The sequence below is a fragment of the Scyliorhinus torazame genome, chromosome 8, assembly GCF_047496885.1.
Source record: "Scyliorhinus torazame isolate Kashiwa2021f chromosome 8, sScyTor2.1, whole genome shotgun sequence".
Classification (NCBI taxonomy): domain Eukaryota; kingdom Metazoa; phylum Chordata; class Chondrichthyes; order Carcharhiniformes; family Scyliorhinidae; genus Scyliorhinus; species Scyliorhinus torazame.
Genome location: NC_092714.1, coordinates 211997696 through 212141874, shown reverse-complemented (window position 1 = coordinate 212141874; position 144179 = coordinate 211997696). Strand labels below are relative to the sequence as shown.

The 144179-nt window shown below is 47.4% G+C and overlaps 1 protein-coding gene and 1 non-coding gene across 4 annotated transcripts; both read right to left on the bottom strand.

The window, feature by feature from the left end:
* Positions 1-10183: 10183 nt before the first annotated feature.
* LOC140428986 (U2 spliceosomal RNA) lies at positions 10184-10369 on the bottom strand. The gene has a single exon (XR_011948970.1). It is a non-coding gene; the product is annotated as a U2 spliceosomal RNA (small nuclear RNA).
* A 57966-nt stretch (positions 10370-68335) lies between these two features.
* Positions 68336-130569, bottom strand: LOC140428362 (ubiquitin-conjugating enzyme E2 variant 1-like). 3 transcript variants are annotated; one of them, XM_072514745.1, is made up of 4 exons: positions 130403-130569; positions 91627-91775; positions 72049-72174; positions 68336-70150 (listed from the first exon to the last, which is right to left on the bottom strand). In XM_072514745.1, the coding sequence occupies exons 1-4, from the start codon at positions 130422-130424 to the stop codon at positions 70004-70006; spliced, it is 444 nt and encodes a 147-aa protein (XP_072370846.1). In that variant the 5' UTR covers positions 130425-130569; the 3' UTR covers positions 68336-70003. The 3 variants fall into 3 exon arrangements, with proteins under 3 accessions (XP_072370846.1, XP_072370845.1, XP_072370847.1); XM_072514744.1 differs by lacking the exon at positions 130403-130569 and adding an exon at positions 129208-129355; XM_072514746.1 differs by lacking the exon at positions 130403-130569 and adding an exon at positions 96230-96256.
* Positions 130570-144179: the final 13610 nt, after the last annotated feature.

The following is a 144179-nucleotide window of genomic DNA, read 5'->3' as shown; positions in this document are numbered from 1 at the left end:
CGGCAGATACCAGAGAATCCCAGCCATAATGTTGTGGCAGTAAGAGAGACCTTTTTTTCTTTCCTTCTTGGGATGTGAATGTCGCTGGCTGGACCAGCATTTGTTGCTCTTGACCTAAGTGGCTTGCTAGACCATTTCAGTGGGGGTCAGCTAAGAGTCAACAACATTGCTGTGAGGGTCTGGACTGTTGTGCCTAAACCACAGTGTGTCTTTAACCCGTATGCGATGGACAAATGACCTCAAATTCTTTTGTACAATAATACACTTTTATTCACTATCACACAATCGTTAACGTTAGTCAATCACACACAAATACAAGTTGAATTCTAAGCTAATACACATAAGAAAGACCTTGGCCGGGATTTTCCGAAATCCCGGTCAAGTGTTGACGCCGGCATCAAAACCGGCGGGAGTGATGCCGGCGTCAACGGGCATCCAGGCCCAGGCATTCACCCCTTCCTACGGGGCTAGTACGATGACGGATTGCTGTGCGCTGCTCCGGCGCCAAAAGCCGGCCCGCCACGGCCAGCGCGGGTCCGCACATTAGGGCCATGGCCGTCTCTGTGGGAGCCTTCGGGCAACATGGCGGAGCCCTACAGGGTCCCGGCGCAGAGGAACATAGGACGCCCCTGTAATGAGCCGCCCGCCGATCGGTTGCCCCCGATCGCGGGCCTGGCCACCGTGGAGCCCCCCCCCCCCCCCCCCCCCCCCCCCCGGAGTCGGCTCCCCCCTGCCCCTCCACCAGAACGGCCCCTGCAGCCAGAATGCCGAGGTCCCGCCGGGTAGGACCATACGTGATGTGTTATGTACTCTGGGATAACACAGGCTGCAACTGGATGCAGCTTTAACCAAAAGATACTCCAGACCTTGATTTATTGAACCAGTAGCAGTTAGCACAGTTCTCTATGAGTTTGACACTCTGCAAACCTAAGTGTGGTTACTCTGTCTGACTGAACCAGACTTGCACTTAGCCACGTGCTGGAGGTGAGACACTGTAAATACACCTTGACTCACTCTGTAAATTTTCATCAGTGGAAAGAGACCGAGTGCCTTTTATAGTGAGATACCACCCCTGAGTGTCCTGCCTGCTCATTGGTCATGTCCTGTTCTCTGTGTTCATTAGCTGCCTGTCTATGCCTGTCTGTATATCATTATCTGCATGTCTGCATATCATGACATCTCCCCTTTTTAAAAATGTTTTGTTGGCATATGGGAACGTACTTACATGTGGTGGCATATATTTACATATTTACAAGCGGTGGCATATGTGAATGTATTTACATGTGAAGACAGCTGTCCAATGTGAGAAAACAGAACATAGCAAAGAAAACAAATGTTCATAAGTCCAGTCTCTGGGGCTTCGTCAGATCCTTGTCAACCGTCGGAGAAGTTGTGGTGGGGACGGCGGCGCCTTGACAGGCGGGATGGAAGCTTGACTGGTGGTCTCGTAGTTCGAGGTATCAGAAGGTGGCAAAACAACGGACGGAAACGAAGAAGAAAGCGGTTGCGGGCAGGCAACTTTACGCAGTGCCCACCTGTTTCGTCGCACAACAGAACCATCAGCCATGCGTACAACATACGAATGGGGCGCAGCCTGTCGAACAACAACAGCTGGAGCAGACCAGCCACCATCCGTTATCTTGATCCTGACAGTGTCTGCCGGGGATAACACGGGCAAATCGGTGGCATGTGCATCATGGCCCTGCTTTTGCTGGTTTCGGAGCTGCCGCACCTTCTGCAGCACCGGGAGGTGATCCAGGTTGGGCAAGTGTATGGCTGGAAGTATCGTCCGCAGGTCCCTGTTCATCAGGAGTTGAGCCGGTGACACTATGTGGACAGCGGGGTCACCCTGTATGCAAGCAGCGTGAGATAGATGTCAGAAGCAGAATCCGCGGCCTTGCCGATGAGCTGTTTCACAATGTGCACCCCTTTTTCAACCTTCCCATTGGACTGCGGATAGTGTGGGCTGGAAGTGACATGTTTGAAATGGTATGACTTGGCAAACACTCGTGGCTGTTGAAGCACGGGCCATTGTCACTCATGACAGTGTAGCACAATCAATCACTCACGAGGCGAGAAGAGATGAAGTTAATCGATGGCTTTATTAGGCAGACTTGTTCCCCAGCAGCTCGGTTACAGAATGCGACTGCTGGGAGAACCCGGGTTCTTATACTCCGCCTTACTGGGTGGAGCCAGCAGGCGGAAGATCCAATCAGGACCCAGTGTCTGTCCACCAATAGCCTCTTGGCATCACTGGGTACCGTACTACCCCTAATACATAAAACCACATTCACCTCTTGTTAAAAAGGAACCCGGCGGGGCTGGTGGGTCGCATGGTGGTAGGGGTTTACAAGGTCGGTACTGGGATTCCATTACTGGGCTACTGAATTATTTACAGATCTTGCTTTGTCACGCAGATTCAATGAGTCAAGTGGGTGCCCTGGTTGTCCTTGCCGATCGTCTCAGCTCCGGTGGTGGTGCAGGCGCTGGCTCGGGCACTGTCGTCTCTGGGAGCGGCGTGATGTTTCTTCCTGTTTCACTACTCATGGGCACGGGAGGAGGACCGGTCCACCCGGGAAGGGAGTGGCTGTGGGGTGCGCCAGCGGGAGGGAGGGGGTGATTGGTGTTGGGGGGGTGTGGGGAGCTCTGGCGGGCGCCAGGTCCCACAGGGAGACCGTGTCCTGTCGGCCGTCGGGATATGCCATGTAGGCGTATTGAGGGTTCGCATGGAGAAGATGAACCCTCTCGACCAACGGGTACGATTTGTGCGCCCGCACATGCTTTCGGAGCAAGATGGGTCCTGGGGCTGCCAACCAGGTCGGAAGTGACGTACCGGAGGAGGACTTCCTAGGGAAGACAAGGAGGCGCTCGTGAGGCATTTGATTAGTTGTGGTACACAGCAGCGACCGGATGGAGTGGAGGGCATCCGGGAGGACTTCCTGCCAGCGGGAAACTGGGAGACTTCTGGACCGTAGGGCCAGTAGGACGGTCTTCCAGACCGTTCCGTTCTCCCTCTCTAACTGACCGTTCCCCCGGTGGTTGTAACTGGTCCTGCTCGAGGCGATGCCCTTGCTGAGCAGGAATTAATGCAGTTCGTCGCTCATGAAGCAGGACCCCCTATCGCTATGGATGTAGGCGGGGAAACCGAACAGTGTAAAGATGGTGCAGAGGGCTTTAATGACTGTGGCCGCGGTCATGTCGGGGCAGGGGATGGCGAAAGGGAAATGGGAGTATTCGTCAACCACGTTTAGGAAGTACGTATTGCGATCGGTGGAGGGGAGGGGGCCTTTGAAGTCCAGACTGAGGTGCTCAAAGGGACGGGAAGCCTTTATCAGGTGTGCGCTATCTGGCCTGAAAAAGTGCGGCTTGCACTCTGCGCAGATTTGGCAGTTCCTGGTGGCTGTTCGGACCTCCTCGACGGAGTAGGGGAGGTTGCGGGTCTTCACGAAGTGGTAGAACCGAGTGACCCCCGGGTGGCAGAGGTCCTCGTGGAGGGCTTGGAGACGGTCCACTTGTGCGTTGGCACATGTGCCGAGGGATAGGGCATCGGACGGCTCGTTCAGCTTTCCGGGACGATACATGATCTCATAATTATATGTGGAGAGTTCGATCCTCCACGCAAGATCTTGTCATAGATTATCATAGAATTTACAGTGCAGAAGGAGGCCATTCGGCCCATCGAGTCTGCACCGGCTCTTGGAAAGAGCACCCTACCCTATCCCCATAACACAGTATTCCCACCCAACACTAAGGGCAATTTTGGACACTAAGGGCAAATTATTATGGCCAATCCACCTAACCTGCACATCTTTGAACTGTGGGAGGAAACCGGAGCACCCGGAGGAAACCCACGCACACACGGGGAGGATGTGTAGACTCTGCACAGATAGTGATCCAAGCCGGAATCGAACCTGGGACCCTGGAGCTGTGAAGCAATTGTGCTACCAACAATGCTACCATGCTGCCCCTAATGTCATTCATGATCTTGCCCCGCTGCGCATTATCGAACATGAAGGCTACCGACCGTTGGTCCGTGAGGAGATTGAATCTCCTGCCGGCCAGGTAATGCCTCCAATGCCACACAGCTTCTACTATGGCCTGGGCTTCCTTTTCCACTGAGGAGTGGCGGATCTCTGAAGCGTGGAAGGTACGGGAGAAAAAGGCCACGGGTCTGCCCGCTTGGTTGAGAGTGGCCACCAGAGCTACGTCGGACGCGTCGCACTCGACTTGGAAGGGGAGGGACTCGTCGATTGCGTGCATCGTGGCCTTTGCGATATCCGCTTTGATGCGGCTGAAGGCCTGGCGGGCCTCTGTCGACAGGGGAAAGACGGTGGACTGAATTAGCGGGCGGGCCTTGTCGCCTAGTTGGGGACCCACAATGGGCATAATAAGAGAAAAAGCCCAGGCAGCGTTTCAGGGCTTTGGAACAGTGAGGGAGGGGGGAACTCCATAAGGGGGCGCATGCGTTCAGGGTCGGGGCCTATCACTCCATTACGCACTACGTAGCCAAGGATGGCTAGACGGTTGGTGCGAAACACGCATTTTTCCCTGTTGTTGGTGAGGTTCAGGGCGTTAGCGGTCTGGAGGAATTTGCGGAGGTTGGCGTCGTGGTCCTGCTGGTCATGGCTGCAGATGGTGACGTTGTCGAGGTATGTGAACGTGGCCCGTAAACCGTGCTGGTTAACCATTTGGTCCATCTCCCGTTGGAAGACCGAGACTCCATTCGTGACGCCGAATGGAACCCTTAAAAAATGGTAGAGCCGCCCGTCTGCTTCGAAGGCAGTGTACTTGCGGTCGCTCGGGCGGATGGGGAGCTGATGATATGCGGACGTAAGGTCCACGGTGGAAAAGACCTTGTATTGTGCAATCCGATTGACCATGTCGGATATGCGGGGGAGAGGGTACGCATCTAGTTGCATGTACCTATTGATGGTTTGACTATAGTCTACGACCATCCTCTGCTTCTCCCCGGTCTTTACAACTACCACCTGAGCTCTCCAGGGACTATTGGCGGCCTGGATTATGCCTTCCTTCAGCAGCCGCTGGACTTCAGAACGGATAAATGTTCGGTCCTGGGCGCTGCACCGTCTGCTCCTAGTGGCGACGGGTTTGCAATCCGGGGTGAGGTTCGCAAACAAGGACGGGGGTTCAACCTTGACGGTCGCGAGGCTGCAGATAGTAAGTGGGGTGTAAGGCCGCCAAATTGGAACGTTAAACTCTGAAGGTTACATTCAAAATCTAACCCCAGGAGAGTGGGAGCGCAGAGATGGGGGAGGACATAAAGTTGGTAATTCTTAAACTCTCTCCCCTGCACCGTGAGATTTGCGATGCAGAACCCTTTGATTTCTACGGAATGGGATCCCGCTGCCAGAAAAATCTTTTGGGTACTCGGGTGGATTGAAAGAAAACAGCGTCTTACCGTATCCGGATGGATAAAACTTTCCCTGCTCCCAGAGTCGATCAGACATGGCGTTTCGTACCCATTAACCAGCACCGTCGTCGTTGCCGTTTGGAGCGTCCGGGGCCGCGACTGGTCCAGGGTCACCGGAGCCAGTCGCGGTTGCTGCATCGGGCCGTTTTCTTCAGGCCCCGTGGGGCTGCCCATGCTGGGCTCCTTGGCTGTCAGCCAAGATGGCGGCGTTAACAGATCGCACGCGGTCGGGGGCGGACAAAATGGCGGCGCCCATGAATCGCAGGCGGCCGGCGCGGTACAAGATGGCGGCGCCCATCCCCCACGCATGGAGTCCGGGACCCAAAATGGCGGTGCCCGTTGGCCGCACATGGATCGTTGGGGGGGTTGAGTCTGTGATCCCAGTTCTCCCCCAGAGATTGCGGCGACCCCCCGGGACTGACACACCGCAACTTTTACAGATGGCCGAGCGGGCCGGGCAGCGCTGCCGGGGGTGTTTCGATTGCCCGCAAAAGTAGCAGTGGGGCCCCCCCGGGTGGTCTGGTGCTCTGGCCGCACAGGCTTGCGAGGGGATGGGGGGTGCCGGGGAGTCGGTAGCGGCAGTGGTCCACGGAGCCCAAGGGGCTGCCGCGCGGTCGGGGGCGTAAGCGCGGCCATTCTACGATGCCACATCGAGGGAGGCCGCAAGGGCCCGTGCCTCCGTGAGCCCCAGAGAGTCTCTTTCCAGCAGTCGCTGGTGAATTTGGGTTGAGGTCATACCTGCTACGAAAGCATCCCTGATTAGGAGTTCCGTATGTTCGTTAGCCGTCACGGGTGGGCAGTTGCAGCTCCTTCTCAATATTAGCAGCACGCTGTAAAACTCATCCAGCGATTCTCCAAGGATTTGCCGTCTCATCGCGAGTTGGTGGCGTGCGTAGACCTGGTTTACGGGCCGAATGTAGATCCCTCTCAGCATGGTGAGCGCCGTCGGGAAATCCTCCGCGTCTTCGATGAGCGTGTAGATCTCCGGACTCACCCTGGAATGCAGGACCTGCATTTTCTGGTCTTCTGTAGGTCTGCCGGGGGCCGTTCGGAGGTATCACTCAAAGCACGCTAGCCAGTGTTTAAAAGTGGCCACTGAGTTTGCTGCATGGGGGCTGATTCGCAGACACTCCGGGGCGATCCGGAGCTCCATAGTCCTTTAAAGTGCGCGTAATAAATTGTCGCACAATCAATCATTCACGAGGCGAGAAGAGATGAAGTCAATCGATGGCTTTATTAGGCAGACTTGTTCCCCAGCAGCTCGGTTACAGAATGCGGCTATTGGGAGAACCCGGGTTCTTATACTCTGCCTTACTGGGTGGAGCCAGCAGGCGGCAGATCCAATCAGGACCCAGTGTCTGTCCACCAATAGCCTCTCGGCATCACTGGGTACCGTACTACCCCTAATACATACCACCACAGACAGTGGGTGGGATACCATACCTGGAGAATGTCTCCTTACAGGCCTTGATGATGGTCCAAGATGTGAGGTCTGAGAGCTTCACGACTTCAGGGGAGTTGGAGAAATAGTCAATAATCAACACGTAGTCACGACCATTTGCACGAAAGAGGTCGATGCCAACCTTGGACCACGGGGAGGTCTCGATTTCATGCTGCTGGAGCGTCTCCTTGCTCTGCGCTGGCTGGAAGCGTTGACAGGTCGCACAGTTGAGGATCATGTTCGAAATGTCCTGGCTAATACCGGGCCAGTAGACAGCCTGCCTGGCTCTGCATTTGCACTTCTCGATGCCCAGGTGTCCCTCATGGATTTAGAACATAGGCTCTGGAGACTGAGTGGAATGACAATCCAGTCCAGCTTGAGGAGGATACCATCAATGACCGTCAGGTCGTCCTTTACTTTGTAAAATTGAGGGCACTGCCCTTTCTGCCAGCCATTGGCAAGGTGGTGCATGACACGCTGCAAGAGGGGGTCCTTGGCTGTCTCCTCACGGATACGAACCACCTTCCTATCAGACGCCGGGAGGGTGCTAGCACACAGCTGCACCTGTGATTCAATCTGCCGGATGATTTCCAGCGGTTCACTAGGCAATGTGATGGAGCGGGACAATGTATCAGTGATGATGAGCTCCTTGCCAGGTGTGTACACTAAGTCAAAGTTGTACCTTCTGAGTTTGAGGAGGATGCGCTGCATGTCGTTCAGGTCCTCGTGGATAATGTGGACCAGAGTCCTATGATCTGTCTCGACAGTGAATGTCGGCAGTCCGTAGACATAGTCGGGAAACTTGAGAATGCCTGTGAGAAGACCCAGGCATTCCTTCTCTATTTGCGCATACCTTGTTTCGGTGGGCGTCATGGTCCTCGATGCGTAGGCTACCGGTGCCCAGGATGAAGTGTCATCGCGTTGAAGCAGCACCGCACCGATGCCATCCTGGCTCGCATCTGTCGAGATCTTCGTCTCCCTGTCTGGATTGAAAAATGCCAAGACGGGTGCAGTGGTGAGCTTGGCTTTCAGGTCCAACCACTCTGCCTGATGTGCTGCCTTCCATTCAAAGGCAGTGGACTATTTCACCGGGTTTCGTAGGGCTGAGGTGTGTGAGGCCAGGTTTGGGATGAACTTGCCCAGAAAATTGACCATGCCCAGGAAGCGCAACACCGCCTTCTTGTCTTCAGGGACCTTCATGGTTTTGATGGCCTTGACCTTGTCTGTATCCGGACGCACGCCCTGCTGAGAGATCTGGTCACCTAGGAACTTGAGTGTCGACATGCCAAAGCAACATTTGGACCTGTTCCGCTTCAGGCCATTGGCATGGACACGGCGGAATACCTGCTGGAGACGGGAAACATGCTCTTCAGGGGTCGTGGACCATATGATGATGTCGTCCACGTACACACGAACCCCTTCCATGCCCTCCATCATCTGCTCCATGATGCGATCGAAGATCTCCGATGCCGAGACAATGCCAAACGGCATGCGATTATAGCAGTATCTGCCAAACGGTGTGTTGAAGGTGCAGAGCCTTCTGCTGGACTCATCCAGCTGGATTTGCCAAAATCCATGCAACACACCTAACTTGATGAAGAAACATGCGTGTGCCATCTCACTGGTGAGTTCCTCCCGCTTCGGGGTGGAATTGTGTTCACGCATTATATTCTTATTGAGATCCTTGGGATCAATGCAGATGCGCAGGTCTCCCTGAGGCTTTCTAACACATACCATTGAGCTGACCCAGTCAGTCGGTTCGGTTACCTTGGAAATTATGTCTTGTTCCTGAAGATCCTTGAGCTGTGCCTTGAGGTGCTCCCTCAGCGGAGCCGGGACCCGGCGTGGTGCATGGACCACTGGCTTGGCATCAGGTCGTAGCAGAATCTTGTATCAATACGGCAGCGCGCCCATCCCATCGAACACATCCGGATACTGAGCGAGGATGTCGTCAATGCCGGCCTGAAGATCCACATTGGATGATGTCGTTGTGTAAACCCGCTGCACGAGGTTCAGCTGCTTTCAGGCCTGCGCGCCAAGTAGGGATGCCCTGTCTGGCTTGACAATTTCAAAACGTAACCGTGCCTGGATGCTCCGGTTGGAGACGAGTAGATGGCAGGATCCCAGTGCCGTGATGGCATTTCCGTTGTAGTCCAGGAGCCTGCAGGCTGCTGGAAGGACCTTGGGGGGCTTCTTGATGTGTTTGAAATCTGCCTGTGAGAGGAGGTTGGCAGAAGCACCTGTGTCCAGCTTAAACTGGATGGAGCAGTAGTTGACCTGCATCACCGCACGCCATTCGTCCGCAGAATCCACATCGAGGATGGGTTGAATTTGTGATGAGTTGGATGTGGTATATTCACATTTGGTAATGATGCCCACACAGTAGGCGGAGTCCAGGCATTCTTCCTCTGGATCCGTTGTGCTGCCTGGATCAGAATCCTGTAATCGTTGTTGCACACTCTGAACGCGCTGTCGTCCGAATTGGGAGCGCTGGCCCCTGACTGGTGGTGCAGACCTGCAAGGCTGCATAGTGTCCAGGCTTCCCGCAGTTTAAACATCGCCTGCCTCTTGCAGGGCAGTGTTTCTTTAAGTGGGCGTTGCCGCAGTTCGAGCACGTCATGACGTCGGCGTCGTCGCACATGTGCAGTGCAGGTGTCGGCCGATTCGTTATCCCGTTCGCATCGCGCATGCGTGGGGCCCTGGGAAATGGGCGCTTTCATCAATGCTGAGGCGCTGCAACCGGGAGATGGCCTGCAGACTCTCTGCCTCGTGGGAGGCAAGTTTCTCATTTTCAGCCGATTTGTACTGGGCATAGAGATTTTTGGCGTGCTCATGCACTGTGAATGTTTCAATCGCGACTGGCAGGGTCATGTGATTGATTTTCAGCAGCTGCTCTCTCAGAGGATCAGAGTGAATTCCAAAAACGATTTGGTCTCTGATCATGGAGTCAGCAATATCACCAAAGTTGCAGGACAGTGTTAGCAGGCGGAGGTTAGTTAAGAAGGAGTTGAAAGATTCATCTTTACCTTGTAGATGCTGTTTGAATATGTAGCGCTTGAAGATTTTGTTGGTGTCCACCTCACAGTGACTGTCAAACTTGTCCAGGATGGTCTGAAACTTTGTCTTGTCCTGGCCTTCGGTGAAGTGAAAAGAGTTGAAGTATTCGATGGCTTGATGACCCGCTGTTGAGAGGAGAAGCGCAATCTTCCTTGCATCAGGCGCACCCTCGAGGCCTGAAGCTTCGATGTACAGCAGAAACCTTTGCTTGAATGTCCGCCAGTTGGCTCTGAGATTTTTTTTCTTTTTTTAATTACTTTTTCTGAGTTACCAAGCCAGGGCTCAGAGTGTGGACAGGGGCGAACCCCTAATCCAGCTCCTTTCCTGCTCCAAAAACCAATTCAAATTGAATCCAATTCATGGTCCCCACAAGAGAGACATACCAGATCTGAGCCAAAAGGCTACTACACTTGATCTTAGCCAAAAGGCCGAGAAGCAATAGTTGGCACTGAGATTAGAATATAGAACAGTACAGCACAGAACAGGCCCTTCGGCCCTCAATGTTGTGCCGAGCTTTGTCCGAAACCAAGATCAAGCTATCCCACTCCCTGTCATTCTGGTGTGCTCCATGTGCCTATCCAATAACCGCTTCAAAGTTCCTAAAGTGTCCGACTCCACTATCACAGCAGGCAGTCTATTCCACACCCTAACCACTCTCTGAGTAAAGAACCTACCTCGGACATCCCTCCTATATATCCCACCCTAAACCTTATGCTTATGCCCCCTTGTAACAGCTACATCCACCCGAGGAAATAGTCTCTGAAGGTCCACTCTATCTATCCCCCTCATCATCTTATAAACTTCCTTTGCACCCTTTCCAATGCTTCCACATTCTTCCTATAATGAGGTGACCAGAACTGCACACAATACTCCAAATGTGGTCTCACCAGGGTCCTGTACAGTTGCAGCATAACCCCACGGCTCTTAAACTCAAGCCCCCTGTTAATAAACGCTAACACACTATAGGCCTTCTTCACGGCTCTATCCACTTGAGTGGCAACCTTCAGAGATCTTTGGACATGAACCCCAAGATCTCTCTGTTCCTCCACATTCCTCAGAACCCTGCCGTTGACCCTGTAATCCACATTCAAATTTGTCCCACCAAAATGAATCACCTCGCACTTATCAGAGTTAAACTCCATCTGCCATTTTTCGGCCCAGCTCTGTATCCTCTCAATGTCTCTTTGAAGTAGAACGGGAAAGTTCCGCTCAATGTCCTGGGACTGATATTTCACCCTCGACAGATGATCTTGTCACGATCACGTTACTGGCCACCAGCTTCCTACATTTCAACGGTGACAGAGCTTACAAGGCGCACTGCCCGCAAGGTACCTCTGGACAGGCCAAGGCTATGAAAGGAGCTGCATAAATGCAGACGACATGCACACGCGGAGAGGTCACTGTGCCAGTAAGTTGTACCTTAGTCCTTCTGCTGGGTCCCCCAGCGGACATTCCTGCAAACCAAACCACAAGTTTCAATAAACAGCGCTGAAGGGAGTTGGGCTGGCTGGAAGATAGAAGTTACGCCGGCAAGCGGTTTCAGAGCGCAAACCGATCACCGGTGTAATGTCTGGAAGGCACAAAGTTCCCATGGGGTTGGAACAAACAAAAATAAGGCCAGAATGATTTACAACAATTTACAAAATCTATCCTATACTCTGGTCAGGCTTAGTATGAAGAAAGTATTAAATTAACAAGTCAACTGTGGTTAAAAACACCACACGACACAATGAATGGCAGATGCAACCAGAACAAAGTTCACAAATTTCTCAACAAATCACCCAGACGTCATCAACATTCAGCCAACCATTTATCGAATGAAGGATTCCAGTCTTCACCTTTGAAGATCTAATCTTCAAATTCAGACCGAAGAGTCACTCCAACTCGGACGGCCTCAATAACAAACCATCTCACAGGGTTTCAATCTCGTCTCCCAATATTCCAGTTGCTTAGATTCCAGAGTATACACTCAAAACACCAATTCAGAAGCACAACTTCATTTCTTTGGCCACGGCAAGCAGAACACTACTGCTCCCAAGGGTACCTTTGCCCCAATGGCCGATAGCTCAGAATCACCAACATTTGGCCATTTTCCTGGATCTTTAGTGTTTCTCCCAAACCCATTTCACTTGAAGCCTGCTAATCACAGCCCCTTCTCTAATTGGAGCCTCTTTCTTTGCTCCCCTTTTTCCTCCAACTTCACTGGGATCGGATTATGTCCCATCTCGGTCTCTTACCTGGGATTTCATTTTGGGACCTCTCCCTACCCATCTCTGTTTCCCCTGCCTGGGACACCTCTGGCAAGGGCACTCCACAACCAGTCACTGGGTTTCACACCATTTCCCTTATGCCAGTCCTCAGTTTACCGGAGGTCCTGAGCTGGTGAGGAGCCTGAATCTTCTCCATGGTGCCGGGATACATTCGCTGGTCGTCACGGAACAGACTGAGGTAAATCACCTAGATTAAGCAGTCTCCTGGTAGCATGATGTGTTATGTACTCTGGGATAACACAGGCTGCAACTGGATGCAGCTTTAACCAAAAGATACTCCAGAACTTGAAGTTAGTTCAATCTGTTTTATTGAACCAGTAGCAGTTAGCACAGTTCTCTATGAGTTCGACTCTCTGCTAACCTAAGTGTGGTTACTCTATCTGACTGAACCAGACTAGCTCTTAGCCACGTGCTGGAGGTGTGACACTGTAAATACACCCTGACTCACTCTGTAGATGTTCATCAGTGGAAAGAGGTGGAGTGTGAGTGCCTCGTGCTTTTTATAGGGAGATACCACCCCTGAGTGTCCTGCCTGCTCATTGGTCATGTCCTGTTCTCTGTGTTCATTAGCTGCCTGTCCGTGCCTGTCTGTATATCATTATCTGCATGTCTGCATATCATGACAATATGTAAATGACGCCAGCGGGACTCGGCGGGCACTTGGCCCGTCGAGCATGGAGAATCGCCGAGGGGGGTTCGCGTTCAACGGCCCCGACCGGCACCGCGGTGACCGCGCCAGAGCGATTGCCAGCGATTCTCCGGCAGCCCTGCGTCGGAGTGGCATGGTGGGATTCGCCCCCCCCCACCCCCCCGCCCGGCAATTTTCCGACCCAGCGCGGGATCAGAGAATCCCGCCCTTAACTTAAGTTCCAGGTGACTGGCAAGTACCGGGTAGATATGACCTGAAAGGAATCTGTACTCTGCCAGTTCTGGACGTCTGTTGCTGGTCGTCTTTGTCCTTGGCTCTGGTCCTTCCGTTGATGGCGTGGATGGTCTTCCTCTTCGGCATGTGAAGGGTCACTGTTGTTGGTTGATGCTGAGAGAGCAAGTGGTGGGGTGTGCATCACCTTTTATCCCCAGAAGTCTTTGCGCCCTTTTGGGCGGTCCCAGGTGAATGCCCAGTCAATTGATCAGGGCTTGATCACCCTGATCGATAACGTCGAATTACGATCCGCTCCCTTGATGGTGGGGCGTGTCACTGCCGACCATAGCCGTTGGTGTCTGAGGCACATAGGCCTTCCCAAATAAGGAAAACAGACGCCACCAAGTCTGCCACTTTATGTCGATTTCCATTTAAACCCATTGTCCCGGGATGGCCTCTTAACGGCCTTTTTCCTGGGCTGTTAGAAAAATCTGAGCTGCAGTTTTTTGTTTATTTGCAAGCTGCAGCCTGTCTGTCCCTGAACTTGGCCACTTTTCCCAGTGTCCTTTGCCGGACACCATTTTAGACAGACACAGGAGTCACATGTAGGCCAGACAAGGTAAGGACGGCAGGTTTTCTTCCCTAAAAGACCACGGGCGGGATTCTCCGACCCCCCCGCCGGGTCGGAGAATCGCCGGGGGGGGGCGGCGTGAATCCCGCCCCCGCTGGCTTCTGAATTGTCCGGCGCCGGGGTTTTGGCGAGGGCAGGAATCGCGTTGTGCCGGTCGGCAGCCCTGGCGATTCTCCAGCCCGCGATGGGCCGAGTGGCAGACTGTTTTTTGCCGGTCCTGCCGGCGTAAATTAGAGTAGATCCTTACCGGCGGGACATGGCGGCATGGGCGGCCTCTGGGGTTCACGGGGGGGGGGGGGGCGGGGGGGGGATCTGGCCCTGGGAGGTGCCCCCACGGTGGCCTGGCCCGCGATCGGGGCCCACCGGTCCGCGGGCGGGTTTGTGCCGTGGGGGCACTCTATTCTTCCGCACCGGCGGCTGTCGCAGTCCGCCATCATCGGTGCGGAGACGAAGCCCTCTGCGCATGCGCTGGGATAACGGCAGCAGCCAGCACACGCTGGTGCTTCCGCGCATGTGCCAACTCGCGCCGGCCTGCGGAGGCCCTTCGGCGCCGGTTGGCGTATCGCCATGCCCCTTCCCCACCAGCCGCCGCAGCACAAACCATTCCAGGGCTGGCCTAGCCCCTGAAGGTGAAGGATTCCACACCTTTGGGGTGGTCCGATGTCGGAGTGGTTCACGCCACTCCTTCCCGCCGGAGTTGCCCGCCCCGCCGATTACGGCAGAATCCCGCCCCAGATGGTTTTTTTTAACGACAATGGTTTCATGATTAAACTTTCAATTCTACATATTTATTGAATTCAAATTTCACCGTCCGCCATGGTGGGATTTGAATTTGGGACCCCAGAGCATTACCCCGAGTCTCTGGATTACTCGTCCAATGACAATACCATTATGCCATCCCCTTCCCAGGGCTCACAAAATACTGGGTATTAAATAATCTGGATGCAAGGTGTTCAGTCTAGATAGGGAAGGAAGGAAATGATTCAGGAGAACATCATACTGTTGGAGAGAGTGGATGTCCTGTAGGGCCAAGGGCAGAACCAATTTGGTTAGCATTAAGAAACACAAGGGGCTCTATTCTCCGTTCCTGAGACTAAGGACTGGATTCTCCGATTGACGACGCCAAAGTCGCGTGCGGCGATTGGCTGGAGAATCCGTTTTTACGCCAAAATTGGGGGCGGCGCAGTTTTTGGATGCTCAGCCCCCTCAAAAATGGTGTAATCGCTGAGTACGCCACGCGCCTTTGGGACAGCCTCAGGACGTCACTTGAGGCCCTGCCCCCGATGGGCCAACTTCCCGACGGCGTCGGTTACGTGCCCTCTCAGTTTTTGGGGACCTCGCGCGGCGGCTGCGGACTGTGTCCAGCGCCGCCACAGTCGGCAGTGGTAGCCGTTCCACTGGCAGTGGAAGGCTTCGGCGGGGCTGGGGGGACTGGTGGGGGGTAGTGTGGCAGTGGCGAGGGGGGTTACATGGGGACACTATCTGGCTTGCCGGGTCTGTGCGCGGCTTGCACCATGTTGTACAGCGAGGCCGCCGCAGGTCGCCGCCGTGCGCGCGCGTGGCCTTGGACCCGGCCATTCTCTGTCCATATCTGCAGGTAAAGCGCTTTACGTGACGCGGTTGCTAGCCTCCCACCAGGCGGAGCACCGATGCGGGGGCGGTGCCGACATTTTCTTCGTAAGACCAGACGCTTCCTCCAGACATAGCCGCAAAATCGGAGAATCCAGCCCAAAGTGTTGACACCGGAGCAGGATTCATAAACAGCAAAACTGGTGCCGCACCTGGACTGATTCAGCGACTGTTAAGGGACTAGCACTGGCGCCACGTGGAACACAATCGATTCCAATGAGAAATGGTGAGGGATTCGCCGGATTCATGATTGACACTCAGGTGGTTCGTTGGTATGATTCTCGCTTTGGGTGTTATAATGGAGAGCTTGCGAGAAGTCCCAAGTTCAAATCCCAGACAAACTCTTGTGTCTTTTTGCCGGTTTGTTGGTCTCGAGGTATGATTCTCGTGCAGAGTTCTTAGCAGTTGTCTCTGTGGCTCGATCGGTTTGCACGTTTGGCGGTTAACCGAAAGGTTGGTGGTTTGATCCCACCCAGGGATGATGTAGTTTTTACACTTTACAACTTTCATGTCTCATTGATTGTGTCCTTCGGTTCAAATGGTGTCACTTGGATATTAACCAGTCAGTTCACACCCAGAGCATCAATATTCATTTCATTGGAGAGATGGTGGGTAGCGGTAATGTCACCAGGATAGCAATCCAGAGGCACAGGCTAATGCTGGGTCGTAGGTTCAAATCCCGCCATGGCAGCTGGTATAATTTACAGTTGTTTATTTGGGGAGGCAGTGGCCTTGTGGTATTTTCACTGGACCAGTAATCTAGAGATACAGGATAATAATCTGAAGACCTGGGTTTGAATCCCACCATGGCAGGTGGTGGAACTTAAAATCAATAAAATATCAGAATTAAAAGTCTAATGATGACCATGAAACCATAGTCGATTGTCATAAAAACCCATCTGGGGCAGCACGGTGGCGCAGTGGTTAGCACTGCTGTCTCACGGCGCTGAGGTCCCAGGTTCGATCCCGACTCTGGGTCACTGTCCATGTGGAGTTTGCACATTCGCCCCGTGTTTGTGTGGGTTTCACCCCCACAACCCAAATATGTGCAGGGTAAGTGGATTGGCCACGCTAAATTGCCCCTTAATTGGAAAAAAATGAATTGGGTACTCTAAATTTATTTTTTTTAAATAAAAAAAAAATTAAAAAAAATAAAAACCCATCTGGTTCACTAATGTCCTTGAGGGAAAGAAATCTACCATCTACTTTGTTTTTTTGACAAACACATGGATATGATAGAGGGATACAGCACAAGGAAGTGCCGAGGGTTTTGGCCAAGGTTGGTATCATGACCGGTACAGACTTTGTTCTTTGAGGCTGACAAGCTACAGCCCCATATACACACTGCACACCCCACACACACCATCCCAGCCAACAAGGTGGCAGCGAGGAGTGCAGCTCCATGATTTACAGACTCCAAGCTGGAGACCCTCCTGGATGTGGTGGAGGAGAGGCGGGTGACCCTGTAACTCAGCCCGGGTAGGAAGCTGCCACCCTCCACCATTCGTCGTGCCTGGGCTCAGGTGCCAGAGGCAGTCAGCGCCATGAGTAACACCATCCAGACCGGCCAGCAGTGCCGTCAAAAACAGCACAACCACCTCAGAGCGACCGGGCAGCACTGCGCCCATGGCACGATCCCGTTTCCTACACACCTGTAACCCAATCCCTCCCTACCCGGGGGCGGCCAAACCCCCAACCTGCACCACATGTCGGCATCCATACCAGCCGCCATGGCCGGGTGCCCTGGTCACTGAGGCCACCCAGTCCTGCATTGGATGGTCTAACACTGCATTTTCTGTGGTGGCATCCGCAGTGGAGGAATTGGGGCAAGGATTGCGACTACGGATCACCATGTCCAAGGCCTGGGGAAATTTGTGTAGGCGCCGGCCAAGGCCCAGGACAGGGTTGCCACATCACAGGCAACCATGTGCGAGAGCCACCTGGAAATTGCAGCAGCGCTTCTGAGCATGGCCCAGTCACAGCAGGCCCTGGCTCAGAACGGCGGCGGCATTGCCCAGGCACTGGCCGACGTTGGACAGACACAGAGGGAGATGGCCCAGTCCCAGAGGGAGATGGCGCAGTCACAGGCTGATGTGAAACAGACCCAGAAGGTGGTGGCACAGTCAATGGGTGATGTGGCGCAGTCCCAGGCAGCGATGGCCCACTCCCTGTGCTCCATGGCTGTGAGCATGGAGACCTCGGTCGAGACCAGAGTGGGCCTCCAGGGCTGAAAGTGCCAGGTGGAGGGGGAGCCTCAGGAGATAGCTCTGCTCGCACCCCCATCCCATGGAGTACCCCAGGGGCCTTCGGGCACCCCAAGGAAGGAGGAGGTGATGGGGCCTGTGCTGGTGACTCCCACAGGGGAGGTGCCAGAAATCTGCAGCACCTCAGGCTCCCCCCCTCCTATCCCATCCAAGCCGGGTAGCCCCAGAAGGCAGCCGCCAATGGGGACCCAGGTCGCAGGACGGGAATCACAACAGGCCGCCTCCACTCCTTCTGTACTGTCTGGGGAACCACCTAGGCATAGCATTGGGCCCGTAAGGCCAGACACCAATTAAGTTGGCATGGGTGCAGGGCACAGTTTCGTTATAGGGCTGTGGCGTTGCGATGCAGAGTCCATGCCCCTGGCAAGTTTTTACACCCCCCCCAGTTGGTGAATCTGGAAGCAGTCAGAGCATCCTGCTAGCATTGGCCCTGACGCACTTGTGTCGCCTCTCATGCCTGCCTGTGCCCCATGCCCTGTCTACCTCCCCCGCATCGAGGACTGGTATTTATCCTCTTCCTTCAGCACGTTGCCCCTCTGCTGTGCAATGTTGTGGAGGACGCAGAGGGCCACCATGATGCAGGGGACCCTCTCAGCGTCATACTAAAGGGCCCCTCCAGAGCGGTCCAGGCACCTAAACCGCACCTTCAGGAAACCAAAGCACCGCTCGATCATGCCCTGGTTGCAGAATGGGCATCATTGTAGCGGGTCTCGCCGTCGGTCTGTGGCCTCCGGATAGGTGTCATCAGCAATGACCGCAGTGGATTAACCCTGTCACCCAGGAGCCAACCCCACAGCCGGGGGGGGGGGAGGCGGGGGAGGCATTTTTAACATGTCAGAATCATCGCGTGTGCCAGGATGAGGTGTTGTTCACACTACCCGGGTATTGGGCACAGTTTTGTATGATGCACAGCTGATGGTCACATATCTGCTGCTCGTTCATCGAGTGGAACCCCTCTCGGTTTGTGTCGAGGGGCCAGTCGCCTGCAGGCGCTTGTAGGGGGACATGCATCCCATCGATCACTCCCTGGACCGGGACCATGTCGGCGATGACGGTGAACCACGCTGCCCGGGCATCCTGGTGGGCTCGGTCCACATTGAAATAGCTGTGTTGTGCTAACAGGGCATATAGGGCCTCTGTGACGGCGCGGATGCACCTGTGCACTGAGCTCTGTGGGATCCCTGACAGGTCCTCACTCAGCACCTGCAAGGACCCCCTGGCGTAAAGTTTCAGGCGACCGTCTCCTTGACGACCACCAGGAGCGGGTGTCCTCCCCCATTCTCCCGCGGTGCCAGGTGCGCCATGCTCTGGCAGATATGTCGCACTGTCTCCTTGCTCAACCGGAGTCATTAACGACATGCCCGGTCCGGCAGATCCTTGAATGACAGGCGCTGCCCGTACACACGTGGCTTCTTGCAGCTCCTCCTTTGCACCTGCTCCTAGGGCAGGTTGCCCCCTCTTCCTCTGGGGCAGGCTGTGCTGCTGCATACTCCGCTGCTGCAGCTCCCTCCTCCTCGAGCAGTTCCAGCTCGTACAGCCACAGGGTATCCCCCAGGTGTGCAGCCACTAGGAGGAGGCCACCATTGCTGGTTGAATTCCAATATCCATTGTCTGCAAGGGGTGAAATGCCGACATGATAGCATGGTGCTTACCTCTGTGCCCAACCTCCCAACCTTGTCCAATGGGCTACGTGGTGGCCCCGGATTGCACGGCGGGCTCTGCCGCCGCATGCTCCCCATCTTTGCACCCTTGGCCCGGTCGGTGCCCAGCACCATGCGGGCCCCTGGCCCTGGCACCAATCCCATATGCCAGCGGTACCATCAGCTGGCACTGCCCTTGCCAGTGGTATGCTCTGTGGCCCCCGCCTGGTGGCCCCATAGGGGGCTACAGTGGACATTGCCCTTGAGTGGGCCGCTTGATGCCCTGCCAGCGGGTGTTAGCCAGTTGGGTGGTGATTGGTATGCCAGAGCGTGAGGGGTGGGGGCACCCATATGGCGGGTGTCACTCTGCAGAACCAGAGGCAAGGTGGGTGGTCAATGGGGTGTGCAGAAAGATGGCTGGCTTGTAGGCTGCAGTAATGGCGGTCCATGCCTGGACACCACCCCAGTCCCGTGGGGGGTACCCTGGCCACTCGGTCCGTTCCGCCATCAACTCCCCTGGCCTTGGAAGCCCCCTCCCCCACACACACAACCAGCCCAGCCACTGTTCGGCCAGGCAGCCCATAGTCACACCTCTCTTGGCCTACCTCCACTCCTCTCAGCCACAGCACTGGTCTCACCATTTTTAAAAGCACAGGTGAACCTCACCATGGGGAATTTGGCCCATCGGAGGTGGAGAATCATGGAGACCCCAGAGAATACCAGGTCAGGCCTGGTAATGATATGCAAATGATGTTTACTGTACATGCATTCCAGAATTCATTGGCGCCGCTGATGAGGCGACGAAGAATTGCGTTTTGGCGTCAAATCGGCACCCGCTGCAATTTCAGCATCGGAAACGATTCCCCGCTCATTTAATTTGTGTAGGTGGCGCTCAGGGGGCTGGTGAGGAAGAGAGTGTTGGAGAATTTAATTCTTAATTCAGGAATCGCGTGTACAAGGCTTTCAGCTGCAGCAAGGGCCAAGTAGGTAAATAGATGGTTCACATTGTGGTGTAAATAATGAAGGTAGTATTTTGATTGAATGTGTTGGAGTTATGCAGATAAACTGGTCAGATAAGCAGCAGACCACAATTAAAGAAATAAATGACCCAGGGCACCAGGTTTAAAGCGTGCTGTCAGCGGCATGCGCCACTGCATGGCTGCCTTGCCGGCTGCAGTAATGATGTCACATACCCCTCCACCCCAACCCGATAGCTCGCCTCCTGGCTACCCCCCACTACTCTCCCCAGCCCTGGCAGAAGCCCCCCGGACAGTGACACAGCTGTCGGTGAAGTATGGCAGTGTATGTCCGTACTCTCTCTCTTAGGAGCCATCACGCCAGGTTCACGATTTGTGAGAGCACACGTGGACCCGGCAGTCATGAACTTGGCCCTTCGAAGGCGGAGAATCGCGGGTGGGCCCGCTAATGATATACGAACGGTATTTCAACTAAGCGTTGCGATTCGGCGTCAAACTGCCGCCTGCAACTATTTTGGTGTCGGGAGCTATCTCTAGCCAATCACATGCCCCGATTAGGACATCGGCTAACGGAGAATCTCGCCCTGGTTCTCATACATAACGATCTTTCAGGACATCCCGAAGCAGCTGCCAATAAAGTGCAGTCACCAGTTTAGTATAGGTAAGTGGCTTTGGACATGCATAGCGTTTCTCAATTGGGGGTGAAATACACAATGAATGAATGAATTTTTTAGTCCCACATTTCTGGTTTTATCGTCTTTTAAAATAACATTAATTTATATTAGACAGGCAAAATTTTAATTTTAGTACAATTTTTTTTCAAAGCTGTTTCTTAATTTTTTTTCTTTCAACAGTTCAGAAATGCAGCTTTGCTCAGCTAGCAATCCTCATTAATGCTGGAGCCACAAAAGAAACTTCAGATTTTCTCAAGTTTAAGATGGTAAAATTCAATCCTCAAAAAAGGACTTTTTGCTACTTCCAAATTCCTGACTGACAGGTTTGGGCCAATCTGCTTTGAATTTTAAACACTGTCCTCTTAAGATCAGCTTCTCACAATGTAGAATGAGCACATACCAGATAGATGCTCATTTCACAAAATCATTAGAAATTTTTTTAAAAGCTGTCACATTCTCTTCTCTACAGTTCTCTGATTCCCGATAGCAGAAAAGAAATGTTTACAGAGGTATCACAGTGTCTTATGACCTTTTGGAATGCCTTATCTTGGAGGAGGTCATGCAGATACATCACGCTTTAAGCTCTGACCTCTGATTGCCATCTCATCACAGGACTTCACTCACCAGCTGTGCGTTACCAACATCTTGCTTCTACTTGTCACACATCCTGACAAACGAGGCAGGATATCTCCACTAGCATTGTCGTCTCATGTTAGAATAAAGACTTTTTGTCCTGGTACTGAAAATGGAGGTGGCTGCAAATGAGATAACTGTACTTCAGGCAGTCGATCCAAAACATGAAACATATGTGTCTCAAAGTGGCTATGAGTTTCACATCATACACTGGTCAAGGCTCTCTGTGTGTTTGGGTCCAGTGATAAATTGCTTTAAGATTAGCCCCTATTTCTGGGATAAAGCAGGCACAAAGCATACCAACTTAACAGGAGGACTTCAGAACCCAAACTGCATTGGTCTCACTTGCATCTTCATGAGGACCTTTATAGGCATCCCAGGTGGACCTTTAATATATTCATGAGGGGCAAACTACCAACTGGACGACATGGATAGGCATCACATCTACCCAGCTCAAGATTCTTCAGTGTTAAACGGTGGGTTTATTTTTTGAACAACATTTTTGCTCCTTGACTCTACGATCCTGGTGATGGCTTCCACATTGCACAATTCAGTCCCATTCTGGAACCTATCCGAGAGCTATTAATCCCAGTGACTCAGAATTAACTTTTATTGTGAGTCAAGCTGCCAGTGGAGGTGCAATATCTGCTCATCCTCAACACATAAAATAGGCCTCAGGCCCAATTTTGAGTTGGCTTGGAGCCTTGTTGTTTAGAGCCAGGCTAATTTCTACCCCAGTGTGGTTTGCCTTCAACACCAGCCATATTTTGGTCTTTTCTGACTCTTACTAACTGAATGCAAGTTCTAGATCAATTGTTTCCACATGATTGCCGAAACAATTTTTCTAATTTTCTCCTTTCTTAATAATTCAGCATCTATTTCAGCCCAGGGGACAGGGAGGAAAGAAAGAGTGATAAAAGTAATGCTGCTCTGGTGCAACAGAATGAGAGAAACTTGCAAGAGAGTCAGCATAAAGCCAACAGGAAAGATTGGGGGATGGAGGGGAAGAGATCCTGGAAACGATTCTCTGTTTCAGAGTGTTGATGCCGGGACAGAATTGGTGGACTTCTACAACACCAAAATTGGCACCGCTCCCGGAGCAATTCATCAACCGTTAATGGGATAGCACCGGCACCACGTGGAACACGATAGATTCCAATGAAAAATAGTGTCAGATTCGCCAGGGTCAGGATTGACATTCGATAGGCTGACAAACTGCAGCTGCATATTAGCACGCCATTCCCCACACACACTCATCCCAGCCACAGGCTGGCAGCACAGAGAGCGGCGCACAGTTTACTGTCCCTGAGCTCCAGGCCCTGCTAGACACCATGGAGAGAGGTGGGCGACCCTGTATCCTGGGGTGGGAAGGAGGTTGGCACCTGCCACCATTCACCGGGCCTGGGTGCAGGTGGCAGATGCCATGAGCAGTGTGGGCCTCACTGCCAGGGCCAGACATTAGTGCCATAAAATACGATGACCTCCTCAGGGCGGAGGGTGAGTAGGCAGCAGTGTGCTCCTGGCAGCAACCCCTGTCCCAAACACCCGTAACCCACCCACCGCCCACCCCCCCCCAGGGGGGGCAAGCACACTGCACTCTGCACCACATGCCAGCACCAATACTGGCCACCATAGCCGGGTGTCCTGGCCACAAAGGCCCCAGCTACCCATCCCCTGTGTTGCATGCATCCGGATGTCTAACATTGTGCGTTTTCTGTCTCCCCCTCCGCCCCCCCGCTGCCAAGGAGGAGGCAGCCCAGAACCACCGGGAGAGGGAAAAGACTGGAGCGGGACCGCAGGACTTGCGGCCCCTCACGGCAGCGGAGCAGTGAGCACTGGACCTGGATGGGCCTGGAGAGGGGGCAGTCACTGAGGCGGAGGTTGGCATCGGGCGAGCTAGTGAGACCTCGCTGAGTTGCGGTTCCCCATGGCACACATGTCACCGCCCCCACACCACACCACACACCCCACAACCCCCCTCCAACACCACCACTCCCACATGCCCCACCCCCCTCCACCCCTCCACTCCCCCAACCCCCCCACACCACACCACACACCCCACAACCCCCCCTCCAACACCATCACCCCCACATGCCCCAGCCCCCTCCACCACCACCACCACCGCCACATCACCCCGGCACTACCCACCACCCAAACCCGCAATCCAATCATGTGTCATGTCTTGTGCCTTGCATGTTCACTGGGCGACGAGGCGGGCCCTTAAGGTGTCCCCCACCCCAGCACCGAACACAACAGGTCAGACCCATCGATAGTCACAGGCTAGGGACTGCTTGTGAGGCTGTCAGCACCCATCCACCGCCTGCTCGCCTGCAGGTGTATTTGGAGGAGTCCAATCGCCTGCAGGGGCAGGAGGTGGTACCAACCATGTGTGCCACCGAGGCCAACACCGCACAGGTGGTGTCTGTGGTGGAGGCCTTGGGGTCGAAGGTATTGGCCATGGGTGAGGATGTCCAAGGCCTGTACGGGCAGTGGCTGAGGCCAAGGACAGGGATAACCTTTCACAGGCAGCTATATACCAGGGCCACCTGCACATTGGAGCGGCGCTCCAGAGCGTGGCCCAGTCTGTTGCTCTCTTTGGTTGGCTCTTAATTTGGCTTTGTTTAATTATGTTTACTCAAGAGTCGCCAGGTATCTTTCGAAACCGCCACAAGGTTCAGAACCGAATACTGATCAAAGACTCGATACACCAGTTCGTAAGTTCAAAAGCAATGCTCATTTATTTACACACAGTCAAATCTACTCCTGCATAAACTCTACAAACTAAACTACCACTATTACTAAAGCCTATACTTAGCTTCGGGCGCCCACTCAGTCAGAGGAACAATGGCCGTTGCTCGGTTCTGAGGCTGCTGGGTTGAGCTGTTTACAGGGTAGCAACTAGGAGCGTCTATCTCGTAACGTGCGTTGACTTGGAACTTACTTGGTCTGATGCAGCTGCTAGGCAGGTCTCTCGCTTCACTGAGAGCCAAAGCCAAAGGAGAAAGGTTCTCCCTTGGGGAATACCTTTTATACTAAAAAGGGCTTTGTGCGCATTTGGGCGGGTCTTGAACTTGGCCTCAACTAATTGGGTCTTTCCCCAAAATGTCGTATCGATCTTCCTCCAATAGAGGGGTGGTCCCCTGATCGCTGGGCATGTCCTAGTGACCGTTGGACTGCTTTGTTTTAGCCTCTTCTGGCGCCGGGGAGTCTGCCTTAACATTGTGTATCTAAATGTTTCCCTTTTGTCCCCGGAAATGGCTCATTAGTATGTAGATTGCTTGGTAGTTTCTGTCCTGTCTGAGAGTTTAAGGTTCTAATCAACAGACAGACCTTGCACCTGCTTGTTTCTTAGTGTTGTCCAATTTTCCCTGCATTCTTTGCAAGTGTCCATTTTGTAATCGGGACGTGGCCATCCCAGATGGCTACAAGTCACAGTGGCTGAGAACGTCGCTGGCATTGCCCGGGTGCTAGTCAACCTGAGCCAGTCACAGAGGGAGGTGGCACAGTAACTGGGGGATGTGGCACAGTCCCAAAGGGAGGTGGTCCACTCGCTGTGCTCCATGGCCGTGAGCAGCGAGACCCTGGTCGAGACCAGAGCGGGCCTCCAGGACTGGCAGTGCCAGGTGGCAGTGGAGCCTCAGGGGATGGCTCCGCTCTCATCCCATCTCAAGGAGTAGCTCGGGGGCCATTGGGCACCCCGAGGGAGGAGGAGGTGAAGGAGCCCGTGCCGATGACTACCTCAGGGGTGGCACCGGAACACCACAGCGCCCCGGACACCCCTCGCCTGTCTCTGGTGCATCCGATGGGCAGTGGGCAGAACAGGGCGGCACCACACCACCTGGGATGCCCAAGCAGCAGCCGGGCCCATCCAGGCTCTGTTGCCCCAGAAGACGGCTGCCAAAGGGGACCTAGATCTCAGGGCGGGAATCACAGCAAGCCACCTCCACTATTGATGTACCGCCTGGGGATCCACCGACGCATAGCATTAGAGCCTGTAAGGCCAGGAACGTAGACACCAGTTAATTGGCACTGGTCCAGCACACAGTGACGGGGGGAAATGGGCGCACTTTGAGGGTGGACTTGGGGCAGGGACCCCAGTTCAGCCAGATTTCATTGCACCGGTGCAACACCCCCATCCCTCTCCACCCCATACCCCACTCCCCCGCCTCCCCCACCACACACCCCCTCTGCCCCCCACCCCATCCTCCATCCCACCATCTTCAATTCGCCACCTCAACAATCCGATGAGACCATGTGATGGAATGGCCAGCTCACATGCAGGGACCACCCAGGTGGATGGTGGAAAGTGCTACCGTGGGCAGGAGTCAGGCATTGTCAAACAGTGCAGAGCACCAGAGCTCATCGCAGAGCGGGTCGGCATCATCCTCCATCCCATAAACTAGACCGGCTGTTGCTGCCAACCCAGGACCCACACCCCACTGTGAGGCACATAGAATCACAGAGGGGATTGCAAAGGGGTGGAGGTGGCACAGGGAGGGTGGTCATGGGAGGTGGTGATCAGTCGGGGTGGCGTAGGTGTAGGATGGGATGTTCTTGCCACTGGACAGGCCCCCTAGTTGGTGAACCTGGAGGCGATTAGAGTGTCCTATGCGCATCAGCCCTGGCGCACACATTGTGCAGCCTCCTGTGCCAGCCTGGGCCCTATGTACTGCCCATCCTCATGCTGCCCCACATTCTCCTCGTCGGATGAGGCCTGCCGCTCATCCTCCTCCTCCAGCATGTCTGCTGTGTGATGTTTTGGAGGGTGCAGCAGGACACCACGATGTGGGAGATTCTCCTAGCGCTATAGTGAAGGGCCCCTCCAGAGCGGTCTAGGCACCTGAGCCACATCCTCAGGATGCCAAAGCACCGCTCGATCACACCCCTGGTCACGACATGGGCGTCGTTGTCGCGGGTCTCCATGTCGGTCTGTGGCCATCAGATAGGCATCATCAGCCACAACTGCAGCCACAACTCCTGTCACCCAAGAGCCAACCCCTCAGCTGGGGTTGCACCTCGCAGAGGTCAGGAACCGTCGAATGTGCCAGGATGAAGGCGTCGTGCACACTGCCTGGGTATTTGGCACAGACGCGCAAGATGTGTGTCTCATGGTCACCCACCAGCTGCACTGGGATTCAGCCTCAGGTGTCAGGGCTCGCAGCTTGATGGCACAGGCTGAAGTGTCTTCCCCCCCACCAAACTACCCAGTCTTCAGAACAGTGACCACGACACCACACAACCCTGTCATGGCAATCTCTGCAAGACGTGCCAGATCATTGACATGGATACCACTATTACACGTGAGAACACCACCTACCAGGTACGCGGTACATACTCGTGCGACTCGGCCAACGTTGTCTACCTCATACGCTGCAGGAAAGGATGTCCCGAAGCGTGGTACATTGGCGAGACCATGCAGACGCTGCGACAACGAATGAACGGACATCGCGCAACAATCACCAGGCAGGAATGTTCCCTTCCAGTCGGGGAACACTTCAGCAGTCAAGGGCATTCAGCCTCTGATCTCCGGGTAAGCGTTCTCCAAGGCGGCCTTCAGGACCCGCGACAACGCAGAATCGCCGAGCAGAAACTTATAGCCAAGTTCCGCACACATGAGTACGGCCTCAACCGGGACCTGGGATTCATGTCGCATTACATTCATCCCCCACCATCTGGCCTGCAAAATCCTACCAACTGTCCTGGCTTGATACAATTTACACCTCTTTAACCTGGGGTTACCCCATCTCTGGATCTGTAAAGATTTAATCACCTGCTAATGCTCGCATTCCTAGCATTGTTTGGCATCTTTGAATTTGTCTATATATGTGTTTCTGGAACAGACCTCTGCATTCACCTGAGGAAGGAGCTGCGCTCCGAAAGCTAGTGACATCGAAACAAACCTGTTGGACTTTAACCTGGTGTTGTAAGACTTCGTACTGTGCTCACCCCAGTCCAACGCCGGCATCTCCACATCATGTACCCCCACCAAGACAGACATCACCGTCCAGTTGTCCTCAGCCAGTTGAGATAATCGAGTGGACCGCCTTTCGATTTATGAAGACCAACCCATCATGGGCTGGTGCTCGTAAGGGGATAGACATCCAGTCAATCACCCCTGGACCCAGGCACCTTGGAGATGGGGCTAACCCCACTGCTCGGGCATCCTGGTGGGCTCTCCCACATTGAAATGGATGTATTATGCCGATCGGGCACAAAGGGCCTCCGTGACAGCGCGGATGCCCCTGTGCCCCGAGATCTGAGAGATTCCGGACATGTCCCTACTCGGCGCCTGGAAGGACCCCGTGGAGTAAAGGTTCAGGATGACCATCACCTTAATGACCACCAGGAGCAGATGTCTTCCTCCCAACCCCCCGCGGTCCTAGGTGCGCCATAATCTGGCAGATATGTTGCACTGTCCCCCTGCTCAGCTGGAGTCTTCGACGGCATGCTCGGTCTGGCCTGTCCACGAATCACAGGCGCTGCCGGTACATGCAAGGCTTGATGCGGTGCCTCCTTCCCACATCCTCCTTGACCTGTTGGTCAGCCGGCTCCCCATCCTCACCAGCTGCCTCCTGTTCCTCTGGGGCAGGCTCTGCTGCTGCAGGGTCCTCCTTGAGAATCTCCAGCTCCTACAGCCTCAGTGCATCCTACAGGGCTGCAGCGGCCAGGATGAAGGCCACCATTCCTGGTTGGATTCCAATAACTGTTGTCTGCAGGGTGGGAAAGGCAGACATGATATCAATGGTGCGTACCCCCATGCCCAACCAGGTCCAACAGGCTACACCATGGCCCTGGTCTGCACTGCAGGCCCTGCCCCCACATGTCCCTCTCCCTTCCCCATGGCCACACCCGGTCATTCCCCCTGGCTTCCTCCTGCAGGGTCTACTGTCAGCTATGCCCTTGGGTGTGCCGCATCCTCTCCCGCCGGTGGATGGTAGCCGGTTGGAGGGGGGGGGGGGGGGGGGGGGGGAAGAGTTGGAGCATGGTGGGTGGTGGTGGGTGGAATATGGAGGTGGACGATGGGTTTGGTGAGCCAGGGTGGTGGAGTGGAGGGTGAGGGATGGGGGTGCGGTGGGGGTGGTGGTGTGGGTACACTCATAGGGCCAGTATCACTCTGCACAACCATGGGCCATGAAGGGCATTCAGTGGGTTGCGCAGCAAGATGGCTACCTTGCAGGCCATGGCAATGGCAGTCCGTGCCTGGTCGCCCGGGCCCCTTGGAGGGGCACCCCGTCCCCACGGCCCATCAATGCTGCACCTGTGCCATGTTATTGTAGACGTGACGCCACTTGGCAGTGGAGGACACTGGCTCCCTATGACAGTCAAGATTACGAGAACCCTGAACCTGTTCGCCATGGGGTTCTTCCAGGGCTCCACTGGGGACATCTGTGGAATCTCACAGGTGTCCGCGAGATGACAGATGCACTGTATGCCAGGACTGTTGATTACATCCACTTTGACCAGTACCAAGCCCAACAGGATGAGCGGGCTACAGGGCTGGTCTGCCACAGGTGTAGGGGACAATAGACTGTACCCATGTCACTCTCCACACCCCATGGCATCAGGGAGTTCCCTTCATAAATCAGAAGGGGTTCCACTCCCTAAATATCCTGCTGGTGTGCGACCACCAGATGTGTGTCATGCATGCATGTGTCCGTTTGCCTGGAAGTATGCAGGACAGCTTCATCTTAGGTTCTTTGAGGAACACCCCAGGCTATAAGGATGGTTCCTTGGGACAGGGCATCTCCTCAGGTCATGGCTGATGACGCCAGTGCGGAGGCCACAGACCACTGCGGAACCCAGGTACGATGAGGCTCTCCTGATTGGTCGGTCATTGAGTGTTGCATCAGTCTATTAAAGATGCGTTTCCGCTGCTTTGACAGGTCCAGGGGGGGCCTTTCAGGATTGCCCCCAGAGGGACTCCCACATTGTTGTGGTCAGCTATGCCCTCCACAACCTAGCCCTGCAGCGGGGAAAGGAGCTTCCTGATGATGACTTGGAGGAGCAGCACGTATCCTCAGACAAGAAGAACTTGCAGAGGAGGCTGCGGATGGAGGATAAGTGGGGATGAGGCAAGGCCAGGAGGGCTCCATCATAACCTCCCGCTTTATGGATGATGACTAGCTCGCTGGCATACAGGGTGACCCCCCCAGGACGTTGTGACTCCTTTGCGACCATAGAATCATAGAGTCATAGATGTTTACAGCATGGAAACATGCCCTTCGGCCCAGCTTGTCAATGCCGCCCAGTTTCTATCACTAAGCTAGTCCCACTTGCCCATCAGGGAATGAAGGTGGGCCAAGCTCTCACTTATCAGGGTACTGGGGCTGGGGAGTCCTTGAGTGCCTGCTGTGCCTGCTGCCTGGTCAATGCAGGAGGATGATGGCAACTCGTAGTGAGGAATGGTCTGTGATGCTCCTCAGCTACTGCTTGTATCTGGTTCCTGTCTGCCTGCTGCCAGCACACTGACTCCCCAGCTCATGTCTGAGTGAAGTTGCCTCTTTGCTAGAGGGAGATTAGGGGCGAGAATCTAGGGTTCACTGAATCACGCCCGAGTCCGATCACAATGAATGAAACATTCTCACTGCGAGGGCCTAACTATCTGATGGGCATGGAGGATCAGTGTCCGATCGGGAGAAACGTATGCCACTGGAAGGTCAGTTTAAGATTCTGAAGCAATAAAGTGGAACAATAACATTTAGTTCAGTGATATCTCAAAATTTCAGAAGTGACAATGTTCCCCAACTACTGCCTAACCTCACCCATGACCATGCTGTTCCCCTACAAATCCTTATCCTTCCAAACCCTCTCACTACGTCTGGGCATGTCCCCATCGTGCACATCTGAGGTGGAGGTGGCCTGCTGCCTCCCATACCCTTTTGCCTGCGATACCCTTGCTGGGTGTTCTCTGGAGGACCAAGTGCTAGAGGGCCCCAGCCTACTTTCACGGGTGTTTTACTGTGTGTTGTTGTGCCACCTCCAACATTTGGGGAAATTCTGGCTTATTAGTAAATGTTAGACAATATCTGAAGTATGCCTCACAAAAACTTTCCCCATTTATCTTTTCACTTCTAGGACTCGGTTTTGATTGGTTACGATTCCTGTGGAAAAAACGTAAACCAAATTTACTGAATAACTCCCAAAGAAGAAATCGCCAAGATTTCACATTTTGTAAGTTTTGCTTTGACATGAGTCATAATAAATGTAAATTAACATGAATTATCAGGCACACAAAACTTCAAATTAAAAAGAGAAATGTTGCTTCAAATAATCGAGACAACAAACATACATTTTACAGGAGCACAAATAGTCGCCTCAGTAGTGTGTCACTATGGAGATACACAGTTCCACAATATGCTGTGCATAATTCACACATAGTAGGTCAGGAGTCCTATCCAACAACAGCCCTTTCACCTTTGAGTTTCACAGGTACGGCTATCATCAGCCAGGCACATGTCTATTAATCCTCTCTCCCTTGGGTCAACACAGTCCTGATGGTATAGATTTCCAGATTTTCTTTTCAACTGACTGACCAAGTACACCCCAGTTCACGGTTTGGTCACTTCTGGGGAAACACTAGCCAGCTCTTTACAGCTACTTACACAGTTTTCCAGCTTTTAGACCTTTTTTTTTAAGCCATGCTCACATATTGCCTCCAAGAACTCCAGCCTCCTTTTCTGCCAAACAGAAAAATTGAGCTCCCTGTGAGAGAGATTTGCTTCTTCTGCCAATAATTCACTGTGTTCCTCTTTATGTCTCTACCTGCTTTCTCTTTGTGTTTGCATCTGTGTGCTGATCAGCTTCATCCTCCAGCTCTCCTGCCTGTCACTCTCATTGGTGTCTACAGCTCTCTTCTGCCAGCCACACAAATTCTGGCCTCAACTTCCTTCCCGCTTGGATCCTCTTCCACATCAACGATTACCAGGTCATATGGACCAGTATTTCTCATCATTCAAAAAAAGTGCAATTGATCCCAATTGATGCAAACTTTGAAAATTCCTTTTCAGAAATTCTTAAAAACAATTACAGATCCCACAGACATTTTAAAGAAATGTTTCTTCCTCTACTGCTCTGGGTCAAAGGCCAGCACATGAAACAAGACCTCAGATTAATATTTCCTCACTCTACCACCTGAAAGGTTCCAAATTAAACTAGTTGGCCAAGTGCACACAAATGTCCCGGAGGCCTACAGGGAAAATAATTGCTAATAATTTAGTTCCTAATTAGAAACTCCAATCAGAATGGAAAATGGAAACTTCCTTTGGTTGGATACTCAGAGAAAAGGAATCAGCGCAGACACGTAACTTTTCCATGGTTCCACGGAATCAATTTAAAACAGACAAAAGAAAATTGGAGCGGGGTTAGAAGATTTTATTTTAATATGGCAGCATGGTGGCGCAATAGTTAGCACAGCTGTCTCACAGCACTAGGGACCCAGGTTCAATTCTGGCCTTGGGTGACTGTGTAGAGTATGCATTTCCCCCCCCACCGGTATGGGTTTCTTCCGGGTGCTCCGGTTTCCTCCACAGTCCAAAGATGTGCAGGTTAGGTGGGGTTATGGGGTTACGGGGATCGGGCAGGGGAGTGTGCCTAGGTAGGGTACTCTTTCAGAGGGTCGGTGCAGACTCGATGGGCCAAATGGCCTCCTTCTGCACTGTAGGAATTCTATAGTTCTATGGTTAAATATCAATGGAGCATGGAATGTTTTGTCATAGGGAGTGGCTGAAGCAAGAATATATTATATTAAAACTGATGGCAACAAAAGAATTACAAACACGACACAAAAATCAGTCCATTGATTTTTGTGGCCACCTTATTTCCTTTCAAATGTATCAGTTGAATCCTTTCATTGTACACATCAGAATGCTATTTGAATACCTTCATAAGAATACCATTCCGATTGCAGAACCAAGCTCACCTTAACTTTGTAATAGTAAATTCTTCACATTGACAAAATATACTGCTTAGAACATTCACTTGATAAAGAAATCTGCAAGCTCTTGGTACACCAAAAGATAGGAAGTAGAAATGCCTATTAGTGCCGCAAAATACTGCACCATTGATTGTACAACGCCGATACAGGGCTGGATTCTCTGCCGTCGGGATACTCCGTTTTGCCGGCAGCCCGGAGGTTTCCCGACAGCGTGAGGCTGCCCCACAATGGGAAACCCCATTGACCAGCCGGCGAAAGGGAGATTTCCGTTGGCATGCTGAACCAGACATCTGGCGCAGCAGAACAGAGAATCCAGAGCACGGTCTTCAAATGTCATATATCGTATGTTGTCAACCTCCTCCAGGCTTTCAAATACATCATCATTAAACATCATGATCTTTCCTTTCAGGGAGGCAACACTGTTGCTCGATTGGTTTGTGGTACTCACTGCCAAGCAGCCGGATGGGCAGAATTCCCCCATCTGGGACGAAGTCCGGAGAGGAAACAGGGAGTATTTCCTGCTGTGGAGACCGGTGCAAAACCGCACAATATCTTCTAGTCTGGACCTCATTAATTGTGCAACTGGGTGTTTTGTGCTGTAATCCTTGGCGGGGCAGGCCTGATGGCATGTAGCCCACCATCATGTCCGAGCACAAATTGAAAAGCTCCCCAACATCACTGACCCACTATTGAAGAAAGAAGTTGGACCTACTGAAAATGAAGTTGGATCACTGGGAGCATTCTTGAGACTGGAGGATGGGCCTCCTCGATAACACTGAATGTGGAAGATCTACTTGTAGATGCTCCCTCTTCCCCACTGCTATGGTATTCCAGTGTCCAGGGTGGCTGGCAGCCTCCATTCCGAACTCTGGAGGCAGCCCCAGGAATTGTTCTGGTGCGTCCCAACATCTGCGCGCTATATTGCTCCAGGTGTGTTTTGCACTACGTTTTCCCGCTGGAGAATCGGGTATGGGTGGAAGATTCTGGTTGGGCCTTCATTTGCGGAGTGCAAATCAGTTTCACACCAGCCTCCAGTAGGTTCCAGATCTGCCATTGTGGGCATCAGTGGAGGTTCCTGCAGGAAATTCACGCTGGCGTGAAACAGATTTTTGGGCCTCTTGATATTCTACGACCTTCCCCCCGCATCATCAGCTATTGAACCTGCCGGCAAGGGCATGGAAGAACAGGTTCAAGAACAGAAATAGAACTGACGTGCCAGACAGGCAGCATCCAGGTGTCAGCGGGATTGAGAGGGTACCACCCTGCCCAGAGCCTGACCAGCCAGTCTTTAATGGCCTGGGAGACCCCCCCCCCGGTGCCATTACGCCTGGTCCACAGTTGTGAAAACCAGTGCTAAACGGCACCCTGGCGAGGTCTCTGAGGTGCGACTGTTAGTTCCTGGGCCCTGGGAGAATCCGGTGCAGACATATTTAAATGAGCCAAATGGCTCACTTAAATATGTTAATCTGGATCTTGCCCAACGAGGGCGAGATCCAGATCATGACGTCTTGTGCGATTCCGTTAAATCTCACGAGACGGTTTGAGCGTTGCAATTCTCGCGAGAGGCCTCTCGTGAGACCAAACAACCTCTCACGATACCAAGTCGGGCGCAAGAAGGCCATTAAATTGCGCCCAATGTCTTCACTGGTTAGAAGTGAGTGGTACGCAAGGACCTTCACTTAGTCAAACACAGCATGGTGTTTTTTTTATTTTTCCCCTGCCTTGAAAATGGTCTTTAGGAAGCAATAAATATAAAATTCTTGAAATCCCATAATGGCTATATTTGCAGAACAACAATATTTTTCTACTAACCTTAATTTGAGGCAATGCCATCTAAAATGCAAGGTGCACTAATATAAGCAGATTACTGCAAACACAACATGGGAGCAGACATCACGCGCTATCAAAACTAATCTTAGACTATATTTGTGCTTCTGAATAAAATAAGATACAGTATTTACTTTGGATTAGGCCCAATGAACTATTACTGGAATTTCAGAAGTCTGCGAAATGTAATCAAAGTTCAATGTGCATAGACAGCTTGTCTGCAACAGCATGCGCAGCTCCAATAGACTGGAAGTGTTCTAAAGTCAATCTCGACAGCACAAAAATATTATTCAGTTACTCCTCTCAAAAGGAGTCTGTTCAAAGGACTTCCACCAGTTTGGGGGTCTGGATAAAAAGCGTTTTGTCCTTTAATTTGTTGTAAGGTCAATGACCTCAACACCAGCTCAGTAGGAACCCAGGAGAGAAGCTGCTGTCCTGGTGACCGGACCTAGAAGCTTGTACAATCAGTGACACAGTTTGAAGCTAATCCTTTCACTATTATGTGCTTGTTGCATACTAAAGCAAAGCTACATCCTTAACACTTCTTTTAACATCAGCACTTGTTATAAACAATGAGAAATGGACAACGAGACTTTCATCCCTGCAGAAAGACACTGTAATCATTTTTCTTCCAAAATAATGCCTGCCTCACAGAATGCAACAGCTGCTCCAATTTGTGCAGAGAACCACATTAGCAACAAACAATAAACTGTTGTGTTGGAGAAGGATTCCAAAAGGTTCCAGTGTAAAAGTCTCACCGAATAAAAGATGTGAATGAATTGGCCCAACAATGCTGCTCAAGATCTAACCGATTCCTTTTAAATATTGAGATGAAAATGCTTGCTTCAGGATGAAAAAAGATGAATGTAAATACAGTCGTTAACCTTAAAAACTCACTGACATACCTAAGCAAAGAGTCTGAATTCAAATATTCACTTGTATAAACAATCCATCAAAGCTTTAATGCAATCCCCAAACAAACGGTGAATAAATATGGTTAAACCAAAACCTGTAGGCATCATCTGTAAATAGAACATACAATCAAATTTCCTGGTATTTCACGTAGAAATGAGCAACTTAATAACGTTTTCCACTGTCAGCACAAAGGTGCAATGTATAATCTCAGACAGAATTTTTGCAGAACTAGTGGGGTTCCTGTCACCAGGGCTAAAGGTGGGAGTGAGGAGGTGCAGTGGCAACCCCCTTTCAGTGGGCATTCGGGACAGCATTTGCCGCTAGGCACTGGTGTCCGATTAAGGACAATGGCCTGTGCTCAAGAGCTATCAATGCAACCAGAGGGCCTGCAGCTCAGCAGTGCCTCTGCTAATGGTGGCTATCACTAGGACTGCACCTGCAGGCTGAGAACACATCGAAGGCACCCACAAAGTTAAGTAAGTGGAGTCAGGAGACACTGGGGGTATGTAACGATATTGTAAATTGGTACATTAGAGGGAGGTCTGGGCTGTGGGAGCATTAGTACTGCATAGTGGGTGGAAGTAGGTTCTGGCAATACTGAAAATACACTCGGGGGAACTTAACATTGAGGTTTGAAAGCAGAATCATCTACCGTCAATCCAAGCCACCAAGGATTATTGTGCTTCCCCGACTCAATTCAATCAGTTACTGCCAGGATCGTTCCACACTCATGCTTCCTCTTCACTGTTGCAGTGTTCCATTCCCTGGGGTACTTGTCAACTTCACATCACATTGCAAGTGAATGGGGAGCACACTGGGATGAAATGCAATGGCACGTCAGAGAAAGGGTTTGAAAGCAATGTTAGAGGGGTTGAGAGGCAGGTCGGGGGGTGGGGGTGGTGGTGGGAAGACATATTATGGGGGATTGGGATGGTATCTTGGGGCAGGAAGACATGTGGGGGTGAACGCAAAGGCATGATTCTCTCCTGAAAACGCAAATGAAAATTGACCCTGGAATCTTTGATAAAATAAACTTGTTTTGCTTAAGGCTTTCCTTGGCACGGGTCTATATTAAGAGAGCTGTCCACACCAACCGTGAATAAACTGGGGCTGATGTTCATTACAGCTCTTGCTGTCCCCTTTCCACTTATGTCTGACTTGCTAAGATGAGCGGAGTGGGAAACAGCCTCACTAAAAATGTTCACATCTGCCTCCCCAGCCCAGATAGCCTCTCCTGAAAGTCCCACTGCCAGTTCAACTCTGGAAAAAAGGCTATTGGGATTCCAACCCCCACAGATCAGTGAGTTGCCCTTCAGGACCAACATGCATTTGCATTTCGTCAAAAGTATTCTAATGAGGCGTAACCATGAAAATTGGTCAAGGCTCGATTGGCCTCCCGCCTATTGGAATCAATGCACAAATACTTACCCCACTATCAAAATATACCTCTCCTAATTGATGCAGGTATGAATCCTAAAGATGTGGACCCTTTCTCTATTCTGGTCTTTCTCACATCTGGTGAGTTTCAGAGTGAGATTAAATATTGCATAAAACTTTTCTCAGCCCCCCCACCCCCAGCTATCTCATGTTGAACTTATACACTTGTTCGGAAGATGGCACTTTCTCTCACAAGCAAAATAAAAGTTAATTCCCTCATTGTCTGGCACAATGATTCACATAGATAGCACAGCTGGTGTAACCTTGGATTTTGAGGGTTTTGAAATGCAGAGTGAGCTTCTGCAAAACGGTCACTCCACGTGTTCGGGACAAAAAAACAAGTTCTTCATTACGTGCTGTGAAGATATGCCACACTGAGCAAAATCGCAATTTAAAGGGTTAAAAACTCAGTATCGTAACAAGTCATATGACAATCAACTGGATTAACAAATTCCATAGCATCAAGGGCTCAAGTGCTTTTCCCTTTTTACCTCACCACAGGCAGTATCTTAGGGCAGAGCAGAAGCTAATCAGCTCAGCAGGAAACAGGACAGTGCTGTGACAGCTCAAGAATTCCTTCACAGCATTTGACTACACATGATGTATCTATCAATGTTGGCTGCGAGTATACAAGTAAAATAAGATTTGTGGCATTTCAGAAAAATTTCAATTTAATTCATCTCTCAAGAAATCCCTCAGACGGCTGTCCATTTGCTTCTGAATATGCAAATCTCTTTGTTTGCTGGGGCTACCATGAACCCCCCCATTCACCAAAGTTTCAAGAAGACCCTAATGTTTCAGGAGAATGAGAAAAGTAGAAAACTGGTTCATGTCCTACTCTTGAGAAAAGGTTCCCAACCCACTTTCCGTAACCTTTGAGAGACTATGGTGCAGTCACTAACTCAGAGAATGGTGGCACGTTGGTTAGCACTGCTGCCTCACGGCACCAGGGACCCGGGTTCAATTCCAGCCTTGGAGTTTGCACGTTCTCCCCGTGTCTGGGTGAGTTTCCTCCGGGTGCACTGGTTTCTTCCCACAGTCCAAAGATGTGCAGGTTAGGTGGATTGCCCGGTTTAGCTCAGTGGGCTAGACACCATGTTTGTGATGCAGAACAAGGCCAGCAGTGAGGGTTGAATTCCTGTAGTGGCTGAAGTTATTCATGAAGGCCCCGCCATTTCAACCTTGCCCCTCACCTGAGGTGTGGTGATCCTAAGGTTAAGCCACCACCAGTCAGCTCTTCGCAACCCCCCCCCCCCCCCCCTCCCCAAAGGGGAAAGCAACCTATGGCCATCTGGGACTATGGCGACTTTACCTTACATAACCTTGAATACGATCCAGGCAGCATACAATCTGTGGTGGTATGTATTAGGGTTAATACGGTTCACCACGTGTCGACAGGCTATTGGTGGAGGGATGCCAGGTCCTGATAGGATCTGCCACCTACTGGACTCCACCCAGAAATGCCGGTATAAGAACCCAGTTTTTCCCTCCATTTCCCTCAGCAGCTGCATTCTGTAACCACGCTGCTGAGGATAAAGTTCTGCTTAATAAAGCCTTCAATTGACATTACCTCAACCTGCCTCACGTCATATTGACGGTGCTACACAATCTTTGCTGTTTAGGGCCCTTAAATCATAAGGGGTTTAATGAGGCTTAAAGCTGCCCTGCACTATTTAAAGCCAACCTTCATCTCTTAAAGGCGAGGTGTGTCATGGCTGGAGCAAGTGGCAGAAATTCTTCTGCAAGTCACTATAACATGTAAAAAGACTGAATAATGATGACACCTGGGAGCAAGCGGACTCCAAGGATCACCAAGCACTGTAGAGCAGTCTTTGATGGAAGTGGAGAAGAGGAGAGAAGGGCTATATCCACAGTAGAGGCTGGAGGTCCACCAAAAAACACTAAATTTCCTGGTGTGCTTTGGGACTCCAATATTGGTACCATATGGGAGTCCTGAGTCTGCAATAGCTAGCAGTGAGACCTGCGTTGAAGCCCTCCCCTGCCCCCCCCCCCCCCCCCCCCACTCCAGCCTTTGGGTGATAGAGCCTCTGGCTTTAATGGATCCATGGACCGCCGAAGGGAGGTTACCTCCATTTAGCTGGCGGCCTCTGCACCACTGGCAAAATGCCAGTGATCATGAAAAATTGCCCCTGATTGCAGCCCAGGCTTCAATTGGCTGCCAGCTCAGTTTGAGTGGGCAGATGGTTTGATGCTCTACCCACCACTGGGAGACATCCCAATGTTGCCTCCCACTTTTTAACCCCCCCGCCCCCCCTCCAAGTGCACCATCTCGGGACTGGGAAAATTTAGCCCTTAGTTATTGAGGTGGCCAGGAATCAAGCACTTGGATTCAGTACCGCAAAATAAGTTCAATGACATCACATGAGTGGTCAAGATCAGTGAATTTGTCTTCAAATGTAACATTGCACTGACTGTCTAATACATTTCACACTCAGCTTAATGTACCGCACCCTATCACTGACCAGTAATCTCTAGCAATAATGATTCTTACCTAACATTCTTGGCTTCATCTCAGTGGCACAATTCTGCTACAAGACAAGCTGACACAAAACTGGATAAAGCAGGAGCTTGGCCAGTGTGCCCGCCTGTCCTAAACCCCATGGAGGAAATTGTGCTCTCCACCATTAGAACAGCCATTGCTAGGGCAGCACGGTGGCTCAGTGGTTAGCACTGCTGCCTCACAGGCGCTGAGGTCCCAGGTTCGATCCCGGCTCTGCGTCACTGTCCGTGTGGAGTTTGCGCATTCTCCCCGTGTCTGCGTGGGTTTCGCCCCCACAACCCAAGGATGTGCAGGGTAGGTGGATTGGCCACGCTAAATTGCCCCTCAATTGAACAAAATTAATTGGATACTCTAAATTTATTTTTTTAAAAGAACAGCCATTGCTGAGGATGTAACTGGTACTGGGGCAGAAACTGTTATCTTCATTCCTAATCATCCATCTCACGTCCCAGTTGCCCCTCCATTCACAATCTCATTTGATTTTACGCTGTAAATGGTGTAAGTATGCACCACTTATTTGTTGCAATCTTCTCCCCACCACATCATTACTCATGTGTTTTCTCCTTTGAGATTTTCCAAGAACAACCACCTGGTCAGACAGTGGAGGAAAAGCAAGAAGACAAGTAAAGATGTAGACACAGCATCGCAATGCAATTTTATACTCATAGCCACCATTCAGATGTCTAACCTAGGGGCTACCTTACAGGCAGGATCTACACATGACGAGGCACCAGACATGAGTCCCCTGCAGCCAGGGCAGGGAGCAAGTTGGGGGGCTAGGTTGTTTGTGGGATCTGTTGCAGAGGACTCAAATGGCATCTTGATAGGGCGGACTTGCCCTGCTCTATGCCACCTCAGCTCTTACGTTGCATTCCCAGTGGAATGTCAACCAGTACTCTGGGAGCAATAGGTGTTTTGTTATGCTCTTGTCGTAGCATAAGCTGCTTCCCAGATGTGCACTCTGACAAAGGAAGGTTCAGACTTGGAGATAGCTTTAACACGTTTATTAAACTATTAACAATTCTCCTACTTGGATTCGATGCGACTGTTAATCCTGCTATAGCTACTCAGACTGACTAACCAGTCTGCTACAATCCACGTGGTGGGAGTGATGTATTTCAATCAACCCTGTGTCTATGCTCACTGAGAGTCTCCACTGGAAAGAGACTGAGCATGTGTGATGTGTCCTTTTATATGGGTTGCTGTAATGCTCCCCTGTGGTAGTGTCACCTCTGTGTGTATCGTGAATGCACATTGGTCGTGTCCTATCTTATTGACCTATTGGTTGACTGTCTGTCTGTCACGTCTCTGGTGTTCCCTCTAGTGTCCAGCTAGGTGTAGTGTATGTACATTAACCCTTTGTGTACTTACAGTGATGTATATCACCACAATAGGCTTCTGCAGTCTAGACCAACGCTTTCAGCACATGATTCCCTGTAGACTTTTGCCACTTTAAAAAAAAACTCTAGAAAGCATAAAACACATGCACAACAAGAGCAACAGCCAATAGAAAACAATTAGCAACAAACCTGAAAATAGTTGTTCATTCTTTTAAACAGTACCGGGAGGGGAGCTCATTCCTGTTAAAAACACACGGCTGAATACGTGTTCAAGGCAGAACATCAATGGAAATGTTGAACTCTAAAATGGCAGCGTTGGTGTCAGGTCAACATTACCTGCAGATTAACACCATGATCTGCCTATTCTATATACTTCTAGCAGATCTTACTGTGCACTAACCAAAAATGGGTTCAGTGTAACTGGCATGAGAGGTGAGCCCAGGTGCTAGAGACACCAATTTGAACCTTTGAGTGCCCAGGAAATGGACGTTGCGGATCCAAATTTTTCACCCAGTTAGTTTGAAGAGTCACCCTAGGAAAGTTAACTTTCCTATCAAAATGTTAACATTTCTATTTGGTATATGCCTGGCCTGACATTCCTGAGCATCAGAACAAAATAATTAACTTTTGCAAAAAAAAAGAAAAGTGAAATCCGGCCATGTTGAACTGTGAATTAATTTGGTTCATCCTGACTACACGGGATCCATGGACTGCACTTTTGGAGAATTGATCGAAAAGTATATGTTGACTAATTTGAGATGCAAAAATTACCTTGAACCATATAGCTGATCCGTAAGCCCTAGTATGGGAACTAACCACACAATAATTTTTTTTTACATTAGGGAGCGTTATTTCATCTCCCTATCTCTCCATTTAAGTTGAAAAGCAGGAGGTGGGAAAAAGTTTGACGAAAATGGCGAGAATCCAATAATCACCACTTAAGACTAATCTCCATACAATTGACAGGAGGGACCCCCCATCGAATGACCTCCCGGGATCTAACCGCCTCCCCAGCAAGTGGTGATGCAGGCACCGATTAACACCCCTTTATAAAAACGTGAAGCTGGTGGAAGGGCTGCTGTGGGGATCCGAGAAGGTGAATAGCCATTTTTGTTCCCGGGCAATGAACCCGGGGTCACTGTGGTTGCTGCCCCGGTGCTTTGAACGTGGGTGGGGGAGCCCGTGGGGGGCTGATCTTGATCGGGGTGGCCTGCCATCGGAATGGGGGGGGGCGGGGGCGGGGGCAGGGCATGGGGATGGCCATGGCCTGGGGAGGGTTTGGGTGTCTCAGTGCCCGCAGGTCCACCAGGCCAACCCCTGGATCACAAGTTCCTGTTCTGGGGGCAACCCCAGGCCAAGCCCACCAGCCCTACCGACCACCCGTAACACCCACTGACCACAGAGGCCTCTGGTTGCGCGACTGAATGCTATTGTTAATTGGAAATTGGCAATCGAAGTTGTGAGCATTTCACACATCCCAACTTGATCCCCATGGATAGGCGAGCCATGTAACATGTGGGAGTTATCAGCGACCAGAAGATGGGTGTGTGCACAGGGGAGGGGTCCAGCACCCAGTCCAGGTACTGTTATGTGCGGGTATCTGGGATACAGAGTGTGGGGTCCGGTGAACAAGGGCCCCGTGTGGCCCGGGGTGTGTTGGCAGGGCGAGTTGGATGGCAGGGGATGCGGCTGGGGTGGGGGGAGCAATGGGAGAGGTAGACACCACTGGTTTTCTGTCTCACACCCTCTCCAATGCCTTACAGATACTACACGGGATAGATAATATCTTGCACCCTGTGGAAGCTTACCTCCTGGTGCTGTTGGCAGGCAACGGAGCCATACGACAGAGCAGGCTACGGCAGCAGTAGCGTCAACAGAGGATCTAAGTGGCGGCTCATGATTAGGGCAGAGACGTCCCCACACCCTGAGGACCCTGCCAGCCACCAAGTCAGGGAGAGTCCCAGAGAGGGAGCGACAGCCCAAGGTATACAGGTGTCGCTGGTCTTTCGAACAAATGACAGACAGTGTGTGCTGCAGGAAGCTCCGTCTCAACAAGATGTCGAGGCACCGGTGCCATGTCCTTGCGGACTTTGCACCATGTGGAGGAGGAGGATACCCCCTCCTGTTGGCAGTCAAGATCACCGCAGCCCTGAACTTTGACACCTCATGATCAGTGAGGTCATGGATGCCCTGTTTGCCTGGCAGCGAACTATATAAACTTCGGCATGGACCAGGCCCAACAGAATCCCCGGGCAGCAGGTTTCTCTGCCATTGTCGGGATGCCCCAGGTCCAGGGGGTCACCCTGCATGCACCGCACCATCTGGGAGTGCCCAAAGTCAACAGGAAGGGGTTCCACTCCCTGAATGTCCAGCTCGTGTGCGACCACCACCTGAAGATCATGCACTGCTGTACACCCCTCTGAGGGTCACCCACTTTGTGATGGTCTGCTGTGCCCTCTGTCATGATATTCATGTGAACATCACAGCACATACACACACACATAATGATGGACAGATCAACGGACCAATCAACACACACAACACGACAGCCAATCACGGACAAGAGCATACACAGTACAAAGCAGGGAGCACGACACTTCCTGGGCACTCGAGCAGGAGAGAATTCAGGGCACAGACCTCATTGCCAGCCACTCAGAGGTTCACCATGGCTGAATACCAGAGTTTACTATGCTTATAGTTCAATGAAATAAAACTGCGTTGTACCATACTCAACCGTGTTGGTTCGTCTGTGTGTCAGAGTACCCAACACATCACCCTCCACAATCTGGCACAACAGTAGGGTGTCGTGCTAGAGTTGGAGGGGGAGGAACATGGGCGAGGAGGCGTTGGACTAGGAGGGGCTGAAGGGCGAGCCTGGGGAGGACCCTATGACCAACCAGAGGATGGAGGACAGGCAACAAGGGTCCGGCCAGCCCGCAGGGCCATGGAGAGCCTCATCCTTGTCCGCTTCACATATGATGGGGCCTCGTCTGCCATTCCCCCTCCCCTCCCCCTTACCACCTCCTACCACCCCCACTAACCCCATCCCACAGCCTTCCCCACCCTCTCTTACCACCCCCGATTCTCTATCCCACAGCCTTCCACCTCCCCACTCCTCCTTGCCCCTCCCTTCCCCCTCCTCACCCCATCCCTCATCTTTGCCCCTCCTCCTCCTCTTCCCCTTCTCCCTCCCTTCCGCCGAGGTGTGTCCTCAGAATGCATATCAGAGGTGGAGGCAAACTGCTGCCTACTGCGTCCCGTGGTCTTTGATGGCCCTGGGGCAGGAGTGCCCCGGCGCACTTGCCAGTGTCACATGCCCTGCCCTGGTGCTCTGTTCCAGCTGTATTTTGTGGTGTCTTGGCCGGGGGTGGGGGCAGGGGTGGGGGTGGGGGTGGGGGGGGTTGGGGGGGGGGGATGCTGCCATTCCGTAGGGCAGGGACTCACCTTAGATATCTGGAGGTGCAGGTTGCCCGGGAGTGGGGGAGGCTTCGCAGATACAACATCACTAGATTGGTGGGGAGAGTGATAGCCCATCTGGCAAGGTGGGATGGTCTTCCTCAGTCACTGGCGGGTCGGGTGCAGGCTGTTAAAATGAATGTGTTGCCGCGGTTTCTGTTTATTATTCAATGCCTCCCGATTTTCCTGCCAAAGTCTTTTTTCAGGGAGATTGAGGGAAGGATTACCTCGTTCATAAGGGGAGGGAAGGTGGTCAGAGTGAGAAAGGTGCTGCTACAGAGGGGAAGGCAGTCAAAGGGTTTGGGTCTCCCGAACCTGATGTACTACTACTGGGCGGCGAATGTGGAGAAAGTGCGGAGCTGGGTCAGAGGGGTTGATTCCCAGTGGGTCAGAATGGAGGAGAGTTTGTCGGGGCTGAAAGCAATAGCAACAACGCCGCTCCCAATAGCTTCGGGGAAATACTCAGGGAGTCCGGTAATAATAGCTTCATTGAGAATTTGGAGGCAGTTTTGCCAACACTTCGGGTTGGGGGCAGGGTCAAGGGAAATGCCGATTCGGGGGAACCACAGATTTGAGCCAGGGAGGTGGGATGGAAGTTTTTGCAAATGGGAAGAGAAGGGGATTGAGACGTTAAAAGATTTGTTTCTTCGGGGTCGGTTTGCAGGATTGAGGAAGCTGGAAGCGAAGTATGGGCTAGAGCAGGGAGAAGTGTTTAGATACATACAGGTTCGGGATTTTGCCAGGAAGGAGATTCAGAGCTTCCCGGAGGAACCGGCCTCCACATTGCTGGAGGAGGTGTTGACGACAAGGGGACTGGAGAAGGGGGCAGTGTCAGCGGTGTAAGGAGCTATTTTGGAAGAGGATAAGGCACCACTGGAAGGGATCAAAGCAAAGTGGGAGGAAGAGCTGGGAGAGGTTATAGAGGAGGGGGTCTGGTGTGAGGTGCTCCAGAGAGTGAATGCCTCAACCTCATGTGCGAGGTTGGGGCTGATACAGCTGAAGGTGGTATATAGAGCGCACCTCACGAGGGCGAGGGTGAGCCGATTTTTTGAAGGAGTAGAAGATGTGTGTGAGCGTTGCGGGGGGTGGGGGGGGGGGGGGTGGGGGGGCCGCTAATCACGTTCATATATTTTGGTCCTGTCCAAAGATAGGGGAGTACTGGAAGGAGGTTTTTAGGGTAATTTCCACGGTGGTGCGCGTGAAGCTGTGTATATTAAGGATGACTATGGGTCGATATGGCAGGGTTCATTAAATTGGAGAGGGTGAAATTCGCCTTGAGAGGGTCGGTACAAGGGTTCTTTAGGCGGTGGCAACCGTTCTTAGACGTTCTGGCAGAACGATAGACATTGGTCAATGGCAGCAGCAGCTCAGGGGGTGGGGGGGGGTTTACTTTATTTTTGTTTATGTTATTTACACTGGAAGGGTCTGAGGGGGTGTATACACCTGTTGTCTTAAGTCGGGGTGTTAATGTTAATTTATTATTTAGGTACAGGGGGGGGAGGGGTTTGGGGGGTTGCTTTTTTAAATTGTGTTTTGTACTTAACCCTGTTGGGTTCTTTTTTCTTTCTCATTTTGTTATTGATATTTTATGAAAACCTTTAATAAAAATTATTTTTAAATAAAAAGGATGACTATGGGTAATCCCCGATTCCTTTTTGTCATTTGTTTATGTAAGATGTTTATGTATGATGTTTGGGGGTTGGTGGGAGGATGGGATCGTTGCTATTGTTATGGGGATTGACATATCTGTTCCTGATTATTGTTTATTGTTGGTGGGTGTAAATTCGGGAGAAAATGTGAAAAAGGAGAAGAATAAAAATATATTTTTTAAAACCCACCTCGCACTTCTGATCAACGTATAGCATAATACCCACATCCTTCTATACCCATGCATTTCCAAAGTGGAGTCTCACTCACCCTCATAGATCATATTGGGTCATTGCAGTGCTTCCTGCACTACATTCAAGTCCTTTCTGATCACCCCAAGGAACTCACCTATATGAGTCAAAATGTTCGTCAACAGCAATAAATTATTATTTGCTCAAGGGTGCTCTCAATCTCTGGGCATGTGACCAGTCCCATGCCAGGGACCCCTTTAAATGAATGGCCATGACCTCCTTTCGGGTCACAGCCTACCAGGATAGGGCCTCGACATCCCACCCTCCATTACCCTTCAGGTGAGCAGCCCGCCCTCAGGAAGTGTCCTTGGGCTGACAGGACACTGGGCAGCCGTTAGTTGGCTGAATATGGTATTATTCCACGGCTATCTAAATCAGGGGCAGGAGGCAGCGAGCCGTGTATTTCTGGGTCATACACCCGGCCAACAGTACAGAAACATCAGCCCTAAGGCTTGGATTTTGTTCCTTTAATGCTAAGAGCCATGCCATGATGTACTTACCTGGTGAGCCATCAGGGCAAAGTGACTTAAAAATCAGAAATGCCAATTATACAGGAGGGGGAGCATGAGGGTGAAATTAGGTTTAAAACCATAATGAAAACCATTAAGGACAAAGGTATTCAGTACCTTTATACCGCACAATAGGGACATCACACAATAATTCCTCAATATCCATGGATTTGCTACTATTCCTTTGAAAGAAAAACGCTTTGATACTCTGAGAGTGCACAAACTAAGTAATGGAGATTTGGATGGACGCTTGGTTTTAATACTGTCACTTGCCTTCTTTGAAATTGACAACATTGACAATATGAAGGAGCAATGCTTTTACCTTTCATCCTGAGTTATGATGCAACCTTAATACTGAATTGTAACAAAATTAAATATAAGAATGTCTATCTAAATCATTATTAAATTATAATAAATATTGCCTCTTCAATTAGCAAACCATTAAAATAACTTTGTTTTTTCCTTTGAAATAATTATTTTTATTTAGCTGTCCATCTTTTCATTAGCTTGTGATACCACATATAACAAGGAAGAAACTCAGTAATTTAGTCACTTTCAAGCCATTGCCAACTTGTACTAATCTGACCATTAGCACAACACAATTTATTGTTTCAAAATACAAATCGCTTTTCAGTGGAATTAAAGTCTATGTGCATGCATTTTAAAAAATGAAACTACAGAATTAAGTAAAATACAATGCCAAACACGAATACGTCCCAAATATTTCTGACATCATTATCAGGATGTTGCAAAATTGACTACTGATGAGAAAAAATACAATGGTTATGAAAGACAGATAGAATGAGTAAAACTATATTCCAGCTGAGTTGAATGGGCAAGCAGCATGATAGTGACCTAAGGCATTAAAGCATGCTTGACTAGAGTCTAAGAATTCTTCATTGTCACTTTGTAGTCACTGGGGTGTCCTTTACAAACCGTGATTTTATTGCAATTGCTGAGCCAGAATGGCTTCAGACCAAAAGTCAAAGCACAGGCATGGAGCCACTTACAAGACATAGTGTGGAAAATCAATTCTTACACCTGCACAGCTGAAGGAAAGTGTCTTGGAATAGAGATGGAAGCATAGTACATTATCTAGCTGCGGACCATCAGCACACATCAGTTGCAATAGGTCGGTGAATTGTAAGAAACTGTCGTATTATTTTAAAGGTAACATTAACTCACTATTATTTTCTGCAGCATTTAAAATAAACAAAATTATGAAGAAGAATTTGTTATCTTATTTACTTCTCTTAATCTTCACTAACTTCATGACATTCCTGCTTGAAACTTGAAGAAGAAACAGAGAACTTACATGCTTAATGAAGGGTCAAAAAACAAATATTCAATAATTTGTGAGGAAAATGCACTTTTCTAAACTTGTTCTTCCATTCAGGTCATTTAAAATATGCTGGGGTAAATGGAGTGGACATAAACAGAAATAAGCTTTTTGTTAATGGTCCTGCCATTGAGTTGCTAAGTTTTTTAGACCAAGCAAGTTCAAAGCTGTGCTGAGTTAGGCTTTAGCTAGGGTAGCAGCAAGGATGCTACCGTTTACTTCGACACCCTCGAGCTAGAACGAGAAACCTTATGATTCTCTTCAAAACTGCAACCTATGGCTAGGGGTGGGGTGTAGGGCACAAGGTCAGATCATAATCCGACTTGGCTATGATGCCCTCATTAATCGACCAATCATGGCACATTCATAAATAATAAATATTGGACATTTGGATGCAGTACTCTCATCCTTGTTTTCAAATCCCTCCGCACTCTATCTCTGTATCTCCCTACAGCCTCACAACCCTGTGAGGTATCTGCACTCTTTAGGCTGGTTTAGCACACTGGGCTAAATCGCTGGCTTTTAAAGCAGACCAAGGCAGGCCAGCAGCACGGTTCAATTCCTGTACCTGCCTCCCCGAACAGGTGCCGGAATGTGGCGACTAGGGGCTTTTCACAGTAACTTCATTTGAAGCCTACTTGTGACAATAAGCGATTTCATTTCATTTCATTTTTCATTTTAATTCTATCCCCAATTTTAATTGCTCCTTCAATGCCGCTGTGCCTTCAATTGCCGTAATCTTTGGAATACCCATCCAGAAGCTCTCCATCTCCCTGCCCTGCTTTCCTCAAAATCGACCTCTTTGATCAAACTTTTGGTCATTAGACCTAATGTGGCTCAGTGTCACACTATGTTTTATAATGCTCCGGTCAAACGCATCAGGATGCTTTGTTACCACAAAAGTGCAATGTAAATATAGGTTTTCTTGGTCCAGGATGAGACAGCAATCAGCAACCATAGAACTATACAACAGAAAAAAAAATCATTTGGGGAGAAAAGAGGGTGCAAAATTGGAAACCGAAAACAAAGAGCAACGGCATTCTGTGGGTTAACGGAGGATAATTTAAAAAGAATTGGGCAACTAAGGATATTTCTGGAGACCAATCGAATAAGGCTTGGACCAACCTATAAAAATAAAAACAATAGATTGAGCCTTTCTTAGTCTCACAACTTATTTTTTTTTCTATGCTAAATGTTTTTTCAATTTAACTTTTTGTGTCTCATAGTGAGCTTGTAATGGTTTTAAATGTGGGCCCATCGTATAAAATTACTGAAGCAATATTAAGTGAAAGCTGTAATTTTCTCCCCTTAGATTTATGTACATTGGCTTCACTCTAAAATACTTTCAGGTCTTTACCTGGCAATAATTCTTTCCACAAAGCAATGTGGTAGAATCTACATCAACTTAATTTCCACATAATCAGAACTAAACAGGAAGTGTAAACTCGATGTAAAAATGTCAGAAGTCTATTGAAATAACTGAATTAATCTGGTATCCCCTTAAAGACTATATAAACACTACAGTCTCTCATGGCAACAGACAAAAATAATCTCCTCACACAAAATGTGAGCACAATTTGGAAAGAAATGGAGAGGAGGGAGCCATAAAAGTAGCTTTTGTTGAAGAGCATTACGAGGTACAGGCAGCTTTGGCACATGTGTCTGCTGGGCTCAATTATCTGCTAACACAAATAATCACATTGCAGGGACCACACTGCTCTGGCGCCAGAGAAATGAGGGGGAGGACCAGTCATACACTGCAATAGCAGGTGGCAACCCAACACTGGCCCACGCAGGATATGGAAGCGTGCTACAGAAAACATCAATGATCTCCTGTTTTACAAAGAAAAATAACAAAGTTGCCAATGATTGTAGTGTATTTTGAAGGGATAGCCAAAGCTTAAAATTGAAAAATTAATGCTGACAAGACTGTACATACACTCATTTTTTAAAAAAATCTTTAAATAAACCTGTCTTGGTGTTGATCAAACAACCTGAAAAAAGCATCCAAGGAACATCTGGCAAACAACCTGAAAAAACATAATAAATTTCACTTAATCTGGTGCTCAGGAGTTTTTTTCCTCAAACAGCCATCATTGTTAGTTAAGTTCTTCATTAAGCCTTTTTAAGGTCTATAAAACCTGAAGAGGATTACATGGATTACTGTGCCTGTCTATCTGTCAAACCAATAGTGCAGTGACTATCTGTATCTTTTGCCATAAAACTGTCTTTACTCTACCGGAAAAAATATATAATGTAAAAATATATCATTGCAAAAACTTACACCAATTGAAGACAATAAAATTCCTAGTTTTACAGCCAGTCCTAAGATCACTCTAAAATGCAAAGTTTGTTAAGTAGCAGGCCCTTAGCCATCTTGTAAATGACTGTTCTGTCCAATTAGTTACAGAGTTTCAACTTTCTGAAAGAGTCCTGAGGCAGCTATGAGCAAGGTTATGTACTTAAATCAGAAGTACTCAGGAGAGAATGTTTCATTTATTTTGAAGTACACTAAATTATGAAAAATGTTTAATCAGCTACCTCTCCTGGAGATGTAGTCTCAGGACACATTTGCCCTTTGCAATGTGATAACAGGCAAGAGAGGTTTTTAAAAAAAGAAATGGCTGCAACCTTTTGCATAGATAATATGGACTTAAGCAATATTTAACTACTTTTAGCCATTCATCGTATCAGAAAGTCTAGAATTAACAACAGCATACCACTGAGCGATGAAACAGAGGGAACATTGGTCAGGAAGTGCCTATTACTGTATGTGGTGCACATATTCCACTAATTGCCAGGCATAAATAAGCTTAAATTACCCAGTGACTTATTTCAACATAAAAAAATGTTAGTTTGGTTCCGGTTTGCTCAGAACACATATTTATATAATCTCTGAGCCTGAGAATTTTATATGTACCAGTAATTTCTCTGTGGTATTGCCCATAGTCAGTTGATGAATAAAAGGTGTTTTATGTACAAGATGACAATCGATTAGGGAGCGAAATTTCAGAAACTCACGTCGCAGAACCACCTACTGGCCAGAGGCTGCAACAACATTCCTTTCTGCAACTCCTTACAAGATTTCTATTAACAATGTTTACATAGGTGGTTTCAATGTTGGATTTTGACTTAATAATATAACCACAAATTGTGACAACAAGAAGATTTTTTATGAAAAAGGCACAAGTGGGTGGATGGAAGCAGGGAACAAAGGAGCAGGAATACATCAACTGTTTAAATGTAATTTCATGGCTGAAAATGCAAACACACAAATTCTAGTAGTTCAGTTTGAACTTATAATTTAGCACTGGATCGTGCTTTCCTAGTACAGCAAAATATTGAAAAAAAATCCATGTTTTTTATGTTTATTATTTCTCCTACAGACATAGTACTGCCAGGTTAAGAACTAATTGAAAGTATTTGAAATTATTACGAACACAAGCAGGAGTAGGCCATTTGGACCCTCGAGCCTGCTTTGTCATTTAATAAGATCATGACTGATCTGACAGTAACCTCAAATCTGTATCCTGCGTACCCCCCAATAACCTATCACCCCCCTTGCTTACCAAGAATCTATCCACCTCTGCCTTAAAAATATTTTTAAACACTCTTCCTCCATTGCATTTTCAGGAAGAGAGTTCCAAAGACTCGCGATCCTGAGAGAAAACATAAAAATAAAACATTTTATTTTTAAAAATAAATTTAGAGTACCCAATTAGAAATGTTTTCCAGGGAATTCCGGTTGCGGCTATGCGGAGCTAAGTCGCACATTCGGCGGCTCCCGCAAAAACGGACTTTTGGGCTCTTTTCAGGGCCCCCAATGGAACTTTTTCGATGTTTCCCGGTGTGGGAAGGAGATTACAACAATTCCCCGATAGTATATGGCTTTTACCAGGAGCGGGGCGACTAAAAAGGTGGTGGTGGACCTGAAGAAGGTGCGAGGGAAGAAGAACAAAATGGCGGCGGGCGGAGACCAGGCAGCGTGGAGGCAGTGGGCGCAGGAGCAACAGGAGGGCATCCAGCGCTGCTTCAGGGAGATTAAAGCGGACCTGCTTGAGCCGATGAAGGCTTCTATTGATAAGCTGCTGGAGACACAGACGGCCCAGGGGGTGGCGATCCGCGAGGCCCGACAAAAGATCTCCGACAACGAGGACGAGATCTTAGGCCTGGCGGTAAAGGTGGAGGCGTCGAGCATTGTGGCAGACAATGGCGATAGGTACGTAATGATAAGTGGTAAGCTGCAGGGAGAGAGGGTGGTACTGGTCAATGTGTATGCCCCGAATTGGGACGATGCGGGTTTTATGCGGCGTATGTTGGGTCGGATCCCAGACTTGGAAGTGGGGGGCCTAATAATGGGGGGAGACTTTAACTCGGTGCTGGATCCGGCACTGGATCGCTCCCGGTCTAGGACGGGTAAGAAGCCGGCGGCGGCTAGAATGCTGAGGGGGTTTATGGACCAGATGGGAGGGGGTTTATGGACCAGATGGGAGGGGTGGACCCTTGGAGATTTGCAAGGCCGGGGGCTAGGGAATTTTCATTCTTCTCACATGTCCGTAAGGCTTATTCCCGAATCGACTTTTTTATTTTGAGCAGGGCGCTGATAACGAGAGTAGAGGATACTGAGTGAAATTAAATGAAAATCGCTTATTGTCACAAGTAGGCTTCAAATGAAGTTACTGTGAAAAGCCCCTAGTCGCCACATTCCGGCGCCTGTTCGGGGAGGCTGTTACGGGCTGTATTCGGCGCTAGCCATTTTGGACCACGCCCCGCAATGGGTGGACTTAGAGCTGGTGGAGGAGAGGGACCAGCAGCCATTGTGGCACTTGGATGTGGGGCTATTGGCAGACGAGGAGGTGGGCGAGCGGGTCCGAGGAAGTATAGAGAGGTACCTGGAGGCCAACGATAACGGGGAGGTCCGAATGGGGATGGTATGAGAGGCGCTGAAGGCGGTGGTTAGGGGAGAGCTGATCTCCATTAGGGCCCAGAAGGAGAGGAGGGAGCGGGGGGAGAGGGAGAGGCTGGTGGGGGAGATGGTGAGGGTAGACAGGAGGTATGCGGAGGTGCCCGAGGAAGGATTGTTGGGAAAGAGGCGCAGCCTCCAGGCCAAATTCGACTTGGTGACCACCAAGAAGGCGGAGATGCAGTGGAGGAAGGCCCAGGGTGCGATTTACGAGTATGGGGAAAAGGCAAGCCGGATGCTGCCGCATCAGCTTCAGAGGCGGGACGCAGCTAGGGAGATCAGGGAGTTAAGGACAGGGGAGGGAGTGTGGTGCGGAGTGGGGTTGGCATCAATGGGGTCTTCAGGGACTTTTATGAGGAATTGTACCGGTCCAAGCCCCCACGGGAGGAGGGAGGGATGGGTCGCTTCCTGGACCAATTGAGGTTTCCAAAGGTGGAGGAGGGACTGGTGGCGGGATTGGGGGCCCCGATTGGGCTGGAGGAGCTAACCAAAGGGATAGGAAGCATGCAGGCGGGGAAGACACCGGGGCCGGATAGTTTCCCGGTCGAATTCTATAAAAAATATATGGACCTGTTGGGCCTGTTGCTAGTCAGGACCTTCAATGAGGCAAGGGAGGGGGAGTTTTGCCCCCGACGATGTCCTGGGCACTGATCTCCTTGATCCTGAAGCGGGACAAGGATCCCCTGCAGTGTGGGTCTTACAGACCGATTTCGTTGCTCAACGTAGATGCCAAGGTGCTGGCGAAGGTCTTAGCCATGAGGATTGAGGATTGTGTGCCGCAGATCATCCATGAAGACCAGACGGGGTTCGTGAAGGGGAGGCAATTGAACGCGAATGTGCGGAGGCTTTTGAACGTTATCATGGTGCCGGCGAGGGAGGGGGAGGCGGAGATAGTGGTGGCGATCGACGCTGAGAAAGCCTTCGATAGGGTAGAGTGGGGGTACCAGTGGGAGGTGCTGAAGAGGTTCAGGTTTGGGGAGGGGTTTGTCAGGTGGATTAGGCTGTTGTATGAGGTCCCGATGGCAAGTGTGGCCACAAATAGGAGGAGGTCCGAGTACTTTCGATTGCACCGAGGGACGAGGCAGGGGTGTCCCCTGTCCCCTGTCCCCCCTGCTCTTCGCACTGGCGATTGAACCCCTGGCTATGGCATTGAGGGAGTTGAGGAACTGGAGGGGGTTGGTGTGGGGTGGGGAGGAGCATAGGGTGTCGCTCTATGCGGACGACTTGCTGCTATATGTGGCGGACCCGGTGGGGGGAATGCCGGAGGTAACGAGGATCCTTAGGGTATTCGGGGATTTCTCGGGGTACGAGCTCAACATGGGGAAGAGCGAGCTGTTTGTGGTTCACCCAGGGGACCAGGAGAGGGGGATTGGCGAGCTCCCACTAAAAAGGGCGGAGAGGAGCTTCAGGTATTTGGAGCTCCAGGTGGCCAGGAGCTGGGGGGCCCTGCATAGGCTTAATTTCACAAAGCTGGTGGAGCAAATGGAGGAAGAGTTCAAGAGGTGGGACGCGTTGCCGCTGTCCTTGGCGGGTAGGGTGCAGTCAGTCAAAATGACAGTGCTCCCAAGGTTTTTGTTCCTGTTCCAGTGCCTCCCCGTGTTTATCCCAAAGGCCTTCTTTAGGCGGGTCAACAGGAGTATAATGGGGTTTGTGTGGGCGCGAGGGACTCCGAAGGTGAGAAGGGTGTTCCTGGAGCGGAGTAGAGATAGTGGGGGGCTGGCGCTGCCCAACTTCTGTGGGTACTCTGGGCCGCCAATGCGACGATGGTGCGCAAGTGGGTGATGGAGGGGGAGGGGCTGCATGGAAGGGGCTGGAGACGGCGTCTTGTGTGGGTACGAGGCTGGGGGCGCTGGCAATGGTGCCGCTGCCGTTCCCTCCAAGGAGGTATACCATGAGCCCGGTGGTGGCGGCTGCCCTCAAAATCTGGGGGCAGTGGAGGCGGCACAGGGGGGAAGTTGGGGCCTTGGTGTGGACCCCAATACGGGGGAACCACCGGTTCGTCCCAGGGAGAACAGATGGAGGGTTCTCTGGGTGGCACAGGGCAGGGATACGAAGGTTGGGGGACCTGTTTGTGGACGGGAAGTTCGCGAGCCTGGGTGAGCTGGAGGAGAAGTACGGGCTCCCCCCGGGGAACACCTTCAGGTACTTTACAGGTAAGGGCGTTTGCCAAGCGGCAGGTGGTGGAATTCCCGCGGCTGCTACCACACACAGTACAGGACAGGATGCTCTCGGGGGGGGTGGGTGGGAGTGGGGAAGATCTCAGAAATTTACCAGGTGATGCAGGAGGAGGAGGAGGCCTCGGTGGTGGAGGTGAAAGGTAAGTGGGAGGAGGAGTTGGGAGAGGAGATTGAGGAAGGGACGTGGGCAGATGCCCTAGGGAGGGTGAACTCTTCCTCATCGTGCGCGAGGCTCAGCCTCATACAGTTTAAGGTGCTGCACAGGGCACACATAACCAGGACAAGGATGAGCTGGTTTTTTGGGGGTGAGGACAGGTGTGTTAGGTGCTCAGGGAGCCCAGCAAATCACACCCATATGTTCTGGGCGTGCCCTGCGCTGGAGGAATTTTGGAAGGGCGTAGCGAGGACGGTGTCGAGGGTGGTAGGATCCAGGGTCAAACCGGGCTGGGGGCTCGCAATATTTGGGTCGCAGGGAAGCCGGGAGTGCAGGACGTGAAAGAGGCCGGTATTCTGGCCTTTGCGGCCCTGGTAGCCCGGCGAAGTATTCTTCTTCAGTGGAAGGATGCGAGGCCCCCAAGCGTGGACTCCTGGATCAACGATATGGCGGGGTTTATTAAGTTGGAGAGGGTGAAATTCGCCTTGAGAGGGTCGGTACAAGGGTTCTTCAGGCGGTGGCAACCGTTCTTAGACTTCCTGGCAGAACGGTAGACATTGGTCAATGGCAGCAGCAACTCGGGGGGGTGGGGTGGGGTTTACTTTATTTTTGTTTTTGTTATTTACACTGGAGGGTCTGAGGGGGTGTATATACCGGTTGTGTTAAGTTGGGGTGTTAATGTTAATTTATTATTTATGTATGGAGGGAGGGGGGTATGGAGGGTTGCTTTTCTAGACTGTGTTTTGTACTTAACCCTGTTGGGTTCCTTTTTCATTTCGTTATTGATATTTTATGAAAACCTTAATAAAAATTATTTAAAAAAAAAAGAAATGTTTTCCAATTAAGGGGCAATTTAGCATGGCCAATCCACCTACCCTGCACATAGAATTTACAGTGCAGAAGGAGGCCATTCGGCCCATCGAGTCTGCACCGGCACTTGGAAAGTGCACCCCACCCAAGGTCAACACCTCCACCCCATCCCCACAACCCAGTAACCCCACCCAACACCAAGGGCAACCCTGGACACTAAGGGCAATTGAGCATGGCCAATCCACCTAACCTGCACATCTTTGGACTGTGGGAGGAAACCGGAGCACCCGGAGGAAACCCACACACACACGGGGAGGATGTGCAGACTCCGCAGACAGTGATCCAAGCCGGAATCGAACCTGGGACCCTGGAGCTGTGAAGCAACTGTGCTATCCACAATGCTACCATGCTGCCCTTGTGGGGCTGAGACCCATGCAGACACGGGGAGAATGTGCAAGCTCACCTCATCTTCATTTTAAATGGTGACCCCTTATTTTTACTCAGCTATATCATTCAGTGACATTGAAGTACAGAGAAGCACCCGATGAAGTTTTCCTTTCATATTTAACACCCTGGATCTAGTCCAATTTAATCAGTATTAATTAAACACAAGAATGCAAGACTTAGGAACAGGAGTAAGCCATTTGGTCCCTCAAGCTTACTATTTGATAAGATCTAGGCTGATCTGATTTTGGCCTCAACTCCACTTTTCTGTCTGCCCCTCCATCACATTTGACTCCCTTGTCGATCAAAAATCTATCTAACTCAGCCGTGAATATATACAATGGCTCAGCCTCCACTGCTTCCTTGGGAAAATAAATCCACAGACTAATGATCTTCAGAGAAAAAAACTCTCCTCACCTCAATCACTTAATTTTTAGTCAGTGTCCCCTCGTTTTAGACTCTCCCATAAGGGGAAATATCACCCTGCCAAGTCCCCTTAGGATCTTATATGCTCAGATCGACGTCTCATTCCGTTGGGAATGGGTGCAACCTGCTCAACCTTTCCTCATCCCAGCAATTAGTTAAGGGGACCTTCCCTGAATACTTCCAACGTATCTTCTGCACCCTACCCAGTAACCGCACCTAACCTGCACATCTTTGGACACTAAGGGGCAATTTTGCATGGCCAATACACCTAACCTGCACATTTTTGGACTGTGGGAGGAAACCCGAGCACATGGAGGAAACCCACGCAGACACGGGGAATATGAACCCGGGTCCCTGGCGCTGTGATGCAGCAGTGCTAACCACTGTGCCACCGTGCTGCCTTGTTTGTTGCTTCCTCGAAAAACTCTAATAAATTAGTCAAACACAATTTCTCTTTCACAAAATCATGTTGACTCAGTCAGATTGTGCGAAGGCTGCACGTTCTCCCCGTGTCTACGTGGGTTTCCTCCGGGTGTTCCGGTTTCCTCCTACAAGTCCTGAAAGACGTGTTGTTCGGTCAATTGGACATTCTGAATTCTCCCTCAGTGTACCCAAACAGGCGCTGGAGCGTGGTGACTAGGGGATTTTCACAGTAACTTCATTGCAGTTTTAATGTAAGCCTACTTGTGACAATAATAAATATTAATATTATGATTTTCTAAATGCCCTGCTATTACTTCCTTAATAATGGATTGCAGCACTTTCCCTTTTAACATGTTTAGCTAACTGGCCTAGTTTCCTGTTTTTCATCTACTCCTTTCTTGAATGATGAATTTAAAATAAGCTGGCACCTTTCCAGAATTTTGTAAGAGCACAGGCAATGCATCAATTGGCCGGAATTTTCCAGCCATTTCCGCCAGTGGGATCTCCTAGTCCCACCAATGCAGGAGTTTTGTGGGTGAGGGTTGGGTTTTGTGTGTGTGTTTGCGCATGTGCATATAATGGGAAATATCCTGTTGACAGCGGCAGGGCCATAAGATCTCACCACCAGCCAATGGAGGGCAAAACAAGCCATAGTGGGCATGACACATCCTGCCTATTATCTCTGTAGTCACTTCTTTTAAGACCCGAGTATGCAAGCCACGAGGTGCAGGGGATTTGTCAGCCTTTAATTCTATTAATTTTCCCAGCTTCTTTTCCCTGGTGATTATGATTGTTTTAAGTTACTCCCTCCCTTTTACCTCTTGATTTTCAAATATTCTTCAGATGTTTTTGTGTCTTCTACAGTGAAGACAGACACAAATAACCCGTTCAACACATGCGCCGTTTCCTCGGGCTGTATTCTTCAGCCTCGCTGGCCGCTTGATCGCCACGGACAGGGGGGACCGGGGACCATGTCAAAGTCCATTGATCTCAGGCAGAAATTTTTGGTCAGTGGGTGGGCGTGGCCGAAGAATCCCACCCCTTGTTTCCTATTAGTAATTAGCTAATCTCACCCACTAAGGGATCAATACTCACTTTAGTTACTTTTTTCCTTTTTAAATACTTGTAGAAACTCTTACTATGTTTTTATATTTCTACCTAGCCTGCTCTCATTCTCTAATTAATCCCTCTTTCTTGCTCGCTGTTCTTTGCTAGTTTCTAAAATCTATTCCCTCATCTACCTCTAGTCTTCACAGCATTGTACACTTTCTCTTTCAATTTGACATCACCTTCAACATCCTTAGTTAGCCACAGATGATGCATCCTTCTCCTAGGGTCTTTCCTTCTCAATGGAATATACAATACATCATCGCAAATCATTTTAAAGACTTTCTTCAAATCCTTCTAAGTCTTAAAACATAAATCATATGCATCGCTTTTCTCTTGCAAGGTTTTAAGGCCATCACTATTTTACTTGTGATGTGGAGATACCGGCGTTGAACTGGGGTGAGCACAGTAAGAGGTCTTACAACACCAGGTTAAAGTCCAACAGGTTTGTTTCAAATCACTAGCTTTCGGAGCACTGCTCCTTCCTCGGGTGAATTCTGAGGAAGGAGCAGTGCTCCGAAAGCTAGTGATTTGAAACAAACCTGTTGGACTTTAACCTGGTGTTGTAAGACTTCTTACTATTTTACTTGTATTCGAGGTGAACTTTCTAATGCAATAGGTGTCTTGAAAACTCATTTTTAATTGTTATTATAAGCCTCAAAATTTTGCAATTTTCATAAAAGCATAAATTTTCAAATTTCATAAATTTATTTCTTGATGGTCTGTAAACCATCTCTTCAGTCATATTGCTGTCACCTTTTATATTTATCGTACTAACATACTGACTGCCACCGGTAACAACAGCAATTACAACTTGGTCCATCTCCATCATCAGAAGGGTTTATGTTCTTGACTAATTTATTTTCCTATTCATTCCAGAGACAGTACAAAGGCAGCAGTGCCCCCTTCTGTCTGTAGTTAATACTTAAAACAGTCAGCTTATACCTAATCTCGCTTCAGTGCAAGACAGCTAAGCAGTGCTTTAAGGTTTATAAAATACGTTGCAGGGTGTCAGACATTTTATTTATTTGCCCCATTGTTGCTGGTTAGTTTAATAAGTTGAATCAAGCAACTGCTGTTATATTTCTAAACATTCTCCTCTCAGATCTTATCAAGAACATAACACAAAATGGAATTCCACTTGACTCGTCTCTCTGCCTTTGGTTGAATATTTCTTTTTAAGTTTCATGTTCAGCTTCCTAGAACTATCTTTCTCAAGAAATCCAATGAGTGGAGGGGAATACATGGATGTCGGAAGTTATTATTAGGCATCAAATAACAAGTTGCCACACAATCGTACTTTTTAAAATAGATTTTTATGGGAAATGGGTGTCGCTGGCCATTATTGCCCGTTCCTGGTTGCTCTTAAGGTGGCTGTGAGCTGACTTCTTGAACCGCTGCAGTATCCGAGGTGTAGGTACACCTGTAATGATGTTAGGGAGGGAATTCCAGAACATTGATCCAGCGACAGTAATTCAATTCCTAAATGCAGCAGAAGACACCAATGAATCCTGTGGAAATCCAGCTACAATAGTCAGAATGTGCAGTGTCATCAGACCTAGCAGGATGAGCCAAATATGTAAAATTCCTGGACAACACATAATAATATTATTATTGCCACAAGGAGGCTTACATTAACACTGCAATGAAGTTACTGTGAAAAGTCCCTAGTCGCCACATTCCGGCGCCTGTTCAGGTACACGGAGGGAGAACTCAATGTCCAATTTACCTAACAGCACGTCTTTCGGGACTTGAGAGGAAACCGGAGCACCCGGAGGAAACCCACGCAGACACAAGGAGAACGTGCAGACTCCGCACAGACAGTGATCCAAGCTGGGAATCGAACCTGCAGCTGTGAAGCAACAGTGCTAACCACTGTGCCACCGTGCCACCCAGATTGTCCTGAAGCACGTGGTCAGAGAAAACTGGTGCCTGATTTGGCAGCTAAACACTCACTCTGAGGTTGCTCTGAACAAAACACAAAATAATAAATAATCGCGACTGAGTCGGCAACTTACAAAACCTAATAAAAGCCAGGATTCAACGATTTCAAGACCCAAGAACATTGCTCGAAAACGAGCAAGACCCCAGGCAGCTATTGTTAGCACTGAGATTGCGAACACAATTACTGCGGGAGCTCAACAAAACTGGTAAGCACAGAAAACCCTCCGTGAAAGAGTATATGGCAGCATCATCTTGGAATTTCAGCTCCCTCTTAAAGCTGAATCTGCAATTTAAATATTTTAACCATGGATCAGAACTCAACTCTTCTGAGCAATTTGGACTTATCCCATGCCCAGAACAATCACAAAATTTGGGACTTTGGAGAAAGACATTCCCTAGATACCCGATTACTTCGGGTTTGGATAAAAATACACTGTTTTATTCAGTAGGCCCAATAACCAACGGTATAATAGCTAGACAAGGAATTAATTAATCACCTGCAAAATTTGATAAGTTTCAAAATCATTCAACATTAATTTTACCCTCAGGAGGAACAGAATTCTTGAAAAGGCTAAATTTAATAAATGTGTCCAGAAACCAGGAGAACCTGCTGACTCCATAATTAATGAGTTGTACAGAATGGTTGAAGGCTATGATTACAGTGACCTGAAATCTGAGTTAATCAGGGGCCGAATCGTTGTAGGAGTGATGGACGATGCACTCTCAGACATGTTACAAGCGAAAGAAGATCTAACCCTTGATAAAGCCATCAGATCGTCAAGCAGCCTGAAATTCATTCGCAGCACAGATCAATGTTAAAGGGAAAAGCAAACTGTGGTACAATGTGAACCCCACTGCCCTGCTAATGAAACAGAAACAGGGACATTCCAGGCCAAAGGAAGCAATACGCTAACCAAAAAACCATGCCATGTGGAACAAAGCAGATGTGATCAATGTCTGACAATTTCAGCCCAATGCTTCTAATATAACTGGATTGGACACTTTGGAAAGCTGGGCAAAGCCAAAATATCAAAATGCACAAGGATCTCATGAAGATTCATGAGGTCAAGACAGCACACCAAGAGAGCACACTACCATGCTTCCTGGGTGTGATCAAAGATACTGGATTTTTGTTCTAAAATGCATCTTGGTTAATGACCATCTCACAAAAGGAGCCAGTGTGACAGTCCATCAGACAAACCATGGCCGAGTGATCTCTGGTTACAAACAACAGACATGCCACTTTAAGGGCACTTGAAGGGAATCCGAATTAGTCACAGGCATGATTCTGGAACCATTAAGATTTGGCAACAAACAAATCTCTGAGCTGATGTATGCCTTCGTAACAATCTTTTATCTCCTCAGCAAAGCTGCCTGTGTCACCCTGAATCTCCTCAAAATGATAGAAGATGTCAAGACAATCACTGTCATAAATTTCACAGAATTACATGTTCCTCAGAGCTCAAACAAGAAAGATTCTCTTGACAGGGACTCAGCTCTGAATTGCCTTAAGAGCAGGTTTGTCTACTTTTATTTCACGTGCCAGAAGCCTCATTGGTCAGACCAACAAACCACTCAGATGGTTACCACAACACATTGCATAATGACCAGTCAAGAGAGGAACCAACAAGAGAATAGCCCCAATTGGCTCGAATGCCAGTTGGAGAGATAAAATCTGAAACATCAGAGCAGATGCTACAGTCTGCAGCCAGAATGACAGTGCCACAAACAATGCTGGAACCGAATAGCAGCCGTCCATTTATGACAGCGCATCAGTCAAACTTAAAGGTGAGCTTACTACTAAGTCACACCCTCACAACAGCAAGGGCATCCCAGTGTGTGTCAAGGTGAGCCACACAAAGGAAGAAGAGAAAAAACACACTACACGGATGATCCCAAAGTTCATCCGCCCTGTAGATTGGGATAAATCAACCATTATCTATCATGACAATTGGGGAATCGACAAAGAGTGACAAATGCCAAAGAATGGAAAAAGACTCTCAAATGCCTGAACAACCACCAGTTCAACAAAGTTTACCTACAACAGAGCCTATGACTCCTCCAACAGTGGCGAGAACAAGGCCTCTTTAACCTCTGAACTCAGAGGAGGAGATGGCGTAATCGTGATGATGTAAATACATGGGATAAACTGGGATAACTTGTAAATATGTTGGATGAAAACATGGGGGAGGTGTAATATAAGGGTTTGACACATAAGTATTTGACATGACACGGAGTACAGTACCACGCACACATAAGAAAGACATGACACGTATGTAGGGTCAGTTTACTGTTGTACAGATCTTTGCGTAGAAACATGGGAGACTTTTTTTTATTCATTCATGGGACATGGTGGTCGCAGGATGTGCCAGCATTTATTGTCCATCCCTAATTGCCCTTGAGGGGGCAGTTAAGAGTCAACCACATTGCTGTGGGTCTGGAGTCACATGTAGGCCAGACCAGGTAAGGACAGCAGATTTCCCTCCCTAAAGGACATTAATGAACTAGATGGGTTTTTACAACAATCATTTCATCAGACTGTTAAGTCCAGATTTTGAAATTTCACCATCTGCCATGGTGGGATTTGAACCTGGGTCCCCAGAGCATTACTCTGGGTCTCTAGTTTACTAGGTCAGTGACAACACCACCTCCCCTATAGCTAAAGGAAGAGTATAATAGTAGGGAAGTGTTGCTGCAACTGTACAAGGCATAGGCGAGACCGCACTGGAGTATTATATAGTTTGGGAACCTTTATGAGGGGGGATGTAATGCATTAGAGGCAGCTCAAAGGTGGTTCATTAGATTGATTGCAGAGATGAAGGGTTTGTCTTATGAAGAGAGATTGAGCAGTTTAGGCCTATACTCTCTCAAGTTTAGAAGAATGAGATCTCTAATTGAGGTATATAAGACGATAAAAGGTATTGACAAAGTACACATAGAGTGATGCTTCCTCTTGTGGGGCAATCTAGAATGAGAGGTCAGTTTTAGCTTAAGGGGTAGATTTAAAACAGAAATTAATTCTATCAAAGGGCTGTGAATCTCTGGAATTCACTACCCCAGAGTACAGTGGATGCTGGGATATTGAGTAAATTTGAGGATAGATTTTTACTTAGTGATGGATTGAAGGGTTATGGAGAATGGACAGGAAAGTGGTTGAGGATGAGAGAAGATCAGCCATGATCGTATTGAATGGCAGAGCAGGCTTGAGGGGCTGTATTGCCTCCTCCTACCTAAGACGATGAATGCCTTAACCAGACCTACACCTAAGATTTTACAATAGAAGCTAGAAACTAAAAAGTCTCTATGGTTCACTGCACAGGGATGCAGGTAGAAGCTCAGACATTGGTGGAAAAGAACAAAGTCATGGGGAATTAAAATGAAGGTGGCCGAGTGGTTAAGGTGATGGACTGCTATTCCATTGTGCTTTGTACGCGTGAGTTCGAATTCCATCCTCGTCGTTGATGTACCTGTTGTGTCTCGAAAATGAAGCTGAAGATTAACAATTTCTATGGGGGGTTGTAACCCATTGTCAGGCACACTTTTCACTTTGTGGATACACATTGGAAACTTATTATACTGAAGATAGACTAATTTTATTTCAAGTCATTTAAATTATATTTGAAGTGAGCTGGATTATATGGATAGTTAAACAAGCAAGCTACAATCAATTCCAAACAAAATATTTGAAACAATTATAATTCCAGGTTAGCAACGCATGTTAACAGAAGCAACACCAGCAGCAAAGCAAATATATTTTAAAAAGTTGTTGACATATTTGTGGTGTCTAGGTCTGTGTGAACTCATGGTACAAAGATTTATCATGCATTTTACTGTAAATTAATTGTTTGCATTCAGGCATAAAATACATTTTGTGGGACTATTTTTTAAACAAGCTACTCCTCATTCAGTTGTCTTATTGTGAATAAACACATTAGAACAATAAAAATGCTAGTTTGAAACTTGAATTTGGAATAAACTCCGATTCACTCATCACCCCCGGACTTGCTGTCCCGCATTGGCTCCTGGTCTGGCAACACCTCAACTTTAAAATTCCCATTCTTGTTTTCAAATCCTTCCATTCTCATCCTTCGCTCAACTTCCTCCAGCCTCAGCCTTTGAGATGTGTGTGCTCCTCCAATTCTGGCATCTTCCCTATACCCGGTTTTAATCACTTCACTATTGGCAGCCGTGCATTTGGTGGCCTTGGCTGTATGCTTTGGAATTCACTTTTCCACTTCTCTCTCCTTTTTTATGACAGTTCTTAAAAACCAACACCTTTGACCAAGCTTTCCTTATATCACTTTCCATGGCAAGGTGTAAAATTCTTACTAATTTTTCTTGTGAAGTGCCTCAGTGCACTTTACCACATGAAAGGTGCAAAAGGTCTTTTGAGCTGAGTCCACAAAAGATCAGCCATGATCTCATTGAATGGTGGAGCAGGCTCGAGGGGCCAGATGGCCTACTCCTGCTTCTAGTTCTTATATAAATGCAAGTTGCTGATGGAAATCAATGCAAATGTTGACTTAATCTGTGATCCACAAATACCAAGCTATCATTTTTTTTTCCAGTTCCAAAATGGTTGCTTTACATTTCCAGAATTTAAAATACCAATCAAATCATGTATATAGCTGATTAAATATTTTAATAACTCACAATTAGAGATTTATGCTTCATATCTTTGTGTGCGTTTTTAAAATCCATTCCAGTAAAATATCCAAAGCATACTAGGAAAATATTGCATTCTACACAAGGAAAGCTGATAATGATCTTGGAAAAAATTCAGTCATATACAGCTTTTATTTCTTGGTCTGAAACAATGGTTATCAAATTTAGTATCAAGACTATTAGTGTTCATTGAAGATTTTACAGAAAAGGTATGCTACCCAATTTTTTCAGATTTCTCCATTTGTGGTTTGAAAAGTTAAATGCTCTGCAGTCAAAAGTACGATGGGCCTAACCTCACCCAAATGCTTTGTTAATTCAAACCAGTTACTAGTTGTATGTAAAATAACTAGGCGAATTTGCCCTTTCCTGAATGGGCAACGCGTTTTTCTTTGAATGGTACAATATGCAGCAACAACTAATTGGACATCCTGTTAGAATTATAGGGCATTATTACCTCTTATCCCATTCAAACATCAAAATGACTGTTTAAAAACTAATTATATGATCCACTAGACTTTGGGTGGAGGTAGGAGGTCCACTGTATCTGTTCAGCATCCTGGGGAGTTTCACATCAATATCATTAGTCAAGGATACAGTAGGTATTCTTGGTCGCATTGCAGTCATATACTCTTCATACTCCTTTAAATAATTGTGTGGTGACTCAACACAAATTACGGTTGACAACAGTATATGGTATGCTAAATGCAATATTCTGACCCTGTTGCTCAGGGCGCTGATGGTAATTTGTATGCCAATTAAATCCAGCCGGTTTGGAAAATCCGTCACCTTCTTGTGTTGCGATGATTTGTTCCCAGCAAACAAGATTTCCAGTTACTTTTTGAATTGGTGGGCTAAAAATGGACCACATCACCAAATGTCACCTGCAGTGGCTTGTAAGAATGCGTTCGAAAGTTATACCTGACAATAAACAGAATTGAGCCCCTGCTAGATCTTATCTGGAAATTAGGCGGGAGATGATGAAATTTCACCATGGTAGACTCCATAGAAAGCAGACAGATCACTTCTGGCATTCCCACGTATCTGTCCATAATTCATATGCTGAACACTGTGATTGCTGTCTAGAAGTGCTTCGAAAAATGTTTCGACAAAAGAAGATCTAACCGCACCCAACAGCAAGTAATGCACCAACTATAACGCGGTTACTTTATGTAAAGCATAACAAACCTTTAAATTGTGTACTAAGTTTCCAATCACTTCTCGCTGGCAATTAGCTTCATAGCCATTCATTGAGCTTGCACTCATCAGAAATGACATCCATTACTCATGCTGACAAGTGTACTGACTACATGTAAAGCATTAAATTAAAGACACGTGGCATGCAAAGGAACATTACTATTGGAAATTATAGAGAAGCATATATTTAGTTATCAGTCACCCGATGAGTCTTTGTTGAAAATAATCTGTTTCTTGGTAAGTTTTAAACAATGTATGAACCATTAAAAAAATTGATCTTATTTGTATTAAAGCAGCCATGTGCTAATGTTAAGATAAGAGGTATAAACAAAGGGAGTCGTAGCTGTAAGAACAGAATCCTATTACTTGCTACTCTTATTTTACTCTTTCCAGTGCTGCCAAACGACAGGACTCCTTTCCTTTCAACATCTCGGGCGCGATTCTCCAGTCGTGTTGCGCTCAAGGGGGAGCACGACGCAGCCGGAGAATGCCAGGAGAAACTTCGAGAGCCTCCCGACAGCCTCCGCGTCTTGCAAGATTCTCCAAAGTCCCGCGAGATGTCGGAATCGGAACCCAAATGGGCAGGACCGAGGTCGTAAACCTACTTTACGACCTACCTGCGTGGGATCCACTGGCCTTCCTCGATTCTTCGGCCTCCCGGGGGAGGTTGGTGGGGTGATGGGTTGGGGTCCTGGAAGGGGGGGGGAACCCCATAGAGGGGTATCCAGTACTGTCCATGTGTGGGGGAGGTGACATTGTTCACGGTTGCGGTGAGCTTGTGGGGGATCCACAAGCTCACCAGGGTACCCTTTCAAAATGGCAGCCTGATCTCAAAGTTCAGGTCCCCAGTGGTAAAAGAAATTCTAAATGTGGGCTAAACTGGTGAGAAAATCCCCATGGCCCAAAAAAGTGGCTAAGTGTCACTGAATAGCAGTGGGGAACTCACTGGCTGAAAACTCCCTGAAAAAAATGCCAATTAACTTAGAAAATTTTTGGGGAAACGTGCCCTTCTTGTCTGATACAATAAAATGGAATGACAAATAAAACTCCAGAATGTAATAATAATACAATCTGACTTTTCTGTCACCAATAGTTCCGATAAAAGTACAACCTGAGTTACATAATGTAACACCCTTGTTATAAAGTAGCATATGCTCCAACTTAACAAGATACCTACAAGTTAATGTATTAAAAATAGTGCATACACACACTTCCTGTTCAGCATACCTGATGCCTCAGACTCTGCTGTTAAACTTTGGCAGCATGCCTGTATTATGCAAATTCCAGTGTCACAATGGCTGATTAGGTGAAATTATGTATTCATAAAACAGCAAGAATACAGAACTATGTAACTATGAAGAAAATTATCCTGAAGCACTAGACAATTGTCGCAATCTTAATCTTGTGCTAACCAACGTCTGCCAAACATTGGACTAGGATTAAAACAGGGTTACGGGTGTCCATGTTGGCTTTTCAAAGGTATTGAAACAATTCCCATTCCCTCCTTACTTTCACACATTCCATCCTAATTTTAAAAGACATGGAAACTTCACTCATCAGCAATACTGTAAATTATTTTTAAAAATCTTCCACTTTCTTAAATTAAAAAATAGAATGAAATGATTTTGACTTTAGTTTTTTGTATTTCATGTTTTATGACTAATAACAAGATAATGTGGGTGGAAACTACATAACAGAATTCACGTGTAGATTTTCAAATTAAAAGAAATTAAAAATGCAGTTATTTAAAGAACAAATATAGCACCGCCTGGGTTGACTGGGTCAGCTCATACAGCATTCAGGCAGGGTAAGGAGCATGCAGCTGCATTGTCAGTTCTTTATTAGAACATGTTTCCACTATTTACCATCCGATGGTAGCAGCAAATACGGCAGATTGAACTGCAAGGACATAATACCCAGGGTTAAAAAGGCTAAACAAGTTTGCTGATACACGTTGCTGTAGTCCACACAAGAGCTGTATATAATGTTAATTGGTTAATCAACCAAGGGGCCATTACATATTTTATCATTTTCAGTGTTTATAGCCATGTGTTATCTTGTATTGCTACATACTTCAAACGGTAATTTTATTTCTATGGTAAGCCTGTTTCAACTGAAAGTCAGTTTACATCTAGGGCGGGGTTTTCTGTTGACAGCATCCCTCGCTGTCGGGAAACCCCGGAATTTCCTGCCGGCATGAACAGCCGATAAATCCCTAGTTTCAGTTTTGTAGCTGATTAGCAGAAACAGGACATATAAATATTGTACAGCTTATCAGGTTTACATTTTAATATCTGTGTCTATGATTAGAAATAGAGTTGCAGCTATTACTGAAATAGGTAAATTTAGATTTAACGTCACTTTTTATTGCTCATTCATCTGCTTTGTACAAATAAAATTAGTAGCTCGCCCAAAGCCCAAGTCTCTGCCTGATAGGAGCAAACATCACTTTTCATTTATAAAGTTTTGGCAGCACAATACATTTCAGTAGCTGGAATACACAGTAAGGAATCATTTACAATTTTTCATTTACCGAGATATTGGGCCACAGAAAATTCAATTGGCATCATAGGAAATGCAAGGATTAATGTGTGCTGTACCCAAGAAAACTAAAACAAAATGCTGTAATCCAATTTTAGGAGTATTCTCAGGAATTATTGCGACATTTGCAATCTCTACCCTGCGAACTTTTTTTAAAAAAAAGCAAGATTGCCAATTAGTACCTAAACAAAAGCAACTCAGGCTGTGGACTCATGCCCATTGAGAAACAGATTGTGATTTCACAATTATTTTACATTGAACCATTGTAGCAGGGTTTTGGCCTATCAGTTGGATTGCTGAAGCCCCAGAGACACAAAAAATTGTCTAACTCTTGTCTAACTCACTGTAGTGTCTTGTTCCACAGGAATATTCTAATTTAAATAATTCTGAGCTACATAGATAAACTTAACAGATACGAAACAGGCCGGACATATCCGAAAAATATTTAAAATGCCTTATTTCTACTACAATTGTCTCAAGTGCAGTACAAGTTATTAGTATTCAGTTCTCTAAAGTAAAAGTACATATCACAAATTTGTCTTGAGAATGTTTTTCCGACTTGCATTTTACATGTACTTTAGATTAGGTCAAAGCTATCGTACTTATAATTTAGCTTAAATATAATCCATGTATAAACCACAATGCACAATTTTAACATTTCATAATCAGGCTGACACAATAAAAGGATATTAATAGAATACCATTAAGTTATGTTAAATTCTTTAATTTCCGAGACTGTTATATCCATACATCTAATATCTTAAACATTTTTTTCAACAAAATAGGCTTTTAATGGAAACAATGGTTGTTTAAGAGTTGTGGTGATACCCGCTGCTTTAAAATGTGGCTTTGTACAAACACGAATGTCAAAAAAGTCCTGGACACACCAAATAGTTATACACGTAGCTTGCATCCACATTACAGCAAACTAAGGTTAGTGGTCCAAAATACATCAGCCGTGTTCAGCATTTACTAGAGACAGCACAAAGGAAAGATTGGCTCTGAAAGCAAGATAAATCCCATTGGCAGATGACGACCAGAAAACAATACTGCACTGATCGTTCCAACCTTTGTGTTTAGACTCTAATAAATAGCCCTGAGCTTTAATACTATTGCGAAGGGACAATAATTTAAAGGCCAAACCTGCAGCAAGTGTCTGTGTGATGTGCATATTCACAGCTTTAGCTAAATGTGCCACATTGGTCTCAACAGTACTAATTTCAATAGATAATTCCTGACGACAAAGATTCTACTGTGTAGACAGTGGTTACGCGCAAGATTATTTGTGTTATCATACAACTTTGTCCAACAAAAACAATTAGTATTGGCTTACATTTACAGTATTAAGATTAATTGCTTTTTAAATGGGAATTTTTTTTTCCAGTACTTTGAGATCTACAAGATGCGCCTAGAAAAAAAATACTACAGTGGAGAATGAAGTAAGCTTGAATAGTGGAGGTACAATTCCAGATTAATTGCTGTAACTTTGTCCTTCTGGGGGCTGAGCGAGTTTTCCGTTTTCTTTACACATCATTTGGCGCCGAAGTTCCGTCAGAACAGCTTTGATACTATATGAATTCTGCCATTTAGCTAGGACTGATATGCTTTTTGGATCCACCTGGAGAAAAATGCAAATACAAATTACTAATATCTGCTGGACTATTTTTGTTCACTGTTGATTTAAACACAAACAGTTAGAAAAATGGATCAGGGCAAGTCATTCCCACATCAATGTTTCTACGTAATCTGCAAATAAACATATACACTTGATCCTACTTACTACGAGCAAGGATCAGAGAACCAATATTTGACATTGACATTCATATTATGCACCAGGGAATAATTATTTAAAAGGTACTACGTAAAAATGTATATGAGCTTAAAATATCTCCATTTATTCAGGTACAATGGACGTATAACGTCACGTAAATGGTGGAAGTTACATGTGAAACTAAGCCTCAAAATAAAAAAGACAGAAAATTAAATAAAGTGCTTGGAGCACACTGATAAATTAAAATATTTTGTATGCATAAGACATGTTTGCAGCCTGCAAGGGGAGGACATCAGTCTCCTTTCAGTTAGTGTTCCATTATTAAGAATTGCTCCACCTTGTGGTATAGTCTAAACCTGATAAGTTAGGTGAATTTCAAAAATGAACCCAAATCTCTAACCACTCCAAAGGAGAACTCCAAGCAGTTACCATATGACCACTTATCTTGTACCCATTCAACTAGGTTTCATAGAATATTGACAGTGCAGGAGGCCATTTGACTCATCGAGTCTGCACCAATCCTCTGAAAGAGCACCCTACCTAGGCCCATACCTGCACCCTATCCCTGTAACCCAGCTAAACAGTTGGACACTAAGGGGCAATTTAGCATGGCCAATCCATCTAACCTGCATATCATTTGGACTGAGAGGGGAAAGTAACCCATGCAGACTCAGGGAGAATGTGCAAACTCTGCTCATGCACCCAAGGTCAGAATCAAACCCAGGTCTCTGGCGCTGTGAGGCAGCAGAGTTAACCACTGTGCCGTGTAGTGCAACAGCATTAAACAGACAGTAAGTAAAAGGACAATCACTAATATGTAAAACAAGATAAAGCATTGCTTGCAGCGACAAGATGTTAAAAACTAAATATGCCTGCCACATACTCTTTGGAGTAAAACTTGCTACCAAATGTTTTGCATTTTTTCTCAAAGAACTGATTTCATTTTGGGGCGAAGCTGCATTGGCATCAGGCTGCTTTCAGTCTCTATTCAAACATAAAATTGGAGTCAGACCATTCAAGAGCAGCAGCAGCAATCTGGAATTCTCTTCTCCAAACAGGGTGCAGCTTAAGGGTCAATATTCAAATTGATAGATTTTTTCATTAGGTAAGAGCATCAAGCAATATGGATCAAAAATGAGTAAACGGAGTTTAGGGTGCAGGTCAGCCATGACCTCATTGACTGTCAGAACAGACTCAAGGGGTTGAATGGATTACGCTAAACCTGGGTGCATCAGCAGGCATGGACTCGGTGTGCCCAAAATGGTGGTCTTCTGTGTCGTAATACTGTTACAAAAACATAACCAAGCTTCATTTAGGAGTGTAAGACTCACTAGCAAACAGAATTCAAAACCTTGATTAATTTTCCTCTTCCTAACCCATACTGTTGACATCTGTTTTACTACCCGAGAACATTGGCTCCGACGGAGAAAAGCTACAGGGGCACAGATCAAGAATAAAACATACAACCTTTGTGCCATCTATTATTCTGCAACTGACTGAGCCAGAGGGGGAGCACAGTACTTACTTTTAGGATAGTTTTCTTTTGCTTCAAAATTTAATGATGTCTCAATGAAAATTAAATCATATGACGAGTCAAATCCTCCAAAGAAATCTACCAGAGAGCATTCACTCCACTACTGTGGTAGAAATAAGTTCAGTTTTGGACACCAAAATCAAAAACAATTGAAGTAATGTGGCTATTGAAAAACAAGCACAGCTATCTATGGTGACAAATATAAACTTACCGTTCCATTGGAACTATTTACTCCATTCATATTTATTTTTGTTACAAATCTAACATGTGGAGCTGCCTCTGGATATCTAGGACCACAGTCTATTTTAAGGCTGTATATTCGGTTTTCATATATTGTCTGTAAAAGAAAAAGTTGAACGGTTCAGCATTATTGTTGAATAAAGCAAATGCCCTCAAATACTTAAAAGCTAAATACTGTGGATAAAGGAAATCTGAAAACCCCCCGGAAATTTCTGGAATACTTAGCACGTCTGGCAGCATCTGTAGAGAGAAACAGAGGTTAAAGCTTTGAGTCGAATATGACTTCTTTCGAACTAAAGTAGGGTAGAAATATGATCAGATAATGCCATTGAAAAGTCGGGTAGGAGAGATGAACAGAAGGGAAAGTCTGGGATACGGTAGAGGGCTGGAGAGGTTAAATGACAAAGATGTCCTGGAACAAAATGTCATGGGAGTGGCAATGGTTGTACTGAAAAGACAAAGTATTTGTCCAAATTAAGTGCAAATGCCAGAATAATGAAAAGTTCTGTCTAAAGGCAAAAACATGAAAAACAAGATTGAAACTGGCATATGGAAAAAAAACAGAACCAAAATTGGGGAATGTGTTCGTAGGCTGAAATTGTTGAACAAGTGTATTTGAGAAGGGTGCAAAGTGTCTAATCAGAAGATGAGGTGCTATTCCTCAAGCTTGTGTTCACTTAACTGAATTTAATTCTGCCAGGTGGGATTTGCCCTCATCTCCCCGAGTTGTATGTTTGGATCTCTGGATTACTAGTCTAGTGACACAGCAAACTTATGCCTGTAGGTAATTCATGATAATTAAATCGACAGCAAGACTGTCACGTTGTAGCAAAGTGGAAAGATCTATTTAGCCATAAAGCATGACCTAATAAAACTAATCGATAGTTTGATATATTCATACAGAATCATACTTGCAGCCAACTTCCCAGAGGACCAGAGGCTGCTCTCCGCTTTAGAGAGTTGACTGGTGGTGATTTGATCACGGCGCCGAAGATCCATGTTCGATCCAGGCCCCGAGTCACTTTCAGTGTGGAGTTTGCACATTCTTCCCGTGTCTGCATGGGTCTCATCACCACAACACAAAAAGATGTGCAGGGTAGGGGATTGGCCACGTTAATAATAATAATAATAATCTTTTATTGTCACAAGTATAAAGTTACTGTGAAAAGCCCCTAGTCGCCACATTCCGGCGCCTGCTCGGGCAAGCTGGTACAGGAATTGAACCCACGCTGCTGGCCTTGTTCTGCATCACAAACCAGCTATCTAGCCCACTGAGCTAAACCAGCCCTAAGTTGCCCCTTAATTGAAAACAAATAATTGTGCACTCTAAATTTATAAAAGAAAAGAGAATACTCAGATCACACAGCATCTGTGGAAAGAGAAACATGGTTAAAGTTTCATGCCAATGATCTCTCATCCAATCTGTTGTTCTGATGAAAGGTCACCACCTAAAATATTATGTTTCTCTCTCCATAGATGCTGCCTGACCTGCTCAGTATTGCTGGTACTTTTCTCTTTTTATTCCTGGATTTCTAGGAATGAATTTGATAATTCGTCTGAGCATTGTGAATTATGTATCCAGTACAAAAACCACTGAAATCTCATGTACGTATATACAAGTTAATCAAAAAGGCGAATAGAATTGCTGTCCATTATGTCAAAGGAGTTTAAATTTAAAAGCGAGGAAATTATGCTTCTGTTGTGCGCAGCCTAGTTCTGGAGCACTGAATTCAGTTTTGGAGACCCAAATCTCAGGAAATATATTCACCTTGGAAAGGACAGTTTGGATGCATGAAGTATCAGGGATTATACAGCAAATTATGAAGACATAAACTTGGCTAGTATTCCTCAAGTTTAGAAAGTTGACGGGTGATCTAATCGAGGTCTTAAAATGATTAAGTCATATGACATTTGATCTGTATCCAACCTATCTAATTAGAGCTAAGCCACTTAAAACCAGGAAGCACTTTATTTTAAACAAACAGCAGCAACACGTTCCCCAAAGGCTCTACATGGTGTGTCAATTGAAAACTCCATGACTGCAATTCTAAATGTGTGTTAGGTGAGAGCATCAAGGGTTTGGAACAAAAAGTAATTATGTATGAGAAAATCATGTTTTAGAATCGCATTGTGAATAAATTAAACCACGTACTCAAATTCTGCAGCTTTAAAACTCAAGTACCATAGTTTAGATTCTAAGCAAACCTTTGTTACCTTAACTTAAATGCTTGTAACAGCACGAAACTGCAGTACCGAGCTAGGTAAAAACAAGTACAATACTGATAAGGATGTGTAAGTATTATTTTACTTAGGAATTTTGTAGATTAATATCAATTACGTGACCTGGTAATTGGTCAATTGGCTCACATAGTTTGTAAATGAGAGGCCTAATTAAATGGTTTAGAATGCTTGCTGAAGCAGAGAGAAGAAAGATCCAAAGGGATTGCTTCTACCTGAAATTTGAGAACTACAGGAAACCTCAACAGATTACAGAGGTCCAAAGAAACGTTAGCAGTTTGAGAAGCCTACAAGACGAACCCAGCCCAGTTTTATTTGCACGTTCCGGTGCCCGACTCTGTTGCCTAATATCGAATTTGGGAACTACAGCATGCTAGGCTGTGCTAAAAAAAATTTCACATAGTCTGTGTTAATTATTGCCCAGTTTTATGAGGTCATACTTTATGGCCAAATAGATCTTTCCACTTTGCTACAACTTAACAATTTTGCTGTCGACTTATTTAGCATGAATTACCTACAGGTGTAAGATTGCTGTAATATAGTTGCTGTGTCACTAGACTAGTAATCCAGAGATCTAAACATACAACTTGGGGAGATGAGGTCAAATCCCACCTGGCAGATTTAAATTCAGTTAAGTGAATTTGGGATAAGAAGCTACTATCAGTAATGATGGCTGGAAAACTATTGGATTATTGCAAAAACCCATCCTTTATTTAGGGAAGAAAATCCACCATCCTTACCTGATCTCACCTATATGCAACTGATATATGGCCTATAGCAGTGTGGCTCACTCTTAGCTGCTCGGCCTGGGGCTGTTTAGCACAGGGCTAAATCGCTGGCTTTGAAAGCAGACTAAGGCAGGCCAGCAGCACGGTTCGATTCCCGTAACAGCCTCCCCGAACAGGCGCCAGAATGTGGCGACTAGGGGCTTTTCACATTAACTTCATTTGAAGCCTACTTGTGACAATAAGCGATTTTCATTTCATTTCATTCCCTGAAATGATCTACCAAACTACTCAGCTTTATCAGACTGCTACAAAAGCCAAAAATAAAACCAGATGAAGCACCAGGTATCAATCCAGACACAACAATGGCACATCCAGTCCAGTTAACCGTGCAAATTTCTTCTGCTAACATCTGGGGGCTAGTATCAAAAATTGTCTAAGGAGATCAGCCCCCTGCTTCTCTAACCTGTTCATGCCAAGAACCATTTTCATTAATTGTTTCTTCATTCTCTTTAATGCCTATGGACAGTCTAATCTGCGGTGGACATTTACTTACCAACACCCCACCTCCATAAAGAAAAACACAATAAAAGCATAATAAGAGAAAATGTCTTATTCAATTTAACAACTTTTAGTTGATGAAGCTCATTGTCTTTGGTTGTCGGGCATAAATAGCAACAAGTGAACAAATAGATTGTGTTTTCTGACAACCATTTGGTCTGTCCTGCAATGCCTGAGAGAGCTGGAACAATGCATAAACATAAACGCATCTTCCGGACTTTATCCATTCCATTGATTTCATTACACAGGGCTTGAAGTTAGTACTCTTTTTGGATATACTATTTGTTCTTGCAAAAAGACATTTTTAGCTGAACTTCCCAAAACCAGTTAACTATGAAGAAGGTTGCACAACAAAAGCAGATCAACAGAGCCCCAATGCTCTGGGCCGAATTATCTGACTGTGGCCACTGCGGTGCTTCTTGCAGAGAGGAGATAAGCCAACCAAAACCCCTATTTTGGATTGGTATAGAAACAGAACTAGGCTAAATCTCATCACTCCTGAATTACAGGTCCCATCACTTTCATTTGATTCAAACATTCCCTCTGTTCTCCTCAAAGGCTAACTACCGGTTGACTACTGGGGTATTTTCCCTGGGTCTCTTCCCCAGTCCCACAACCCTCGAGGCGTGAATCTGGAGCGCTGTCACCATCTGAAGTTCAGTCTATTATTGCGTTCGGAGACCTTGTCCTGTCATTTCAAGACACATCTGCTTCTCCTTCCGTTCCACATTTATGCTTCTCCAATCAAAGTTACACTTTTTCCACACACTTGCTTCTCTTCCAAATAGATTCTCTCTTTCCATACTCTAACCACCTCCAATCACAGCTGCATTTTTTTCCTGCGCTATCTCTCCAGCTTTTGCATGTGATTTAATGCTTAGCCCCACCCCATCTCACTTGAGCTTCCTGTTGGTGCGGCCCATAGCTGCACAGCCACGCATGTGTGCACCCTAAAGGGAACATAGGAAGGGACCTGTGATTGGAGGAGTTGGAGCAGCAATGTGTGTGAGGCAGGTGCAGCTGCTAATAGTTTGTCTAATGTGCTCGCTGTTCCTCCAATCAAAATAAACAGGGGTGACAATTCTTGATTTTTTTCCCCCCACCTATCATTTATTTTTCAGCGGCTATTGGCAAGGTTTCCAGGACAAATTTATCCGCTGACCCCATGTATTTTGAACGCTGATCAAAAGGCATAGCCATATGAATCCTAAATATTGACCCTGGATTCCATAAAGACACATGGCAGCAGGACAAGCATTTGGCAGGGAAACATCCTGCTGATTACCACCAACCAACCTTCCTGCAGGTAATGAATCGGTATTCTTCCACGTGGAATACCACTTGGAAGCAGTAATGACAGTGGCAAAGGCATAGCATATACTCTGGGTGGAGGGCTTCAATGTCCATCAACAAGATTGGCTCGGTAGTAACATGATTGACTCAAATGGTAGAATTCTGAAGAACATAACTATCGGGTGGTGAAACAACAAACAGAAGCAAAAAAAACTCTACTTGACCTCTTCTTCACCACCTGTCTCAGGGGCTTTGAAATACTAATACCGAGGACACGCTCCATCATGTTGTATGGCCCTGCAACTGTGTAAATAGGACAGACTCCAAACAGATCTAGCTGTTTAAAACTGGACGTCCATGAGGCACCTTGGGCCATCAGCAGCAGAACTGTATACAACAATCTGTAACCTCATGGTCCACATAAATAAAACAGTGCAAAACATGAAACAATTTAAAACGTTTAACAAGAATACATTCCATTGAAAACAAAATTCAGCATGAATGATTCCGTAGATGTCAGTTCATAAGTTGATTTTTGAAGCCTCGGAAAATCCCTCCAAAACAGGGGCGGAGTGTAAAAGTGAACCATCGGCAGGCTATGCATGTTTGCCATCTTTCTCATTCATCATGTGGGGGTCTGCTTTGTGTGGGCATCTCAAACTGCCCCACATCTTTGCAACACAGTTGTATTGCCTGCTTGATCCCTTGAACCCAGTTATAAGGTACTGGTAAGTAAAACATCCCATTTGTGGGGTGAAAAAAAGAGGCAAGCTACAAATGAGTATAGCCCACCATGGCTGAAAAGGTAGGTTAATCACACCAAACATAAGCAAAAGCATGATTTTAGGGCCAAGAAAATTGAGTTGTCTTATACGCCGCCACCTAAGGTACTAGGGAAATTAAAGATAGTATTCAGATTAAAAGAAGAGGCTTATATTGCAAAGAGTAGTAAAGCACGAGGTTCAGAGTGTTTGAGAAACCAAAATGAAAACAAAAAGATAATTAGGGAAAAAAATAGAGATACAAAACTGGTCAGGAACATAAAAATGCGAACTCCACACAGACCTAGGGCCAGGATCGAACCTGGATCCTCGGCACTGAGAAGCAGCAGTGGTAACCACTCTGCCACTGTGCTGCCCCCGGGTGTAATGTTCTTGTCGGATGGCCTGATTTATATTACAAGAACACTTGTAGCTAAAGCTATAAACGATCTATTAACATTAACTGTGAGTCAAATATGATGACTTCCGGTTGCGACTATGCTGAGCTAAGTCACACGTTCGGCAGCTCCCGCCAGAAACGGACTTTTGGGCTCTTTTGAGGGGCCCCAGCGGCATTTGTTCGACGGTTCCCAGTGTGGGAAGGTGACAGTACGATTTCCCCGGCACTGTATGGATTGGACCAGGAGTGGAGCAGTGACAAAAGTAATTCTGGTGCAGCGAAAAGTGCAAGGGAGGAAAGCCAAGATGGCGGCTGGTGGAGACCAGGCAGCGTGGGCGCAAGAGCAGCAGGAGTTTCTCAAGCACTGCTTCACGGAATTGAAAGCAGAGCTGCTGGGGCCGATGAAGGCTTCGATCGACAAGCTGGTCGAGACCTAGAAGGCCCAAGGGGCGGCGATCCGGAAGGTGTGGCAGAAGGCCTCGGAGAATGAGGACGAGATATTGGGCCTGGTGGTGAAGGTGGAGGCGTACGAGGTGCTGCATAAGAAATAGCAGGAGAAGTTTGAGGACATGGAGAATCGGTCGAGGAGGAAGAATCTGCGGATTCTGGGTCTCCCGGAGGGGTCGGATGCTGGAGCATATGTGGTCACGATGCTGAACACGTTGATGGGCGCGGGTGCCTTCCCGAGGCCCCTGGAGCTGGATTGGGCCCACCGAGTCCTGGCAAGGAGGCCCAAGTCTAACGAGCCGCCGTGGGCGGTACTGGTGCGGTTCCACCGCTTGGTGGACAGGGAGTGTGTCCTAAGATGGGCAAAAAAGGAGCGGAGCAGCAGGTGGGAGAATGCAGAGGTCCGTATATACCAGGACTGGAGCGCGGAGGTGGCCAAGAAGAGGGCCGGGTACAATCGGGCTAAGGTGGTTCTGCATCGGTGAAATTCGGGATGCTGCAACTGGCGCGACTGTGGGTCACGTTTAAGGACCGGCACCATTACTTTGAGACGCCGGAGGAGGTGTGGACCTTTATTCAGGCCAAAAAGTTGGACACGGACTGAGGGTTGGTTGTGAGGGGAGGTCGCGGGGGGCTACTGTGGTTACTGTGCTTTGGGGGATGTTCTGTTCTGTATTGTTTCCTTGGGTGCTGGGTGGGGAAGGGTGAATTGGTTCGAAGGGGGGGTTTGAGAGAGTGGGCGTCAGTGGTTGGAAGGACGGGGCCCCATTGGGGGGAGGGGAGACAGGAGGCGCGAAGTGGGGGAGGTGGGATTAGGCCGCAAAAGGGAGATGCGCCAGAGAGGGCGGGGCCGGTCAGACGGAAAGCGCGGGCTTTTTCCCGCGCCAGGGGAGGAAGGGGGCAGGACCGGGGGGGGGGGGGGGGGGGGGCCTGCTGAGAGGAGCGCCCGCTGATGGACAGGAGGGGGGGGGGGGGGAAAGAGAGACTACCACACTGGGGGGGTCAATGGAGTGGCTGGAGTCAGCAGGAGTCAGCAGGAGTCAGCTGACTTACGAGTGTGCTATGGGGGGAGCAACGCAGCTAGGGGTGGACCTAGCTTTGGGGGGGGGAAGAAGAGAACTGGGTTGCTGCTGCATTGGCCAAAGGTGAGCTGGAGCTCGGAGAGATAGTCAGGGCGGGGGTCTGCCGCTGGGGGGAATGGAGAGTGCAGGAGGCGCGGGCACGTGGCTGGCCTAGAAAAGGGGATGGCTAATCGGCGGGGGTGGGGGCCGGGAAGTCCCCTGATCCAGCTGATAACTTGGAATGTGAGAGGCCTGAACGGGCCGGTCAAGAGGGCCCGTGTGTTCACGCACCTGAAGGGACTGAAGGCAGATGTGGTTATGCTCCAGGAGACGCATTTGAGGGTGGCAGATCAGGTTAGGCTGAGAAAGAGGTGGGTAGGGCAGGTTTTCCACTTGGGGTTGGATGCAAAGAATCGATGGGTGGCGATTTTTGGTGGGGAAGCGGGTGTCGTTTGAGGCGCTGAACATCGTGGCAGACAATGGAGGTAGGTATGTGATGGTGAGTGGTAAGCTGCAGGTGGTATTAGTAAATGTATATGACCCGAATTGGGACGATGCCGGATTTATGCGGCGCATGTTGGGCTGGATTCCGGACCTGGAGGCAGGGAGCTTGATAATGGGGGAGGGGACTTCAACACGGTACTGGATCCAGCATTGGACCGCTCCAGGTCCAGGACGGGTACGAGGCCGGCAGCGGCCAAGGTGCTGAGGGGGTTTATGGACCAGATGGGAGGAGTGGACCCATGGAGGTTTGTCAGACCGGGGGCCAGGGAATTTTCTTTTTTCCCCACGTCCATAAAGCCTACTCCCGGATAGACTTCTTCGTTATAAGCGGTGCACTAATTCAGAGAGCGGAGGGCACGGAGTATTCGGCCACAGCCATCTCAGACCATGCCCCGCATTGGGTGGAGCTGGAGCTAGGGGAGGAGAGGGACCAGCGCCCGTTGTGGCGCCTGGATGTGGGCTTGCTGGCGGATGAGGTGGTGAGCGGGCGGATCCGGGGGTGTATGAAAGCTATCTAAAGGCTAACAATAATGGGGAGGTGCAGGTGGGGATGGTCTGAGAGGCGCTGAAGGCGGTGATTAGGGAAGAGCTAATCTCCACTAGGGCCCACAAGGAGAAGGAGAGGAGAGAGAGGGAGAGATTGGTGGGGGAGATTTTAAGGGTGGATAGGAGGTATGCAGAGGTCCCCGAGGAGGGACTGCTCAAGGAGCGACAAAGCCTCCAGGCTGAGTTCGGCCTGTTGACCACCAAGAAGGCAAAGGTGCAGTGGAGGAAAGTGCAAGGGCGGTGTATGAGTACGGGGAGAAGGCTAGCCGGATGTTGGCACACCAGCTTCAGAAGCGGGAGGCAGCGAGGGAGATTGGGGGAGTTAGGTATAAAGGGGGGAACACGGTGTGGAGTGCGGTGGGAATAAATGGGGTATTTAGAGACTTTTATGAGGGGCTGTATAGGTCTGAACCCCCGATGGAGATGGGGGGGGGGGATGCGTCGATTTTTGGATCGACTGAGGGTCCCGAGGGTGGAGGAGGAGCAGGTGGCTGGGCTTGAGGCACCGGTAGGGCTGGAGGAGCTGACTAAGGGGCTGGGGAGTATGCAGGCGGGGAAGGCACCGGGGCCAGATGGGTTCCCGGTGGAATTTTACCGGAAGTACATGGACCTGCTGGGCCATTAGTGAGGACTTTCAATGAGGCGAGGGGGGGGCTACCTCCGACGATGTCCAGGGCGCTGATCGCGAAGCAGGGCAAGGACCCATTACAGTGTGGGCCGTATAGGCCAATCTCTCTCCTCAACGTGGACGCGAAGCTGTTAGCGAAGGTGTTGGCTACCAGAATTGAGGACTGTGTCCCGGGGGTGATTCACGAGGACCAGACGGGTTTTGTTAAGGGAAGGCAGCTGAATGCCAATGTGCGGAGGCTCCTTAACGTAATCATGATGCCGACAGTGGAGGGGGAGGCAGTGATAGTGGCGGCGTTGGACGCGGAGAAGGACTCCGATAGGGTGGAGTGGGGGTACCTCTGGGAAGTTGAGGAGGGCTGGGTTCGGGGAGGGGTTCATTAGTTGGGTTAGGCTACTTTACGAAGCCCCGGTGGGGAGTGCGGCCACAAATCGGAGGAGGTCGGAATACTTTCAGCTGTACTGGGGGACGAGGCAGGGGTGCCCCCTATCCCCCTTGCTATTTGCATTGGCAATTGAGCCTTTGGCTATGGCTCTAAGGGAGTCTGGGGGGGGGGAAAGAAACGGGACACCGGGTTTCGTTGTATGCCGATGACCTGTTACTGTATGTGGCGGACCCAGTGTGGGGGATGCCGGAGGTGATGCGGATCCTCAGGGAGTTTGGGGACTTTTCCGGGTATAAGCTCAACGTGGGGAAGAGTGAGCTCTTCGTGGTACACCCAGGGGACCAAGGAAGGGGGATAGACGGGCTTCCACTGAAGAGGGCGGAAAGGAGTTTTCGGTATCTGGGGATCCAGGTGGCCAGGAGCTGGGGGGCCCTACACAAGCTCAACTTGACGAGGCTGGTGGAGCAGATGGAGGAGGAGTTTAAAAGGTGGGATATGCTGCCACTCTCCTTGGCGGATAGGGTACAGTCGGTGAAGATGACGGTGCTCCCGAGGTTCCTTTTTATATTTCAGTGCCTCCCATTCCTGATCCCCAAGGCCTTTTTTAAGCGGGTCAGTAGGAGCATCATGGGATTCGTGTGGGCGAAAAAGACCCCGAGGGTGAGAAGGGTGGAGCGGAGTGTGGACAGAGGAGGGTTAGCGTTACATAATCTATGTGGGTATTACTGGGCTGCCAATGTGGCGATGATACGCAAGTGGGTAATGGAGGAGGAGGGGGCGGCGTGGAAGAGGCTGGAGATGGCGTCCTGTGTGGGCACGAGTCTGGGAGCACTGGTGACAGCACCGCTGCCGCTCCCGCCGACTAGGTACACCACGAGTCCGGTGGTGGCGGCCACTTTGAAAATTTGGGGGCAGTGGAGGCACCACAGGGGTGAGGTAGAGGCTTCGGTTTGGTCCCCGATCCGAGAGAACCATTGGTTCGTCCCGGGGAGAATGGATGGAGGGTTCCTGAGCTGGCACAGGCCAGGAATTAGAAGGATGGGGGACCTGTTTTTAGATGGGACGTTTGCGAGCCTTGGGGCGCTGGAGGAAAAGTTTGGGCTTCCCCCCCAGAAATGCCTTCAGGTACATGCAGGTAAGGGTGTTTGTATGACAGCAGGTGAGGGGGTTCCCGCTGCTTCCAGCAGTCAGGATCCAGGATAGGGTGCTCTCGGGGGTGTGGGTTGGAGAGGGCAGGGTCTCGGCGATCTACCAGGAGATGGAGGAGGAGGAGACCTCGGTGGTGGGGCTAAAGGGTAAATGGGAGGAGGAGCTTGGGGACGAGGGTACGTGGGCGGATGCCCTGGGTAGGGTTAATTCTTCCTGCTCTTGCGCCAGGCTTAGCCTGATACAATTTAAGGTTCTTCACAGAACGCATATGACAGGGGCGAGGCTGAGCAGGTTCTGTGGGGTGGAAGACAGGTGTGGGAGGTGCTCGGGGAGCCCAGCAAATCATACCCATATGTTCTGGGCGTGCCCGGCGCTGGATGGGTATGGCGAGGACGATGTCTAAGGTGGTGAACACCCAGGTTAAGCCGAGCTGGGGGTTAGCACGAGCCGGGAGTGCTGGAGGCGAAAGAGGCCGGTATTCTGGCCTTTGCGTCCCTGGTAGCCCGACGGAGGATTCTGTTACAGTGGAACGATGCGAGGCCCCCAAGCGTGGAAGCCTGGATCAGCGACATGGCAGTGTTCATTAAATTGGAGGGGGTAAAATTTGCCTTGAGAGGGTCTGTGCAAGGATTCTTCAGGGGGTGGCAACCGTTCCTAGACTTTCTAGCGGGGCGTTAGGAAGTGGTCAGCAGCAGCAACCCAGGGGGAGGGGCGGGGGGAAGAGAGATGGGGGGGGGGGGGGGCGAGTGTACTTTGTGTTTTCTACTGTGTTTATTATTGCTTAATGGGGGGTTTGTATATTGGGGGAATTCGTGATGTAGTTGTAAGATGTTTATTTATGTGTTCTTTGTTTTTCTTTTTTCTGTTGTATGTAATATGTAAAAATTTGAATAAAAATATTTCTAAAAAAACTGTGGGTCAAATATATACAAAATAACAGATGAACAGTATGAACGTGCACAAGTAATCTCTCTCTCAGCTCCCTAGTCAGTCTGAGGTCACCTGACTCGAACATTCACTTGTATGCCAATGAGACTCCTAGGAGTCAATCGGTGAATTGCAACACAACCATGATATTACTACATCCCCTTTTCCTTTGAAGGAATACATTAATACATTATCATCCATATATTTACATGGTATCTTTGTAGATTCAATGTTCTCCATGACATTTTCGTGCTCAGAAACTGTTGGAACTATCTGACACTTAAGCGGACGTTGATTCTGACGCAGAGTCAAGATCCATCACGTTGTTGTGAAAGTCTTCTCTGGTTTTCGAGTATGCGACAATTTCTTCTCAAGACCAACCCATCCTCTGTCTGTACATTGTAGGAATGAGGTGCTACTTCTTCCAAGTACAATGGCTTTTCTCGACCAATTGCCTGAATCTTCTATTCTCACAAAGTCATCATTACTCAGAAGTGGTAAAGTTCCAGACACAATCATAGAACTGCTTTTGTTTTGCTTTAATGTGTTGCATTTCCTGCATGCTCCTTCTTTACCAAGTATGGAAGTGTGGTACGCAACCTTCTATTCATGAAAAACTCTGCTGACGATCTACCATGTGACAATGGTAACGCTTTGTAACATGATTTCGCGAGATATGGATCAGATTGGCTGTCCATTGCTTTTTGTAATAATTGTTTTACAATATGTACACTTTTACGTTAAGATCTTTGGGATCCATGTCTATACGAATATAGCCATTCTTTTTCTTTACACATACCATAGGATTTGGGACTGGTACCATAGGGGCTGGTTTAACACAGTGGGCTAAACAGCTGGCTTGTAATGCAGAACAAGGTCAGCAGCACGGGTTCAATGACCGTACTGGCCTCCCCGAACAGGCGCCGGAATGTTGCCACTAGGGACTTTTCACACTAACGTCATTGAAGCCTACCTGTGACAATAAGTGATTATTATTAGTTATCCCATTCGGTAGGTTCTTATAACTTTCTAATTACTTTTAATTTTGTCTATCTGTGTAGCTCCTTTTTGAGACGATCCCGAAGAGGTGCAGGTACTCTTCTTGGTGCATGGATCACAGGTTTTGCATCTTCTTTGAGTTGTATCTTATAGGTTAATGGTAGTGCACCAAAACCTGTGAATACTTCACTGAATTTGCTGATAATGTTCGTTCTCAGAATCATTGCGGTGTTGATCAAATCCTTTGTGGATGCACTGGACCTAATTCTTCACAGGGCTGATTACCTAACAATGAATGGGACAGAAAAAAATGTGTTCTTCACTACCACTCGGGTCACAAGCACCATAACATTTAATGCTTAAACCATTATAATCTCTCAAGAGATATTTTGTGATTTCTTCTAATCGGCTGAATTTTTAAGTCAGTCATGCTAATTAAATTGGTTTTGACGCTAGTGTCTAACTTCAGTTCAACCACTGTACCATTCACTTCAAGTGGTAGCAGCCATTTGTCCTCATCAACCGCATTTATTTTAAATGGAGTTTTCAGTTTGCATTTTTTTTTTTTAAGTGCTGGAGAATTTTTTGATGTCTCCTCAAAATTCTTCTTCTCTGTTATTACTCCAACATCACTGGAGACTGTCTTCCACTGTGCTGACTGATCTGGGGTTGAGCTTAAGAGTAATAATTCTGAGCAAAGTGCTTTTTTTCCTTTGCATCTGGAATAAACTTGCCAAACGCTGGACACTTCCTTAAAACAGAAATACGTCATCCTGATATTTAACCTGCTTGTTGGTGTTCGAGGAGTTGCAGGAATTTTCCCACCTTTTTTCAGACGTTTCCCGCCTTTTTGGAAAAAGGGTGGCAACCGGAGTACTTTCCTCCAAGACAACGTCGCCATTACGGAGAAACATTTTAGAATGCTGTGCTGCTAGCTCGTGAGCCTGACAAATCTTAACTGTTTGTTCCAAAGACAGTTCCTATTTCCCCAGCAACCGTCCCCTCATTCACACCAAACACAATCTGATTCTGAATCATGGAAGACATCACAGCAGAAAAATTACAGGTTTTGGCTTTTCATAGAATATACAGTGCAGAAGGAGGCCCATCGAGTCTGCACCAGCTCTTGGAAAGAGCACACAAGGTCAACACCTCCACCCTATCCCCATAACCCAGTAACCCCACCCAACCAAGGGCAACTTTGGACACTAAGGGCAATTTATCATGGCCAATCCACCTAACCTGCACATCTTTGGACTGTGGGAGGAAACCGGAGCACCCGGAGGAAACCCACGCACACACGGGGAGGATGTGCAGACTCCGCACAGACAGTGACCCAAGCCGGAATCGAACCTGGGACCCTGGAGCTGTGAAGCAATTGTGCTATCCATAATGCTACCATGCTGCCCTAACTTTTAACTTTAAATCCGTGATGAAATGATCTTTGGGTTCTTCTGTAAACATGATCTAAACACATAGCATTCATAGATGTTGCTCTTTCTGGGGTGCAATGTTCATCAAATCTTCAAATTGCTTTGTTAAAATTTCTACGATCTTCATCATTTACAAATTTACACGTATTAAACACCGCAATTGCTTTGGGCCCTGCCGCTGTTCGGAGCATCGCTGTCGTACACAAATTTAATAATAATATGATTATAATCGCTTATTGTCACAAGTAGGCTTCAAAGAGGTTACTGTGAAAAGCCCCTTGGCGCCACATTCCGGCACCTGTTCGGTGAGGCCGCTACAGGAATTGAACCCGCGCTGCTGCCTTGTTCTGCATTACAAGCCAGCTGTTTAGCTAAACCAGTCCCGATTGATCTCCTAAATTGACTACAGTAAGAAACAGATTAAATTGTTGTTTAAATACACGCCATTGCTGTCCACATTACCATGAAATCTGAGACTCATTGGTGGCTTCAACAACTCCAGTTGGTTAATCCGTGCAGTCTGCAAAATCTTCAAATCTCTATGGACCTCGTGGCAATGTTTTATACCATCCAATCCTGGTACCATGTAATGTTCTTATTGAATGGATGAATAATAATACAAGAACACTTGTAGCTAAAGCTATAAACAATTTATTAACATCAACCGTGGGTCAAATATATACAAAACAGGCGAATAACAATATGAACATCCACAAGCAACCTCTCTCCCAGCTCCCTCGTCAGTACGAGGTTGTGTGACGCTAAAATTCACTTGTATACTAATGGAGACTCCTAGTGGTCAGTCGGTGAATTACAACAAAACAACCATGATATCAGTACACCGGTGGCAAGTGTGAAGTTATTCATTACGGTAGTAAAATTTTAAAAATTGAACATTTAAACGTTATCAAACTTTTAAATGCTTTTAAAAAAAAATTCTTTTTATAAGTTTAGTGTACACAATTAATCTTTTCTAATTAAGGGGCTAAAGTGCGTGGCCAATCCACCTACCCTGCACATCTTTGGGTTGTGGGGGCAAAACCCACGCAAACACCCGTGCAAGCTCCTCACGGACAGTGACCCAGAGCCAGGATCGAACCTGGGACCTCGGCGCCGTGAGGCAACTGTGAGGCACTTGCGCCACCGTGCTGCCCTCAAACTTTTAAATGTTGATGTCAGAGAGACTAGTGTGTGCTGGTACAAGGAACACAGCAGGTACAGCGAGTAATTAGGAAGACACATTGCAGGGTGGCATGTGGCGCAGTGGATAGCAGTGGGACTGCGGCGCTGAGGACCCGGGTTCGAATCCCGGCCCTGGGTCACCGTCTGTGTGGAGTTTGCACATTCTCCCTATGTCTGCGTGGGTTTCACCCCCACAACCGAAAAATGTGCAGGTTAGATGGATTGGCCACACTAAATTGCCCCTTAATTGGAAAAAAAAAAAATTTGAGTTCTCTAAATTTTTTTAAAAAGGAAGACAAGTTGCTTGCTGGCCTTTGTTGTAAGAAGATTTGGGTACAAATTCTTTGGCTTTGATGAGACTTCATTCAGAGTACTATTACAGTTTTGGTCTCCATTTCAAAAGAAATTACAATTAACTGTCCACTAGATCGATTTTTGCAATGAAGGTTGCTAGGGTTTAGAATAATGAGAGGTGATCACATTGCATATTCAGGATTCTGAAGAGGCTTGACAGGATTTCGCAAGTTTTTATTCCCCTGGCTGTGGAACCAAGGACACAGGAGCAGTCTCAGAACTGAGATCAATTAGGACCGAGATAAAGGGAAATTTCTTCACTCACTGGGTTGTGAATCTTTTGAATTGTCTACCCCAAAGAGTTGGATAGAGATAAATTAGGAGCAGAAGGAGGCCATTCGGTCCTTCGAGCCTGCTCCGCTATTCATTATGGCCTGATCATCCAACTCATTAGCCTAATCCTGCCTCTCCCCTCCCATATCCTCTGATTCCTTTCGCCCCAAGTGCTATATCTAACTGCTTCTTGAAAACATTGTATGTTTTGGTCTCAACCACTTCCTGTGGTAATGAATTCCACAGGCTTACCAGTCTCTAGGTGAAGAAATTTCTCTTCATCTCTGTCCTAAATGGTCCACCACATATCCTCAAGACTGTGAACTCTGGTTCTGGACACCCCCACCATCGGGAACATTCTTCTTGCATCGACCCTGACTAGCTAGTCCTGTTAGAATTTTAGAGGTTTCTATGAGACTCTACCCCTCCACCTCACCCTCATTGTTCTGAACTCCAGCAAATACAATCCTAACCGACGCAATCTCTCCTCATTCATCCATCCTCCCAACCCAGGAATCAGTCTGGTAAATCTTCGCTGTACTCCCTCTATAACAAGAACATCCTTCCTCAGCTATGGAGATCAAAGATCAGCTAGGATCATACAGGGTGGCAAGAGTAGATTCCAGGGTCTACTCCTGTTCCTATTTATGTTATTGTATCACTCTATCATTACCACCAACCGCGGGAATCAATCCTTAAATGTAGAACATGCTGGAAGCAGCATCAAGCATACCTAAAAATGAGATGCCAACCAGATGAAGCAAAAACAAGGGACTTGTGCATGCTGAACTGTGGACGCAGCAGCTATTTTTTTAATTTTTATATATATATATATATATATATTGATGCTAGCTTTTTATTCCAGGTATATTTAATTATCTGCATTTAATTCCAAAATTGCTGTGGTAGGATTTTATCTGGGGCCTCTGGGTTTCTAGTCCAGTAACACAGCCATAATGCTACCTTATTTGCTAACAAGTCCTCATTTTCCAGGCATACCTAAAAATGAGATGCCAACCAGGTGAAGCAACAACAAGGAGTTATTGACAGGGCCAAGCGATCCAACAATCAATGAATCAGATTAAAGCTTTGTAATCCTGCCACATCATCAAGTTGTGATTGTTGGTGGACAATTAATCAGCTAGTAGGAGCAGACTTAAAGAACAGCAGAGTGCACAAGACTTAAACATTTGCAATCATTTATAGCCAAGTGCCAATTTGGTTATCAATTTTTAAAAAAATGTTTATTCTCACAAACAACAGGGATGGCAACTGTATCTTTGATTACAGAACATGCTACAGATAAATTAGAGTCATGGCCAACATACATCAGCGACTGCTCATGTCTCGGAGTTAAAATATTTAGCGAATTGCACATATCTTTGTAGGAAACGTTTACAATAGTTATGCAATGCTTGCATCTTTGGATCCAATTCTGGGTCATAGATTTGCACATTTCTTGGCAACAGGACCCGTGATCGCAGAACCCTTCATTTCTCCTATTTTACTCTCTCCTAAGCACCCATCATCATCAAAAACAATCTTCAGCCAATTTGATTAACTCCAAGTGATATCAAGAAACAACTGGGCGCACTGAATACAACAAAGCCTATGAGTCCTGACAATATCCTATGTGCAGTGACTTGGGATTGAAAACTAACCATGCTTCTCTCCAAGCCGTTCCAGCACAGCTACAACATTAGCATCTTTTTGACAATATGGAAAATTTCTCAGGCATGCCCTGCTCCCACAAAAAGCAGGGAAAATTCAACTTGACCAATTATGCCCCATCAGTTAATTCTCAATCAGCTCTTAGTTAATTCTCAATCAGCTAAGTAACAGTGCCATAATAATAATCTTCTATTATTGTCACAAGTCGGCTTACATTAACACTGCAATGAAGTTACTGTGAAAATCCCCTAGTCGCCACACTCCGCCGCCTGTTCGGGTACCCTGATCGCCACACTCCGCTGCCTGTTCGGGTACACTGAGCGAGAAATCAAAATGTCCAAGTTACCTAACAGCATGTCTTTTGGGACTTGTGGGAGGAAACCAGAGCACCCGGAGGAGGAATTTCCACTGTTTAGAGCATTGTTCCTATGTAGGCTGCATATAGAACGTACCAAATGCCACTCACAAATTGTTCGGTTTAAGATACCACACATGCATACCATGCATTCAAATGAACAAACTATGCACAACAAATTAGTTAAAAGGGGACATTGGTCTGGAGCCATTGCTAGCACGAAGAAAATGATTGTTGTTCTTGGAGGCAAATCGTCTCAGCTCCAGGACATTGCAAGTAATATCCCATCTGCAACAGCTTCATCCATGACCTTGCCTCTGACATAAGGTCAGAAGTGGGGATGTTTGGGCGGCACGGTGATCAGCACCGCTGTCTCACGGCGCCGAGGACCTGGGTGCGATCACGGCCCCGGGTCACTGTCCATGTGGAGTTTGCACATTCAACGTGCCTGCGTGGGTTTCACCCCCACAACTTAAAGATGTGCAGGCTAGTTGGATTGGCCATGCTAAATTGCCCCTTAATTGGGTAAAAAGAATTGGGCCCTTTAAATTTTTTTTTTTAAAGTGGGGATGTTCGCTGGTGATTGTAGATTGTTCAGTTTCATTTGTATCTCCTCAAATAATGAACTAAACCGGGCCTGCAAGCAGCAAGACCCGGACAAAGTCCAAGCTTGCACTTACAAGTGGCAAGTTACATTCACGCCTAAGCCCAAACAATGTCCATCTCTAACACGAGAGTCCAACGACCATCCCTTTGCATGAAATGGCATTGATAGTGCCAAATCCTCCACCTTCAACATGCTGCGGCCCACCATAGACCAGAAAATTAAATGGACCAGCCATATAAACACTAGCTACAACAGCAGGCCAGAAGCTGGGTGTGCTGGGGCAATTGACTCACTTTCAACTCATCAAAGCCTGTCCACTATCTACAAGACATGAGTGTGATAGAACACTCTGTTAGCCTGGCAAAGTGTAGTTCCAGCAGTATTCAAAAAGCTTAACATGCAGGACAAAACAGCCTGTTTTGATTGGCGACCCATCCACTACATTAAACATCATAAACATCATGTGTACCATCTACAAGATGCATTGCAGTAACTTGTCAAGGCTACTTAGACTGCACCTACAAAACCCACATCATCTATCGTATAGAAGAATAAGAGCAGCAGGCACATCAGAATACCATCATCTCCAAATCACACATCACCCTGACTTGAAAATATATCACTACCCCTCTGAAATCACTGGGTCAAAATTCTGGAACCCATTCCCCAACAGCACCATAGGAGTGTCTTCACCACACGGACTGCATTGGTTCAAGCTGGTGGCTCACAATCACCTTCTCAAGGGCAATTCAGGATGAGCAACAAATACAAATACCCAAATCCCATGAATGAAAAAATAGAGTTGAAGTACAGGTCAACCATATTCTAATTGAATGGCAAAGCAGGCTTGAGGGACTGAAAGAGCTACTCCTGTTCCAATAGGATCTGGCCTATAATCAAAACTATGCTTTTTTCTACACTCCACAAAACTCATCTAAAATTGTGAAAATATTACACTAATCCAAAACCACTTGAATCCTGGGTAAGTAAACACTAGATTAATATCACTATAACTATGATTTTACTTTTTTTAAAATATGCCATACTTACTCTTGCAGGTCCAATAATCATCCCTGTCCACCTTGAAAGTGTCATATCTTCATCATCTTCAAGTCCCCAACTTACTGTCCCATCACTTGCCCCCTTCTGGCCATCTTCTAGCTCTTCCAAAAGACGGAAATTGCGTGGAACTGTTACAGCTGCAACAAATAATAAGGTAAACAATTACAACACTTTTATGTTTTGTCATTTGTTGAACTTAAACCACTTCAACTGCAGGTATACCAAATTAATTCCCACAGGATTGAATTACAATGCTTTAAAAGTGAGTCAGTTGGATCTCCATACAACAGAAATGTACAGCATGTTGTTACTAACCACATGGAGGTGTTACATACAAAGACGTGCTTCAGCAATCTGAGGCAGCTCTGGTTGAGAAAGGAGGGAATTAAAGTCAGCAAGACAAACCCAACATTTACAAAAATTGCTCAAGTCTTTCTCTTTTAGTTTAGAAGGCTGTCACCATAGACTAGCCTGCAAATGTTTCCTATTTATATAATGTGTCCTTAAGTATTGGTGAATTACAACAGCTAGTAACTTCAATTAACATGAATTGACTTCATAACAAATCAGAAGGCCTAGAGGAAAAGTTTGACATTTCGATGTCTGCTTTAATGGCCACATTTTATTATCCTCAACCTGTCTAAATCTGAATTATTGGCCAGGAATTCATGTGCAGTGTTAAAATATTAAACGTTGAATGGAGGAGGCACCCTACAGCTTTCCCTGCACTGCTTGTATTTAAGACTCACATTTATATAGCTCCTTTCACAACCACTGGATGTCTCAAAGTGCTTTACTGCCAAGTAGGTACTTTTTGAAGTGTAGTCACTGTTGTACTGTAGGAAACATGGCAGCCAATTTGTGCACAGTAAACTCCCACAAACAGTAATGTGATATTGGCCAGATAATCTGTTTTTGTGATGCTGACTGGAGGGGTTAATACTGGCCACTTACACCATAATGTTTTTTTTGTCAAATTCACTGTCACAGAAGGATGCAAAAAATAGTGTTAATACGGGTTTGATCCCTACAAGTCTGCCTTTAAATTGCACTTGAATTTTGACAAAAAATATTTTACCCAATATAATTAAAGTGTCAATTTAGTTTTGAACACTGAAACAATGCCATTGTCTCCTAATTGACTTTAGTTAAACTGTAGTCAGACAGACTCTGGTCAGACTGGTCAACTAATTTTCCTATCTTCAGGTAGGCCAGAAACTGTACAGATATAGACTGGAATATATGATTCAAGTACTGAACTCATTCGAAAACAAGAGCAGCAAGAATCTGAAGATGCAGAACTTTATTACAGTGAGATTTCCATGCTGTAGTGCTATGCAACTCATTAATGGAAAAACAGTTCAAAACCAAATGAAAATGCAGTTCAAGTCTGCTTTTCTAAAAATAGTAGTTAATTTCCTGTATTTATCTTATCATTGAATCTACAGGGAGTAACTTCATACTTTTGGCAAAGTACAATATTTTCACTGAAATTAAGGCAATGGCAGAAATAGTTAAGAGTGCATTTTTCAGCTTAAAAGTACAACAGAATCATGAAACAGATATGTAAACGTTTCTTCTGCCTTCAGACTTGTATGTATGCATTCTATTAGCACTTATCGAATGATGCAACTTTGTTTAATCCACCGTAGATTTAAAAGTGATGATTGATTTTATTTTTAAAGTAACAAATTATTAAGCAGTTTCTGATTAATGTACCTTACCACAGTCACAGAGAATATAATTAGTGATTTTGATCAGAATCATTTCATTGCAGTTGTGGGAGAGAGAATTTGACTGGACCAATTGTGGAGTTGCAGAACAGCGGGTCACTGATTTGGAAGTGACACCACAGTCCAGGACTTTGGAAGCGTAGGAAAGATTGGAAGCTTTCATGGACATAGGGGACCAAGGATGGATGTTTTGAAGGAGCGATAATTCCAGTTTTGAATAATAAAGGCAGTATCTGAGCATAGGAATACATTTACAATGTCAGCTAGCAAGGGGTTCAGAAATGGAATTGTGATAGCCCACATTTTAGTTGGAATGTGCTCAAAGCAAAGTGGCAAGGTCATGCATCCATGTATTTTGCTAATCTCTTCCAATATTTAATAATTAGAATGTATCAAGTCTGTCAAGGTATATATTTGAATATTTTCATGCTTAAATTGAAAGCAGCTATCATAAAACTTTATTGAAAATAAAATTCTATACTCAACTTTTATTTAATAGAAAATACTTAGTTTTTAAGCACTATTTTCCCCTTCTTCACCAGCAAAACAGCTTTCAAAATAATCTTCTCCGCTTGCACTTTTGGCAACAATCAGTTGTTTGGAAAGTCTTCAGTAGGTGACCCTGCACTGCCTGCTGCAACTAAAATAAATGATATTCTTGGCATTTTAAAAAAAATCAATCTTCAATTTTTCTTTCAGCAAAGTTTAGAGACTCGCCCATCAAAAATATTAACCTATTACTCACTTGTTTATAAATTCTGATTTCAAAAAATGTATCATTCTCTTCAATAAGCTAGTATAACATCCTTCAGGAATATGTGCACAACACTGCCAAAGAAATGAACAGCTATTTCAGATTAGTAGAATGATGAATATTAGTTTGGCTGGCAAGTGTGCACTACGTAAATCAAAAAGCTGTAGAAATATTCAATTCATTTATCATTAAAGCTTGCAATTTAAAGCTTTTCTTAACTTTGATACTGCAGTGTAACATTTGATCCACCTTATCAAATGTAATTGTTCTTTATTTCAGCCGATCATTTAATCCATTCAAATAAACCTCAAGTATCTTTGAGCGTGGGTTTGTATGATTTTAGATGAGTCAAATTTATCTATATATAAACTTTAAAACTGTAGCCTTATATAGAATTTCAGTTTATATATTTTGTCAGTTACCAATGCATTCAAGTGACGTAAAGACAGGTAGTTTGCAGGGTCATACCTCCAGTACCTCTCACTTATGAGGGGCATGGATAGAGTGGATGGGCAGGATGGATTCCCAGGGTGGAGGGGTCAGTCACCAGGGGGCATAGGTTTAAGGTCCGTGGGACAAAGTTTAGAGAAGATGTGCGAGGCAGGTTTTTTACGCAGAGGGTGGTGAGTGCTTGGAATGCGTTGCCAGGGGAGGTTGTGGCAGCAGATACATTAACAGGGTTCAAAAGTCATCTTGACAAACACATGGATAAGACGGGTATAGAGGGATACGGCACAAAGAAGTGCTGAGGGTTTTGGCAAATGCTGGTATCATGACCCGTACAGACTTGGAGGGCCGAAGGGCCTGTTCCTGTGCTGTATTGTTCTTTGTTCTAATAGCAACTATACATATGCAAATTGTCACTACTGTTTGCAGGCAGATCAACCATGTGACATCACAACAGTGTTCAATACTGTCCTTACCAGACATGTAAATCCATGCACTTCCAATAGCAGTAGTAGCATAATGATTAAGAATGAGAACTTGACCAATTCACTGCTCCCTATCTTAATAATGTTCAAAGGAACTTGACTCAGCTGCTATGTTGGCTGAGATTAACTACTTTAGCACAAAACAAGGATCAAAGCTGGCACCTTCCTGTCTATAAATTACTCACTGGATGAATTCAATGGGTCTTTAGGGGAACTGGAGACAGGACCTCTGTTATTTACAGGGATGCTCAATGTATAAAAGCAACCCTACTTGTAGAGAAGTTGACATCTTTATCATAAACACACATTCAAATATTGTAGTGCAAGAGGAAAGAGAGAAGATGGAACACAATGTGGCAGAGTTAGGAAATCAAAAAGGAGCCAACACTGAAGTATCAAACGTGTCGGGGACTTAATATTGAATGGAAAAAATGCAGCAATGTTAAAGCTCATGTAACAAGAGAGTTATCGGATTATAATATCTAGAAACAACAACTTAACACCAGGATCTGTTGATTTTTAGACTTGAACTACAAATTCCATTGCACTGTTTAAGTTGTGCTTTTATTTTAAAAATAGAGTTATTCTCCAGTTTGTCTCCTGGAATAGAATATACATCAGTATCAAAAGAATCACAATAGGCTCATACAAGGTTTGGAATTAGTTATCTGAATGAGGACTCCCAAACCTAAAGTAAACTTAGAACAATTCACTTTGAGGCTAATTTATGGGAAATTAATGTTAATTAGCATTGGCATCCCACACCATAAATTTTCTCCTAAAACAAAAAATGTTAATCTATATTCCATCAATTATAGGAGCCTTTAAACTGGTCTGCACTTTTAGTGGCCAGAGATCAAGTTCATTGAATACATTGTCACAATGTTCTAAATGTAATTTATTATTAATCTAATTTATTTGTTTAGACCAATGTCGAAACCCTCATATGTTGGCGCACAATTTGCCAAATGTGACAGCATCTCGGAGATGGAGACATTTGTTGATTAACTTAATAAGAAATGTTAAAACCATTTAGTGATATTAGAGTAAGGTAAGAAAACTTGCAAAAAAAAAAAAAAAAAATTGGTGTCAAAATACCAGTTTGTATTAACATGAAGCTTGGTTTCTATAGATTATTTTTGCCCTTTTCATAACTGTCTAGGGAACCATACCTGCCCTCTTTAAATAGTGCTCCAATGTTGTCCTTTGAGAGAAAGCAGAATACAAACAATTTAAGAAAAATTTGCAAGTGCAAGAATCGTGCAAGTAAAAGTATGTAGGTAGGTATCACAGATATATTTTTCAGCCAACCATGGTTGCATCTGGACAATATCAGTAAAGCGTGCGCATTGCAATGCTGCCTCAAAAGGATTTTGCAAGCAGTGGAGACAAACAATACTCACCATCCAGTATGCTTACTGTTATTATTATCACTCATGGACTTTGAGTCTGCTTTGCAAGGCAATTTCTAACAATTAGAAAGCCACTTTAGCATGGTCCTATCTACAAGAGATCCAGGACCCATGTTACAGGACAAGCAAGTGTGAATTTTCAACCAAATTTAAGTAGTCTTCCTTAGACGTGCAGAGTCTAAATCAGGAATTTGGAATATTTAATCCAATGCTAAAATATTTACAGAAAAGAAAAAGAGGGGGAAAGAAAGGTGGATGAGACTGGAGACAGAAAGAAAATGTAGTTTTAAAAATAATATTTTCAAAAGTAATTAAAATTAAAACCTAATTAGAAATGAGCCTCCATACTGATTTAAATATGAGAGAGATTGGTGGTAATCAAGACCTAACCTGCAATAATTCACTTACACTGGAACAGACAAACCTAATTTTCTCTGACCCATTGTCAACACGTTCCCAACTTCATGACCTTCAGTATTTTAATATCCAGCCTCTAGGGGAGGTGGTGCACCGCACCTTGTGGAGGATCAGGTCAAATTCAATTACAACATCCAAATTTCCATTTAACTGTGCACATGCCAGAAGTTGATGTCCAATTTACTCCACACCAGTGAGTCCTGAGACCTCAACAATTAATCTTATTGCAAAATACAGGTTATTACTGAAAAAGAGATATCTCACAAGTGCATTATCCTTTACAGCCTGAAAAGTAAAACATATTTTTGTTTTATATTGCACTAAACTTAAAACTTAAAAAAAACTTTCTACAAATTAGTAGGCAGCATGCTCAGTTTTAGAGAACGAGGGCGCGCGCACCGAGCACGAGGGCGCGCGCACCGAGCACGAGGGCGCGCGCACCGAGCACGAGGGCGCGCGCACCGAGCACGAGGGCGCGCGCACCGAGCACGAGGGCGCGCGCACCGAGCACGAGGGCGCGCGCACCGAGCACGAGGGCGCGCGCACCGAGCACGAGGGCGCGCGCACCGAGCACGAGGGCGCGCGCACCGAGCACGAGGGCGCGCGCACCGAGCACGAGGGCGCGCGCACCGAGCACGAGGGCGCGCGCACCGAGCACGAGGGCGCGCGCACCGAGCACGAGGGCGCGCGCACCGAGCACGAGGGCGCGCGCACCGAGCACGAGGGCGCGCGCACCGAGCACGAGGGCGCGCGCACCGAGCACGAGGGCGCGCGCACCGAGCACGAGGGCGCGCGCACCGAGCACGAGGGCGCGCGCACCGAGCACGAGGGCGCGCGCACCGAGAACGAGGGCGCGCGCACCGAGAACGAGAGAGCGCGCACCGAGAACGAGAGCGCGCACCTAGAACGAGAGCGCGCACCGAGAACAAGGCACCGGCACCGAGAACGAGGCACCGGCACCGAGAACGAGGCACTGGCACCGAGAACGAGGCACCGGCACCGGAAAATGCACCGCACCAGGAAAGAGGCATAGCAAAATGGAAAAAGCAATAGTGTCAGAACACTGAAAAGGGGGAAGATGTCAATAGGCCTTTATCGTCCTCCGGCGAGATAAGTTTAAAAGAGCCAAAGTTGAAGCTAATCAGCATTTCAACTTCACAGCAGTTATACTGATCGAGAAAGCACAGGGGGACTTCCGGTTGCGGCCATGCCTAGGTAGGTCGCACGTTCGGCAGCTCCCGCCGGGAACGGACTTTTGGGCTCTCTAGTGGGGCCCCAACGGCAATTGTTCGACGGCTTCCAGTGTGGGAAGGTGACAGCAAGGTCCCCCCGACATTATATGGATTGGACCAGGAGTGGAGCGGTGTAAAAAAGTGATCTTGGAGCAGCGAAAAGTGAGAGGGAGGAAAAACAAGATGGTGGCGGGTGGAGACCAAGCAGCATGGGCGCAGTGGTCGCAGGAGCAGCAGGAGTTTCTTAAACGCTGCTTTGAGGAGCTGAAAACCGAAATGCTGGCGCCAATGAAGGCGGCGATTGAGAAGCTTGTGGAGACCCAGAAGGCCCAAGGGGCGGCGATCCGGGAGGTGCGGCAAAAAGCCTCGGAGAACGAGGACGAGATCTTGGGCCTGGCGGTGAAGGTGGAAGCGCACGAGGCGCTGCACAAGAGGTGGGTGGAAAGATTTGAGGACCTGGAGAATAGGTTGAGGAGGAAGAATCATCGGATTCTGGGTCTCCCCGAAGGAGTGGAGGGGCCCGATGCTGGGGCATATGTGAGCACGATGCTCAATTCGCTGATGGGCACGGGATCTAGATGGGGCTCACCGGGTCCTAGCAAGGAGACCCAAGACCAACGAGCCGCCAAGGGCTGTAGTGGTGAGGTTTCACCGCTTTATGGACAGAGTGTCCTGAGATGGGCCAAGAAAGAGCGGAGCAGCAGGTGGGAGAACACGGAGATCCGAATGTACCAGGACTGGAGTGCAGAGGTGGCTAAGAAGAGAGCTGGTTTCAATCGGGCTAAGGCGGTGCTCCATCGGAAGGGGGTGAAGTTCGGTATGCTGCAGCCACCGCGATTGTGGGTCACATTCCAGGATCGGCACCACTATTTCGAAACGCCTGATGAGGCATGGAGCTTTATATGGACTGAAATGTTGGACTCAAATTGAGGGTTTGCTGTGGGGGGATGTTTACTGTGTATATGGTGTTTATTACGTTTAAGGAATGTTCCTTTGGTTTGGGTGCTGGGTGGGGATGGGTGAAGGGATATGATGGGGAGACTGTGGGAGTATGGGCGTCGGTGTTGGAGGGGCATGCCCCCACGAAGGAAGAGGGGGAGTGGAGGCCCGGGGATGGGGGTAAGGCTGCAAAAGGAGCTGCGACAGAGGGGGCGGGGCTGGCTCAGGAAAGCACGGGCTTTTTCCTACATTAGGGAAGGACGGGGGTGGGGGCCGGGGGAGGATAGGCAGTGCTGGAGAGGAGCGCACACTGACTGCCAGGGAGGGGGAGGGGGGATTCTCACACGGGGGGGGGGTCGATGGAATGGTGGGAGAGGCCGGGGTCAGCTGACTTACGGGAGTGTTATATGGGGGGGGGGGGGAGCAAAAGGGCTAGATGTGGATCTAGCAGGGGGAAGGGGGGGGGGGAGAGAAAGAGGGGGGTATAGGGGTGCTGCTGCATTGGCCAAAGGGGAGCTGGAAGTAGGAGAGGTGGTCGGGGCAGGGGTCCGCCGTCTGGGGGACTGGGGGGTGCGGGAGGCGTGGGCACGTGGCTGGCCTAGAAAAGGAGATGGCTAGTCGGCAGGGGGGATCCGGCTGATAACTTGGAATGTGAGGGGCCTGAACGGGCCGGTCAAGAGGGCCCGGGTATTCGCGCACTTAAAGGGACTGAAGACAGACGTGGTTATGCTCCAGGAGATACATTTGAAGTTGGCAGATCAGGTTGGGCTGAGAAAGGGATGGATAGGACAGGTATTCCATTCAGGGCTGGATGCGAAGAACAGAGGGGTTGCAATACTGGTGGGGAAGCGGGTGTCGTTTGAGGCAATGAATATTGTAGTGGATAATGGAGGTCGATATGTGATGGTGAGTGGTAGGTTGCAGGGGGTGCAGGTGGTACTGATAAACGTATATGCCCCGAACTGGGATGATGCCGGATTTATGAAACGCATGCTGGGTCGGATTCCGGACGGACCAGATTGGGGGGTGGGGGGGGGGGTGGATCCATGGAGGTTTGTCAGGCCCCTGGCCAGGGAATTTTCATTCTTTTCCCACGTCCATAGAGCCTACTCCCAGATAGATTTCTTTATTTTGAGTAGGGCGCTAATCCAGAAAGTGGAGGGAACGGAGTATTCGGCCATAGCCATCTCAGACCACACCCCGCACTGGGTGGAGCTGGAGTTAGGAGAGGAGAGAGACCTGTGGCGTCTTGATGTGGGATTATTGGCGGATGAGGAGGTGTGCGGGCGGGGGTGCATTGAAAGATATTTGGAGGCCAACGACAACGGGGAGGTGCAGGAGGGGGTAGTCTGGGAGGCGCTGAAGGCAGTGGTCAGGGGAGAGTTCATCTCGATCAGGGCCCACAGGGAGAAGAGAGAGGGCAGGGAGAGGGAGAGGTTGGTGGGGGAGATCTTAAGGGTGGACAGGAGATATGCAGAGGCCCCCGAGAAGGGACTACTCAGGGAACGGCGTAACCTCCAGACGGAGTTCGACCTGTTGACCACAGGGAAAGCAGAGGCACAGTGGAGGAAAGCGCAGGGGGCGACGTACGAGTATGGGGAGAAGGCGAGTCGAATGCTGGCACATCAGCTTCGTAAGAGGGAGGCAGCGAGGGAGATAGCTGGAGTTAAGGATAGCGGGAGGAATACGGTGCGGAGTGCGATGAGAATAAACGAGGTATTTAGGGACTTCTATGGGGATCTGTACAGATCTGAGCCCCCAGCGGGGGGGATGCGACGATTTTTGGATCAGCTGAGGTTCCCAAGGGTGGAGGAGCAGGAGGTGGCTGGTTTAGGGGCGCCAATTGGGCTGGAGAAGCTGGTTAAAGGATTGGGGAGCATGAAGGCAGGGAAGGCCCCGGGGCCAGATGGGTTCCCGATTGAGTTTTACAGGAAATACGTGGACCTGCTAGGCTCGTTGTTAGTGAGGACTTTCAATAAGGCAAGGGAGGGGGGGACCTTGCCCCCAACAATGTCCGGGGCGCTGATCTCTCTGATCCTGAAGCGGGACAAGGACCCACTGCAATGTGGGTCGTATAGACCGATCTCGCTCCTCAATGTGGATGCTAAGTTGCTGGCAAAAGTGCTGGCTACGAGAATTGAGGACTGTGTCTCGGGGGTGATTCATGAGGACCAGACGCGATTTGTAAAGGGCAGGCAGCTAAACACTAATGTGCGGAGGCTCCTCAATGTGATCATGATGCCCTCAGTGGAGGGAGAATCTTTGGGAAGTGCTGCAGAGGTTTGGGTTCGGGGAGGGGTTCATCAGCTGGGTCAGGTTGCTATACAGAGCCCCGGTGGCGAGTGTGGCTACGAATCGGCGGAGGTCGGAGTACTTTCGGCTGTACCGAGGGACGGGGCAGGGGTGCCCCCTGTCCCCCTTGTTGTTTGCATTGGCAAATGAGCCTCTGACCATGGCACTAAGGGTGTCCAGGAAATGGAGGCGACTGGTCCGAGGGGCAGAGGAACATCGGGTGTCGCTGTATGCGGACGACCTGTTGCTGTATGTGGCAGATCCAGTGGAGGGGATGGCGGAGGTCATGCGGATGCTAAGGGAGTTTGGGGACTTCTCGGGGTATAAGCTCAATGTAGGGAAAAGTGAGCTCTTTGTGGTGCATCCAGGGGACCAGGGAAAGGGGATAGACGACCTACCGTTGAAGAGGGCGGAAAGGAGCTTTCGGTACTTGGGGATCCAAGTGGCTGGGAGTTGGGGGGCCCTGCACAAGCTCAATTTGACGCGGTTGGTGGAGCAGATGGAGGAGGATTTCAAAAGATGGGATGTGCTGCCACTCTCGCTAGCGGGCAGGGTGCAGTCGGTTAAAATGATGGTCCTCCCGAGGTTTCTCTTTGTGTTCCAGTGCCTTCCCATTATGATTCCCAAGGCCTTTTTCAAACGGGTAGGTAGGAGCATTATGGGTTTCGTGTGGGCAAATAAGACCCCGAGGGTAAAGAGTGTGTTTCTGGAGCGAAGTAGGGACAGGGGAGGGCTGGCGCTGCCAAATTTGTGCGGCTATTATTGGTCTGCCAATGTGGCGATGAGCCGTTAAGTGGGTAATGGAGGGAGAGGGTGCGGCGTGGAAGAGGTTTGAGATGGCGTCCTGTGTGGGCACGAGGCTGAGGGCGCTGGCGACGGCACCGCTGCCGCTCTCACCGACAAGGTACACCACGAGTCCGATGGTGGCGGCGACGTTGAAGATCTGGGGGCAGTGGAGACGACACAGGGGCGAGGTGGGAGCCTCAGTTTGGTCCCCGATTCGGGAGAACCATTGGTTCGTCCCGGGAAGGATGGGTGGGGGGTTTCGGAGCTGGCATCGGGCAGGGATTAGAAGAATGGGATGGGATGTTTGAGAGCCTAGGGGCGCTGGAGGAGAAGTTTGGGTTACCCCCGAAAATGCTTTCAGGTATATGCAAGTGCGGGCGTTTGTGAGGCAGCAGGTGAGGGAATTCCCGCTGCTCCCGGCACAGGGGACTCAGGACAGGGTGATTTCGGGTGTATGGGTTGGAGAAGGCAGGGTTTTGGCGATCTACCAGGAGCTGAAAGAAGAGGAGGCCTCGGTAGAGGAGTTAAAGGGCAAGTGGGAGGAGGAGCTTGGGGAGGAGATAGAAGAGGGTCTGTGGGCTGATGCCCCGAGTAGGGTTAATTCTTCCTCCTCTTGCGCCAGGCTCAGCCTAATACAATTCAAGGTTACTCACAGAGCGCATATGACAGGGGCGAGGTTGAGTAGGTTCTTTGGGGTGGAGGACAGATGTGGGAGGTGCTCGGGAAGCCCGGCGAATCACGTCCACATGTTCTGGTCGTGCCCGGCACTGGATGGGTTTTGGAGGGGTTTCGCGAGGGCTATGTCCAAGGTGGTGAAAGTCCAGGTCAAGCCGGGTTGGGGGTTGGCACTATTTGGGTTAACGGACGAGCCGGGAATGCAGGAGGCGAAAGAGGCCGGTATCCTGGCCTTTGCATCCCTGGTAGCCCGGCGGAGGATCTTGCTATTATGGAAGGACGTGAAGCCCCCCCCCCCCCAAGGGTGGGGGGGGGGGGGTGGGGGGGGGGGGGGGAATTCGGGTGGGTGGGGGGGGCTTCCCTATGGGTACCTTTGAATGTCATATGGGGGGGGGGGGGGGGGTTACTGTATATGGGGGAAATCCAATGTATAAATTTTGTATAATTTCTGACTTGTGTTTGTGTTTCTTTCTTTTTGTTGTTGGGGGGGGGGGGGGTTTGTTAAAAATTCTGTGAAAATTTTGAATAAACTTTTTTTTTTTTTTAAAAAGAGAAAGCACAGGGGCCACAGGTGACAGATGCAGCAAACCTTGAGGAAAAGGTAGCCGAGGCAGAGGCCAGTATCAGGACAGCAGACTGTGGTAGGTAAGCCAGTTATCAAAAGACAACTGTTGGTAGCTCTTCAGACCACGTTGGAGTGAAGAACAAAAAATAAATCCAGCCTAATTTTGCAGAGGAGGCTTGCATTTTTGTGTATGATGGTTTAAAACTTTGAAACACAGAAGCAAGCAGATTGTTATCAACACCGTCATACCTTAACTTGCAGGAAAAATAAGTATAAAGGTTTGAGTCACATCAATTTGTGAAATGAGGTCAGTGAATAGAAATGGCAATTCACTGGAATTCCATTTCCCAGCATGCAAAAGGGTGTTAGAGGACTAGAGAGGCCCTTCTTAGATGGTGCTTTTGTAAAGTTTTTGAGTATAGGCCATGGCATGATTATCTGTTCGCGGAAGTGTCTGGTAACAACATATTATCAAAAGACAGGAGTGCAACTGGTTGATGAGGTCCCTAATTTCATGTCGTACTGCCTCACTAAGGACAGAGTAGCAACGTGAATACTGTAGAACTGCTCTTCTTGCGAATCAATAGCATTGTGAATACATTAGGCTCTTTGGAAAATAGAGAAAAATAAAGTGCAAAAATGAACATAAATTCTACCTATTTATAATTTTCATGTTTCAATAACAGTCCATTATAATTTTCTTAACCTGAAACATTAACTTGGCTTCTCTCTCCCTCCAGAGATCCATAGAATCACTACAGTGCAGAAGGTGGCCATTTGACCCATTGAATCTGCAGTGATTCTCTGAAAAAGCACCCTACCTAGGCCCACTCCCCCACCCTATCTCTGCAACCTCACATATTGACCATGGCAAATCCACCTAACGTGCATATCTTTGGGAGGAAACAGGAGCACCCAGAGGAAACCCAAGCAGACACGGGGAGAATGTGCAAACTTTGCACAGACATTCACCCAAGGACGGAATCGAACCCAGGTCCCTGGCGCTGCGATGCAGAAGTGCTAGCCACTGTGCTGCCCAGATACTGCCAGATTAAGTATTTTCAGTCAATCTTTATCTCCGATTCCCAGCCTTTGCAGTATTTTACCTTTACATAACTTACTTTACCAGAACCGTCATTTATTGCATTTGGAAGACAAATGCCTCAAGTGGTCATGGGCATGCCTATTGGAACTACCCGCTGATAAGCTGCAAGTATGCTTTGACAGTAATCTAGAGTGTGAATCACAGAAATTTACAGCAAAGGAGGCCGTGTCCGCACCAGCTGACAAAGCAGTCGCCCAGCCCAGTCACAGCGCGTACATGGCCTTGTAGATTACAGCACCAAGTGCATATCCTTTAACATAAATGGAGAATGGTAATCTTTTTCAACATTTGCGTCAATGTTGGCAACACAACTGAGTGCTCCTGCTCAAATATGGGTGGACATATTTACTGGGTCATAGTGATGGGAGTGATGTCAAGACGTCCTTGGCGGGTCGGATCAAGGAAAACCCCCAAGGCTTTTTACTCTTATGTGAGAAATAAAAGAATGACCAGGGTGAGGTTAGGGCCGGCAAGGACATTAGTGGGAACTTGTGCATTGAGTCAGAAGAGATAGGAGAGGCGTTGAATGAATACTTTTCTTCAGTGTTCACCAAGGAGAGGGGCCATGTTTTTGAGGATGAGTGTGATACAGGCGGGTAGGCTAGAGGAGGTAGATGTTCCGAGGAAGGATGTATTAGCAATTTTGAAAAACCTTACGGTCGACATGTCCCTTGGGCCAGATGGGATATATCCTAGGATTCTTTGGGAGGCAAGGGATGAGACTGCAGTCTTCGGCTTTGATCTTTGGGTCCTCATTGTCCACGGGGATAGTGCCAGAGAACTGGAGAGTGGCGAATGTTGTTCCTCTGTTTAAGAAAGGGAATAGGAATGACCCTGGTAATTATAGGCCGGTTAGTCTTACTTCAGTGGTCAGTAAGTTAATGGAAAAGGACCTGAAGGATAGGATTTATAACCATTTGGAAAGATGCAGCTTAATCCAGGATAGTCAACACAGATTCGTGAAGGTTAAGTCTTGCCTCACAAATTTGATTGAATTCTTTGAGGAGGTTACTAGGTGTGTAGATGAAGGTAGAGCAGTTGATGTCATATACATGAATTTTAGTAAGGCGTTTGATAAGGTTCCCATGGTCGGCTCATGAAGAAAGTAAGGAGGTGTGGGATAGAGGCAAATTTGGCCAATTGGATAAGTAACTGGCTATCACATAGAAGACAGAGTGGTGGTGGATGGAAAATTTTCAGGCTGGAGACCAGTTACCAGCGGTGTACCACAGGGATCAGTGCTGGGTCCTCTGCGATTTGTGATTTTTATCAATAACTTGGAGGAGGGGGCTGAAGGGTGGGTCAGTAAATTTGCTGATGACACCAAGATTGGTGGAGTAGTGGATGAGGTGGAGGGCTGTTGTCAGCTGCAAAGAGACACTGATAGGATGCAGAGCTGGGCTGAAAAATGGCAGATGGAGTTTAACCCTGATAAGTGCGAGGTGATTCATTTTGGTAGGAAAAATTTGCATGCAGATTACAGGGTCAACGGCAGGGTTCTGAGGAATGTGGAGGAACAGAGATCTTGGGGTTCATGTCCATAGATCTCTGAAGGTTGCCACTCAAGTGGACAGAGCCGTGAAGAAGGCCTATAGTGTGTTAGCTTTTATTAACAGGGGGCTTGAGTTTAAGAGCCGTGGGGTAATGCTGCAACTGTCCATGACCCTGATGAGACCACATTTGGAGTATTGTGTACAGTTCTGGTCACCTCATTATAGGAAGGTTGTGGAAGCATTGGAAAGGGTGCAAAGGAGATTTACCAGGATGCTGCCTGGTTTGGAGGACAGGTCTTATGAGGGCTTTGCTCTTTGGAGCGGAGGAGGATGAGAGGTGACTTAATAGAGGTTTATATGATGATGAGGGGGATAGATAGAGTGGACGTTCAGAGTCTATTTCCTCGGGTGGATGTAGCTGTTACAAGGCGGCATAACTATAAGGTTCAGGGTAGGAGATATAGGAGAGATGTCCGAGGTAGGTTCTTTACTCAGAGTGGTTAAGGTGTGGAATGGACTGCCTGCTGTGATAGTGGAGTCGGACACTTTAGGAACTTTGAAGCGGTTATTGGATAGGCACATAGAGCACACCAGAATGGCAGGGAATGGGATAGCTTGATCTTGGTTTCGAACAAGGCTCGACACAACATCGAGGACGGAAGGGCCTGTTCTGTGTTGTGCTGTTCTATGTATGTTCTATGTGCAGTGTTTTCTGGCCAGGAATACAATCATGTACCTAACACCCAGTATTGCTAGATCAGGAAGACTATTTCAAATGAGGTTATGAAGGTTTCTGCCTCTACCGTCCTTCAAAGCAATGAGTTCCAGACACCCACCACCCTTGAAAATCTTTTCCCTCGAATCCTTTCTAAACCTCATCTTGAAGTTAGCATAATGTTCTTTGCAAGGCCTGACTAGGCCCCTCTCATTGAGAGTTTCGGGGATCAGGTTAATTTACATGATTTTGGCAGGTCCCTGAGATAAAGCTGCTAATTTGGGGATCTGAAGCAGCTGAAGAATACCAGTTTTCAAACATAAAAACATTTTGGAATACACGTTTTCAGTTCCTGTTGCCCAGTGGTCAACTGCAATCATTTGTCAGAACTTTGAAATCAACTTCCTGTTGTCATAGCAACACTGGGTGCATTGTCAGCATGATGCAAAACTTGAAAAAGATTACATTCCCCATTTGTGTCAAAGGTAAACAACTTAATTCTCAGCCACATGTTGATGGATGAAACCGCAGCCAATTCAAACAATAGTCACCTTCACTTTGAAAACCTGCTGGAAGACTTAAGTTTATATAACTGTGCATAATGCACAAGGCATCATGAATACGCCTAGTGAAAGAAAAGACCCCGCCAGAATTCTGCCTCAGGAATGTCTGATGGACCTTGTTTTCTTCCAGATTTCACAAAACACCAGTATCCTTATCATGAGAATGATCAGGCAGTCGGCCATTTACTGCCATGCTTTTGTGAATAAGAATCATTCGACCTGTAGGGTCGGCACCAACTCACTGTAAAAGCAACTTAGCTAGTCTCAATCCCTGCCCTTTCCGTGTAACGCTACAATCTTCAAGGTTTGATCAGATTTCCTTTTGAAAATCACAATTGAATGTGATTTGACCACTCTCCCAGACAGTGCATTTCAGACTCGCTGCATAAGAAGTGTTTTTGTATGTTGTCTTTGGTTCTTTGTCAATCAACTTAAATGTGTCTTCCGGTTCTTGACCCCTCTGCCAAAGGTAACAGCTTCTCCCTAAAGTAAACAGCTTCTCCCTATCTACTCTTCCCCAGACAAAATTCTTGAACACATCAAGTCTCCTCTTAACTTCTTTTCTACAAGTAGAAGAACCAACTTCTCCAATCTATCCAAGTAACTGAAGTCCCTCATCCCTGGAACCATTCTTGCAAATCTTTCCTGAATCCTCTCCAAAGCCTTCACCTCCTTCCTAAAGTGTGGTGCCCAGAATTGGACACAGTACATCAGTAGAGGCCAATCCAGTATTTTATAAAAGTTCATCATAACTTCTTTACAAGGTAAATTGTCAAATTTTCCTCAGATACTGTCACAAAAAAGGAGTACTAACCATAGCTACTCCACTTCCATGGACTAGTTAGCTGTTTCCACAACTTCCGTAGGAAGAGTTTCCAAACTCTTGTCAACCTAGAGTGTCCCAGTGATTTAAATGAACCTGACACCATTGCTGGAGAGGTTTGCTATGATTTGAGCATGAGTATTCAACAAGTAGATATGCCTAGTGTGTGTTATTATTTGGCTAGTGAGTGAAAGACATTAATTTTAATTAATCTGCAGATTTTCACAAGACTCACTAATCCTACATCTGCATCACAACCTTCATTCATCCACAACTGGCACCAAGAATCAAAGATTGAGAGAATAAAACGTGAGCTCAATCTCACTTTGAAAAACTGAGATAATCTTGGAACAAAAGGTTGGTTAATAAATGTAAATACAATATCCAGATCGTCCCTCCAAATTAGATAGTTAAAAGCATGAGCAAACATTTGTCCAGCTTTATATTAAAGAAAGTAATTGTTTGACAGTTTTAATCTCAATTCTGCCAACACCAGCACCCCCACCCCCCCAGAAAATCATTTAAGACAGTCTACAATTATGCTACACCGTTCCAGTCCAGACTCCAGCTCAAAAGCATTGATCTAGGCTGACACAAATGTATTTAGATAATGCTAACTTATGGATGAGATATTAAACAAAGCCCCTAAGCTGACTGTGTTCAATGGATGTTTGACGGTATTCAAAGAGAGATCTCTTGGTATTTTTGTTAACATTTTTAACTCAATGAAGGGCATTGAAAATAGATTAACTGGTCATTCATCTCATTGTTCTTGATTTAGGTTGCTGCATACAAGATGGCCATCACAACTGTCCAAACAATTTCAAACGATTCATCATATCGTTTTGTGTTCTTCTGACCCAGAAGGTGAAATCAATGAAAGTTTTTTCTTTTCTTCAATCCTGCATCAACTCCATTGGAATTCATGTGTGAATGATCTCTGCCTATAAATGGGGATTCTTGACAATTAAAACAGCATACGAACACCACCTTGGTTAATGTGTGCTGATCCACACCAAAAAAAATCAGAACTTCTCTAATGTGTCAAGAGGAAACATGCAATTAGGTTATATTTGCCACTGCATTCAACAATGTTTGAACAGAGGAATTAATTTAAAATGACCTAAATACAGATTTGCCAAAGGCATCGATTCCATCTTTTAGCAGCAAGTTAACATCGCTACTGCTAGTATTATGGCCTTACAACAGTTTTAATGAGATTTGTTCTTGGCCACATCGTTCTTATCCCTGTAATATAGCTAACAAAGGCAAAAAAAAATACAAATAATTGTTTTTGAAAACTTTATTAAAATATCTGAAGAGTTGAACCAAACCAAAATCCTCTAAACAAAAAATAAATCATTATTCTCTCTTTTTTAAAAATATAAATTTAGAGTGTCCAATTCATTTTTTCCCAATTAAGGGGCAATTTAGCGAGGTCAATCCACCCACCCTGCACATCTTTGGGTTGTGGGGACGAAACCCAAGCAAACACGGGGAGAATGTGCAAACTCCACACGGACAGTGACTCAGAGCCGGGATCGAACCTGGGACCTCGGCGTTGTGAGGCAGCAGTGCTATCCACTGCATCACCGTGCTGCCCTTATTATTCTCTTTCACCCTGCCCTGTACAGCCCTCATCACTGGTCCCTTAAGTCTGCGGAACACAGGCTTGATGTATATGGTGGACCTGATTTAGCCATTCACTACCAAATCTGGCTGGACCATGTAAAGCACTATTAGGTCCTCATCTGCCCAAACTGCTCATTATTGCAGCATCACCCTGGAATGCAAAGATAACCTCCCCATTTAATTTCTCGATTGCAAACTGCAAACCACCTTCTTAAAACCCACTCTCCCCATCTCCTCTGCCTCACTTCCAGCAAGCAGTTCATGAACTTTAGTCATTAATATTAAGACCATCCAATCAGCTGCCTTCACTTCGCTCCTTTCCTCCAGCACATAGAACCAAACTTCCTTTAAGGTTTCCCCACCCTGAAATTGCATTGAAATTTAGTTTGTGTTGAGCACCTATTGTCTATGATTCCTACCTCCTGGTCCCTCAACCCTGTTCCTGCAAAGCCACTAGCAACCAGCTTCTCCTCTGGTTCCCAGGTTACCTGCTATGGTTAGTGGTTCCCTTTCAGATTATGTTCTCCTAAGAAAAAACACACGACCCTCCATTTTTGCAAATTAACACCCATCTCCAACCTCTCTTTCCTCTCCTAGACCCTTGACTATGTTTACGCCTTGAAAATCCATGCCCACCTTCCTTGAACACCACTTTTTAATCTCACCAATAAGGTTTCCATGCTGTAACACAATGGTTCTTATTTTTTAAAAAATTTATTGTCACAAATTGGCATACATTAACACAACAATGAAGTTACTGTGAAAGGCCCCTCATCACCACATTCCGGCGCCTGTTCGGCTACACAGAGGGAGAATTCAGAATGTCCAAATTACCTAACAAGCATGTCTATCGAGACTTGTGGGAGGAAACCGGAGGTCCCGGAGGAAACCCACGCAGACACGGGGAGAATGTGCTGACTCCGCACAGACAATGGGCAGCACGGTAGCACAAGTGATTAGCACTGTGGCTTCATAGCACCAGGGTCCCAGGTTTGATTCCCTGCTGGGTCACTGTCCGTGCGGAGTCTGCACGTTCTCCCCGTGTCTGCATGGGTTTCCTCCGGGTGCTCCGGTTTCCTCCGACAGTCCAAAGACGAACAGGTTAGGTGGACTGGCCATGATAAATTGCCCTTAGTGACCCAAAAAAAAGGTTAGGAGGGGTTATTGGGTTACGGGGATAGGGTGGACGTGAGGGCTTAAATGGGTCGGTGCAGACTCGATGGGCCGAATTGCCTCCTTCTGCACTGTATGTTCTATGACAGTGACCCAAGCTGGGAATCTAACCTGGGACCCCGGTGCTGTGAAGCCACAGTGCCAACCACTGTGCTACCGTGCTGCCCACTTCTTATGGAAGTCACAAATGATATTCCATGTGACAACAACAAGGGGAAACGTTCTGCTCCAAAGTCTCTCCACCATCATTCAGCTGGTTGGGACTTCCCTCAGATATTATTTATATCTATCTAATTATAAACAGGCAATTGCCTACAATGGCTTCTCTTCCAACTCTGTTACCTCTATTGTCCCCCAAGGATCTGTTCCTTGGCCCCTTCCCATTTGTCGAGATGGTGTCCCTCAGCAACATCATCTGAAAACACAGCATTGGTTGTCACATACAAGTTGATGACACCCAACACAACCTCCATTCTCACAACAAACAGCATTCTCTAGCCACTGTCTTCACCTCTCCCTGGAGGTGGAATTAGACAGTTCGCAATCTTGATATTAACATTTTACCCCAAGATGAGCTCTCAACTACATAGCTGCACCATCACTAGAACCACCTGCCTCATTCCACTTGTCTCTCTCAAATACTCATCAGTGCCCTTGTTACCTCTCGACATGACTACTCCCAACACACCCGTGGCCAGCCTTCCATGATCTACCCTACAAACTTGAGGACATCCAAACCTCTACTGCTAACTCATAACATAAGATTCCAGTAGGGCAACTCTGCCTCGACACCCGCGCATCCACAGGAGGTAGAGAATTTCAAAGTTTCACAATTGAGCGAAGAAATTCCTCCTTATGAGTCTTAAATGACAGCCTCTTATTCTGAGGCAATGCCCCCTACTTCTAGACTTTTCATCCAGGGAAATCATCTCTCAGCAACCCCTCAGTCAAGAACTTGCAGAATCATATAAGTTTCAATGACATCACCTCTCATTAAAAAAAAATGGTGTTAAGAAAGTCTGACTGTACTTAAAGTTGATCAGATGCATTCAAAGTTGCTGAGGAAAATAAGGGTGGAAATTGCAGAGATAACAGCCGTAACCTTCCACTCCATAGGGGTGGTGCCAAAGGACTGAGAAATTGCAAATACTAACCTGGTTCAATAATAAAAGGGTATAAGGATAAACCCAGTAACCCCAGCAACTGCAGGCCAGTCACGCCAACCTCAGTGGTGTGAAAGCTTTTAGAAATTATAATCTGGTACAAAATTAGCTATCACTTGGACAAGTGTGGATTCATTAAGTAAAGCCGGTATGGATTTGTTAATGGCAAATTGTGTTTAACCACCTTAAGTTATTTGATGAGGTAAGAGAGGGTTGATGAGGATAATGCAGGGATGTGATGTGGTTGGATTCTGAAAAGCCATTTTACCACATTATACAATAAAGTTAAAGCCCAAAATTAAAAGGTAAAGTGGCAGCATGGATACAAAGTTGGCTGAGCAACAGGAAACAGAGTAGTGGGTGAACTGTTTATTTGAACTGGAGGAAATTTTATAGTGGGGTTTCCCAGGAATCGGTATTAGGTCCACTGCTTTTTCTTGATTGATATGAATGACCTGTACTTGGGAGTGCAGGGCAATAACAAACTTTGCAAATGCCACAAAGCTTGGAAGTATTGTGAACTGTGAGGAGAACAGCGTTAGACTCCAAGAGGTCATAGGCAGGCTGGTGGAGTAGGCAGACACATGGCAGATGAAATTTAAAGCAGAGAAATGCCAGCAGACATAACTGCTGAATGGCTTCCTTCTGCATTGTAACCATTTTAGATTTGAAGTATTTTGGTTAAACCCGGAACTGAACTATTTGGGGTAAGCAGTGTGGTAAAACTCTGAACTGGAGCATGTGGAATTTAAAAGGTGGTTAAAACATTGTTCAATATCGCTGACTACTCCCTTCAGAGAGTCAGCATGGTCATGACAGGCCGAACAGCCTCTTGTTTTGTAACTATTTAATATTTTCATTCATGTTTTTTAATCTTTCCATGGACTTGCCCCTCCCTATATCTAATCTCCTCCAGTCCCACAATTCTCCTAAATATTTGAGCTCCTCTGGCCTTTAAAGCAAATCAGGTTTTAATTGCTCCACCTACCGGTGCACATGATTTCAGCTGCCAGGACCTTATGCCCCTCTGGAATCCCTTCCTAAACCTCTCAGCTTCTCCTTCCTCCTTTAAGATGCTCCTCAAGCCTATCACTTTAGCCAAGCTACTAATCATCTGCTTTAATATCTCCTGGTGTGCCTTGCTGCCAAACTTTGCTCGGCAACTCTCATTGAAAGCTTTTGGTAATTTCTATGATGTGAAAGGTGTTATATATATTCAGGTCTGTGTTGCAGCATTATTTTGAGAACAATGATTACTCCCTCTCATTGCACCACCCTAGCTCTAGTATGCATGCTATCCATTTTTCCTTGGTGGGTTAATGAAACCACTCTGCAATACAAGACTTGGTGCTTCTCAGCACGAGTGTGAAACACTGAGGGAAAGCTCAGGAACCTTATTAAAAGGTAATTTTTCTCACATATTAAATTTCTGAGTTACACTGACTACATGGCTCAGGGCAAGGATGATGCAAATGCCCACCACATCAAGATATAAAACAGCACTAACCAGTTTAGGAACCAATCAACCAGCTCTTAATGGCCTGGTAAATAAGGGGAATGTGAAACTGAAGCGTAGTTTGTTTGCTCCTTCATTTGATTCCTTAGTCAGTAGTGAGATAGCTGACTCAACAAAGGTGTTACTAAATTTGATGTGCTCTCTAGTCTCATATTTGTACGTTCCAAGAGGTATGGGGGTGGGAGTGGTGATGGAGAAAATCCAGCAGCATTCAGAGTTTCTATTCCTGACTACTATCCATTGGTCAGTATTGAGGTATGTATGTGTGGACATGTCAAGTGAGAGCAGGATTAGACTCCTTTATGGTGGGATTCACCATTCAGTCAAAAAAAGACTAGTCACTAAATAATGGAGAGGGGAGGGGGTGCAGAGAGCTCTTCTGTTAAGATTCTCATTGGATGCAAGAGTTTATTTTTGAGCAGCACTGTTTTCATCTGAATGGTAACCACAAGTTGTGTGAACAAACCCTTCAATTTAGGTTTTAGTCTCAGAGACCACTTTCAAAAATCCAACTTTAGCATTTTTCAACATTAAATAATTCACTGTCGGTGATTAAATGTTAATGCATTTATGGTTACATGATTGTTAACATGTCAAAAATGTCAATCACAACACCTAACTAGTTAACAATAAATACTTTAAAATAGTACGATTTAATGACGGTCAACTAAGTGAGAGTTCCTTGCGTGCATCTTAAGACACTGGGACAAATAAAATTGAATTTCAAGTCCTGGGCTGATCAAGCCCTAAAACAGAAAATAGGAAAAGATAAAAAATTATAAAGTCGCTGACAAACAGGGGTGTCAACAGACGATGGATATATTTTGCACTAGCTGATGATGCAAAAACTTTTGCATCATGTGGTGAATGGAACTACTGTTAATTCACCAGTGCAATGTGATATCATGTTACTGCTGTATCGTGTTGCGTTATGTGTTTAACCCTGTGGGCTCCACCTATGGGCCATTGTACGGCTTCACCCTCAGGGGGATATGTCGGGGCATGTACGAGCTCCGCCCATGGCTCCACCCCTTACAGGAAGCATAAAGGCAGCTGACCTGCGGGGCCGCATTCTTTGTTGTACCGGTCACAGGCAGGCTCAGTTGTAAGCTGATTAAAACCACGATTTACTTCTCAACGCGTCTCTCAGTGAATTGATGGTCGCATCAATTTAATCAGCTTAAAATACTACTATGGAATCAGCCCTCAAACCTGATAGACTGGAACTCGATCCACAGGCCGCGGAGGCGAGAGAATTCTTTTAGCACTGGCTTCGATGCTTCAAGGCCTATCTCGCCGCGTCGTCTACGTCATCCGTCACGGACGAACAGAAACGGAGTCTTCTCCACGTACGGGTGAGCCATCGTATTTCTGTCCAGCTCGACGGCGTCGCGTCCTATACAGAGGCCCTCGCACTACTCGAACGCCCGTGTACGGCCCGTGAACAAGGTCTACGCACGACACATCTTCACCACTCGCCGCCAGCGCCCCGGGGAATCGCTAGATGACTACCTACGTGACCTCAAAGCCCTCGCGCGCAACTGTAACTACCAGGCCGTTACGGCCCCTCAGCATATGGAGCTCCCTATCCGAGACGTTTGCGTGGCGGAGGTCCAATCGAACTATGTAAGACGGCGCCTGCTCGAAAAAGGGGCCCAGGACCTGGAGGACACGGTAACACTAGCTACCTCTCTGGAGGTCGCGTTTCAGAGCCTTACTGCGTTCCCCGCCGACCACCCGACACCCTCGTGGGCCCCCGACCAGAGACTACCCCAGGCTTGTGCCTCGCAGCCGCCCGTCCATCATGGGGGGCTGCCCTGCTATTTTTGCAGCCAGTCCCAACACCCCTGCCCGGCCCGCAATGCGAACTGTAGTAACTGCGGGCGACAAGGACACTTCGCCAAGGTCTGCCTGGCCAGGTCTAAGAACTCGAACACACAGACCCGATCCACAGACCCCGCAAAGTGGCAGCGTGTCTGCCGACTCCGCCTCCGCACAACACGTGCGACTCATGGGGGCCGCCATCTTGGCCATCCTCCCCCACGCGGTCGGCCACGTGCGATCTATGAGGGCCGCCATCGTCCTCACCGCCCGCCACGCTTGACCAACGGGGGCTGCCATCTTGGTCGCCATCTACTACACCGCCCGAGATGTACGAACGACATGGACAGCACCCATCGCGGGGCCGCCCCAGCACCACCGATCACGCCGTCGGCTACCCCCAGCTCAGCGCGGTCACCCTGGACCAGTCGCGACCGAAGCACCTCCGGAGCTCCATGATGGCGGTCCGGGTAAACGGGTACAAGACACCTTGCCTTTTCGACTCCGGAAGCACAGAGAGCTTCAATCACCCGGACACGGTAAGACGTTGTTCGCTCCCAATATTCCCGACGCAACAAACTATCTCCCTCGCCTCTGGGTCGCACTCGGTGCAAACCCAAGGGTGCACTACTGCAAACCTAGCGATCCAGGGCGCTGAGTACGCTAATTTTAAACTATGTGCTCCCAGACCTCTGCGCTCCTCTCCTCTTAGGACTCGATTTTCAGTGAAACCTCAGGAGCCTAACTCTTAAATTCGGGGGGGGCCCTGCCCCCGCTCACCATATGCAGCCTCGCAACCCAAAAATCGACCCCCCGCCGCCCTCTTTGCGAACCTCACCACCGATTGTAAGCCAATAGCCACCAGAAGCAGGCGGTATAGTATGCAGGACAGGACGTTCATTAGGTCTGAGGTCCAGCGTCTCTTGCGGGAAGGGGTCATAGAAGCCAGCTATAGCCCCTGGAGAGCTCAGGTGGTGGTCGTCAAGACTGGGGGAAAGCTCCGGATGGTGGTTGATTACAGCCAGACCATTAACCGCTTTACGCAACTCGATGCGTACCCCCTTCCCCGGATTGCAGACATGGTAAATCAGATCGCGCACTACGTGTTCTCTACGGTAGATCTGAAGTCTGCATATCACCAGCTCCCAATCCGCCCGGAGGACCGCCACTACACGGCGTTTGAGGCAGATGGCCGCCTTTTCCATTTCCTCTGGGTCCCCTTTGGCGTCACAAACGGGGTTTTGGTGTTCCAACGAGCAATGGACCGAATGGTGGACCAGTACGGGCTGCGGGCCACGTTTCCGTACTTGGACAATGTAACCATCTGCGGCCATGATCAGCAGGACCACGACGCCAACCTCCACCGATTTCTCCAAACCGCCCAAAAACTCAACCTCACCTACAAGGAGAAATGCGTTTTCCGCACAACCAGGCTAGCCATCCTCGGCTACGTCGTAGAAAACAGGGTCCTAGGGCCCGACCCTGACCGTATGCGCCCCCTCCTCCAATTCACTCTCCCTCACTGCCCCAAGGCCCTGAAGAGGTGCCTTGGATTTTTCTCCTATTACGCACAGTGGGTCCCCCAGTAAACGGACAAAGCTCGCCCACTATTTAAGGCCACCATTTTTCCATTGGCAGCCGAGGCTCACCAGGCCTTCAAAGCTGCAATGCGGGCGGTGGACGAGTCCGCCCCCTTCCAGGTGGAGAGTGATGCCTCAGAGGTCGCTCTCGCCGCAACTCTCAACCAAGCAGGCAGACCGGTAGCGTTCTTTTCCCGCACCCTCACTACCTCGGAAATTCGACATTCCTCCGTCGAAAAAGAAGCCCAAGCCATCGTGGAAGCCGTACGGCACTACCTCGCTGGTAGGAGGTTTACCCTCATCACCGACCAACGATCGGTTGCCTTTATGTTTGACAATGCTCAGCGGGGCAAGATCAAGAATGACAAGATCTTGAGGTGGAGGATCGAACGCTCCACCTATAACTACGATATAGTATATCGTCCTGGGAAGCTCAACGAGCCCCCAGATGCCCTGTCCCGCAGCACATGCGCCAGATGACCGATTACGTGCTATCCACAATGACCTCTGTCACCCGGCTCGCCCATTACATCAAGGCCCGCAACCTGCCCTACTCCATCGAGGAGGTCAAAGCTGTAACCAGAGACTGCCAAATCTGTGCGGAGTGTAAACCGCACTTCGATCGACCAGATAAGGCCCACCTGGTAAAGGCGTCCCGGCCCTTTGAATGCCTTGGTATCGATTTCAAAGGGCCCCACCCCTCCAATAATCGCAACACGTACTTCCTAAACATCATAGACGAGTTCTCCCGTTTTCCGTTCGCCATTCCCTGCCCCGATATGACCACTCCCACAGTCATCAGAGCCCTGTATAGTGTCTTCACCCTGTTCGGTTTCCCCAGCTACGTCCACAGCGACAGGGGCTCGTCGTTCATGAGCGACGAACTGCGTCAGTACCTGCTCAGTAAAGGCATCGCCTCGAGCAGGACTACCAGCTATAACCCCAGGGGAAACGGGCAGGTGGCGAGGGAGAACGCGACGGTCTGGAAGACCGTCCTACTGACCCTGTGGTCCAGGAATCTCTTGGTTTCTCACTGGCAGGAAGCCCTCCCCGATGCGCTCCACTCTATTAGGTCCCTCCTTTGCACGGCCACAAACCAGACCCCTCATGACCGCTTGTTTGTTTTCCCTAGGGGAGCTACCTCAGGGGCCTCGCTTCCGCCCTGGCTGATGACACCGGGTCCAGTCCTCCTCCGAAAACATGTTCGGAGCCATAAGACCGACCCCCTGGTAGAGAGGGTCCAGCTCCTGCACTCCAACCCACACTATGCGTATATCAGACACCCCGATGGCCGGCAGGATACCGTCTCCCTCCGGGACCTGGCGCCCGCAGGCTCCGACACCACGACCGCTACTGCATCCCCCACACTAGGTCTCGTCCAACCGTCCATGTTCAGCACCCCTACTCCTATCCAACCTCCCATGTTCAGCGCCCCAACCCCGATATGGTTCTCGCGCTCCCTCCCACCCGCCGCACCGGTCCACAGGAATGAAGCTCCGGAAGAGCCGCTTACAGGAGACCACGCCTGTGCCTGCTCCGGGCCCAGCTCAACTGCCACCCGAAACGGCTGCAACACCAGTGCTTTGGCAGTCGCAACGTACGATCCGGGCACCAGATCGACTGAATCGGTGAACCCGTCACCCCCGCCGGACTTCACTTTTTAAACAGGGGGTGAATGGAACAACTGTTAATTCACCAGTGCATTGTGATATCATGTTACTGCTGTATCGTGTTACGTTGTGTGTTTAACCCTGTGGGCTCCACCTATCGGCCATTGTACGGCTTCACCCACAGGGGGCTATGTCGGGGCATGTACGGGCTCGCCCATGGCTCCACCCCTTACAGGAAGTATAAAGGCAGCTGACGTGCAGGGCCGCATTCATTGTTGTACCGGTCACAGGCAGGCTCAGTTGTAAGCTAATTAAAACCACGATTTACTTCTCAACGTGTCTCTCAGTGAACTGATGGTCGCATCACATCACAATATAAAACCATGCATCAAATTCTTGTTTAAAGATAGACTGCTTTTTAAAAAAACATTTTAGGTCTTACTAAATCAGTTATCATTTCACAACAAAAAAAGCAAGTACACCAATGAGAAGCAAGAGTCCTGCCACAGAGGGAATCCCAGTTAGAACGCTACCATTTAGTCGTACACTTTCTGCTGTCAGTAAAACATTTTTAAAGAACTGCTACAAAAACATTTTTCTTTTGTTATACATTGATATTCAAGGACAAAAGAATGTTTAAAAAAATGTTTCACAAATCTTCTGCAAACACATCCTTGCAGACCTCAAAATGGCCTCTTTTTAAGCTTCCATGATCTGAGTTTGTCCTTGTTCTGGAGTGTCTACTGACACTATCTGCCAGTGGGTTGGACTTGTTCCAGGTCTTATCATTGCTCAACTGCTGAGAAATCTACTAGCTATTAAAACATTTTAGTACTTAATACCTAATGGGATGTTATCTCTGTTGTAATGTGGTAATCATGGAGGGAAATGTGGTGGACAATATTTGCACAACAGTGGCCCACAAATAGCAATGAGGTAAATGACCAGAGGATGTGCCTTTTTTGGTGTTGCTTGAGGAATAAACATTGGCTATGATCTTTTGGGGCAGGCAGAGCTCCAGTTGAAAAACCATACCTCAAATAGCAGAACTCCCTCACTCCTGCACAGAAGTATCTTGTTATGAACTCGTCTGCAGAGGAGTTTGAAACCAGGGCCTTTTTACTCACAGGCTGGTTGGTGCATTTCAAATGAGTCACGACTCGCATTACAAATAGTATTCAGTATTTTAAATGCAACCAGTGAAATAGCATACTGCACCATAAGATCTAGCCACTTACAGTGTAGGAACATGGAGCATTGTAGCAGCGTTGTTGGGATCTAGAACCAAGCTCTCCCTCAGCTGGCCATATAAATTTAGCTACTCTGCAACTTGGAACTGGAATACATACTGTAATGTATATACAGCATGCTCTTTGCAAACATTTCTAACGCTTTCCTTACTGTTGCCAAAACTCCTAGTTCAGGACCCCGAGGAGCTAATTTTAACTCATCAGGCAGAACAACAACCAGGGAGTATGTTACAAAGTTAAAACAGAATCAAGCAGTTCGGCTGATATCATCTGTCTTATAACACTTCGCAAGCTATTTTTCCTTTCATTAAAATACAGAAACAAGAGTAGGACATGCAACCTCAAGTTTGTTCCACCATTCGGTCAGATCATGGCTGACTTGCATCTTTTGGTTCTGTAACCTACAAACTCTGACAAATATCTAGCAATTTAAGTATTTTTATTAAAGCATATAAACCCTTTGCAATTTCATTTTATTTCATCCAGTTTTCTCAGAGCACCTAGATATTATCCAAAACACAAATCAAAGAGGAAAAATGTATACACTTTAAACAGAAGCAGACAAGAGCAACAGCAGAGGGAAAATCTGCAAAAGTCATGTTCAGCTGATGAGAGTACAGAGCCAGCGTGTGATTTTTCAGGTTTAAAAAAAGTAATCGACCTAATTTTAACAAACAAAAACAGGCTACCTAATTTTAAGAAACACATAAAACAGGTTAGGAGTGTCAGGACAGCAAGACCACATCTGCCAGAAATGTGTCTGCCTTTGGTCACTGGCTCAGCATCATTGAGAGATCATAGCCTTATACAGAACGGTGATGTCAGGAAGCCAGGTAGATTTGGGAGAGAGCGGTTAAAAAGGAAGCCCCACAGACATTGGTCCAATCCAACAAGTACTTGTCATTATGTGGAATTGCAGGAAGACTACAAAAGGAAAGCCACAATGCAGGCTCAGTCACGTGGTCCAGAAAATCTTTCCAGGGTAGGGGAGGCAGTGAGGGAGCAGAACAGAAATGTGGTAAGAATATGGGGTGCGATAAGTAGGGGAGGGGATTAGATGAACAAGTCGCGATGATGTGTGTAATCACCACAGTGCCAGGTTAGAGGGATATTGCAAGGCAGCTGGAGGTGAATTTGAAAGGGGAGAAGGAAAATCCAGAAGCTATGGTAGTCCATGTTGGAATGAGCAATATGGGTAGGAACAGGGAACCCTTCGGAGTATCTGGAGATAGGTGCTTAATTAAGCAGGTAATAATTTCTGGATTATTGTCTGAAACACATGCAAAATGGCATATAAACGGGCTGCAATATGACAATGACCTGATCTGCTTTGTTCTGCGATGTTGATTGAAGGATAAATATTGGCCAAAACATCTTCAATAACTCCCATGCTCTTCTTTGAAATAATGTCATGGGATCTCATGTCCACATCAAGGGACAAACAGGGCATCAGTTTAAATATCGTATCTGAAAGTCTGACAGTGCAGCACTGCCTCAGTAATGTATTGGAGCATCAAACTTGATTTTTGAGAATGAGATCAGTGTCCTAAAAGTAAATAGGAAAGAGCTGAAGGTTTAAAACCAAAAAAAAAGAGACGTGGGGTTTACAAGAAATGAAACGAGCCTAAATATAAACTGAACAATCTAGGACAGCACAGACTGACTAAACTCAGAGGACTAGGTGGCCAGGGAATTAATAGAGTTATGGAACTCACGGTTAAAAATAGAGAGAGAGATTACTATTAAAAATTGGCTAAACTGTCTGTACAATGCATACAGTGCCTGCAGCAGAGGAACTGAAGGCAATAATGTTTGGGCAGCACAAGTGGATAGCACTGTGGCTTCACAGCACCAGGGTCCCAGGTTTGATTTCCTGCCAGGTCACTGCGTGGAGTCTGCACGTTCTCCCAGTGTCTGCGTGGGTTTCCTCCGGGTGCTCCGGTTTCCTCCCACAGTCCAAAGATGTGCAGGTTAGGTGGATTGACCATGCTAAATTGCCCTTAGTGTCCAAAAAAGGTTAGGAGGGGCTATTGGGTTACGGGGATAGGGTGGAAGTGAGGGCTTAAGTGGGTCAGTGCAGACTCGATGGGCTGAATGGCCTCCTTCAGCACTGTATGTTCTATGTTCTAATGTGTTGTGAGGAACTAGACATAGCAAAGATGACCAAGGCATGGCGAAAGAAAAATCAGGGCTGGGCATTAAACATTGCAGAGTATAGCATATTTAGAAAAAATAGAGGGAAAACAGGGAGGTGAACTTTAATAATAATCTTTATTGTCACAAGTAGGCTTACATTAACATCACAATGAAGTTACTTTGAAAGCCCCTAGTCGCCACATTCCGGCCCCTGTTCGGGTACACGGAGGGGGAATTCAGAATGTCCAAATTACCTAACAGCACGTCTTTCAGAACTAGCTGGGTTGATTAGAGACCAATAATAGCAGTTGAAAAAAAGTGGTACAACTATCAGTAGGACAGAAATAGAATCCATGTAGATAGAGATAAAAAAGGATTAATCACACTAATCGGGATAAGATGGAGGAAGAAATATGCAAACAACTGAGGGAAATGAGTGATAAAATGTAGAATAATAATGGGAGATTTAGATCATAGAATTTACAGTGCAGTAAGGTCGTCATTCGGCCCATCGAGTCTGCACCGGCTGTTGGAAAGAGCACCCTACCCAAGGTCCACACCTCCACCCTATCCTCATAACCCAGTAACCCCACCCAACACTAAGGGAAATTTTGGACACTATGGGCAATTTAGCATGGCCAATCCACCTAACCCGCACATCTTTGGGCTATGGGAGGAAACCCACGCACACATGGGGAGAATGTGCAGACTCTGTGCAGACTCCACACAGACAGTGACCCAAGCCGGGAATCGAACCTGGGACCCTGGAGCTGTGAAGCAATTGTGCTATCCACAATGCTACCGTGCTGCCCACAAACCTCAAAATTATTTAGCCAGAAGAGTCAAATAAAAAGGATAAGGGAATGTATTTCCTATAATGTGTACAGGACTCCTTTCTAACCCATTATTAAAATGCTTGACGAGGGAAGATTCCCAACTGGAATGAAGCAGAGTGGGATCAGAGAAGTAAAAGGGGAAAACCCTTGTGACAATGACCATCATATAATAGTTTAATATAATTAAGAAGGACACATTATAACAGGGACCAGTGTAACAGATTGGACAAAAGTCAATTTGGGGAAGTGATAGGGGGGAAAATCGATCGAACATTGAAAAATAAAATGGGTGACATTATTAGCAATAATGAACTGGGACAATAATAGGAAAAAATGTAAAAGCGTTCAACAAAATCAAAGAAAAAATATATTCCACGGGGCAACACAGTGGCACAAAGGCTAACACTGCTGCCTCATGGCACCGAGGCCCAGGGTTCGATCCCGGCCCCTGGTCATTGTGCATCTCCCCATGTCTGCGTGGGTCTCACCCCCACAATCCAAAGATGTGCAGGGTAATTGACCAGGCTAAATTGCCCGTTAATTGGGAAAAAAAGAATTTGGTACTCTAAATCTATAAAAAAAAGATTTTTCCACTAAAAGACAAAAACAAACTAAACTGAATCAAGGATGAATAAAGACGAGGGAAAATTGAGATATGCACTAAGTATATGCAGTGGAGAGCATGGTAAGGATAATTAGGAGAGAAGTCAAAAAAGTTTGGAAATCAAAAAGGAACCAAGAAATTAAAATTATAAAAGTACATAAACCAAAACAGTTAAATATTTTACAGGTACATAAATTTAGAAGAAAGTAAGTTAGGATGGGAATAGAGCCACTAAGGGATGGACGTTCCACGACAAAAATCACAGCAGTAGCAAGATGGAAGAAATATTAATTATTTTGCTTCAGTTTTTAAACAGGGACACAGGTTAGGTGGGCATGCTACCAGATATTAGAAATAATATAGCTGCATTCAAAATAGAGAAATATCAAACCAACTAATTAAATACAAAAACCTCTGGTTTGGATGGATTGCATCCATGCATTTTAAAAGAATCTAGGGAAAAGATGGGAGTCACTAATACACATATTCAATAATTCATTCGAGAAAGACAGTGTCAGAGAGCTGGCAGACAGCTAAGATAATATTTACATTCAAGAAGGGAGATAGAACATGTCCAGAGAATTGTAGACCAATCAACTGAACAATGGTAGTCGAAAAAATAATGGAATCCCTACAAAGTAAAAGAATAGGAAAACATCCAGAAACCAAAAATTAAGTAAACGTCTTTAAGGAGGTGACAGAGTGGACAAGAGTAATGCAGTAGAATTTAAAAAGGTTTTCTTGTAAGGTGCCAGATAATCGATGAATAAATAAAGTCAGAGCATGCGGAGTCAGGGGACAAGTAGCAGAATTAATAGCTAGCTAACATCAAGGTAAATGCAGAATTCGGTAAAGGATAGCTAGTCAGAGTCACACACGTGGAAGATGGAGTCCGACAAAGATACATGGTGGGACCACTGTCATTCACAATTTATATTAATATTTTGAGTTTGGAATCAGAAACAAGTTTTAAATGTTTGGATGACACCAAATTTGGGATAAGGTGTGGCAGTTATAATCAATACGGAGGAGAAAGGCAACAGATTACAAGATGACATTCATAAACTTACAGAATGGGCAGATAATTGACAAATGGATTAACTGAATTTTAAAACATGAATAAAACATTCTGGTAGTAAAAATGAAGCCACATAGTACTTGGTAACTTAGAATCTTAGCAGTGTATAGGAACAAGGGAATTTCAGCATGCAATTCAAAAATCACTAAAATCAGTGACACAATGAGGCCATTAAAAAGACAAAGTATTGATTTGGGCTTATTTCTAGACTAGAAATGAAAAGTAAAGTAATGCCAAAGTTGCTTTGAGCTCTGGTGATATCACAAGGTACAAATCTGGTCCCATATAATAGACACTGGAGAAGGTGCAAACAGGCAATGCACATCAGGAAAAGCAAGCTAGCCCCTCCTTTTGTGAAAAGATCATGGAGGGGTGATCAAATTAGGTCTCTTTTTAATTAATTAATTTTTACAAATTTAGAGTAGCCAATTCATTTTTTCCTATTAAGGGGCAATTTAGCTTGGCCAATCCACCCTGCACATCTTTGGGTTGTGGGGGCGAAACCCATGCAAAAACGGAGAGAATGTGCAAACTCCACACGGACAGTGACCAAGAGCCGGGATCGAACCTGGGACCTTGGTGCTGTGATACAGCAGTGCTAACCACTGCGCCACTATGCTGCCCTTTCAAATAGACGTCTTTATAATTATGAAATGATTTAATAAGTAGATACAATTTTCACTTGTAGAGAAGTGCAAAAGCAGTCAATGTAAGATACTTGCAAGAGATCAAATCAAGAATTCAGAAGAAGTTTCTTTAACAGAGTGGTGAGAACATCAAGCTCACTATCACAAGGAGTGGTCGAGATAAATATTTCAACATTGAAGAGAAGGCTAGATTATTAAGAGGGAGAAAGAAATAGAAGGTGATCCTGAGGAGTTAGATGCTCGTGTGGAACATAAATGCCAGCATGGATTACCTGGGCAGAATGGCCTGTACAATTATTATATCTGAACTTGAGGCCTGTTCACATCAAGGTGGGGCGTGTGAAACATAAAACAGCCCAGGGCTTTTTCTAAATTACTGAAGGAGACAACTCCACTCGCTTTTTTCACTCCAGCTGCCTTGAGATAGTGATATACTAGAGTCCCTATAAGTGGGTATACAAATGGACAGATAGGGCAATGACAAAACAAAGATTATAGTTGCAAAGTATTGTATATAGGAATACAAAATAATCAACAGAATTACTTGACTGGGGGCAAAACATCAAAAAGATGAAGCTGAAAGAGATCTGGAATTTTTAGTAGACTCAGCAACTAAACCGACAAAATAAATAGTACGCTGAATTAGTCAACCAAACTGTAAAGTTTAAGCAGGAAGTTCTAATCTGGTCCGGTCACACCACACCTTCAACATCACGTAATAAAGACAGAAGTTGTGAGAATGTACGGCAGACCCATTAGCAGTTACATGAAGAAAACAAAATAAATTCCACAGTGGAAACATTAGCACATTTTCCATAGCAGATAATGGCAAACCTGTGCTTTTCAGCACATTTTGATTTTCAGTATCGTTCCTCCTTAATTCTACAGTATGAGAATTAACGTAGTCCAGAAGGGAGGCCAGCAGTGATACAAAACGGATCGCTCACAATTAGAGTACTGAGGTGTAAGGCTTGAAAAACGTGGGATGTCTCATTTTCAAAGAAAGAAATTGAGGGAGAACCACAAAGATAAAGAAAGTAAATGCAATAAAATTTTATAGCACAGGAAGTGGCCATGCAGGTCACCGCACCTATACCAGCTAAAAAAAAATCCATTAATCTAATCTTCTGTCCCTTCTTCAAATTATTTTAAATTTTCCACCCCTCCTATCACTGCTAACTAAAGTGACTCATCTTGGATATTCATCTTAAGACTGCCTCTTTATCCTCTCTTGGCATCCTTTCTGAAAGACAGCATCCTAAACTAGATGCAATATTTTAACTGCAGCCTAAGTAATGTTTTGCACAGGTTCAACAAAAGCTTTTTACCCCATTTTAAATTCTTTCTCCCGCTTTAAAAATTTGAGTGCCTAAATCAAGTGTCTACTCTTTTACAAGTTTTATAAGTTGATACTCAATTGCTCCTCCTATTCTTTGACCCAACATTGAATTTCAACTGATATCTCTTTGCTAAACCGACTTTCACCCAAAGCTGCTTAGTCTTCTCTGGGTAAGCTAATGAAGGACTTAATATTGACCCCAGCGAGACACCACCATTTACAATCTAATCGCCGAAACGTTTTATTCATCAGCATCATTTTCTATCCTCTGATTAGCTTACTATCCATGCTTCCACATTCCTTTTATCATGTATTTCCATTTTTATGAAATAGATTCCTAGGTAAGTCTTGCAAACATACAAAAAAACATATTAAGTAAGAATAGAAGCTATTCGGCCCCTCGAACCTGCTCTGCTATTCAATAAAATCATGGTTGATCAGTTTGTGGTTCAAGTTGCACATTCCCATATAACTCCAATAACCTCAATTTCCTTGAGGAATAAGAATCTATCTATCCTTTCTGTAAAAATATTCAGTGATCCTGCTTCCACTGACAGAGTTCCAAAGTCGCACAACCTCAGAAACACATTCTCCTAATCTCTATACTATAAGGGTGACCCCTAATTTTAAAGCAGTGCCGCCTAATTCTGGACTCCGCCATAAGAGAAAACGTCCTTTCCAAGTCCACCTTGTCAAGATCATTCAGGATCTCATACACTACAATCAAGTCACCCCTCACTCTTCTAAATTCCAGTGACAACAAGCCCAGCCTACCCTCTTAAGACAAGGTGCTCATTCCAGGTTATCATTCCAGGAAACTAAGGAAATTCGGCATGTCCACATTAACACTTAGCAACTTTTACAGATGCACCATAGAAAGCATCCTATCGGGCTGCATCACAGCCTGATATGGCAACTGCTCGGCCCAGGACCGCAAGAAACTTCAGAGAGTCGTGAACACCGCCCAGTTCATCACACGAACCTGCCTCCCATCCATTGACTCCATCTACACCTCCCGCTGCCTGGGAAAAGCGGGCAGCATAATCAAAGATCCCTCCCACCCAGCTTAGTTACTCTTCCAACTTCTTCCATCGGGCAGGAGATACAGAAGAACACGCACGAACACTCAAAAACAGCTTCTTCCCCAGTCACCAGACTCCTAAATGACCCTCTTATGGACTGACCTCATTAACACTACACCCTGTATGCTTCATCCAATGCCAGTGTTTATGTAGTTACATTGTATATGTTGTGTTGCCCTATTATGTATTTTCATTTATTCCCTTTTCTTCCCATGTACTTAATGATCTGTTGAGCTGCTCGCAGAAAAATACTTTTCACTGTACCTCAATACACGTGACAATAAACAAATCCAATCCAATCATAAACCAATTGTTTTATTTTCTTCTCTCATACCTTCTGAACTGCCTCCAACACACTTACATCCTTCCTTCAACACACTTACATCCTTCCTTAAATAAGGAGACCATAACTGCATAGTACTTGAGATGTGGTTAAAACTATTAAATTGAAAGAACCTTAAGCACTTTCTGAAAATTCACACCTACTGTATTTCTTTTATCAAAACAATTAACTATTTTCACATTTTAAAAAAAATGAGCAATTCATTATTTTTTTTTTAAATTTAAGATTACCCAATTAATTTTTTCCAATTAAGGGGCAATTTAGCGTGGCCAATCCACCGTGACAATATACCCATGACCGTATTGACAAGTAGTTGGTGATAAGAGACTGGCATCATGGTAGAGACACTACGTAAATTTTTTTTAAAATAATAAATTTAGAGTACCCAATTCAGAGGCAATTTAGCGTGGCTAATCCACCTACCCCACACATCTTTGTGTTGTGGGGGCAGAACCCATGCAAACACAGGGAGAACGTGCAAACACCACACGGACAATGACCCAGAGCCGGGATGGAACTGGGACCTTGGCGCCGTGAGGTTGCAGTGCTAACCACTGTGCTATCATGCTGCCTTGAGCAATTCATTATATCTCGGATTCTGCCATCTAGAAATTCATTCATCCCTGATGTCAAGATAATTGGTTTATAGCTAGTTACACTGTTAAGACTTTCCTCCCTTCTTGAACAGGAGTGTTATGTTAGTGACTCTGCAGTCCTTTGGCACAAAATGTCTGAAATACTGAGGTTGAAGTTGCTACCATTTCCTCAGTGTTCCAGGATGCATGCCATCAGGGCCCAATACCTTCTTCCACTCGGAATTGCACCAATTTCTTATCCAATTGTTTTATTTTCTTCTCTCATACCTTCTCATTCTCACAATCACAATCTTGTATGGAAACTAAGGCAAGTACTCGTATCGCGTCCATTGCTTCACTTGGCAAGATAGCAGAAGAAATTTACCAGGATGTTGCCTGGTATGGAGGGCATTAGCTATGAGAAGCGGTTGAATAAACTCAGTTTGTTCGCACTAGAACGACAGAGATTGAGGGGCGACCTGATAGAGGTCTACAAAATTATGAGGGGATAGACAGAGTGGATAGTCAGATGCTTTTCCCCAGGGTAGAGGGGTCAATTATTAGAGGTCATAGGTTTAAGGTGCAAGGGGCAAAGTTTAGAGTAGATGTACGAGGCAAGTTTTTTTACAGAGGGTAGTGGGTGCCTGGAACTCGCTGCCAGAGGAGGTGGTGGAAGCAGGGACGATAGTGACATTTAAGGGGCATTTTGACAAATACATGAATAGGATGGGAATAGAGGGATACGGACCCAGGAAGTGTAGAAGATTGTAGTTTAGTCGGGCAGCATGGTCGGCACGGGCTTGGAGGGCCGAAGAGCCTGTTCCTGTGCTGTACTTTTCTTTGTTCTTTGGGAAACTATACTCATTACTAACCGACTTCATCCTTTTTTATCCTGTTTTCATAGTCCCTCCTACGGAAAATAAAAATCCAGAAGACAATTATAAATTGAACTGCAAATTTCCGATAAGGTTCTGGATGGAGATTGCAAATTGGACCCTCCCACACGAGTACACCAGAAAACCTCCCCGTGTATTTTACAAATGCATGATTGAACTTTAAATCCTCGTCCTTCCAGCGGCCCCAAATCAAACTGACATTTAAAATAAATTTCAAATGGTGGACTTAAATGTGATACACAAGATAGCAATTTGACACTCAAGGCAAAAGGTTCTCCACAACAGTTCTAATAAATGTTGTGGAACGGGCGACCCACTTGTAGTTTCACAGCAGCTGGAAGTAAAAGAAAATAGCTTGTGCCTGGATAAGATAAAATGACTTTGAGGGAGGGAAATTGCCATCACACGTCCCAAATAAATTGGGAATACCTAAAGAGAAGTTTATAGTGATAAAAAGGCAAGGCTTCGGTTTGGGAAGAGAAAAGTGGGGGGCGGAGAAAGCTCCTCCACAAGGACGACGCTGGCCTGCGTGGGTTACGTTTTGTGCGGACAAAAAACCCACAAAAGAGTGAAAGCGGTGCAGCCTCACCCAGAAGAGGCACCGGGCAGACAGGCGAGAGTAGCAGCAACACCACAACCTGCCCCTTAGCGAGCTGAACAAGGCGGACACAACTAGATTGGCGTTTTATATCCGAGAAAAAAAACAAAGGTTTTATTTCAGATTAAAAGGCGCTTCCTCTTTCTCCCCCTCCCGCCCACTAATCCGGTAGGCCGTCTGATGGGGGCCGTTGATGGATCCCAGTTTCCTCAATGTAAACCCAAAGCACTCGAGGTCTCCCCCAAAACAAACAGCAGCTCCTTCCCAACCAGCCCGCACCCTCTTCACATCCCATCCCCTCGAGTCAGCCAAGACACCGCATTAGGACCCAGGAGGCTTCCCCTCCCGCTTAACCGGGCCCAGCAGCTTCCCGATGGACGCCCCCGTAAAGCGGGGAGGGGGAAGAGATTGAAGAGGAACGGCGCCCGCACCCTCTGCCCTCCACTCACTCTTACTCCCGGTGGTCGCCATCTTGTGTCGCTACCGGTCGCTGCTGACCTCCTCCGGTCGTGACGTCACTAAACGCGGGAACAGTCCGCGGGGGCGGCGACGTCTCCGCGCGCCCCCGTAGCCTCAGCATCATTTGTGCGCGGCGCGGTGCAACTTGTGCCGCCCATCGCGAGCACGGCCGTTTTGCGTGTGTGCGCGCGCGCGCACTCCCCCCGACGACCTCCTCCGCGGGTACGGCGCCGTAGTGCGCGCGCGTCGTGCTGCTCTTTTCCGGGGCTCCCCACTCCGCTAATTCACTGAATCTTCGCTGCAAGATTACACTCAGGTATTGCAACTGAATGTATCTGAAGAACATATAGTCCAAGATATACATACTGTACTTGACTAGACAAATAACTATTTCAATGAAAACCAACTAAGCCCAGATAATTGGAAAAATTGTGAGATAAGGACAACAGGAAATATTGAAACTCAAGATTGCTTAGAGTGCAAACTGGATAAAATGGCATATTAAAGTATTTTTTGTGGCTACAAGAGCAGGTCAGAGGCTGGGAATTCAGCAGGGAGTGATTCATATCTGACCTCCCCAAAGCCTCTCCATCATCTACACAAGTCAGGAGCGTGATGGGATACTCTCCACTTGCCTGGATGCGTGCAGCACAAAGCAGTCCACTTGCTTGACATTGCATCCACCACGGTAAACATTTATTCCCTCCATCACCAATGCACATGGCAGCTGTGTGAACCATCCACAAGATGCACTGCAGGTTCCTCCGACAGAACCTTCCAAACCTGCGACCTCTACCACCTAGAAAGACAAGGGCAGTAGATGCATGGCGACATTACTACCAGCAAGATTGTCTTCAAGCCACACAATATCCTGTGTTGGAACTATATCACCACTCCTTTACTTTAAAAAAAAGTAGGCATCTAATTAATTCCCCCCCCCCCAATTTAGCATGGCCAATCGGATTGGATTGGATTTGTTTATTGTCACGTGTACCGAGGTACAGTGAAAAGTATTTTTCTGCGAGCAGCTCGACAGACCATTAAGTACATGGGAAGAAAAGGGAATAAAAGAAAATACATAATAGGGCAACACAAGGTATACAATGTAACTACATAAGCATCGGCATCGGATGAAGCATACAGGGTGTAGTGTTAATGAGGTCAGTCCATAAGAGGAACATTTAGGAGTCTGGTAATACCGGGGAAGAAGCTGTTTTTGAGTCTGTTCGTGCGTGTTCTCAGACTTCTGTATCTACTGCCCGATGGAAGAAGTTGGAAGAGTAACTAAGCCGGGTGGGAGGGATCTTTGATTATGCTGCCCGCTTTCTTTTATTTCCTTTTCATGTATTTAATGATCTGTTGAGCTGCTCGCAGAAAAATACTTTTCACTGTACCTCGGTACACATGACAATAAACAAATCCAATCCAATCCAATCCCCAGGCAGCGGGAGGTGTAAATGGAGTCAATGGATGGGAGGCAGGTTCGTGTGATGGACTGGGCGGTGTTCACAACTCTCTGAAGATAGAGAGAATCCACCTATGACTGCCCCTCTTCCGCGGCTTCATTCACAGCCATGTGTCCCTAGAAAGGGAGCATGCGGTGTCCACAGGCACCATCAAGGCCTTCCGTGCCCGGTGGGCACTGCATGAGTTGGGGTGCTTTATTGACTCCTTTAAATGAACTCTTATTTGATGTTTTTAAGTTGCCGTTGATCTCCCTAACAGGAGCGGCCCATTTTTGCTTTCTCCCCAAGTTTGTTTCCTTTCTTCTATTTTGTTGGTGGCCTCAAAAGAGTGGCCGATCCACCTACCCTACACGTCTTTGGGTTTGTAGCCACCTAAAATGGCTGATTCCCGATTAGAATGGTCAAACCCCGATCTAAAATGGCAAACGGAAGAGGCTGATGGGAAAATCAGCCAACAGGACTCAAATGGACAGCTGCAGGTAAAACAGTGTATTCGGCTCTGGGGAAGTCAGCACAGACCGATACCTGCAGCCATCAACATCACAACAGCCCAGCCATCTGCATTCTAATCAGCCATCCCCGGGAACAATTGCTACAAATTAGCAATTGAAAGCTGACCCAGACCTTTCGGCGCCAGCAGGGGCTGACACAAAGGAAGGGAGACGACCACCCCCCGATCAAGGAATCGCCCCATTATTGGAGCATATCGAACCAAGTGATTGGGACCAAGTCCAATCACTTGGAACCAGGTACGAGGTCCGCCCCGAGCGGCGGGAAGCCCCTGGGGACTATAAGAATAGGGTCCTAGTTCAACTCGACCCTTCTCTTCCTGCTCGCAACCTTCGAGATCCTTCGACAAAGAAAACCGTAAGTGTTACTCCAGCGATCGCTACCAGATAGGCGCTCCTGACTATCGACTTGTACCAGCCTTTGAATCCCGCAGGCTCAGAACCAATTCGAAAGACCATTCGTTTCCCTGACCTGGTGGGCCATTTCCAAAGTTAAGTATTGGCCTTTAATGGTAGGTAGTAGTCTAGAAGTAGGATTATTGTGTAAATATTTATTGCTGTATATAATAAATGAGCGTTGATTTAACTCTTACTAAGCGGTGTGTTGCATTATTAATCATCACTTGAACTTGAACCACGTGGCGGTATCAGAAAGATACCTGGCGACTCATGAGCAAAGGTGACAGAATAAGAATAAAGTAAACTAAGGCTAAAACGAGCAACATTTTGGCGACATCCTGACGGGACCCGATCTAGAAGTGGAAAACCACTCCGGGAGAACCCAAGAAATTTGAATTAGAATCCAATTGGAAACAGAAAACCACAAGTGTTCAAGCAGTTCTGATTAATAATTCATAATTCAGAAGTGTGTGTATGCATGCGTAACTAACAGGGCTATAAGGTAAAACTGATAGATTTTGTTGCGTCAAAACTGTCGGAAGTCTATTTTCGGAAATTAGCGCAAGTCGTACCCGCATCCACGACACCGCCTTAGCCCCCTGTTCCAAATTTAAACTAAGCAAGCGGATAGGAAAGATGGCCATGCAGGCAATGCAACACCTCATGAACCCCGAGGAATTTGCGGTCGCAGCCGGCAGCAGTAGAGTGGGACAGTGTCCCATTTGGGAAGAGGACATTCGGAAATATCTCAAGGGCAAAGGATGGCCCATGTGGAATGATTTCTGCGATAATGAAGAATCAGGTCCCGGAAGTATAGGGCATACTTGGTGTGAGAACATGAATGAGATCCATAAAAAGAGCTTAGCAAAAGCTCGCAAGCCGATGGCAATCGTGTCCTGTTTGGCACAATTGCGAGGCACAGAGGAGGTCGTCAAGACTCTCCGCAAAGAATTAGAGGGCATACATCGGATGAGTAAAGTCGATGTATGCGAGATTGAGAAAGAAAATTTGGAATTAAGGAGGAAATTAGCAGCAAAGAACGAAGAGGTGGCTGACGCCAAACGGGGTCACCAGTGTTGTCTGGCGCATTTGAGTAGTTTCCAGTCCCAGTATGAAAAGGCCTATCAGGACACGCAGCGTGCAGTCCTGGTAAGGAAAGAAACAGAGAAGCAGGTGGAGACGCTACAGAAACAATGTAGTGATCTCAAGGCAGCCTTGAGAGCGCTCCACGCTGCAACCACAGAACAAAGACAGAGCACCATAGACCATGCAAACTGCCAGAAGCAAATTGCAGACCTGCAATCACTGCTTTCTGTCCAGAAGGGATTTCAAGAAACCTTTGGGGAAAAGTTAGACCAGGAAGACGGCCCTGATTGGGAAGAATTACAGGAAACATCGCAGAGATATGTTCAGGGAACATGTGCGCAGGGAAAGCCCCAAAGGAGAAAAGCACCTCCACCCCCCCACACAGCAGGTAGCTCAGGCTCCAATGAACCCTGTAACAACCCACCGCACAGCCACATCAGACGAGGCGGAATTCCTATATTCCACCCCCCTCACCGTGACCCAATTACGGGACGCGTGTGCAAAAATCACACCGTTCCTCCCCGCCGCAGACCCCCACCATTTCTTTGCCACCGTCAAACATCAGGCGACTATGTACGGCCTGGATGAGAGAGAGCATGTAAAGTTCATGGTTCTAAGTTTGGATCCATCGGTAGCAGCAGCCCTTCCCGACCCACAGAACGTAGGAGGAGGCACCCTTGCAGAAATGCATACCGCGATCCTGGATGCGATCGGGTATAACCGGGGTGACCCCGTAGATGGCCTGAATAAGTGTAGGCAGAAGAAGTCTGAACACCCCACAACCCCACAGCGTTCGCAGGACGCCTGTGGATTCACTTCGCAGCCGTTTTTGGAGACGTAGACCGTGCCCATTTGTCCCCAGACAACATGGCCAAATGGACCCGCACCCTTATCTCCCATGCCACAGATGCAGGACAAAATGCCTGTACTAGTTATGATCCCTCAGAGGAGGCCCAGAATGAGAAGTGGGTGGTTAAAAGATTGTCCCGCGTTTGGGAGCAGTCTGTTCAGAATAAACCCACCACTAAAACCACCGAGGAAAAGCAAGCCGCCGCAGACATGCAGGCAGTAAAACCAACCCATCACAACCCCGCCTGGGTAAATGAGGGAAAGAACAGCCCCCCCACCCAAATCACAAGAATGTTAGAACTGAGGACAGTTGGGACATTTCGCGAAAGAGTGCAATGCCCCTAAAAAGCCACCGAGAGCCCAACAGACAGGCACTCTGATTAAGAAAAAGGCAGAGCCCATCCATAGCGTTAGCGCCCGTTCGGATCAGACGGACTTGACCGGAACGGACTGACGGTGTACGGGCTCCCCCAGTTGGGTCTGCGACACCCTTTGGGATAGGTCCGGACGACCCGTAGTCGCAGCGAAAATTCGGGGACAGCCGATCGAGTTTCTTTGGGACACAGGAGGGTCCTGCACCACCATAAATTCCTCCACCCTTTTTCAAAAGGACACGTGGCCCACTACAGCCACTATCACCCTCAGCGGCTTTACAGGCCACTCACAGCAGGGACACATCACAGCCCCTGTACCCATCCAAATCGGAACCATAACCACAAAACACCCCGTAGTTTTAGTAGACCTGCCCCACACAGCAGAACACATCCTGGGGATTGATTTTATGAATTCCCACCACCTATCCTTCGATCCAGTCAACTAGTGTGTCTGGAAGATGGTGAAATCCGCTAGAGCCCCCGCAACGCTCAACATAGGGGACTACATGAACAAAATTAGTGCAGTAGGCGAATTTTGGTTCAACCCGACCACGCTTAGCACGGACAAGCAGGTTAGGGCAGTCCTGCAAAAGAACAGGGCAGCATACGCGACCCACAAGCACGACTGTGGACGGATGACTGACTCCGTACAAGTAACAGGACCTGACCCTAGACTCCAAAAACAGTACGGATTCCCCCTAGAAGCAGAGGGAGAAATCCTAAAAGTTATAGAGAGCTTAATGGAATAGGGCGTACTAAGATCAGTAGCCTCTACTAATAATGCTCCGATTTGGCCAGTAAGAAAGCCCGACGGATCATGGCGCCTGACCATTGATTATCGGGAGCTCAATAAAGTCACCCCCGCAGCAGCCCCCACCGTAGCAACAAGTCCCGAGACCATGCTCAAGCAGGGACTCAACTCCCGCTATTTCATGGTTTTGGAGATCAGTAATGGATTCTGGTCCATTACATTGGCAAAGGCGTGCCAGTACAAATTTGCCTTCACTTTTAAAGCACAGCAGTACACGTGGACATGCCTTCCACAAGGCTTCCACAACTCCCCGTCCATTTTCCACCGACGGCTGGCAAATGGACTAGCAAAATGTTCTCGCCCCGAATGTCTGGTACAGTATGTAGATGATCTATTACTGCAGACAGACACTAAGGAAGAGCACATTGAGCTTCTGTCCGAACTCCTGGAATTGTTACATTCCATTGGTTGTAAAGTTAACCCCAAAAAGGCCCAGATTTTGGAAGAAAAAGTGGTATATTTGGGAACCATTATCACGCACGGTAAACGCGAGATCGAGCATAAAAGAATTGACTCGATCACTAAATTGCCCCTTCCCCAGAACATTTCAGCCCTCCGGTCGTTTTTAGGACTGGTTGGCAACTGCCGAAACCACATTGACGGTTTCGCCAGCAAGGCAGCGCCCCTCTCAGACCTCCTAAAGAAAGGAGCCCCCTGGGAGTGGCTTCCGCAGCATACGGATGCTGTGGAATCATTAAAACAGGCGCTCATAGCCACCCCCGCACTACAAGTTCCAGACCCGCTTTCCCCTTACGCAATAGAGGTAGCGACCACAGACCGCACCCTTTCAGCCGTGCTCCTGCAGGAACGGCACGACCAGTTAAGCCCCGTAGCTTATGCTTCCCGACTTTTAGATGCTGTGGAGCAGGGATTTTCAGCCTGTGAGAGGCACCTGCTCGCAGTTTTCTGGGCAGTCCAGTACTTTTCATACATTACCGGACTGAACCCCATCACCATTCTGACCCGAACACACCCCCACCCAACATTTACTGGACGGACGACTCAAGGACGGTACCATCAGCCAAATACACGCAGCTAGATGGACCCTTCTCTTGCAGGGACTGGACATCACAGTAAAACGGACTAAGACACACACATACTTAGCGGACAATTTGCAGTACCCCGGAACACCCCATGAATGTGAGATCATCTCTCCTATCCATAACACAGGCCCCTTTATAGCAAAAACACCCCCCAGAAAAATAGGCAATCCATCTCAGAGCCCCCCGCACACGGACACGTGTGAACCCATTAAGATTTATGTGGATGGATCTTCCACAGTCTTAGATGGGCAATGCATAACAGGTTGCGGGATCTATGTTGAGGACGCGCAGGGACGTGCCCTCGAGGAATTAGCATTGAAACTACCCAGACACTTAGGCGCGCAGGCAGCAGAGCTTGCGGCCATCGCGTACATAGTTGAGCACCCAGATTCCTTCCCCAGCCCAGCAGACATATACTCGGACAGCCTCTATGTCTGTAACAGCCTTACAGAATTTCTGCCCCTGTGGGAAGCAAGAGGATTTGTTTCCGCGGATGGGAAACCCCTCCCCTCAGCCCCATTACTCCACCATATTTTACAAAAAGCCCAGAACAGGACTTTTGGCATCATAAAAGTTCGCAGCCACCATCGTTCCTCCCCCCTGGAAATGGAAAAGCCGACGTACTGGCTAAGGCAGGATCCAGGCATGGGTATTTTTGGAAACCCCCGAAAGCGCGCCAGTGAGTGCGCCAGTGAGTGCAGTTCAGGTCACACAGACTAGGATCGAGGATCTAGTAGAGGCCCAGAAGCAGGACAGCAATCTCACTGAGATTGTAAAGGGAAGTTTCCAGCCTCCTACGAGAGGTTCAGAAATACACTAACCACACATGACGGTGTGGTGTTAAAGGACACCCTTTATGTAGTTCCTGAGCAGGATAGGAACCAATTGATCTGTTTATTCCATGATGGTCATGGACACCAGGGAATCGATCCCACTACGGCCCACCTCAAACAGCTTTATTGGTGGCCAAATCTCAAGGAAGAAGTAAGCCATTACATTGAGAATTGCCTTAACTGTGCACAGAAAAACCCCAATAGATATGCCAAAAAGGCCCAACTCAGCCACACCCGACCCGTTAACGGCCCCGGGACTAACCTCCAGGTTGATTTTATAGGTCCATTGCCCCCTTGAAGGAATGGCTATAAATATGTTCTGGTGGTCATAGACACTTTTACAAAGTGGGTGGAAGCATTTCCAGCCCGCACCAACACCACGAAAACCACAGCCAAGATCCTAACCCACCACATCTTTACAAGATGGGGACTCCCCCACAGTATTGAATTGGACCAAGGTTCTCACTTTACGGGACACGTCATGCAGAACGTCATCACGATATTTGGCATCACCCAAAAATTCCACATCGCGTACCACCCACAGTCGAGTGGTATAGTGGAGCGCATGAATCGGACCCTAAAAACCACCCTCAGAAAAATGGTCCAGCAGAACAACACCACTTGGGACTCAGTCCTCCCTTTTGCGCTGATGTTTTTGCGTAACACTGTTTCCACCTCCACAGGTTACACCCCACACACTCTTATGACCGGACGCCCCATGAAAGGGACAGAATACTTGTTAGGTTTAGACCTGACCAGCCCTGAAGTAACGGCCCTCACCCACGAGAAAGCCGTGGAGCAATTAGTTGCAAATGTAAAAACGGCTCAGTTAGCAGCTGCAGTTAAATTGGGCACCAAAAAGAAACAGAGCAAGGCCTGTTTCGATAAGGCAGTGAATGCAACGGAGTATGATATAGGACAGCAAGTGATGTTGTCTGTATATAACCCCAGCACATTCCTGTCTCCAAAATACTCGGGTCCGTACTCCATTGCGGATAAAGTAAGCCCATCAGTATACAAAATAAAATACCCAAATGGTAAGACTGCGTGGTTTCATATAAACCAGTTAAAGGCTTATGGAACACAGTCAAACCACGGCCACCACGTCATGCTTGACGCAACAGACCACACCCCGCCCACAGCCAACGTAACCCGACCAACCCCCACCACGTCCAGCCCAGCCACGGACTCGACCTCGACTCCACCCCCAAAATATACACTCCACCCCGGAACATCCACAGACTGCAGCAGCAGAGACAGCGACTGTGACTCTGACAATGGCCACAGCACGCCTCCCTACTATCCCCATGCAACCGGACCCACACCCAGCGACTCCGATTATGATCCTAGTGATCCCTTCCTGATCACTTTTCTAAATAAATCCCACCACTGAACCACATGGACGACCCCGACTTTGTCCCCACACAACTCGACACAACTCATTGGCACCGCGACAACTCCTACAGACTCGTCCGCAACGACGAGAGCAACCCCAGCTCACACCAAGCAGCCCTTTCAGCCCGAATCCACTCCAGAGTTTGGCACCCGGGAGAAGGGGACGACCTCGAGTCTGACTCCCAAGCCGCCAACCCCTTTGCGACCCTGTTCGCAACAGAGAACTGAGGTGTCCACATGATGTTCAAAGGAAACGCTTGGGAGAAGTGTTGTCCTTCCTGATGGAACCTGCAGGATGTTTTATGTTGTTCGTACGTTTGTTTTGTGTTGTTCGTCCGACAGGAGAATTTTTTCCAGCCGCTTGTTCAGCGGTACCAACTTATCTGCAGATACCTGGTCAACAGACCACACGCTTGTTCAACGGAACTAGCTTGTCTGCAGACACTTCAGCTGATACTGGTTCGGGTATCAGACGCCCGATCGTAACTGCTGTTCTGATTCAAGGATAGAATCACTATGGCAGCCCCACCACAATGACTACATTTTTGCCCGTTCCTGTCGGTTGCTCATACGCGGCCCATACGCACCTCATTTGACATTTTTCATTTCAAAAAGTTTTTATTTGTTTCGGCGACCTTTAGGTTGCTGCCATCTGCTTTTTACATCCTGGAACATTTGGATGGTAAATCACCACTGGTCAGTCATTGGGAAGTGTGCCGTGTCCTAAAATTTGTTTTTGAAAAAAAAAAATGAGGGAGTCACACATAGTGACCAATTATAAGGGAATAATTGGCCCCAAAGGACAGACACACTAGCATACCGGATATTGAACAGAGGTAGTTACAGATACTATGCTTGTTTTTACAGAACTCCAGAAGCTCCAGGACCGGAGAAAATACAAGAGAACACACAGAAAGAAAAGGAAAGAGGACAGCCATGAGGACCCCTTTCATCGTGCTCAACATTATTTTTGTGGACATTTGGTTGCGCGGGAACGTGAACCCCATTACTTCAAACCTCCCTGCCGTTAATGTTTCACTGCCCCGCAGTACCCAGAGCCCAGTCACCAGCGACACTGTATCTTCCTGGTGTGCCAGGTTCATAACCTGGTACTCCCTGTCCTACGTGATCGAAGCACTGTTAACGTTGGCGATACTCTGCTGTGTAGTGCAGACTATACGCCTACGTAAATGGAGAAGGAGAGCGTACCACGCTCGAACCCCGGTATATCGGATCAGATCCCCTATATTCAGTAACGACCAGACCCCCGACCCCCGCGATCCATAATAAAATAATAAACTGCATTCACTTGCGTTTATTGTTGTAAATAAAGAAATGTACAAAACTTTTCATGAACAAAAAAATGTATGATCCTGAGCTTGACTGCCAAGCTAGGAAAGAGTATATGAAATGTTGTGATTTTTTGTTGTATGTTTTAGGAAGATAGGATACTGCAATGTTTAACGAGTATAGTGTAATAGGGATAAATTAGAGGTTCCAAGTTTGTTATTTTGTAATGCATGTCCCTGTCTGACATAGTGCCCTTAGAATTGTTAGGTAAAATTTTTTGTGCATAGCTAAGGTCAGAGCAGAGGCCATGTAGGAGGTGCCCCCCCTCCGGTCAGGGAATGGAAAGAACAAAATTTATGTGATCCTTCACGCTTCGCGTTAGGATCACAAGGAGAGAATGTAGCCACCTAAAATGGCTGATTCCCGATTAGAATGGTCAAACCCTGATCTAAAATGGCAAACGGAAGGGGCTGATGGGAAAATCAGCCAACAGGACTCAAATGGACAGCTGCAGGTAAAACAGTGTATTCGGCTCTGGAGAAGTCAGCCCAGACCGATACCTGCAGCCATCAACATCACAACAACCCAGCCATCTGCATTCTAATCCGCCATCCCCAGGAACAATTGCTACAAATTAGCAATTGAAAGCCGACCCAGATCTTTCGGCGCCAGCAGGGGCTGACACAAATGAAGGTAGACGACCACCCCCCGATCAAGGAATCGCCCCATTATTGGAGCATATTGAACCAAGTGATTGAGACCAAGTCCAATCACTTGGAACCAGGTACGAGGTCCGCCCCGAGAGGCGGGAAGCCCCTGGGGACAATAAGAATAGGGTCCTAGTTCAACTCGACCCTTCTCTTCCTGCTCGCAACCTTCGAGATCCTTCGACAAAGAAAACCGTAAGTGTTACTCCAACGATCGTTACCAGATAGGCGCTCCTGACTATCGGCTTGTACCAGCCTTTGAATCCCGCAGGCTCAGAACCAATTCGAAAGACCATTCGTTTCCCTGACCTCGTGGGCCTTTTCCAAAGTTAAGTATTGGCCTTTAGTGGTAGGTAGTAGTCTAGAAGTAGGATTATTGTGTAAGTATTTATTGCTGTATATAATAAATGAGCGTTGATTTAACTCTTACTAAGTGGTGTGCTACATTATTAATCATTACTTGGACTTGAACCACGTGGCGGTATCAGAAAGATACCTGGCGACTCATGAGCAAAGGTGACAGAATAAGAATAAAGTAAACTAAGGCTAAAACGAGCAACAGGTTGTCGGGGCGAGATCCACGCAGACACGTGGAGAATGTGCAAACTCCACACGGACAGTGACCTCATCACTCCTTTACTGTTGCTGGGTCAAAATCCTGGAACTCCTGAATAGTACTGTGGTGCACCTACGCCAGCAGTTCAAGAAGACAGCTCACTACCATTTTCACAAGGACAATTAGGAATGAGAAATAAATGCTGGCCTAGCCAACAATGCCCATACCCAGTGAACAAGTAATTAAAAGCTAAAATGAGACTTAAAAAGTGGTACATGACAATTCTGGTAATATAAAAGAAAGTCAAGCAGAATATAGAAAATTACCTTTTTAAAAAATCACTTTCACGATACGGCCGATGTCAAGCCCAACATGGCCATCCCTAGTTTCTTTTGGGAAGGTTGTGGTTAACCTTCTTGAACCACTACAGTCCACGTGGGGAACATATTTCCGGTGGGGTTCAATAGGTAGTTCAAGGATTTTGGTCCAGCAATAACACACATAACTATTCTCTGTACATCAACAGATCAGGTGCTTATTACCAAAAGTAATATCATGCCTACCACACTTTATCCAACTCTTCAATTACTGATGAAAATGATTATTCCAGGCTTCTTTCTCCACCTTCACAAAGTGTGAGAATCTCTTGGATGTGTTTGTTTTAAAGATCAAGAACATCCGTCAGTCTGTCTTTTCCTTCTCGGTCCTCTCCTCTACAGTTTCACCTCCATATGACAACTTTTCCATCAGAGCTTCACCAATCTCCTCTCTTTCATTAGGTGTACCTGCATTTTCAAGTTATCACGCAACCATCCCTCTTCAGCTCAAAGTTGGCTAATGTCAATGGATCCCTATGGCTCAGATCCCCCAACCGTCCTGTCTCCCATCATTACCCTCGACTCTATAAAAAAAACTACCATAATTCTTTCCATTACTCCATCTCCAACCTTCCTCCTTCTTTTCAATCCACAAATGGTTTTGTTATTAATTCTTCTTTCAAAATAATTTAAAATGCTTTAAATTCATTTTCCAATCTGCTCACACTGCTAAGACTGTCCTAGTGAAAGTTACCAACAATGTATCTTGTGATATTTATTGCAGTACACTGTCCTTCCTCGACCCCACTGTGGTCCTCAGCAGGGGCAATCGTCATTTCCTGCATAATCTTTCTTTCCAGGGTACTGCCCTGACCTAGTTCCATTCTTACTTGTCCCAGAAAAACCATTGCTTCAACTGTAATGGGTCGTGCTCCTGCCCACTGCTCCAAGGTTCCACTATTGGCCTCGTTTTCCTCCTATGCACACTTCTCTCAGCAATAACATTTGCAGACATGGGCTCATCATTTACATGTATCCAATATTCCAATGACATCTACACCTCTGATGTCATTGTGTTATCCAACTGCTTAATCACCATCATGGTCGAGTGCAACATAATCAAGCTGAAATCATGTTCATATTTCACCGAAATTGGAAAAAGCTAGTCATCCAAGATTGTCATCTGCATACATTACACACTGTCCTTTAACAATCGTTTCTTCACCCGCCATCATACATTCCAACACATGCTTCTTATGAATTCTTGCCTGAGACTTCCGGGTTGCAGCGATGCGGAGCTAAGCCGCACGATTCGGCAGCTCCCGCGAAGACGGACTTTTGGGCCCGCTAACGGATCCCCAACGGCGCTTTTTAAAAAACCAACCCGTGGGGAAGGAAGGAGAAAGGTCCCCTACAAACCTGCATGGATCGGACCCGCAGCGAAACGGCGAAAAAAGCAGCCCTGGAGCAGCAGGAGAAGAAAGAAAAGAAAAAGAAAAATGGCGGCGCCCACGGACAAAGAGGAGATGCAAGAGTTCATCAAGTGCTGCTTCGAGGAGCTGCGCAAGGAGATGGTGGCGCCTATGCTGGCAATGATTGAAAGACTTGGAGCAACCCAGAAAGCCCAAGAGGTGAAGATCCAGGAGATCCAGGAAAAAGTGAGTGAGAACGACGACGAGCTCGTGGGCCTGGCGGAGAGAGTGGAGCGGCACGAGGCGCTGCAAAAGATAGGGCGGGAAGACTCGAAGACCTGGAGAACAGACCAAGGAGAAACAATTTGAGGATCCTGCGTCTCCCAGAAGGAGTGGAGGGGGCCGATGCCGCGGCATATGCAGGCACAATGATTGGGACGCTGATGGGTGCGGAGGCCCCCCCGGGATTGCTGGAGCTGGATGGGGCGCACCGAGTGCTAGCGAGGAAGCCCAAGGCAAATGAGCCGCCAAGGGCGATGGTGGTGACATTTCACCGGTTTACGTACAGAGAGAGGGCCCTGAAATGGCCCAAGAAGGAACGGAGCAGCAAGTGGGACAATGCGGAGATCAGAATATACCTGGACTGGAGCGCGGAGGTCGCTAAGCGGAGAGCGGGTTTCAACCGGGCCAAAGCGGTGCTGCATCGGAAAGGAGTGAAAT

Coding starts and splice junctions, on each gene's coding strand:
- LOC140428362 (XM_072514744.1), bottom strand. CDS start 129,340: ATGAAGTCGGTTAGTAATGAGTATAGTTTCCCAAAGAACAAAGAAAAG. Junction 72,175..91,626: donor TGATTATTGGACCTGCAAGA/GTAAGTATGGCA, acceptor TTTCTTTTACAG/ACAATATATGAAAACCGAAT. Junction 70,151..72,048: donor TAAATAGTTCCAATGGAACG/GTAAGTTTATAT, acceptor ATTTTTCTCCAG/GTGGATCCAAAAAGCATATC.